The sequence below is a fragment of the Echeneis naucrates genome, chromosome 24 (genome assembly GCF_900963305.1).
Source record: "Echeneis naucrates chromosome 24, fEcheNa1.1, whole genome shotgun sequence".
Classification (NCBI taxonomy): Eukaryota; Metazoa; Chordata; class Actinopteri; order Carangiformes; family Echeneidae; genus Echeneis; species Echeneis naucrates.
Genome location: NC_042534.1, coordinates 720,700 through 862,422, shown reverse-complemented (window position 1 = coordinate 862,422; position 141,723 = coordinate 720,700). Strand labels below are relative to the sequence as shown.

At 44.6% G+C, this 141,723-nt stretch overlaps 6 protein-coding genes across 14 annotated transcripts in view; 4 read left to right on the top strand and 2 right to left on the bottom strand.

Annotated features, from left to right (window-relative positions):
• The window catches only part of col12a1b (collagen, type XII, alpha 1b), a 78,913-nt gene extending 51,328 nt beyond the window's left edge, over positions 1-27,585 (top strand). For 7 of the 8 annotated variants that reach the window (XM_029495842.1, XM_029495846.1, XM_029495845.1 and 4 more), the window contains 32 exons: positions 638-780; positions 2,937-3,066; positions 3,555-3,697; positions 4,557-4,686; positions 4,909-5,028; positions 5,264-5,410; positions 5,667-5,783; positions 7,372-7,524; positions 8,248-8,322; positions 9,739-9,878; positions 10,831-10,954; positions 11,054-11,197; positions 11,290-11,454; positions 11,536-11,574; positions 11,672-11,810; positions 12,434-12,576; positions 13,056-13,165; positions 15,575-15,733; positions 16,149-16,226; positions 18,002-18,088; positions 18,793-18,846; positions 19,472-19,567; positions 20,200-20,253; positions 21,742-21,795; positions 21,881-21,934; positions 22,017-22,088; positions 22,176-22,211; positions 22,359-22,425; positions 22,525-22,710; positions 23,212-23,280; positions 24,545-24,715; positions 26,668-27,585. In XM_029495842.1, the coding sequence (XP_029351702.1) occupies positions 638-780; positions 2,937-3,066; positions 3,555-3,697; positions 4,557-4,686; positions 4,909-5,028; positions 5,264-5,410; positions 5,667-5,783; positions 7,372-7,524; positions 8,248-8,322; positions 9,739-9,878; positions 10,831-10,954; positions 11,054-11,197; positions 11,290-11,454; positions 11,536-11,574; positions 11,672-11,810; positions 12,434-12,576; positions 13,056-13,165; positions 15,575-15,733; positions 16,149-16,226; positions 18,002-18,088; positions 18,793-18,846; positions 19,472-19,567; positions 20,200-20,253; positions 21,742-21,795; positions 21,881-21,934; positions 22,017-22,088; positions 22,176-22,211; positions 22,359-22,425; positions 22,525-22,710; positions 23,212-23,280; positions 24,545-24,715; positions 26,668-26,786 (3,518 nt within the window). In that variant the 3' untranslated portion in view covers positions 26,787-27,585. Of the gene's footprint in view, positions 1-637; positions 781-2,936; positions 3,067-3,554; positions 3,698-4,556; positions 4,687-4,908; positions 5,029-5,263; positions 5,411-5,666; positions 5,784-7,371; positions 7,525-8,247; positions 8,323-9,738; positions 9,879-10,830; positions 10,955-11,053; positions 11,198-11,289; positions 11,455-11,535; positions 11,575-11,671; positions 11,811-12,433; positions 12,577-13,055; positions 13,166-15,574; positions 15,734-16,148; positions 16,227-18,001; positions 18,089-18,792; positions 18,847-19,471; positions 19,568-20,199; positions 20,254-21,741; positions 21,796-21,880; positions 21,935-22,016; positions 22,089-22,175; positions 22,212-22,358; positions 22,426-22,524; positions 22,711-23,211; positions 23,281-24,544; positions 24,716-24,879 lie in introns of all 8 variants that reach the window. The other variant, XM_029495843.1, reaches the window with a different exon arrangement.
• Positions 27,586-81,278: 53,693 nt separating this feature from the next.
• Positions 81,279-94,535, bottom strand: cd109 (CD109 molecule). Its single transcript, XM_029497063.1, has 32 exons — positions 94,468-94,535; positions 94,141-94,307; positions 94,024-94,052; positions 92,900-93,136; positions 92,694-92,819; positions 92,353-92,362; positions 92,154-92,235; positions 91,986-92,079; positions 91,761-91,902; positions 91,347-91,456; positions 90,838-91,116; positions 90,417-90,518; positions 90,189-90,341; positions 89,869-90,042; positions 89,630-89,782; positions 88,212-88,301; positions 87,617-87,690; positions 87,094-87,211; positions 86,865-86,978; positions 86,324-86,542; positions 85,702-85,837; positions 85,292-85,468; positions 85,081-85,162; positions 84,767-84,995; positions 84,504-84,675; positions 84,247-84,437; positions 83,428-83,580; positions 83,294-83,359; positions 82,896-83,032; positions 82,114-82,270; positions 81,937-82,039; positions 81,279-81,606 (listed from the first exon to the last, which is right to left on the bottom strand). Exons 1-32 carry the CDS (start codon positions 94,533-94,535, stop codon positions 81,401-81,403), a joined length of 4,350 nt encoding a protein of 1,449 aa, XP_029352923.1. The 3' UTR covers positions 81,279-81,400.
• A 1,513-nt stretch (positions 94,536-96,048) lies between these two features.
• naa20 (N-alpha-acetyltransferase 20, NatB catalytic subunit) lies at positions 96,049-98,548 on the top strand. 2 transcript variants are annotated; one of them, XM_029496123.1, is made up of 6 exons: positions 96,049-96,152; positions 96,667-96,691; positions 97,041-97,131; positions 97,510-97,645; positions 97,757-97,902; positions 98,197-98,548. In XM_029496123.1, the coding sequence occupies exons 1-6, from the start codon at positions 96,100-96,102 to the stop codon at positions 98,280-98,282; spliced, it is 537 nt and encodes a 178-aa protein (XP_029351983.1). In that variant the 5' UTR covers positions 96,049-96,099; the 3' UTR covers positions 98,283-98,548. The 2 variants fall into 2 exon arrangements, with proteins under 2 accessions (XP_029351983.1, XP_029351984.1); XM_029496124.1 differs by lacking the exon at positions 97,757-97,902.
• crnkl1 (crooked neck pre-mRNA splicing factor 1) lies at positions 98,472-103,880 on the bottom strand. The gene is made up of 14 exons (XM_029496122.1): positions 103,708-103,880; positions 102,882-103,034; positions 102,541-102,632; positions 102,167-102,325; positions 101,794-101,960; positions 101,308-101,486; positions 101,009-101,179; positions 100,633-100,824; positions 100,484-100,543; positions 100,287-100,367; positions 99,954-100,193; positions 99,669-99,770; positions 99,333-99,581; positions 98,472-99,007 (listed from the first exon to the last, which is right to left on the bottom strand). The coding sequence occupies exons 1-14, from the start codon at positions 103,753-103,755 to the stop codon at positions 98,636-98,638; spliced, it is 2,265 nt and encodes a 754-aa protein (XP_029351982.1). The 5' UTR covers positions 103,756-103,880; the 3' UTR covers positions 98,472-98,635.
• Positions 103,881-104,233: 353 nt separating this feature from the next.
• cfap61 (cilia and flagella associated protein 61) lies at positions 104,234-127,412 on the top strand. The gene is made up of 24 exons (XM_029496848.1): positions 104,234-104,376; positions 104,796-104,954; positions 105,062-105,139; positions 105,964-106,031; positions 106,117-106,237; positions 106,323-106,455; positions 107,283-107,459; positions 107,564-107,658; positions 108,256-108,295; positions 108,629-108,765; positions 109,143-109,269; positions 110,038-110,115; positions 110,935-111,141; positions 112,209-112,337; positions 115,248-115,375; positions 119,212-119,304; positions 119,722-119,890; positions 120,196-120,373; positions 121,948-122,240; positions 122,697-123,024; positions 124,188-124,270; positions 125,251-125,462; positions 126,917-127,010; positions 127,108-127,412. Exons 1-24 carry the CDS (start codon positions 104,234-104,236, stop codon positions 127,255-127,257), a joined length of 3,420 nt encoding a protein of 1,139 aa, XP_029352708.1. The 3' UTR covers positions 127,258-127,412.
• A 1,989-nt stretch (positions 127,413-129,401) lies between these two features.
• On the top strand, positions 129,402-131,881 carry insm1a (insulinoma-associated 1a). The gene has a single exon (XM_029496789.1). It carries the CDS (start codon positions 129,507-129,509, stop codon positions 130,848-130,850), a length of 1,344 nt encoding a protein of 447 aa, XP_029352649.1. The 5' UTR covers positions 129,402-129,506; the 3' UTR covers positions 130,851-131,881.
• Positions 131,882-141,723: the final 9,842 nt, after the last annotated feature.

Genomic DNA, 141,723 nt, shown 5'->3' with positions numbered 1-141,723 from the left:
TGACAGACTGAGTTCTGTTTTTTAAAGATACTGAGTGATGCTCATTCAGCATCAGGAATCATTCCCACGTGTACCTGCTGCATCTACTGTTTCTTTATTGGGTGAAGCTGCAGATATCAGAGAATCAGCACATCTGCTTTGGTTTAAAATTCAACTTAAGAGCTTTTTGCATGAACCCAGAACGGCTTCTCCACATAGAAACTAAAAAATGATTTCCCTGCAGGAGTCCTTTGCTGCACTCAGCACGAGTTCAGCCTCCGCTTTGATACGTTTTGTCTCGCTGAAAAGATCATTTAAGCTTCGATTGAATGTGTTTTTCCCCTCTCCTGATAAAATCCAGATATTTTTGTGGCATTGAAACAGTTTTTTCATTTCAGACTGAAAGAAAATCTGAACAAAACAGATCATTTTGAAGTTCTTTGGGTTTCCTGAAAAGTTCTCGATCTTTTAAAAAGATAATCAGTTCCTGTAAAACCTGAAACCAGGTCCTCCTCTCCGTCGGCGTTTTAGGGACTGGGATCAATTTGACAGACCAGCTGTCAGTTTCAGAACACACTTTTCTGGTTAAGCTGTCAAGTAGAGAAAGCCGACACTCCTCTTTCTTATCTTCACTTCTTCACCTCTGTGATCTCTGCAGTTCCACGATTGCCGCCCAGGAACCTCCAAGTGTACAACCCCACCCCCAACAGCCTGAACACGCGCTGGGAGCCCGCCACAGGCCAGGTCCAGCAGTACCGGGTCACCTACACCCCCCTGACCGGAGGAAGACCTGCAGAGTCGGTGAGCGGCGGAAACACATCAACTTGTGTCGGATAAATGAAATGAGAGTGGATGAAGGGAGAATTATCTCACAGCTCCAACAGTTTTTATGTGATATCAGGTCAGATAGCGTTGCAGGCTGTGATTGTTTTTATTCGTAATCAACTTTATTTTTTGTTTGTTTGTATAGAGAATATTTCCCAGAGTTTCAGTCGACATCCTCAGATGTTTTGTTTTCTTGAAGCAAGCGATGTTCATTTTCTAGCAGAATTTAGTTTTCTGCTGATGTCAGAGTCGATTAAATGAGACAGATTCTGGTGGAGGTGAAGACTCAGGTCACATGATTTGATCTGTGACGCTGATGGCTCTTGACTTGAATAAATCCTTCACTTGGAATGATGTGATATCTTTCCCATGTCCTAAAATGTGCGAACCTTCCCAGGGAACGGGTTTACTTTGGATCAATCTGACAGCAGGTGGCTTAATCTGGTCTCTACTTGGGGCTCTTGGTTCTTGCTCAGAACTTGTTGTTTGGTATTTGGGATCAGCTGAGCTCTGATTTTACCTTGAATGTGGTGTGTTAATCAACTTGCAGCCACAGTAGCAGCTTCTAAATCTGGTCCTTGTTTTATTCTTCATCCGTCTCTCCTCCACCTCTGATTAAAGCGGTGAGATCATCGTCAGGTCGTAGCGGCCGCTGGCTCGGTCCGTTTGGTGGAAACGGCAGGTGGCCCCGTTTGATTTCGCCCTGTTTATTTCTCTAAGTGTCCAATTTGATGTTGTGCAGATGTTTGCACAGCCGTAATTATGCTAATGCTCCTAAAATATGGAAATTACGACTTGTCAGCATTCTGTTTCTCCCCATCAGCACCAATTTCATGCCCTGGTGCAAATGTGTGGATGTGTGGGGGGGTTGAACTCCGGACACATCTGTGACTAACATCAGCGAGGCCGCTTTGATGATGCCATAATGATGCTACAGTATTATCCCGAGTAATCAGAATTTCAGTTTATCTTTTTGCTTTTGCTTTCAATTTATTTTAATTAAGTAGTTTGTCAGAGACAGAGGGAGGCGCAGAGATATGCTCGCTGTGACTAACGCAGCGGAGTTGACCTCAAACTGGCTTCAGGCGCTGAAGCTACTTTTAACCAATGGCAGCTGATTATAATGGGTTAGGGACATTTTCCCATTGATTTCAATAAGATCTGGCTTCCTCCAGCCAGCGGACAGTCAGTAGATAAAATGCAGATTTACGGCTGCAGAGTTTACATCCATTTCTACAAAAGTCCCCGAAGTCACATAAAGAATGCAGACAATGTAATTTGTCTGCTGCTGTGACCACGCAGTATTTTTAACAGCATGTGAACAGGAAGCTGTTTTCATTGTGCTCCTATTAAGTTCAAGCCCACTCACATGAAATAATAAAAAAAAAAACAAAACAAAACAATAATTACCCAGAAGAATCTCCATCAACCGAGACTCAGCTGATGAGCTCCATGTCAGAAAGCAGGAAATGACAGCATGAATAAACCTCCAGTCTCACGTAACTCGTCCTGTTTTCAAAGGACGTGGTCCAGTCCTGCGGTCAGACCTCAGTCCACAAGAGGGTTCGAACCCGAGACCAGCAGGCGTTTATGTGCTGCCAGCTGTGGGATGTCAACCTCGACATCATCGCAGAGGAACCCATTTCGTGGTCCAGAGCTTCGGGTCCAAAAAGTCTTAGATATTTGCTTTGCACTCCAGATGAGGGGCAGACTCAGCAGAAATGTTTCCCATGACGTAACCTCCCAGCTGGCTGACCAGCAGAGGACGGACGCCATCGTAATCCCAGTGACAAGAGATGATCCCAGTGGTCACGTTGTGAGAAAATGCCGTCTGACCCGATGACACTCACCAGCCGCTTCTTAGCAGAAACTGTTTATCCGTCAGTCCACTTACTGAATGAGTGATTTGTTTGGCACCCAGCCCGCCGTGCTTTTGTTAGTGTTTGAGGGAACCTTTGGCAGCGGGAGATAACCGGTCATGGGATGAGCTCTGAGGTCATTATGTACATTATCGCTGCCAGATCTGTGTAATGGACGAAGAGGCCGATTTGAACCGGCAAAGCTTCCCTGCTGTGACTGCATGACGACTGCGTCTGCTCAGTTTCTGACCTCCAGTTTCTTCCTCCCGAAAGGTTCTGGTTCCCGGAAACACCAACAACGCCTTCCTGGACAACCTGATCCCAGACATGCCCTACGACATCCAGGTGGCGCCGCTGTATGCCGACGGAGAGGGAGCACAGGTCCAAGGAAACGGCAGAACACGTAAGGATGCCAACCTTACACACTGACTCACTATGACTGTGGCTTACGTCCATGGATGTGACACAAAGAAATAAGATGTGCTCTAAAAAAAACTAATCTCTGATGATTCAGACGGGCTTATATGAAGCAGATGGAACGTTCAAATCATTTTTTGTCTGGTTAATTGTCTCCACAGTGATGTTTTTTTTACAATTATTATTTACATGTGCAGTTACAGTGATATCCTGAATGCATCATTTAATTAGCCTGAGTAGAAGTCTGTCTGGTTTTCCTGACTGACCTTTGACTGAAGTGTAACAAATGTGATCCTGATTGGTCCGTGCAGTCAGCCTGCTTTGTGGTCCACAAAAACATCAAACTAGACCCAAAACATGAACCGGGCTAATAAGCCCACATCCACCTTTTCATCCATTCTGTTTTTTGGAATAGTTTTTAAACTCCAGTCCAGATTTAGAGACTTGACTTGTCGTCCCTTTTTTTTGTTGCAGTGCCTCGTACCGGCCCCAGGAACATGCGTGTGTTCGACGCCACCACCAGCACCCTGACCATCGGCTGGGACCACGCCGAGGGCCCCGTCAGGCAGTACAAGATCGCCTACGCCCCCCTGACCGGAGACCCCATCACCGAGTTTGTGAGTATGCAGCCGAAACCCTTCAGCCTGGACCAAACACTGAGCCCAGACTCTCCCTGACGTTAATCTGAGCTGACACGTTTCCATTATCTCACCGCTCTGTTGGTTTAAGTTATAACTAATTCCCTTTGACATTTTTATTAGTCAGTGGACATATTTCCTCCTGTGACTGGACCATAAGTCTGTCATTGTTGTTCCCAAAAACCATCTTTTAGTCCGGTCCAGGCCGCTGACGGTGCATGAAAGCTGCTCTTAACCTTTAAAACCATCCAAACGTCAGAGAGCTGATTTCACATACTCGACCTTTCATAATAGGTTGTTTTCAGGTAAGAACGCCTGCGTGATTGTCCGCTCCCTACAGCTATGTTCTGAAGTCACATCCCAGGATTCCGTTGGCATTATAAATCAGCGATAAGTGAGACTAATTACAGGGTCAGTTAAACAAACAGCATAATTTGTGCCATAATTAATGGGCCTACAGAACGAGCTGGACCTGCAGAGGCGACCCAGCTGTGCTCTCCCTCTTCTTGTTAGCGAAGCACCTGTTATGTATGAGTCAGCTGACAGCGACGAAAGGAGCTGGACCAGAGAACTGATCGTCATTTATAAACACACTAAATTAATTCCACTGAGCATCTGTGACTAATGGAGGTTCCTTTTGGGACAAGGTTTCTTCACAGAGCTGCTTCAGGATACTGGCAAAACCTCACCTCCTCAGAGATTAATCAGACTGGTCAACTAAAGGACTTAAACTGGGAGATTAAACATCTTCATTCTGCTTTAAAACCCTTTATCTCTGCTCTGACGTTGTGTGACTGTGAAAGTTAACATTTATGGTTGTTGGCAATTTCCCACTCAGGCTGTGGTTGGCGGAAACAGAAACAACGCCCTGCTCCAGAATCTGCTCCCCGACACCCCGTACAACATCACCGTGGAGGCCATCTACACCGAGGGGCCTGGAGGGTCCCTCAACGGGAACGGGCGTACAGGTGAGCTAACGCTGGGCTAACTGCTGTCTGTCAGCTGGAAACGGCAACTTTAAGACTGGAGAAAATGACCGCCACATGGTCTGTCGTCACCAGCACCGAACCAGGACTGAGTCTGTTCTGACAGCGGACCAGCTCCTGAAGCTTGTTAATGTTGTAACAAAACAGTCCTGAAGAGTCAGGTGCAGTTTGGTTACTGATGTGTTCTTTCTCTCTCCGTCACAGTCGGCCTGCTGAGTCCCAGAAACCTTCGCGTCTCTGATGAGTGGTACACCCGTTTCAGGGTGGCCTGGGATCCTGTGACGGCTCCCGTCGAGGGTTACAAACTGATCTACTCCCCTGAAGGTGAGCTGCTGTCCCAGAAAACAGCCAGCACTGTGCATTGATTGTGGTAAAATAAAGGATTTCAGGTCTGTTTGTGTCGTGTTTACTATCTCACAGCTGCTCAGATGAATCCTTTGGCCTCTTGTGAGGTTAGAAAAGCAAACAGAATGAAGCCAAATGAAAAACTGTTAAAGCTCCTGTTGCTAAATTGTGGGCCAACAGTCTGATGTTTGGTGATTGTTTGTTGTGTTTGCAGGCACAGACCAGCCCATCAGTATCTTCGTGGGTGACGTGAGCTCTTACAATCTGCACAACCTGCAGCCTGGAACCACCTACGACGTCAAAGTCATCGCTCAGTACACCGGCGGCGTGAGCGCGCCGCTCGAAGGCCAGGGAACGACACGTACGTACGACCGCCGTCCGTCAGGTCACAACAAATCTATCTCTGATGGTTAGACCAACAAACATCTAAACCACAAAACAGAGAAAGCATGTTGGTCACACTGAAATGGACACAAAATAGAAACCTTCCAAGCTTCAGTTCAATCAGTCAGAGCTCCCAGTGACCTGACGGCCGGGTTTCGAACTGGACCCAGCAGGACTTTAAGATCATTTACGATGAATCCGGTCCCTGAAATCTGACTGTCTGTCCTCTGCAGTCTACCTGAACGTGACCAACATCGAGACCTACAACGTTGATCACGACAAGTTCTGCATCAAATGGACTCCTCACAGGGCGGCAACGTCGTACCGCATCAAGCTCAACCCAGCAGACCGTAAGTCGTCTCACTCACACACACACCATCACGTCCACAGGTCTTCATTTTGTAACTTAGAAAACATTGAATTTTTTTGATTTATTGTGCTGTTATTGGTTTGTGTTGTGTAATCGATGATACTAAACATCAGGTCCACATTCACTCGGGTCAGTTACATCATTCCTGTTGCTCAACTGCTGGACGGAGCGAACAACACCTTTTTCTAATTCCTAACATTTTCCAGACTGCAGAGAGAATCTATTTATCTATTAAACAAGCAGCAGAATCAGCAGATCCCTCCTCAACAGTCTCACAGAGAGATGGAAGCCAGTAACGCGCTGTGGCACATGGAGGGTTAACGCTCACCGCGGGCCCTTCAGGTCCGGTCCAGGGTGACGGTCCGATCCTGATGGAAGGTGATGATGTCTGAGGGCGGGAGTCCAGATGAGCTGAATCGCAGACAGAGCCCCTCGCAGCGTTGAGCCGTCTGCACCGTGTCTAGAGTGGTTTTATTTCCCTCTCACAGACTGCTTATCTGCAGGCATCCTTTCTGCACATTATTACTCGGAGCAGGATGCGAGCTTTGGCCACGATTAAAAGCGCCCCCAAACACTAAGTGTTTAACCGTGCGTCCGTCTGCAGAGATTACATCCTTTTCAATTAGTGCAGTGTCTTTGAATCCCATCTGGTTTGAATTCACACATGGACACAGTTCCCAGTTTAAGAGCAGGGAAAACCTGTGAGGGCAGCACCATAATCTTAATATCTACATGGTAGTCATTACTCCTCGGACCCGTCGCCAGAACAAATATGGAGCTGTGAGCGTGACACAGACGGCGGTTTAACCACGAGCAGAAGATCGGAATTCCTTCATGTGACGATCCGTCCCAGCGAGTGGCAACAGACGATGATCCGAGTCAACAAATCAGTCAACTGTTTGTTCTCAAGTGGAAATGCAAACATCAGTCAGTGACGGTGGTGAGATGAATGAGTGGAAAAACCGTGAGCTCTGGTCTTCTCCGGTTTTATTTCCTACGTCTTTTAAAAGCCACGGAAAAACACGTGTGGGAGGAGAACGTGCAGCTGCCAGTTCTTCATGACAGTCATGAAGTATCTCAGGGATTAGATGTTGTCAATCTGTGCACCTGATAAATGATGATTAATGAGAGCCACTGTGCTGGATCACATGGCTGTTTTCCCCAGAACTATTCTGGAGTGTCTTCCATCATAACTTGTTGATATTACTGAGCTCATTCTGAGACGGTTGCATCACCGGAGCTGCTGGAGTCTGTCATGTGACAGAAAATGATGAAACCCTGATCTTGAGAAGCAGCAGCAGCTCCGTCCACGTTAGCTGTCTCTTTCATAAACAGGATTTGTTTGTTTGCTCTCACAGTGTAAATAGGAACCCTTATAATGAATAATGTCACTGCTCAGTCACGCAGAGATGTAAACCTTTCAGTTTTACACCCACATAACATTTCCAGCGAAACAGATGACATCACTAAGACGAGGAGGATTTGAAATGGAACCAAATGTTATTCAGGATGGGAGTTTTTATTCTGATAAGGATCTCATTTTGTTGTTCATGTTCCTTCCTCTGTAGCTGCCAGTAAAGGACAGCATGAGATCACCATCCCAGCCGGCCTGCCTCAGTACTGCTTCGAGGGACTTTCTCCCGACGCGCTGTACACCGCCACTGTCTTTGTGCAGACGCCAAATCTGGAGGGCCCGGGGGTCAACGCCAAAGAGAGAACATGTAAGAGTTAAACCCTCTGACCTGATGTTAAACTCTGCAGGGTGGAGCTTCTGTTAGCTTAGCATCACACATTTACACATCAGTCAGTGTCACCATCATCAGAGATTAGCTTCATTTCTGTTGTGCATTCTTAATCATGCCAGTGTTTGGTATCTTTTTTCCTCATTTTTACTCCGACTCTTACTCAGAGCCAAAACACGTCACAACATACCAGGTTTGTTTTTTATATATAAAAAAAACCCCAACAACAACAAACGTTTATATGGTTGAACAGTTCATATAAACTTGAAGACAGCACATCCTAAACTGAGGAAACACTGTATGTCACTTACAGACAGAAGCCAAAAGAACTAAATGATGTTTAAGGTGAATGAATGAGGACCCAGTACAGACCCCTGTGGAACACTTGAGCTTAAAACTATCTGAGTTAAAGTTATTAAAAGGACTTGGTAGATTTATGCCTGAGATGATTCATGCAGAAGAAGATTGTGGTCGACTGATCCATTGTTTTCTTATGCTGTTGTATGACAGTATAAAAATAAACATGTCAGTCAGACAGATCTGACATTTCCAACACATTCAGACAACTTGTAGAGATTCACAGACAGCGACATCATCATCATCATCTCCTCACAGCAGGAGTCCAGAATGACTTCATGTTTACTGTTCTGAATTCGTCCCAAACATGTTGGTGACGGTTGTGTCTCTGTCCAACTCTCGCAGTGGTCAAGCCGACTCCGGTTCCAACGCTCCCGCCGACCCCGACGCCTCCACCCACCATCCCCCCTGCAATGGCAGGTGAGCACAGATATCCAGCTGAAGTCACTGTGGTTCTAACTGTGGCCTCACAGAGACGAGGTCCAGGGTTCTAATGGTGTCGGCCCCCAAAGTGGCTGCAGATATCATGTGGCTAAATAATCATGCCGGGATATTACAATCTACTGTTCCCTCGCAGCAAGAAGGGGGCTGGGCCTCAACCCTGGAACTGTTCCCTCCTACATGCATAACGACGAGGACACGATCCTGCACAGATTCAATAAATGTTCGCCGGGTCGTCGGATATTGTTATTTTGATGAATCGTGCACAGAGCTGACCTTATTTTTTGGTTTGTTCAGTTCCGTCTTGTAGAAATGTGACCGACCAGCCTCAGATTTTCAGCTTTAACCCAGATTCACTTTCTAGCTGATGATCTGTCCGAGTCAAGGTGTAAAATCCACCTGAGTCAGTTCAGACGGAGACCTCAACACCAGCCTGCATGTGTTAACGTTGTGTTTCCTGCTTTTGATTCATAAAGCATTTCTGTCGTTTCTCCAAAGATCCTTTCTTCTTCTTCTTCTCTGTGATTGAAAACATAAACAATCTGAACACAACACAAATCTCCGACCACAGAAAGGATAAAAAGTGGCTCCTTTTGAAATTGAATACATTTTCCCATCTGTGCTGAAAAACATTTAAATGAAAGCACAAATATGAATCTGAACCCCCCCCAGGAATCCGTAACCCTGCACCTTATTCAGAGAGACCTGGTTCAACAGAGCCACCCCCCCCAACTCTAAAACCCTCTTTGTGGAAAACACGGCTCATCCCGACACTGAATGGGTTCAGTCTTTTCATTCAAGCTCAGCTCTGGTTCTGGAAGCTGCTCGCTGCAGCCTCTTGGCTGAGGTGGCGGTTTGAATGCAGATTCCTTCTGGATCCGAACCGAGCCAGTGGGGGGAGTAATGGATACCACATGTTGCTGCTGGCCCCGCAGGGCGCATGACAGGGAACACACCCGTTACAAAGCAACAACTTAGGTGTTGAAAAATGAAGACTGGCCATTCCAAAGAATCTGTTTGTGTTGTGTTAAAGTTGTTTATAAAAAAGGGAAGAAGGAGAAAGGATATTACAAAGAGTGCTGCGTGAAATTCGGGTGGATTAGCAAAGATTATTGAAAGCTTTCTTCTCGGCTCGTCTCCTTCAGAGAGGAACACATTAACCAGAGCTGACTCTCAAACCTTCTGGTGGCCAAATGTTCCTCATTTCGCCCATAATAATTATACAGTACATTTTTCTCCATTGTTTGTTTTGATGCACGTGTTTTAATGCTCCCCGGCTCGCAAACAATCATCTTTCCGTGTGATTATCCTATTTTCTGTGCTGGTTTGTGATGTTCCCCGCGGTCTGGCCGGTGCTCTTTAAGAGCTCCTTATTGCTTTGTTTTCTCGCCTCAGTTTGCAAAGGTGCCAAAGCAGATGTGGTGTTCCTCATCGATGGCTCCTGGAGCATCGGCGAAAACAGCTTCATCAAGGTCGTGCACTTTGTCTCCAGCATGATCGGCTCGTTTGATGTCATCGGACCCTCAGGAATGCAGGTTTGGACTGAAGGCTTTTTATTAAAGGTCCAAGACAAAAGGCTCCTAAAGCAGCTGAGTTGAACGGTGCAACATGAATGAATATGAACTGACAGCTTCAACATCCCCACCAGAGCCGACGTAGAGCCAAAAACCAATAAACAGGTGCAGGAATCCTGAAGGCGTCAACTGAAATATAAATAATAAATAAATATAATTATGTTAAGGTCAATACCCATGAGCCTCAGCCACTGTTGCTACGGAGATGAGGCCAGTCAGGGACGTCACAAGCACGACGACAGTACTAATGAAAGTTAGCCTTCAGGTTCAAACGGTCTTTGGTAGCGTTTCGTTATATTGTTAGTGAACATGTTGGAATGATATCGCAGCCATCCGTTTTTTTAAAGACTAAATCCCTGATGATCTTTGAAGAAACCCGACGGTTGTTTAACATCACTTCCAGACCTTCAGAGATGACGCTCCTCTCCATCTGGACAGCAAAATATTTTGTCCTCTGCACAATAAAAAACTTTAAAGGCGTTTTTTAAAGTTACAACTTTATATCCCAAACCAAAACCGAAGTGAGTGCTGTGAACCAAATGGATATTTATCTATACTCATCTCTCACACTGATCTGGAAAATGTTATTCCTGCTTTCATCTACTCAGAACTCCCTCCTCTCTGCCATTAAGCGAAAATCGCTTTCCCGCCTCCGACTACTTCAGAACAAAGAAGCAGTTCAGCTTCTTACTGCTTTTACTTTGATCCTTGATCACTTTTAGAGCGATCAGTAAAATCTCAAGTTACACCGCAGAGTTATTAACCCCGTGAGAGCCGGACCGACCAGCACGCATAGTTCTTTAGTATATTTAGTATAACCAGCTGTTGTATTGTTGTTGTATCGCACTCACACAAATCCAGGATGCTAAAGGTGGTTTGATTCTGAGCCTGGAACCCTAACCCTTCCAAACAGGTGTCGTTCGTGCAGTACAGCGACAACGCCAAGACGGAGTTCAGGCTGAACGCGTATCAAGACAAAGGCATCGCCATGTCCGCGCTGCATCACATCCACTACAGAGGAGGAAACACCAAGACAGGTTCGATCTGCGCCGCACGTCAGCAAACGTCTCATCCATCCAGCTCTGCTTGTTGTTGCTCAACGCCATTCTTCCCTCTTTTTCCTTCGCGCTGAGTAGGCGTGGCTCTGAAACACACCTACGAGAAGGCCTTCTCCCTGGAAAATGGAATGAGAAGGAACGTGCCCAAGGTGATCGTGGTGATCACAGACGGTCGCTCTCAGGATGAGGTGAAGAAGAATGCTGCCAAGCTTCAGCATGCAGGTGACAGACGTGGAGTTTTTTGTGTCAGCTCTGATACCAGTCTGACCGAGCTTGGTCCTGATCCTGACTGTCTCTGTACTTCCTGTCTTCAGGTTACAGCGTCTTCGCTATCGGCGTCGCCGACGTCGACTTTGTGGAGCTGCAGTCGATCGGCAGCAAACCCAGCGAGAGGCACGTCTTCGTCGTGGACGACTTCGACGCTTTTGACACCATTAAAGAAAACCTCATCACCTTCATTTGTGAAACCGCAACATCAAGTGAGTCCCTTCGCCACAAAACCGTTTTTTGTTGCCTGTTTTGAGGAATTTATTGTGAAACTCATCTTTCTCGTCCTGCAGCCTGTCCACTGATCTTCCTGAATGGATTCACGTCACCAGGTGAGAACTGAACTGCTGCCGTCCTCTAAATTTTCAGCTCCTCCGTCTGCTGTGATGATAAGAGCTTGACAAATGTCTCTGATTGGCTGCCTCACAGGCTTCAGGATGCTCGAGGCGTTCAACCTGACTGAGAAGACCTACAGCTCCGTCAAAGGCGTCTCCATGGAGCCGGGCTCCTTCAACAGCTTCACGGCATACAGACTGCACAAGAACGCCTTCCTCAGTCAGCCCAGCACGTGAGTTTCACATCCGTTTTGTTGGAAATGATTCGGTTGGACCGCCGTGACGTCACCGATCAGTGTGTGAGCTGCAGCCATCAGTAAACATTTTCATGAGTTCATGGTCTGTTTCAAGTCTTAAGTGCAACATAATGTACTTTTAAGTGATGGTGACATTTAGAGGAAAGGAGGGGAGGGGTTAGGGGGCGGGGCTACTGACAGTTTGAAAAATCCAGCTGTTTGTTTGTCTCCAGCTGAGCTGAACTGTTTGTGTTTGTGGTGTTTGTTAATGTTTTTTGTCACTTGGTAACGTGAAGTGTTGTGTGTTCACGCTGTCTGTGAGGTCAGACCTGGCTGTAGGTCTGGACGGTGCAAAAACCAGACTGTGAACACGGGCCGCCGCCCAACGCACAACACTTCTGACTTTCCAAAATGTGTAGTGACATCACAGCGACACAAAGGAAACCGGGTTTATACAACCAGGAAGTAGATGATCCAATCAGATCATATATTATTAATATATTTTATGGTGTTTCACTCGTTCCTTCCTGTCGTTCAGGGGTCTTGTTAGAACTGAGTTTTGTGTTTATGGTTGTGCGACCTGTGAGTCCATCCTGTCGTTTTTTTTGTCTCCAAAACAGAGAGGTCCACCCTGACGGTCTCCCCCACGCCTACACCATCATCCTCATGTTCCGCCTCCTCCCCGACTCACCCACCGAGGCCTTCGACATCTGGCAGGTGTCGACCAACGACCACAAGCCAGAGACGGGCGTCACCATTGACCGTAAATGTCCTTATGTGTGTGTCTGTGTGAGAAATGTGCGCGGCAGCTGTTCCTCATTGAGTGGTATCTGATCCTAAAACAAGCTGAGTGGGCTGTAACGAGCTGGAGATCGGGTCCTCTTACCTCCAGAAGCTGATGTCAGCGGCGGCGCTCAGCGGTTTGGGCCTGTTAGTGAGACTTCCTGCTGGGCTTCAGTAGTCTGGACCACACTGAGGTTCAGGTCCTCCAGAGAGGGAGTTATTAACTGTTTCCTGTCATTTGAGGAAGCTAAGCTAAGCTAAGCTAACAGGCTAGGCACACCAGACTTCACTTAGTGTTGGACCTTTTTCTCATCAGTCCTCGTCTTTGGTCTTGGACTACAGATTTGCATTATGGGAATTGTAGGCTTCCAGTGTTCTCACTTGTCTGCCAAAACCCACTTGAATATGCTGAATATTTTTGTCGTATTGTATTTCTAATTTCACCTTCCCCTTCTGCAGCCTCCAGCCAGACGCTGTCCTTCTACAACAAAGACGAGCGTGGCGAGATTCAGAGGGTCACTTTCGACAGCGATCAAGTGAAGAGGATGTTCCATGGAAGCTTCCACAAGGTGAAGGCAGCAGGACTTTAGACCTTCGGAGCGTTGTGAGCTCCACGTCTGCTTTGGCTTTCAGAAACGTATTTATGTTGAACAGAAAAGAGCTGAGAGTGAGATGGCGGTGCTTTGTTCTGGCCGGACGTCTCGAGGTCACACAGATTCTGCAGATACCTGAGATACCAAATATGTTGTACATTAGAGGTGGAGCAGCTGACGGGCAACTACAGACGTGCACCTGAAGAGTTATGTCAGCTCAGACAAGCAGATGGTGTCTGCAGGTTGTAAAACGGCGGCTGCAGTTTTTACCTCATGAGGGGTTCTGCTGATCCATCAGCTGCTGTGTGGACTCCGTTTAAAACCGCACGTGTGTCAGCAGCTCCTGTTCGTGTTTGAGCTCAGAAACATACAGGTGTGATTCACCTGGAGGATCTTTGGTCGTGCCATTTTTCGTTAAGACATGAATCAGAGCAGGTTTTAAATGAGGAAGGACAAACTTACACTTAATTATAATCACTTCGCAGACACACAAATGTGTCAGAGGTGACATCGAGACAAAATGAAAAAATAATCTGTTATATGATATTTGAGGAATCCAACATCAAAGCACCGACGATTTTATTTATTTCAAGTCAATCAATCATCACTGAGGGAAACTTTGGAAACAGCTGCTCAACATCTGATCTGCAGCGTTGAGACAATAACCCAGAGTCTTGGAGGACAGACTTGCATCATGGGAACTGTAGTGTTTGAGAAGCTCGTCCCATTTTAAGGGAATAAAAAATCAAGATGTCTTAATCTTCTTTGACAGCACATTTGCATATATTATATCTAAACCAAAGAAATGGGAGAAATTAGTTTATACAATCCTGCCTGATAGAAAAGCTTTAGGAATAACTAAAAGTAGAAAATAAAACTAAGCTGAAGTTAAACGAAGAATGACTGCTCTGCTGCTGAGAGCAGCGCTTTATGTACAAGACGAGCGGCGTGGACAGCCTGCAACAATATGACCAACCTCCACAGAGATCCATAAGGGGGGGTTAGAAACGCACCGCAGGCTCTGTTAGGACGCCTGCCTGGAAAATACTGGGTCACTGCTATTGCTATTAAACAATTACATCAGAGGAGCTGCAGAGCGCCAGCAGGGAGGCGGGGCTTTACTTCTCTGCAGACCCCCCTCCCCTCTTGGCTCAGGAGGAGTCTGAGGAGCCAGGCACTGATCCTGCCGCCCGTTGCCTCTAGTAGCCGACCGCAGAGGAATTCTTGTGGTTTTTAGCTCCCAGCATGCCTCTGTGCACCACGTCTGCCACAGGGCGAGCTGTCGGAGGCTGTCGAACTGTCTCTTCGAGCAATTTGTAATAATAGTGGAGTCTGTCTGCAGATTACCTGCTCCTTGATAAAACTGCCCCTCTGGTCAGATCCAGCCCTGATTTATTTCTGGCGTCTGCGGTTCCTTTTTCCGCCTCAGGCAGAAAAACTGAGAGGGTTTAGGAATTTAAACGACAAGTTCTGCTTCTGAACAAACAGCTTGTCAAATCCAGATAGATTAAAAAGGACTGCCGATTGGTGCTGGAGGTTTCTGGAAGAAATCCAAAAGTTTGAGAGTCACTTCAGATAAAAAAAGAAAATGATGTAGAGTGAAATTCTTCCTCCCCCCAGAGGTCAGAGGTCAAGCATGTCCATAAACTCTGGTAGCTCCCTGGATTTTACTTTCTTGCTGAAGGGCTCTGCAGCCTGGTGATGCTGAAGGTTTGTTGGGGGGGGGTTAAAAGCCTTGGGCGTCTCATGAATCAGTTTTAGGACTTAAACTCACGTAACTGAGACGTCCTGAACTTGCTGTCGGAGAGTTGCAGAAGCTGCAGCCTCCCTGTGAGTAGATATTTGGGTCTGATACCGAGGCAGACTTTTGGAGATCACCACGTCTGGCTCCTCTAATCCCCCCTTCCCTCGCAGCACTTTACCAACCTCTGCAGATGTGTTGAACAGCAGAGCTCAGTCGGTCGGATCAGTTGTGGATACCTGAGCTCCTCTGCGGTACTAAAGAAGGATTATGTGATCAGAGGAAGATGATGTGAGTCCGCTGCAGAGAAACAAACATGCTCTGACTGCGCTGGTGTTTGATCAAACAGAAGCCAATTAGAGTCAGAGGGAGCCCAACAGGGTCAACATGACTCATGTTTTAATGTGCAGCAATCAGAAATCTGATTAGCAAAACAGAATCTGGCCTGTTAGAGTGAATGGGCATTTGAATGAATGAGGAGGACGATGGCACTGTCTGTCCTCCACTCAGGCTCCAAGGGGGGGACTCGGCGCAGCCCAACAATTTACAGGCCGTCACAATTAAACCCAGACACAAGTCTCACTCATACAACAAAGAATGCCAATAAAACCTAATCTTCTCCTTCTCCTCTCTTCTCTCTGAAGCTCCACATACTGGTTTCATCCACCAGCGTCAAACTCAACGTCGACTGCCAGGAAGTGGCTGAGAAGGAGATCAAGGCGGCAGGAAACACCTCCAGCGATGGCTACCAGGTTCTGGGCAAGATGTCAAAGTCCATCGGCTCCAAAGGAGAATCAGCAACAGTAAGTGAAGGAAAACCATCAAAATCTGATTCCAGCAGAGTGACAACCGTTCATCCGTACTCCCCTCAGAGTGTTGGACTTATGTTTCTGTAAAAAAAAAAAAGATTAAACTGTAGATGAAACTTATAAACTACAAAATAATCAGAATATCCATCAATAATGAAGATATCGGTTACGTTCTGTGATACATACGTTGGAATACAGTGATTGTAAAACAGAAAGCCTGCTGGGTTGTTGTTGTGGACCAGCTTTGGACATTAAACCGTCAACTTGGCGACGATCTAAGCCCCTCCCCCTTCCCCCCGGGGCTGATGGGACTCGGTTCTCTGTCTGTCTGAGCTGTGACGGGGCGGATCAGAGACACATGTACCACAACACCGTTTCCATGTTTTGCTTTTTTTTCTCTCCTCCACAGTTCCAACTCCAGATGTTTGATATTGTCTGCAGCTTGGGCTGGACCAGCAGAGACAGATGCTGTGACCTCCCATCCATGGTAGGAACCCCCCCGACACACACACACACACACACACTCCTCCCTGAAGCTCTTTTTAGCTTCACGTCATCTTCTCATTTGAATGATGTGACACTTTGGCTTTATTTTGCCTTGAATCACAAAATCCAGAGTCGGCTGATGGAGTTCCTTTTTATTGGGCGGGGGGGTGGGTCATTTTTTCCATCCAGAAATTTAAATTAAAGCTTCCAATGCACGTTTAGATTTTAGACGTATGTATGTGGTCGTACGATTTACGAGACTCAGCTCTAAAACTCACATCTGCTTGTTGGATTTTTTTTAATGATTGTTATTTTTTTTACATACATCTGTGATGCATCTCTAGCTGCTCTGACTGATTGTCTTCTTATATAAAGCTATCTGGTTTTTGTCAAACCTTTTTGGACACTCAGGGACGGCGGAACTGTTCTTGGCAACACGTGTAGTTGCGGTTAAAAGCAGAATATGATATAATCGAGTAAAGAGGCAGATGAATGGGATTGTGCTTTAACACTCGGAGCGCGTCCTTCATGGCCCTACAGTTGTAGGGCTCAGGATCAGAGCGGCGTAATCAGAGTCAGGCGAAGCTCAAAGGGGGAAACAAACAGTGTCTATATGATGTTCAGAGACGTGAGCCAGCTGAGGGGAGGTCAGCGGGGTGTGACATATAATAGGAAACAGCGTTCAGAACAATCCAGGAATGAGTCATTTTACAGCATGAAGGTCCGGTTTGTCACTGATTCTGGATGTTATTGAAATGTCACATCGACCTTTAAATCCAAAAAACGAGTCAACCTTTTTTTTTTTTCAAGCCTCTAGTTTGCAATCTGTCTGTCAGCCATTTTTTTGAAGATTTGGAAGAGAAGGTGGAGCTGATCCTGATTGGGCGGTAGCCCCGCCCTCTAACTCCTCCCCTCTAAATGGAGCATCATTAAAAAAAAATGACCATGTTGTATTTCAGACTGAGACCATAAACTGATCAGGAGGAAGGGCATTTTCCCATTGACTTCAACACAGTCTGACCTCTTGCCTCCTGTTGGTCCATAGGTAGACTCCTCCTTTGTCTCTGGAGCTTCTCAGGCAGTCTGACTGATTAAATGCAGAACAGTTCAGACTGTAGTTGAGGGCTGGACTCCGGACACAGTAACAAGTGAAGCTTTGTCTGAACGCAGGATGTCTGCAGATGTCTGCGTCCAAAGTGGATTATTATCTGAATTGGTCCGGGGGGGGGGGGGGGGGGGGGGGGGGGGCTGCTTGATTGGGCTGTTTCTGCTGACAGTGAATGATCCCAACGGAGGAGCATCAGTGGAAACATCCACCCAGAAAACAGCAGCTTCCCTTCCCTGCCAAAACTACACCAAGAGAAACAAAGCCCCCTGCCTTTTCTTCATAAGGAAAATAAACATTGAAGACATTTCAGAAAATGTAATAAATTTCTGCAACAAGCCAGATGGACTTAGACTCTGAATACTGAAGAGCCTTAAACCTTCATCCAGTCTGTTGGCCAACAGGCAGTAAGGCTGGTTTTGAAGTCTATGGGAACTGTGAGGGGATTGTGAGACGTTACATCTACACATCTAATTAATTCAGTGATTTAACTGGTTGAATCAATTGTTTTGTCTTTAATTCTAAGAAAAGCTTGGTCTGTTTTCGGAGATTAAAACGAAACACAGCAGAAGACTCGCTCCGTTTAAAGCTGCTTCCTCCAAAGTGATCTGGATTCTGCTTTTTTATTTTGGGTGTTTCTGACAGTCAAATTCTGTTTTCCTCTCCCACAGAGAGACGAGCTGAAGTGTCCGTCTCTTCCCAACTCCTGTACCTGCGTCTCCGAGTCCAACGGCCTTCCAGGGCCTCAGGGTCCGGTGGTAAGAGCCCCCTCTAATCCGTCTGTCAGCCATTAGAGACTTTGTCTCAGCTCACTGTTTCAGATGAAGTGCAGAGAGGATGTGAAAAAAGCCGGTCAGATGTAATGAGATATAAACAGGAGAAACATTTTGGAGCTTCGTTCGTTCGGTCAGAGTCCGAAGATCTGACTTTGTAGAAACGATGATTAAATGAATTATGTTTCTTTAAAAGATGTTTTCTATTTTATCATTGTGAGCTGTGGCGAATAGGATTCAGATTTTAAACTCAACATGACTTCATATGCTTTTTATTTTAATTGGGACATTTTCATTCTTGAGTTATTTATTGATATCTATGTTGTACAAGGGAGAATATTGTGCCCTGAAGCACCATAAACACTGGAAGCTTCCTTGCAGAAGCTCATAAAGTCTTTGTGGGGGGGTAAAAGTACGGATAGATCTCTTTGACTGCACTGATATCTGGAGTTTCTCTTCTCAGCAGTAAACTGAGTAAAGTTCTGGTCCTTGTAGTTTTTATTCTACAGACGATAGAAAACAGTAATCCACATTTGATGCATGGCAATAAACGAGTCAGCTGGTTTCTGTTTTTCACCGTCTGACCAAAACTCCATCAACAGTCCTGCTAAGTTCTTAAGAGGTGGATCTGGTTGTTGAGGGTTTTTCTTTTTAACATGACGAATGTTCCTCCTCCTCCTCCTCCTCAGGGCGCCCCCGGCAGCAAAGGTCCCCGAGGTGAAAGAGGAGAGGCTGGTCCTGTTGTAAGTATCTTCAAAACAGCATTCACTTTCTCCCCTTTAAAACATCAGTGAGCGTTTTTCTGAGGTGCATTCGGCTCCAGAGGAAAACAAAAGATTGTTTTAAAGTATAAAAGCTTTGAGGGCAGCAAGACCATCTGACTCTGATATGAGGTTTGATCTCCGTTGGTCTTTTACAGAGTAAACAGCACTGTAGTGAAATTGGGATGACAGATATCAACAACACATTCCGTCTGTATTTACCACTTTAAGAGCCACATTCAGGCTTTTCTGTCTTATATTCAGAATCAGCTGATTCTGTCTGACTTAGTAAAGACTCTGAATGTTTCTTCCTTTCTGAAGAAAAGTTCCTCATGTGTTTGGGTTGTTTCTGTCTTTATCTGATCATTAATGATGAAAAATCAGCTCCAAAGCCTCCGATGCTCTAAATATCTGAGCTAGACATCACTGTCAAAGATGGAGGATGAGAATGGATGGATAAACACACAGAAGGAGTCAGAGAGTCAGACTGATCCAGATCTGATCACTGAAGTCAGATTGGGCTGTTAGAAAGAGCTGATTCTGCAGTTTAAGGAGGGAAAAGGGGCTTAAATATTTCTGATCTCACCTCCTCTGTGTGCCTCCACAGGGACCCCTCGGCCCACGGGGAGATAACGGACCACCAGGGCCCATGGGTCTGCCCGGCCCTCAAGGACCCAGTGGGCGGTCGATTCCAGGAGAGGCTGTAAGTCCACAAACACATCTGATACACACACAAAACACCAAATATAAATCCCAGGAAGCCTCAGCACTCCAGAGTGGGAGGATTTTTCTCAGATTTATTTTGAAGGGAATTTGCAAGCTGGGGAGTATCTGTGGCAGAGACTCACATTCCTTCATGTCTGATACAAAATGACCCGAGTCTTAATAAATCAGAGCTTGGATTTCCTTCTCTGGGGGAAGAGATGTTCCTTTGTTTTGTCTCCACGGAGGTCACCAAAGACACGGTGATGTAACAGAGGATAGAGTTGCCGCAGGCTCACACCTTTCAGGTGGAGACTGTAAATGTTAAACGATCACCAGCCGGAGCGTCCGCTGCATTCCTGTCTCTACAAAATAAAGGCCTCAAATGCGTAAAAATGCCCCTCACATTTTGTCAGCAGCAATAAAAAATCCTCAACTTTAGCTTCTGATCATTTTTACAGGTCATGAGTTAGTGTCACAGCTGCACTGAGCTGAGTATTTGAGCCTTAAAGGAGTCGGACTTTCTAAAATCCTGATCCTTCTCTGGAACATTACTGAGCTCCACCTGAAACCTGGCAGAAAATTTGTGTGCCCTGACTGATCTCCATGTTGTGCTCTTGTCTCCGTCCTCAGGGCCGCCCTGGACCGAAGGGAGACCCCGGTGATTCAGGCTTACCTGGACAGAAAGTAAGTACAGCTCTGGATGACTTTTTTTGGTGGAGGGGCTTAAACAGGAAACGGTGATAATTCAAAGTTTGATTACTGGTCTGGCATCCGATGCTCTTCCAGCTGTGGGGGAGAGTTTCTCTGCAGCAGTTTTCTGAATATTACTCATAGCTTCAAATTTAGCGGCGAAGGAGCCAAGAACAAGTCATGTTAATCCACGGTGTTGCTTAAGTGTCGCTCTGCATCGAAGGCTTCGCAGTAAGAATCTCAAAAAGAATCTGCTGGTATGGAAGTAAAAACATCTTCGGTCACTGAGTCGGAGCGAGCGATGAGGATCAGATAACGTTTGGGTTTTATGAAGTGGGAAAAGACAGTCGCAGCTTCTGTCTCTGTTATATAACTGATCTCTTGCCGTTTTGTTTTCTGTGTAGGAAAAAAAAAAGTAAAAATCTGACAATTCAAAAGAAATATAGTGATGGATGTGGCTGCTGTGTCCGGCTGAGGTTAGAGGTCTGATCCCCCCCCAGGAGGTCAGCCCCGGCAGGCTCCATTAAACTGGTTTATGGACACAGATAGTCCCGGGTCGCTCCTGTGACCCCCCGACCCAGAGGATTCTCCCTGGAAGCTTTTCATCCTCAGATCTCACATCCAGCAGCTTTCAGTCTGTTAAGAAACCAGCTCATTTAACTGTCAGGTAGCTGAACCGTTGATGGACATAGCTCCGCCTGCTGACCCGGGTCCAAACACGTCCTCGTACTGAAACTGAAAGCAGCAAATCAAATCAAAGTTTCTTCATGATTCTTTTGTCATCTGAAGTTTAGAGTCAAAATGAGCTTAAAAAAAAAAAAAAAAAAAAAAAACAAGGAAGACGTAGTGCCATTTCCCCATAGACTTCAATGCAATCAGGTTTCCTCCCCCTTGCAGCCAGTGGAGTTGGCTGGTCATTAGATAGACTGAAGGTTTAAGGCTGCTTCAGTTTTATTTCTCTTCTTAAGACACATTTTTTACAGCGTATTTTATGACAATCAACTTATTTTGTGGCGTTTCGTTCATCCACAGTTGTGTGCCGTCTCAAACACAAACAGGACAGTCACGCAGCACCGCTTCAGCCAGTGATGACAACAAACTGAACGCACAACAGAGTCAAATGTCATATTTTTAGGAAACGTGCTTCTAACAGAACCTGTGACACAGGTGACCGTGGCGGAGCAGATGCTACAGCAACATGCATTTAATGAGCTGCAGACCAGGCAGGCCTCGGTTTATAACGGCCAATAAAATGGATCTGGAATATATTATGTTCCCTGTAAATTTTATGCCAAGGCATCAAAGACTGGAGAGGACTGACAATAAAAAGTAGTGAGCAGCGTTTGTGAGAAAATGAGATTTACTATCGGACCAGCACAAAATCCAGTTCTGACAAACAGGTCTGACTCAGTCCCTCGCTGCGAAGGCGACCTTTCAACAAACAAACAAACAAAAAAAGCTGAGCTTCGATCTGTTTTACAGGGCTCACCTGGACCTCGTGGTCCCATGGGTCCGATCGGACCAGTTGGAGTCAGGGTGAGTACACACGGCCTGATTTTAAGCTTCTTTAAATACAGACAGGATGAGTTGAGTTCCTCAAGTCCGGATCATTTCATTTCAGGGCCCTCAAGGAAAGGACGGAGCGGCTGGACCCAGAGGCCCCGCAGGGTCCATGGTGAGACAACTGGGAGCTGGATCAGTTCACCTTTTACTGACAAATATTTATTCCTTCTGAATCTGGTCTGTGATCCTTGCAGGGACCTCCAGGCTCTCCTGGAATACCAGGTTCTGCAGGACAACCAGGAAAGCCCGGAGACTCCGGTCCCCCGGTGAGTGTCCTCGCCATCATGGCAGCTTTGACCCGCCTCCCTCCAGCATCATCTGTGGTCTAAACTGGTTTGTGTGTCTGTTTTCAGGGTGCCACCGGCCCCAAAGGAGACAAAGGAGAGAGAGTGAGTGTTTATTATTGTCACCATTGTGCTTCTCTTTGGTCACAAACTTCAAATAAAAAGTTTCTGTTGCTCCAGATGGTTTAAACCATTTAAGCCATCTGGGAGTTGTAGTTTATCCCTCAACGTTAACTCCCTTTTCTGTCTCAGGGTGACTTCGCTCCTCAGAACATGATGCGCTTCATCGCCAGACAAGTTTGCGAGCAGCTAGTGAACAGTATGTGGTCCAGGATTTTGGATTCGGTTCTGTGTCAGTCTGCCGCCGCTGCCCATTTTGTGTTAACTTTCCCATGTCTCTGTCTTCCTGCGGCCGCAGCACAAATGACCCGAGTCAACACGCTACTGAACCAGATCCCCAACGGCATTCACCGCAACAACAACCCAGGACCTCCAGGGCCCCCTGGACCTCCTGGAAGACAGGGGCCCCGCGGAGAGCCAGGCACCGCAGGAAGAAATGGCTTCCCTGGAAGTCCAGGTCAACCCGGGCAGCAGGGTGAGAGAGGTATGAACCCCGTAACCGCCAGACCAAACTTCCTCCAATAGAAAACCAGGACTGTCTCTACACAAACATCAGATACAAACAGGGAGCCACGACACAGCAATCAGCACGCACAAAACCACAATTTTAACTGTAGTGTAACTCTGATCCATCAGTCTGTTATTGATTGGACGAGTCAGTCACATGACGTCCATCGTCTCATTGGTCTCACTGGCCGCAGAGTGCAGTGCTTCAGAGTGAAACAGACTGGGATGGATTTCAGTCCTGGACCAACCCAGGTCTTCAAGATCTGGACCAGAACCAGCAGCCGATTAATGACCTTTACAATGAAGCGTCTGTATTTTCTTTTTGTTTAATATTTAATATAGATGTTGAAAAACAGGAAGTGTGTGTTCAGGTTCTGGATCAGATCAGATCCAGATCCTGACTGTTAATCCATGACTCCCGACCTATGATGACCTTTGACCGCCCCCCCCAGAGACTGACTCAGTGTGTTTCCCTCAGGTCCTGCAGGAGAGAAGGGCGAGCGAGGAGTGTCAGGAGTCGGACAGAAGGGACCCAGAGGACCTGCAGGTACGAGGCCTTTAGACCGCCTCCAGTCTGACGTAACCTTTAAAGTCAGTCCGTTAAAAGAACACAAAGATGGAGGAAAGACTAGAGCTTTTCAAAACTCACACAATGTCAGCTCAAACAGCAGCTGCTGTCATCCTGCTGAGCCGGAACTGGACCCAGACTACAGCCCTGCACGGCTGAGACCGTCCAGGTGGAGGGAAGCGATGGGAAAAGCCGACTCGGTCCAGGTCTAGACGTAACGCAGATGCGACTCCGCCCCTCGTAGTCTCGTTTTTGTTGTGTCAGCAGCAGCAGCTTCTGAAAAAAATATGCCTATTGTATTTCCAGCTGGATTTGGAGCAGAGCAATGACACTGAGCCATAATTATCTGTTTGGTTCAGAGACTCTGCCTGGAGGTTTTTAGAAGAGAGTAATAAATCTGGATTCATCGCTAAATGAACCAGAAACAAGGACTCAAAGCTGAGCCACATCGAGAACAGGCGGCAAGTCTCAGTTGACTGAAACTTTCACTAAAACACCAACAACAGACAGTTGGAGACTCATTCAACCGTCCAGCTGCTCCTTGGGAGGATTCTCCAAATCTGTTACAGATTACGTTCAGACTGCTTTATACTTTTATGTCCTTAACACAAAAATATTCTGTGTCATCTCTTCAGTTCAATTTCACCACATTTATTATCTGTTAACGTGCACAAAGAAGTCCGACACTTTAGGAACTAATCAGGAAAAATTCAACGGATGGACGGACTGATCATTTAAAAAAGCATTTGTTGAATTCTAAGCATTGTAAGATCAGGGGGACCAGGTCCTGACCTGAAAGCATGATGGTGGATTTAAGAGGCTTCAGATTCAGAAGGTTCCTGGACTAAACCAGCTTTAGTGGATCAGGATCAGTCTTCACCAAACCCTCCATTTCTACCTGGAGGAGAAGAGTGTCACATGAATTAACGAGTTAGACAATAAATAAAAGAAACATCACTTCATATATTTATGTTTTCAGAAAGCAGTTTTTTGATGGGTCCCGTGGATACAGCCAGCTCTAACTTATTTCACAAAGACTTTCTTGGTTTTAATAGATTAACCTTCAGCTGAGGCTGAATGTTGACGTTAAGTTCCATTACAATCACACAATGAATCCTGGGAAAAGGAAGTTGTTCTGACCTTTATGATGTCGTCAGCTCGGGGCGAAGACAGTCGATCCTCTTCATCACAGCCCGCGTCCTGGTGTCGCTGATCTAAAGGTGCTTCTTTATTTCCCGCTCAGGTCCACCAGGAGAGAGCAGGACAGGACCTCCGGGCCCCGCCGGCTCCGCCGGACCTCGCGGTCCCCCTGGACGTGCCGGATATGCCGGAGTCCGTGGTCCTCCTGGACCTCCTGGATACTGCGACTCCTCTCAGTGCGTCGGTATTCCTTACAACGGCCAGGGATACGGAGGTATGTAACAGGAAGTCATTTTTAGATGTAGCTACTTTAACTGCAACATGTTTTTAATGCATGTGTGTAGAATTCAGATGCACTAATCATGACAGTGAAGGTTTTGATTCGCTGTTTCCTGCTTCTACCTGACTGACCCCTTCGTCCTCTTTGGCCTGTTTCAGGTTCACCATAGTAGACTTTCTATGCCGCCTGTGCTGCTTTCACTGACTTCCTGAAAAAAAAAAACAAACAAACACAAAACTCAAAGCCCTGTAACTGAAACACTTGCTCACCTGCTCTAGAGCTGTTTAAAAGGATAACCACCAAAGGAAAACATTAACAAAGCAACACAACAACAAAGAGGGACCCAGTACTAACAACGATTCACAGCCAGTAGAACAAAACCACACCAGCAGCAGCGGTGACGGTACCGGCCTCTTTAGCGGCCTGTTTGCATCTTGAAGACCAAACAAAGATCCTTGTGTTCAGTGGAGCAGCATGCACCAAAAACAACAACAACAAACAGCCCCAGCAGATACTAACAAAAGGTGGATTTGTAACAGAGAAACAAGTGCAACCACCGCAGCATCATCAGCAACATCAGCAGCAACAACCCTGTTAACAGCATTTCTCTGGAGGTGACGTGTAAATAAACTAATTTGTGCCTTGTAGATGACGTTTGAAGGCCACTAAATTTACCTTTTAACATCTGTAGTTTTAAAGCTTGTGCCTTGCAAACAAAAACCTGCTGCTTGCTGTCTGCCAACAAAACGCCTCTTTTTTGTTTCTTTTTTTTTTTGGTTGTTGTTTTGTGTTGTTTTTTTTGTTTTGTTGTTTTTCCCCATCATGTGTTTGTAGCTGTTCTCAACTGCTCAGGGCCAAACTGAATCATTTCTGCACGTGACCCTGAAGGTTTACATTTTCCACTTAACATACAAAAAAAAGAGGAAAGGATCTAGTTGTTCTTTGTTTTTGGTTTTATTGGATTTTCTCCCCAAACCAGCTCTGCTCTGTCTGTGATGAAGAACTTGACTTTGGTGTGTTTTGTTGTGTTTCTTCTGTAAATGAAGTCACCTGAACTATAAAAGCACTGAAAGGTTCAACAGGGGCGTGTCCAAGAGGTGGCCATGGGGGTCACATGATCTTCACTTCCTGTTCACTTAAAGTCAGAAATAACTGAAGTTCAGTATGCGACATGTCACTTCTTGATCCTGAAGGAGGAGAAAGGTCATTCATGGACACAATGATCCAAATCTGACAAAGATTCATCCTAAATGCTCGACTGTGGAGCGCAGAGACATTAAAGGTCACAGTTCAAAGTTATTCAAGTCAAAACTAAAACACCAAACAACCAGCAAGGACCAAAGTCATCAAACTGCAACTGCGAACGCACACGTTCACAAACTTCAGTAATCAACCATAAACAGATAACCGATAATCCATCATCTTCCAAACAAAACACGCTGAGCCTCAGAGTGGCCAAAAAGAGAACGAAACTGAGCTTGTCAGTGAACTTTAGTCCAAAATGAGGATATTAAACAAATGAAACATAAACACAATTAGCATGGTTAATCAATAATTAGTTTTTGCTGTGAATTGTAAAACTCAATTCTTTCAAATCATCTGATCTGCTTTCATTTTAATTCAGTTTCACTCGTTTAATTTACATTTTCACGTCCTGATATCGGACTCATCTCTTGCTGATTCTTTTGCTTCATCTCAACTCTGATCTTATAAACAAACCGCACATTGCTTTGTCATCACATTTTAACACTCAGCTCATATTTGTTTGTCTATTGGACATGACCCAGTCTATCCCCCCCCACATGGAGACAGTGGACACGTCCCTGATGTTGACCCAAATGTTGCATAAGTGCTTCAATTTTCAGCCCATTCTTTCTGTGCATGCTGAGAAACAATAATAAACCCAAACTTTGTGCTGAACCGGCCCAAACACTATCTCCGAGCAGGCCGGTACCCCGACTCCGACACCCGGGTCGCCCCGGAGCCCGAGGAGGACGAGGCGTCGCAAAACCGCCGTCGAAAGAGATCACTATCAAGAAAGGCCACTGACAGGCTAACATCATAAGACAAGACACACCGCTTTATTTTTTTATCTTGTTCAACCTGTGTTTGTTGTTGAGTTATACACATTACACAAACAAACAAACTGGGGTTTGACACCTCAAATTAATTGGAAAACACATTTATTGCCTTCGAATGTTTGTGCAGGAGAAGGGTTTAGATGGAGGGAGCGAGTGTGGGGGGGCGGGGGGGGGACTAAAACTAAAATAACTCAATGAAAACACCTGTGAGCTTTCTCTTTCCCATTTGTGTCTTTTGCTTGTAACATATTTGCATCGAGTTGTTTGAAGGAGCAGTGTTGAACAGTGCACTCATCGTAACGAACGAATGAAATCGTTTGTTCAGTGTCGCGACAGCAGAGAGGTTTTTTTTTGTTCATCCAGTATGTTTGATATAATCCTGCTCCGTCAGTGTCGACCTCTGAGGAGGCTCCGTTTCATTATGGCAGTTAAACACAGCTTCATTTTGTATCTCTAGACTTAGTATTTATCAGTTTTCTTTATTCCATCACAGCTCATTTTACCAAAAGTGGAATTGCATGTCTGTGGTGTATATTTAGTTTTTGTTGTTTTTATTTTATTTTTTTCTTTTTTGTTCCATTTCATTTTGTTTTAATCAGAATATAGTTGTTGTCATTCTTGTCATTTCTCAGTACGGAATGCAGTGGAAACCTGCGTGCAAGACTATGGAAATGGTGTTGCTGCTTCCTGTTTGAACTGCAGATTGTGAATTCCACAGCCTTATTTTCTTATTTATTTCTGAAAACTGAAGAGGCATTTTTCAATAAAACTACTGAAAATTTACCCCGCGTCTGTTTTCTTTTTGCTTTTTTGAGTGTCAAATGTGACGTCTGCAAGTGAAGGGACAAATGTTGTCCTGAAGGAAAACTGTAGGGGCATCCAGGAGGGTACTTAGGGGCGACAAGGGGGGCAACAGATAGACCAGAACAAACTGCAGGCTGGACTAGAGGAACTTAAAAGTACTTGGACAAACGTGTGCATTAAGAAGACAGTAATGGGTGCTGGGGCCGATCACAGGGCAGGTGGACGGACTGTGGCGCACCAACTTATTATTTTAGTCTATCCATCCATCTTCTACCTAACTGTCTCTGGGTCACGGGGGGTTCTGGAGACAATCACAGCTCACTCTGGGGAGGGCGGGTCCATCACAGAGACAGACAGTCTCACACTCAGAGCTACGGATAATTTAGAGTCACCAATGAGCCCAAACATGATGTCTTTGGACGGTGGGAGGAAACCCATGCAGACACGGGGTTTATTTTTCTTTGTCTTTAACTGGATATGTTATTGTGAAATGGACTCAGCACCTTTTTGTTGGCTCTACTTGGTTGTTATTGTTGCTTTGTGATGGATGAAAATAAAGTTGAACTACAATCAGACTCGTCTGGACATGGACAGACCAGTGACCCTTCTCTTCATCAAAGCTACAGCAGGAAGGACCAGGCTCCTCCAGGGGGGCATTCAGGCCATTGAAAGAGGGGCAGCTGTTGGCGTAACGGCCCTAACAGGGGTAGACTTGTCGGAGTAACAACTACAGGGGAACTTGTTCCATCTCTAGAAGAGTTAAAGTGGTTTCTCAGCAGAGACCAGATTCAGCTGCTCCTCAGTCCCTGAAAACGTCACTGACTCATCTCCAGTGTTTTATTTATCTGAGGAAAGACCTCCGTCCTGTAGTGGAAACTTGGACAGGACACAAATACAGCAGTCAGGGAATTGAGGAAAGTGCCTCAATGTGCTTCTGTCCACCGTTTTATTTCCCCCAACGAGGCCGAGATGCTGAGCATCAGCTTCAGCAGCCTGATTTTGCTCACAATGGATACTTTCCCCCTGAATCATGGCCACAAACTCAAAGCTGAGACACTCTGATCAGATAAGCTGTAAACATCAGAGCTCCACATTGGAAACATCTCATCATCTCTACTTGACTGTGACTCATCTGTAGCTGCTACTTAAAATGCGAAGATCCCGCCAAGCCAGTTTAGATCATCAGAGAAAAAATGACAAATACGCAGCCTTCAGTGTCTGAAATCCTGAGTCTGTTAAACCAGGTCAAACAGAGGACTTCTAAAGCCTCCTGGTGCAGAAAGAAACCGATGAAACCACTGCGGCTGATGGGGCTGAAATTATTATTATTATTATTATAATTATTTATTGACAATTTATACCAAATTGTTGTTAACATTAAACAAAGAGAGGAGAGGAGGAGCCAACATGACTTTAAAGGTCCATATGGTCTACAGGTAGACCTCCATGTGGTCTCTGGTTCTAAATCAGCTTTTGTATTAATCCAGTTAAAGTTTCAAAGGTCTCAGTCCACGGAGAAATGCTCATGTTATGGGGCCCAGGGCTGGGAGACCACAGTAACAAATATATGACCTGGAAAAGAAGGTGAAGGAGAGGAATGAGGACTTCTATAAAAATGCACTGAAATGCGTAACCAACAAAGTGCATGTTATGGTTGAGCTGGATACTCGGCCAAAACGAGTATCCAGTCAGTGTCCTGCTCGGGCTGAAGGAAAATCCTCTTCAGGGCGTGCTGTGATAGGACATAGCGCAACGCCTCATACTCCAAAAGCCACACCCATCAGAAGGAAAACAATGAGCGACACAATTAATTAATACAATTCACCGTCCAGTAGTTATCTTAAAACATTATTTCAACATGTCAGATGATTATTTCAACACGTTAGCTGTACCGGAGAAGAAAACGGCACAATGAAAAATTCACATCTCATTGTCCCTTCATTTTTATGGAGAAATGATCCCGCTGAAGGGCCGGAGGTGACATACAGCAATATTTACAACTACCTGATGGCATTCCCCAGTAAGGTCATCATTTAATCTGATAGAAAAGTTAGGCTGCATCCACATCACTACATCATCATCATCATCATCATCATCTAGATCATCAACCTGTCTATTAGCCCCAGTACCTACAAGCCTCTTTAAAGAGATTTTTTTACTTAATTGAGCCGTTCATTCTAGACCTGATTAATTTTGCCTTATCTTTGGGTTATGTACTTCAGACTCTTAAGACCACAGTCATCAAACCCCAGCTTAAAAAGCCTAATCTTGATCCAGATGTTTTGGCCAATTATAGACCCATACTGAACCCTCCATACATTTCTAAAATCATTGAGAAAGCCGTAGCAAACCAATTACATGACTGCGATCATTTAAAATCCTTCTTTTAACATATAAAGCTCTTAATGGCCAAGCTCCATCGTATCTCAGAGAGCTCATAGTTCCTTACTGTCCTAGCAGGCCACTCCGCTCTCTAGATGGAGGTTTACTTGTGGTTCCTAGAGTCTCCAAGAGTAAATCTGGAGGCAGATCGTTCAGTTATCAGGCTCCTCTTCTATGGAACCAACTCCCAGCAGCGGTCCGGGGGGCGGACTCTTTAGTAATTTTCAAGACCAGGCTTAAAACTTTCCTGTATGACAGAGCTTATAGTTAAAAAGTTAAAGTCCTCTACTCTTTAGCTATGCTGCTGTAGGCCGAGGCTGCTGGGGGAAGGACTGAGCTTCTCTCTCCTCCTCTCCCTCCCTCCCCCCTGCATACTCTGACAATAACCACGCTTCTTAGAGATCCCTGTTTCTCCCAGTTCTAAGCATTTGTACTGCATTTACTAACCATGTTTTCCTGAAGTCTCTGTCTCTCCCAGCTCCTCTCCTCATCCTCCCATGTTCCTGCTGCCTGCTGCTCCCATATCTTCATGAATTCCATCCTACAGTTCATCTCCATGAACTTCATGCAGCGTCATGTTCCTGCCTACACCTGTTTTGGATGTCCCCCTCTCATTCTCATCCTGCACTACACCCCCCCCATGCCTCCCTCCCTCCCTCCCTCCCTCCCTCAACCCAACCGGTCGAGGCAGATGGCCGCCCCCCCAGGAAGTTGTTCCTGGTCATCGGGGGATCTGTCGGGTCTTTTTAAATCATTTTATAAAGAGTTTGGTCCAGACCTGCTCTATATGTAAAGTGCCTGCACTTTGTTATGATTTGGTGCTATCCAAATAAATCTGATTTGATTTGATCATCATTTAAAATAGCTTTTTATAACCCAAACGTTTGAAATCTGCCCCTCCTAATAGGGTTACAGGGTAAAAACTCAGCGGGTCGGTTTTATCCGGTCAGCTCGCTCTTCTTACCTTGGTGTAATACAAATTAAGCGTTCATGAAAAAATAAATTGAGGGTTACAATAAATATAGAAACTTCTGGCCAAATCATGTCAATTTCAGGCCGAAACATAAACGGTTTACGTCCCGCCCTTAGCAGTACAAATATGGATACAGATACTATAGATCAGCGGTCCCCAACCCCCGGGCCGTGGACCGGTACCGGGAGGGAGGCGGAATGATTAAAAAAAGTACAGTTTCTTTGTGAAGGGAAAAGGCCCAGTGAGGAGACAGAAGAGCCTGAGAAAGCTGCATTTAGGCTCGGGGTCAGAGGTCAGGGGGCAGAGAGGACTTTACGAGGGCGCTGCTAATAAAGTTCCAAACGAGTGCACAGTGGATTGACGTGGATGAAATTTAGAAAACCGTTGAAATGCTGTCTGATCGCTGCTGTAGATGGCTGAGCAGATGTGCATGCAGTGCATTGCTCAGTGGGAATACTCTTTCCTGATTGGCCGGCAGGTGTGCATTAGCACCTTTTAATGCACAGGTAGTTCGGCTAAACTTTGTGGGCTAACTGTTCTAAATTCATCCGCGCCTGTAACCATAGCAACACAACGGGCCTCCGCTGCGCTAAAACCTACTCGTATTACAATATTACATTCTTACAAACACAATCAAACAACAACTGGCAAAACAAACATCAAGCTACTGCCACTTTTACCACTTTCAACTAGCTCGGCACAAAATGGCGCCCCTGACGCTTGCGGCTGCCGGTCCGCGCCACAAAATGACGTGGATAACGTCATTAAAGCTGTTAAAACATAAAAACCTCATCGACACGCCACATACTTCGATCTTACAATATCCATTCCAAAACTGTAACATTTCAGTGTTTACTGACCTGTGTGAAGCAGGTGGAGGAGCGCAATGACGACACGGGCGGCTTGTTGCCTCTGAGGAAACGGCGGCTGTTGCGCTTGATTACCGTTCCCCGGAACAACTAGCGCGAACGCAAAGGTTCCGGCGCCCATTTCCAATATAAATGCAGCACCTCAAAATAAATAAATACACGAACAAAACAATAATAATCTCACCACCTAAATGTGGTCACTCACAGTCTGGATTCAGAAACTGAACCTTCAAACCAGCCGTCGGGACTTTGTGATGTCACCACGTCACAGCCACACTCATCCAACCTTTCAGGATTTGATTTAGCTGAAAATTTCAATTTTAACTGAATCCCTAAGAAAAACTGTCCAATTTGAGGACTTTCTTTGACACACTGCTGATTAAAGTCATCGTTATCGGCAGCTCAGCTTTCACAGCCTGAAAGTTTCGAGACCAAATAAAAAAGCTTTTGCATTGTTTCCTCACGTGTCAAATCAGAGAAGGCCGCCACCGCCGCTGCCACTCAGCCATAAATCGTCTGAGCAAAGAAAACAAGAGCTGCAGAAAATGTTGTGTGTGGTGTTTTTATTCACAAACCTCCTGCGGTCTAATTGGAACGGGATGAAGATGGCGGAACAGCCCCCCCGTCCAAACGCCGGGCCTTTTAGAAGTTGGTCCCTGGAGCTCACAGAGCGAGATACGATCTGTGATGGCGGCAAAACTCAAAACATATCTGAGCATGACGGAAACTGCAGACGACTGATGGGGATTTCGAGAAAACAGCCCTCCCCCCACCTTGGGGAAGGAAATTAGATTAAAGACCCTTTGGGGATGCACACGCTTGTCTTCCTCTCCTGATATATGATCAATAGGAATGAAAGATGGCTGGCAGTCTGTGTTTAACAGCTGTCAGTCCATTAGAGCTCAAACTCAAACCACGTTTCCAATAAAACCTGTTATTTCCTGCTACAAACAGAGTTCCCTCCAAATAAAAACTGAAGAAAGATGCTTTGTTTTTTGTTTTGTCAGCATCTTCAACAGTGGGGAGGAAACCGGAGTACCCGAAGTTTCCTCCAGGTACTCCCACCGTCCACAGACATCTTGTTTGGGTTCATCAGTGACTCTGAACTGTCCGTAGGTCTGTCCAGGTTGACCCCGCCCCTCACCCAGAGTGAGCTGGGATTGGCTCCAGGACCCCCGTGACCCGGAAACAGATCAGAAGTATAAGATGAATGGATGAATGCCTTGATGTAACTTTGTTATGAATCGGTACTATATAAATAAATCTGATTTGATCAAATGAATGAATGAATCTACAACATCTGCAGAAGTCAGAGGTTAAAGGTCAGCTGGCACGTGAAAATTTCAAAATAAAGAAAAATACAATGGCAGCTCAGTCAGATGTAACTTATCTGTAAAGAAAACGGACCAATCAGAGCTGTTTGTGTTTTCACTGATTGATTGTTATGTCTAAAAATCACAGAAACACACAGCACAACATTTGTTTGAATTAATTATTAATTAATGTAGTTTAAAATCAGCAGGATAATAAAATTGAATTCTTATTTAGGAAATGTAATGAAATCCACTAAAAGATCATTTGAATCCAAATCTAATCTGTTTATAAATAGAATAAATTATATTGTGAAGCTTTTTCATAAATGTATAATTTATTGGTTGTGGTATTTTATTTACAAGCTGTTTCTGACTCGGACTGATTTAGTTTTAGGTGAATTTCACTGAGCTCCATCATTTTGACTTTGACATCATCTCACTGTTTGATCTGCTGCTTATTAAGAATAACACACACACACTTAGAGAGGAACGCAATACAAACAGCTTAATCGTTTTTGGCAACACAATCTGCATCTGTAATAAAGTGTGAACAACATGACGCGGCGAGGAAACAATGCAAGAGACGGAAAAACCTGATTCACACTTTAAACTTTATGTCAACGAGCTATTCATAAAAGCAGAGATTATTGGATGATTCAGAGGTTTTAAGGTAAAACAGCCAGCCTGCATAATAAACATGTAGATTGAAATAAATCCACATTATTTCCTCCAAAGGTTTTTTTTTTATCCTCCACACATTTGTCCAGAAATCTTTATTCGATGGAAACAGCTAATGAACGTCTGCCCAACAAGCCGAATCAGCAGCTGCAGCTCGTCGAAAGAAAAGTCAGAGGGTCTTCAGAGGAAATGAGGAAAAGCTCAGTGAAACAAAGAAGTGGTTCTTATCTTATCCAGGAAAGATAACAAGAAAGAACACGAGAAACTGAATCTTTGTGTGATGAACACAATCGCTGTACTTTTTTTTATTACTTCAGAACGTCTGCTGTTCATTTGTGTGTTTATTTCGTCTCTCTAGTCGGGCACAAAGGCTGGAGAGAACATTTGCCACAGCGCCGAGAGCAGATGTTGGCTTTTGCCACTTTTCACTTTATGTAAAAACTCCAGTTAATGGGTAATTATCCAAATTCAGATTTTATGAGCTCATCATAAAACAGAACGTAAATAAATCAGTTATATATTGATTGAATCCCCGGTCCGGTCATATAAAGACCAAAACAGTTTTTGTACCAGATTGTAAACCAAAAAGTCATAATTGCATTGAAGTCTATGGGAAAATGGTCCTAGACTCTGGTGGTCTAATGAGGTTTTCCCTCCAGATTTTAACTCCAGATCTAAACTGTATCCTTTTTGTTCCTTCCACATGAACGCGTGGACCGAGACGTTAAACTGAAACAGCTTGTGTTGGTAAATATGGAAAACACCTGGCGAGTGTTTTCTGTTCATGAAGACACAACAAGAAAAATCATTGACCACAAAATAAATAATTCCTGAAGTCTTGATTTTAGCGCTTCTATAAACATCTCTCCTCAAAACACATTTCAGGACATCAGACGAGCCAAAACGAGGACACAGAAAATCAGCAGTGATATTAAATTAGACGTCCAGCTCCTTTTTTCGCCTGAGGATCAAAGTTACAGACGCAGTGAATTTAATTGTTCCTTTTTTCTTTTCTTTTTTTTTGCTGTCGTTGGAGTTTTGAAGCGACTGGAAGCAGAACCAGGTCTGAAACTGATCCGTGTCATCTTCAACAGGCAGAAGAATCAGAAGTCAGCTGAGACCTTCAGCTGGCCCGGACCACAGAAGGTTTTCAGGTTTAATCTCAGACCTGTAAAGCAAACTGACCCCCGGCTTCTGGATCTTGGTGGATTGTCCCGGTCCTCCTCTGTCAGATTTGAACCGTCTAAGAACTGATCTTCAGGTCGAGTCAGAACTGTAGGTGGAAATATTCATGTTGGCTGGTTTGTTTTCACTGAAATATCAAAGACTACGATGATTCAACCTCCTTTATTTTTCCATTTCCATCGTAACACAAACCACAAAGCAGCAGTGACACATTTGTCTGACTTTTATTTTGAAGAAGCCACGTTCAGCTCAGTTGTGCCTGTAACTTCAACAGGAAGTACAGTACAGTGACTTGGTGCATTCAACATGAGCAGGCTCCTCCCCTGTTGTGACATCAACCAATGTCTTGTAAACTGCTATTTTGCAGCCCCCAGTTTGTACTTTGTCTCCGACCATCATGTTTTGTTATGTTTTTTTTGTTGTTTTTTTTGGAAGCAGTCTTCACTTCCCATAGACTTCAATACGTGTTGTATTGTGACTTTTTTTCTCAGCTGCTTTCTGATGAAAAGTTCTCCTGCTGCTGCTGCTGAGTTTATGAGTTTTACTTTACAACTCATATAGAATTAACACAGCAGCTCCACTAAACGTCCACATTAAACCGACGCAGCGCTTTAATGGCCGGCACGCCGTCCACCACGGTTTATAAAGCGGGGGACGCCGTAAATGAACGTGACGAGCTGCAGGTAAACACTCTGCCTTTTATTCCCCAATAAAAGCTCTGAGGCCGATTGCATGAACGCTTTTTCGTTTACTTTCCATAAAGTGGGGCCGCATTAATGACATCACTTCTGGACACGCGGAGAGGACGGAAAAGCCAGGACGGACTTCAACACAAACAGCCTCACACCCAAGGCTGTCCCAAAAATTAGATCAGGACAAGTTCGATGAAAGGAAGAAAAACTTCCACGATGTGCTGAACAATCTGCTCACCAACACCAGCGACACACTGGGGACTCGGGAACAACGAGACCGGTTCAACGAGACTGGATCAACGAGACCGGTTAAACGAGACTGGATCAACGAGACCGGATCAACGAGACTGGATCAACGAGACCGGTTCAACGAGACTGGATCAACGAGACCGGTTCAACAAGACCGGTTCAACGAGACTGGATCAACGAGACTGGTTCAACAAGACCAGTTCAACAAGACCGGTTCAACGAGACCGTTTCAACGAGACCGGATCAACGAGACCGGTTCAACGAGACCGGTTCAACGAGACTGGATCAACGAGACCGGTTCAACAAGACCAGTTCAACAAGACCGGTTCAACGAGACCGGTTCAACGAGACCGGTTCAACGAGACTGTTTCAATGAGACCGTTTCAACAAGACCGGTTCAACGAGACCGGTTCAACATGAGCGTTTCAAGGAGATCGGTTTGAGGAGACTGGATCAACAAGACAAGTTCAAGGAGACCGGATCAATGAGACCGGTTTGAGGAGACCGGTCCTGCTGACCCTGCAGACTCAGCTCAGTCCAGATCTTCAGTCCATATTACTCCAGTTACAGTGAATTAACCTCTTCCTGTGCGATCTCCTGTGGGAAATGAGTCGACCGGACCGGACCGGACCGGATCGGCCTATTTGGGCAACGGGTATGTCTCTTAAACACAAATTCTGACTTTTAATGTGAAAACTAAGCAGGAAGTGTCGAGTTTTAATGAACAGGTTTTATATTATCTGGAGTTTATCATGCAATCTGATGTAAGAGCCTGAAGGAAGGCCCCCTCAGACTCTGACCCCTAATTTGCCCCTGATGACTGCCCCCCCAGTGAAGGGGGGGAAGGGGGGGTGTTCATCACAGAGAGTCTGAGTGCTCGATAACAGTCATACAGGTTTCACATCCTGATCTCAGAGACTTTGACAGTGTCAGATGGGGGGGGGGAGTCCGGACCTTCAAGTATCAACAGAGAACATCCACATGTGGAAGATTAAAGGATCGGAGGCTGCAGCCAAACGTTTAATGTTGCTGTGTCCCAGCAGGAGGCGAGTCCTCAACGCTTGTGTGTTTTTTCGAGGTTGTGTAGCACAAACAGTGGAGAGCAGAGTTGTGTTAGTCACGGTGTGTCCCGAGGTCACACACTATAAAACCCTCATGTTGTACGAGCGGAGGCCCGGAGCTGAGAGGCCGCTCCGGGTCACTCACATACATGTAACGGATGTGGACCAGGTCTGACAGGTTCTGGTTTCTGTCCAGCTCTTTATGGAGCCGGTTTCATCTTCGCCCCCCCCACCAGCCCCACCGTGGAGGTTTTACCTCCAAGTAAACACAGCTGATATTTTTCTTTAAGCTCTTGGAGTGAAAAATTGAAGCATGGTGATTCACGGCTCGGGCCGAACTCGATTTCGGTGTCGATGTCGCTCAGTTTTCACTCACTGAGCTCCACCTCTCCGCTGCCACCACAACCTTTCAGAGGAGCTTTGGAGGTGATGGATGAGCCTTCTGAAACATTCATGGGCTACCCAGCTTCAGGCACCGAGCTGCTGACCAATACCTCAAAAGATCCCGATGCTCTTCAGCGTTAGACCGAGTTGGAGGTTTCCACCTTGAAGAAATTTGCTTTGCTCTTCGCTCCCTCTGCGTCTCGTGTGTGCTTAGTTGCCATGCATGGTGTGAACCAAAACAACAACAGTGCGACTCCAATGTTGTCCACATTTCCTCTCCTGGACTCGCTGCCAAAAGGCAAACAGCCGACCTCCCGGGAGGAGCCGGCCGCTGAGTCTCTGCAGAGGGAGCTGACAGAGTCCAGAGCTGCAGCCCTGACGAGGGTCAACACCTCTGAGCCCCCCCCAGCTGCTGCAGCTGCAGCTGCATCGTGGCTTCATTTTCTGCAAGGAAATAATTTTTCAGCTCAGATTCACTGATTGTGATGTGGATGAAAAGCCAAAAATATTTTGGATCATTAAAAGCTGAACCTCAACGAGCCCCAAAAAAATCAGGACGTCTTCGGGACTTTATTTCTACACAATGTTTTCAGGTTGAGACAGGTTTTTATATCCGTCCGTTCTCATCCTCCATCTTTGATACTAATGTCCAGAGTCACGCTCCTATTGGCTCCGGTGGGTGATGTCACAGCCAATCAGAGTCTCTGGATCAGTCCTGTGTGTTTCTGACAGAATAAAGACAGTCAGATATTTGGAGCTGATTTTTCATCATTAATGAGCAGAACTCCTGATCAGATAAAGACAGAAAGGACCCAAACACATGAGGAAACATTCATTTTGACTCAGTGAACAGTCTTTATCGAGTCACATGCAGCGTTAACTGAGCTGATTCTGAGCTTTCAAAAATGACTTTTTCAAAGAGAAAGCAGAAGAATCAGCGTCTCTTTACCTCAAGCTCTTCCTAAAAAAATCTGCCAAAACAAATATTTATCACTTTGTGCAGGAAGATAAGCGGATATAAAGAAACAAACCTGTTGGCTGAAGGTTGTGATTGTAGCATCCCAGCCTTCTCCTGAGGGTCACATTCTCCGGTGCTTTCATGCTGATCTATTTGTTTCTGTTTATCTTCTGTAGGACACACCTGGAACGACTGTGCGCTCTGGGCGATGTAAATAAAGGCGGAATTGAAAGCACGACTCCCCGCCTGGCTGTGATTAAAGACCGGTTGCATGCAGATACCAAATCTCCTGGGATTTTTTTGTGTGTACATTTTTCCTTTTGTTGCCTTTTGGCCTGGCAACTTTCATTGCTTACAGTTTTCATAGCGGTGGAAAAAACACAGCTGTTTGGAGCAGCACGTAGTAATTTAGATGGCATCTTAGAGCGATCCAGGAGTCGCAGTAAATGCCAGATGTTGCACCTTGCCCCCCCCCCTCATATAAATTGATTAGTGTCTGTGTGATGATGAGCCACGTTCAGATGCCTCCTATTGTTTTTTACTCTGAAGAAAAGCTGAACCAGCGGCTGGAACAAAAAAACACGTCTCAGCTCAAATCAAGAACAAAAAGGAGCAGCAGGGAAGGGAGAGGAGATGAAGCAGGACCTGGACTCAAAAAGCCAGATCTGAAAACCTCACATCCCAATTCAGGAGCACGTCCCACAATCTGAAGGCTGATTTCAGTTTGTCACAGTCCCATAATATCCAGCAGGTCACGCTGCTGGGTGAAACTGTGAAAACCACGCTCAAACCTGGGCTCAGGATTTCACTGACTCAGCTGTTTCAGATACACAGAGTGGAACCACTAACTCCCTCCGACCGCAGCCCATCATTCTCTTCACTGTCGTCTGTGTTGGTGGAACGTGACGAGACGAGAATGCTCACATTCACAGATCTGGATGTAAACGTGGTCCTCACACTTCACAACTGTTGTGTTGTTGTTGTTGTTGTTGTTTTTTCTGCTTCTGTGACTCAAAGTGGACGTGAATTACATCGAGTCCGGCATCTCGTAACTCTAACGTAAGATTGAATTCCCTCCACATCCTGAACAGACTTCCGTTGTTTCTCTACCTGTTGAGTCTTTCCGGACGCACAAGCTCCGACTTATTACTTCAGCATGTTCACACGTCGGGATAAATCCTGTTATTTGTGCAGCAGATAAACATGTTGGCTCGGCGCTGCGTGGGAACTCTGGCTCCAGGCGGCATCATGGGACCCGTGCTGGCTCTGGAGACCATGCAGCACCTGTGTGATCGGACACACACAACGCTCACGTACACAAAGACCCAAAATAACATGTCAGGTTTAGACAAATGGAAACAGATGAACAATGGTTGTGTTGCAGTGCTTGTAAATACGCTCAATCAGCCTGTCATGTTCTGGACGTCCTACATTTCCCAGAAGGCCCGTGGGACCATACTGAGTCATCCTCCGGTGGGCGGATGATGGATGGATGGATGGATCCTGATGCTCTCTTCCTGTTTGGCAGAAGATGGTTTTTGGTTTATTTTTGTTTTCAGTAAAGTTTCCACCCAGCCCGTTTCTGTTCCTGGACACCCAGAACTGACCCTGACCCAGCCCCTGGTCCCTGAATGAAGTCCAGGCAGTCAGCCCTGTGTTCCTCCATCACCATCCCTGAACCAGGACCAGCTCGTTTAGATGGTGGAACCAGCTCCTGAAGACTCATCTTCATCTTCAGAAAACCTTCTCTCCTGAAATCCTGACAGGACTCTCCCGGTCTCACCGAAGCTGAGCCGATCCGTCATCGATCAACAGATGAAGCTCTACAGGTCAAAAACTACAAACTGATTCCACCTTGGCCCTGAAAGAAAAAAAAAAAAACAGTGATCCGGTTCGCTTCTATTCATTATGTGATTAACATCTTTGAGGAGAGTTTGCTCTTTAAATAAACGATGTGTGAAAATCTGCGACATCACTGAGGTTTCTTGCTGTTTTACTGGCTGCTCGCTGTATTTGTGACTTTTATTGGCCAGAAAAAAAAACAAAAAACTCCTTTCCCGCTCACAGCATCCACTTCAGCCTGCTGAGGGTTCAGGTCTGTGGAGTCACTGAACTTTAGAGTTAATGTGCTCACTGTTTTGTTTTTCTTTCAGTCTTCCGCTTGAACTTGATGCCAGACCGTCATCTAAGAGGACGGAACATTTTGACTCCAACAAAAAAAAAGAAGAGTGAATGTGTCGACAGTAAAATGTAAGCACAGGTACAGATAGAAAAATATTTCCCTCGGGGGGTAGGTGGAGACCAAACACAGAGCTAAAGCAGTGTCTGATGAGGGTTGGCTCCATCTGACAGCCCCAGAGGAGTGATGATGATGATGATGAAGCTCCTTGTCAGCTGGATGTCAAATCAACTTAATAAGACGAAGTATGATATTTATTCATCTCGGTTTTGTTTTTGCTGCCCCCGTGTGGTCTCCAATGTGCCTTTTAAAGTACCAGCATGGATCCTCGGTGACCAAAGCGGCTCCACAGAGACCATTAAAGCTGATCCGCCGTGTGTGAGTTAATTTCATAAGACAGTAAACACTCAGCATGTGTATTATCTGTTTATCTGCGCTGTATATCAGCGAGTCCAGCTGCAGGCTGCCGACGAGGTTCACAGCTAATTTATGGTCTCTGCTCTTACAGCAGGCATCTCAGCCGGAGCAGTGAGCTCACTGGGCTTAAATATTGAGCCTTCCTGGCTCCCGTACAGAGAAGCTCTTACGCCGCGGACATGTTAAAGGTGGGAGGACGGCCGAGCGGACATGATGTCAGCGGTGTGATGAACGGGCCTTTCCGAGGGGTGTCACCGAGGCATTAATCAGCTGAGAGCTCAGAAGAAAATGTCCCTCATGGTCAAACTGTTCTGTCGTCTGGAAGAACAGACACAAAAACAGGCAGCAAGAAATCACCAGAGCAATTCAATTATTTAGGAAAAGAGCGGTTTTGATATTATTATTGCAGCTTCAGCCAAACTTTTATTGGTTTTGGTGACACAAACTATTTCCACTCTCCCAAATATGAAGGTAAACTTATTTTCCCAAATAGTTTGTTAAAATTTAATTTGAATTGATGTTAGTAGGTGTCCTGTAAATAATTTGAGATGAAAGCGTCTGCCAAAACAGGAAATATAAATCCCTCTTAGTTTTATTAGCTTGACTGTTTATTGAAGATTGCTGACAGATTATGACCCTGAATAAAGAAAAATGACTCCTCAGGTGGACCTGGACGACCTGGAGCACCAAAACATCAAACTAATTGTTCAGTTCTTCATAATGTCAGTTAGTGTGTCAGTAATGAACTTCTAATATCCAATTTGAGTCTTTTTTTCCAGTCCAATTGTTTTCTTATTTCTTTATTGATCCCCAGACAGACAGACAGAAGTTTGGCTGAAGGTGGCTGGCAGCCTTTGATGAGAAGTTATTATTGATTTATGGCACAAACTGCGGAGGACTGAACTTCTGGAGGTCGACATATATAACCCCCCACCGCCGTCAGTGTACAAATCACTTTCATGGTGTGAATGTGCCATAAAAACGATTTCATGGAAACTTCATGTGAGACTCAGTCGACTTCTGGAAAAAAAAAAAAACAACCTAAAAAGGCCAGATCTCAGATTAGAGAGATATTTTTATCTCTCTCTGCCGTTTCAGCTTCGACATCGTTACTCGCTCGGAGACCGACTGCAGGAAGACCAAGTGTAATTTAAGAGATTGTTTAAGACTGATGTCAACTTTATTGTACTTTATTTTATGAAATCCAGAACTTGGGGAATAATCCATCAGATAAAGTGCTGCAGGAAATTCCTGAATAAAAAGCTGTGGAAAAGAAAAAATAAATAAAAAATAAAGCGCAATCTGGGCAGGATGAACCTGGAGGACGTCCTTCCACAAATTACTCCATTTTACATGTGTAATTATATGTAATCCACTTTTTCAGTATTTGTTTTAAAGCATCATAAACTTCACCTTTAACTGTTGAATTCATGTCGAGTCGTGATGTTCCAAAACTTTTAAAAGTCCAAATATAACAAAGAAGGAAAATCTGTTAATGTTTTATTCTCATATCTGAACGAGCTGCTTTCTGGGATTTTAAACTTGATGGACTGTGAAAAGGTGCAATTGTGTGCAAATTCAGTGTAAAATGTTCCGATTATGTCCGAACGCCGCAGTCTGATTTTAAACGTGACAAAAACACAAGATGGTTCTTGACCCAAGGCAAGTGACCAGGCCCGAGCCAGCGCTCATTACATCAATCAGGGGGCCACATACAAATACCGGAGGGTCCGTATTTTCTGAGACATGTGGAATCACTGGCTGGTTTGTTAACCTAACTGTGCTCCTGAAAAACAGGATGTTTGCGTGTTGTTCTGCTGAAGTGTCACTTGATATCGGTGTTGGGAACTTTGTTAAAACTGAAGTGTTAAAAAGCTCCAATGTGTTCTACATTTTCAGTGGAAAGCTGAAAATCAACGGTGATATTTCTCTGAAATGAAGAGGATGCAGCTGCCGAAAGAATTTGTTCATCAAGGAAACACTCGGGATGCATCAATATATCATCTTGAAACTCGCAGAAACAACAAAAAAAACAAAACTGCAATTTTCAGCAAGTTTCAGAGACAATGAAGTGACTGCTGGAGGAGATCCGGCCTGATCTGTGAAATGTTGATGTTGATTCTCATCTTTTTGGGTTTCATGTTGCTGATTTTCCAGAAAATACTTTTATTAAATGTTATTAATTTGATTAGACTGCAGGCTCCAGGTGGGCAGAACTTGCTTTGTTGTGACATCACAAAGTTCCAGAAGGCTCCTTTTTTTTTGTCATCACAAAGAAAGCGAGCTTCTGAGAAAACCTCCCACAGAGAGCGAGTCCGGTCCAGATTTAAACAGCAGGACTACAAAAAAAACAAAAACAGACTGGAAACACACTACCTGTTCAGAAACATGAGGCCTCTCTGCTCCACTCTGTGACTCATGCTTTACTTCCACTGGAAGATTATTCAGTGTTTGACCACATTCTCCCCACAAATGGCCCAATTGGACCAGACTCAGGAGTTTATGTCACTCTGAAGGATCCGTGTGGGCCTTTTCCTATAAACTGCCAGGAAAAGATGTGATTGTCGACCTAATTAACGCTGCAGCACAGCGTCGGACTGTGTGGAGACACAAAGGACTTCCTGTTTTCATGCATATTAGAAGAAAGAAAGAAATCCAGAATCACATGTTGATAGACTTCAATAATCTTCTGTAAAAAAAAAAAAAAAAAAGGGTTATGTTATGAGAATATTGTTGAGTTTCATAATTCACAACGAGAAGAACGCCCTGACAACAACCTCTGAGAACATTTGGTGACATCTAGAGCTCATCAATCAAACCAGATGGGACTATTTTCAGTGGCGGATTAATCCACATGGTGGCTCTGGTGAAAAATGGTCCGACCTGCTGAAGATCGAGTCGGTTACAGAGAATCAACAGATACAACAGGAAGTAAGAAGTTTCACAACGATCACCATGATGGAGGCATCTGATCAGCTCCGCTTCATTGTGAAGCAAGAAATCTGAGATTCTTTGAGGCTAAAGTGAATGATTTAAAAATTCTGAGACTCTGATTCATGAATCTGTCCAATAAAGGACATCTGTGAGTTTTATTTTGGTGTTCGTGTCTACAAATGTTTGGGCGGTGTCCGGGGTATTTGGGCATCAGGGAAAGACGTGTTTCATGGTTTTGGTCTCTTTGTGGGATTTTCCAACAATAACAATGATTAGAATGATACTAATAATAATCATAAGAACGTTATTCATACATCTGTAAATATCTGATGAGTAAAAGCTTTTGAAGGCCACATGTGGGGTCAGAGTTTCCTCTGAGGTTTTTAATTCTGACTCACATGGAAGACAAAGTGGAGCTGCTGGGAAATCCTGGACGTGTGGGAAGTGAATGTGAGGAGGAAAAGCACCTGGTGGGATGAACGTTCAAACCTTTGTCCTCTCAACTGTTTTGCTGCTGATGACAGAAAAAAATGCACAGAACCTGATTCTCATTTTAACTTGTCACAAACAAACAAAGCACAGGCTGGACTCGGAAAACTTGTCACCGCTGGAGAAGCAAGCCACCATCTTGGGAATTCCAGCTGGTTTTGTCCAGATGACGAACAGGACCAGATATGGGAGGTTTGGATTTTCATGGTTTTCCTGATTAGAGTGTGGAAAAGTTTAAAATTAAAAGATCACATCAGAGGCAATTTGCTGCTAATGTAAAGGAAATGAACAAAAAGAAGAGTTTGCTTTGGTGCTTTTTTTATTTCTCCTCTAACAGAAGATAAAAACAGAATAAAAATGTTTTGGTCTGCGTTTTTTGTCTCTTTTGCAATTTTGTTGAATGCAACGATTAGAATGAAGTTTTATTCTAATTGTGTTTGTGCTGTCAGTCTGTCGACGTTAGCCAACTGCTACCAGATGGGTCCAACCTTTTTCCTAAACTGCGGAAACAAGGTCTGGTAAGATTTTATAAAATAAACATAAATCATGACATTTGGCTTTTTCCTGCTTCTTATGACTCAAGTCTCGAGTGGCCGACTCATCTGCAGCCTGCTTCTCCAGGAAATAAGTCCTCCTCCTGTTCCTGAGGCCGAAATCAACCGGGACCGATGATATCAAGCTCTCCAAGCAACTCCGTTTGTTTTTTGAAATAGCAGCTCTGCTAAATTTAGTGGTCTTGCACCGTCCCATAAATAAAAGCAGCTCATGTGGAGACATTTCACTCAGAATCAAAGAGGTGAATCTCATCATGGCTCAGAGTTTCCCAAACTTTTCATTTTGACGTCACAGCGCCGACCTCCCAAACATCCCCAGGAGTTAAGATAAACTGGAGCTTCTTTTCAAATGTCTTCATCAGGGAGGCGACAAAACAAAAGACTGCAAAAGCAAAACAGCAAAAATGGATCGGCAGGTCCGAGTCACGTTGACGTTAACACCTCCTGCTGCGTCAGGACCACATGGCCTCGCGGAAGATCATCGTCAGGAAACAGCCCATCAGCGAAATCTGCCAAACATTTAGCACGTGAATGTTTGGTTTGAGGAAAAGATGAAGGATTCGTCCTCTGAGGACCGAGAAAAGGCCGATTAGCTGAAATGAAAATGCAGATTCCTTCACAGATCGCGGACTCAGACGACAGTCACCGACATTCCAGCTCGCTGCCTCACCGACAGTAATCGTCTCCACATGGAACACTAATGAAGGTCTGAGGGAACATCCTGCCCCGCAGCGGATCGCTCCTCACAAGCTTCCTGTTCCCAACGCACGTTTTACTGACGACCTTCAGTCCGCAGAAAGATCCAAAGGCCCGAATGATATTCTGTCAGAGCACCTGATTGGTTCCTCCTTCAGACTGATGTGATCTGGATGCAGGAACAAAGCAGCTTCCTACCAGATTGATAGATAAGAAAGCTCCAAGTCAAAAGACAGAATAAAGAACGAGCCGGAGAAAATATAAATATAATATAAATACACGCACGGACAAAACCTGTTTATTTGTTGAGCATCAATACTCTGTTTGCTCAATATGTTTCTGCAACAACTAAAAAAATGTGCACAGAGATTTGATGGGTGAGGAAGATTAGATGTTCAGCAGTCAATAATAAAATAAACTGACTGCAAATACAAAGAACTTTTTGGCTCATTTCGTTTTTAACGGTGTGGTGAATGCATGATGTCATATCCTCCATCTGTCGTTACCACATCTGCGTGAAAAAGGAAGAAAAGTCATCTGATAACAGATTTACTGGGTGCTTATTTCACTTTTTTTTACTTTTTGCCGGGAAAGTTTTATTTATTTACTGCCAAGTTGTGACTAGAAATATGTTACAGGGTCAAATTTAAAAAAGAAAAATATGTCTCCAGTGTTTGTTGAAACTGGCATTTCCTTTTTGCAAGAAAATAGCAGTTCAATTTGGCAAAATTCATCTTCTGTTTATATGATGAAAATATTCATACCCTGCAGGAAAAGATTTCCTGAAATCTGCAGACACCATCAGCTTTTAAATCCACGAGTCAAAATCTGAAAGAACCGTGAGACCAATAAAGATAAAGTCTGCTCTGAAGGTTAAGATCCGTTCACAGATCAGGCTGCAGATAAAACCAAGCAAGCAGCAAGTGTAACGTCTGATAAATCTGATTCCTCTGAGCTCCACATCTGTGAGCTGCCCAGTCGGAAACGATGTTAGATCGACCGAAGCCATCCAGGTGAAGGTTTCATCCGCCTCCTTAACAACCAGTAACACACTTATTTTCATTTTGTCTCACACAAACACACACCTGAGCACCACATGTGGACTTTTTTAAAAGCTAAAATGAGCAGCTGAATCTTTTTAAAAATGAAACTGCTGACTTGACTTGGATTGAAAGCTTCACTCTCTCGTGTTGTGCAACATGAAGCTGTCGGTGCCAACATGGTGGGAATCGAACACTGTGGCCTCGCTCGTCTGCAGCAGAGGGCTGGAGAGCGTGACAGAGAGGTGACGGCAAGTCTTAGCTGTTATACAACTTCACTTTCCTCGGCCTCACACTTTGTTCCCGTTTTGTCTTGTTGGGAAGAAAAAGAGAAAGTTTTCTATAAAGCATTTTAAAATAGGAGAAAAATAGTGAAACTGTCTCAGTCTCTTCAGAATCTCCTGAATCTGTAATATACTTTAGTTTTCTTTCACAGCTTGTTTTCATGCTTCAAGTACAGATCCATAAAGTGACGTCGAACTCGAAGGATTCCTTGTGAAGTTTTACTTCACGCTGTGAAAGGAAAAACATTCAGAGCTGTCAGATTCTTGGAGGACGTCTGAGCAGGTGTCTCGGCTTTCGAGAGTTTTGAGAACGAACTAAACCTGCTGCTGAAGATCATAGAGGTCAGATTCAGATTCAGTCAGTCTGAAACAGCAGTTTGGGGTCTTTTTGTCTCCGCAGTCTGAAAACAATGACTCATCAGGTTGGAAATGTCAACCAGGTATCCGAACGCAGCGTCCTGCTGAGAGCAGAGCTCAGACTGAGCGTTCCTCCTAATGATCTGATTAAAACCACTTTAAACTCAACTTCAATCTTCTTCTTCTGTATCTATTTTTGTCTGTTGCCTTTATTTCTTTTTTTCTCCATTTGTCATTGATTAGCGTGAGATTTTCTTTCAGTCACATTAAATCAGAGACATCAGCCCATAAATGCCGAGCTGCCACTGAACCTCTGAGGAAAAAGAGGGCAGACCTCCATCAGAGGACAAACCAACGACACACTTCGTGCAACATCGCAGACTGAAGCAGCCAACAGCTGCTGCAGAGCTTTTAAAACCTTCACACCAGGTGCAACTCATGGAGAGCTGATCAGGAAGAGTCCTGGAAGATCCACAGAGACAGAACGAGGGAGAAAAACACAATATCAACTGCTTATCAGAGTGTGAAGTGTTTTAAAGGGTTTTAATGGTAACGAGACCTGGAACAAACTAAAGAGGTGAACAGGTGTTCCTAATAAAGAGACTAATTAGGAGAGAGTCTTCTGTAGGATGAACAGATTATTCCTCATAGCTCATATTTAAAGGTTAAATGAAGGCTGTGGAGAACAAACAGCTTATTTTAAGTAATATTTTTATGTTGCTTTTCTTATTTTGTATTTCCTCATCTTGTCTTCAGGTCCGTCACCTCAGAAATGTCCGGGGCTTCACCTGCTTTCTGACCTCAGACCAACTCGGCCTCACTCTGTTTTACAGAACTTTCCGGAAAGCAAAGCTGTGGAGAGACAGAGCGGTCCGGCTAAAAGCGGTCAAACGGTCAGCTCGCAGCTGAACTGGGAAATATGTCTGCTCCATTTGATAACAAGCTGAAAGCGCGACAGAACACACATGTTATTGTTAATAAGTGAATCACACTCATGTGCAAATGATCACTGATTGTTTCTCAAACTCCAAATAGATTATTGGGTTGATTCATGACTCAGGATGGAATCATCAGAAATCAAAAGAAGCTGACGTGAAGACACGAGGACACAGCGGAGACACAACAGGCTGCTCTGGGCTTCAACAGCTGCTCTCAGTTTGTCCCCATTAATGTCCCACTTTAATGTGGAATAAAGTTATAATTCATCGATGTTGACGTTCTGCTTCTTTGTGCACCTTCTCATTTTTTTCTTTGTCGTGTTTTTGTGTCTTTATGTCTCATTGTTTCCTTGTCGTGTGAGTGATGTGAATGTTGAATTTCCGTCAGGATGGATAAAAGATCTATCTGTTGGAGGTCAGTTTATTTCATCTTTAGAGCTGGACTGGAAGCTGCCATCTTGGCAGGCTGAGACTCCGCCCCTAACTCGGGCAGAAACGCTTCAGCACGTCGCAGGTTGACGTTTCAAAGGAACAAGATTCGAAAATAAAAAATAAGAAAAACAGTCCACAGGAGCTAAAAGTCCACGTCGTTTCTTTTATCCAAAACCACATGTTTATTGTTGTAACCATGACGACGAAGGTCCTCTCCCCGTCAGGAAGTATTTATTCTAGTCCATTTTTCCCAAGTTATTTCTTACCCCACCGCCGACGCCCCGTCGGCCTTCACCGAACCTGTCGGGCTGTAAAAGTGGGAAAATGGGTCCAGATTGAAAATATCGGATTTCCTCTTTCAAAACACAATTAACAAACACAAAGACCATTTAATGATTCAATTCAACAACCTCCATCAGGTTATTATAAATTATCATATGTTTGATTTCCATAGAGAATTAATAGTATCTCAGGGCGCTGATGAAAGTTTTCTCCGTTCTTCCAAAAGAATGAGCTGCAGCCCAATTTGTGGTTTTATAAAAAAGACATAATTAGCTGAGAACAGCAAATTTAGTAGCAAACAAACAAACGGACAGAGTTAACCAGGAATGGCTGAATCAATAGCTCAAATCTTTTATTGGACACGAAGAATGAATTCAGTTTGCCAGATTCAGACTGAATATGATAATTATTGACAACAGACTGAAGCAAACACATGAAGGCCCAGCTGTTTATTTCCAACATGTGCACTGTTGTCTGCAAACACTGATGCAAAATCCAGTTTCATGTTTGTTTGATTGGGAAGAAATGAAACCATGCTTAATCTTTAAATCATTTTGCACAAAGAAAATCACGATAAAAAGAAAATCAGTCCATGAAATCGTTAAAGTCGATATTTGAGTCTATTTTTATGGCCTAATAAGCAGTTAGAGGTCCACACGGTCGGATTTTTGTGGCATTATTAATCCTTTCACTGTCTATTTGTCAGAATAATCTGTCCTTTTTTGTTGGTATGGCTCTTTAACAGCTGTAAATGTGACGTTCTGCATAAATCTGCATTAAATGTATTCATCACACCAGGAGAAAATTTCACAGCTGATAAATATGACAGGATTATCAGACGACACGTTCATTTTTAACATTACATGAAACTTTCAGTTTCACTTAGACGTGAGAGAAGAAAAGAAAGAAAAGACTTCACCGTCGAAAATCTGAACCGAAGAAGTGATTTGGGTGAAAGTGTGTTTGTGCCTGCAGCTGTGAGAGGATGGAAATCCTCCGCCGATGATGACATCATTCGTATAAATGATAAAAAATGTCAGACATTTGAAGTTTCCAGATGTTATTGAAGCATAACTCACATTCCTGTGTTTGTTCCCCTTTTTGAAATTGTATAAACAAAAGACATAAAATTTAATGTCTCCCTCTTTTTTTTTTTTTCTCCTGTCGAGACGTTCATCAGTCGGTCGCCTTGTTTCCATTATTCCCCGGTCCAGGAGACCGAAGACACGCTGACCCTCACAAGGCTTCGGTCCTGATCAAATGGTTTCTGACGTCACGGGACAAACACCTGGATCTAATCAGACCTGGCCCAACACTTCCTGGTTTGCAGGCTGAAGCCCTGCAGCTTTCTGGACCAGACCAGGATCCGGGTTTTATGAAACCATATTCGGATGAGAAGGTGGAGCTGAAGATGAAGAAGGGGAGGAGCTAACCTTGTGTGATGTGTCAATCACACAGTAACCACTCCCCCAAACCATTTCCTGCTTTATATCTGTGATTAAACTTTAAAACAGATAAGAAAAACAAAGCCATTATTAAAATGAAGCAGAACCTTTAGACATCTGCAAACAAACAAACAAAAAAGATCACATTTTATGAGTCCTTTGTCTTCAGATGAGTCATTTTTAAAATCTAAACCAATTAGTTTCATGGAACAGCGATTATATTTCTTTTTCAAAACACATTTATGGTGTTTTGTAGATCAATCAGGGAACACCTGCCACATTTGTTCCTCCTTATGGAGACGACCGTCAGATGGAAGCTGTGAAACTCCATCTTTTATCTGCGCGTCACGATCTGTAAACTCACAGGTGCTGCATCTTCTCGTTTACCGCCGACGACATCTGTGCAGATAAAAGCTGCAGATTCAGCTGGGGGCCGTCATTCCTCCTGATGCCCTCACAATGTAAGTGATGACAGCTGAGCCTTCATGGCGATGCCCTGGAGGAGGGGACTGGTGCACAGCTGGAGTCGCCTCTCTCTCTATTTCATGCTTCACTTCAGTCTCTTAAACTGAAAGCTTTAACTGAAAGCTTCGGTGTAGAGTGTCTCTGATACATCCTGGATCCTGATCCTGGACCTCTCTGGGATCTGGACCAGACTGCAGGTTGTGAGTTGGACCCCGTTGGATGCTGGATGATGCTGGACTGGATGGAGATCTGGGGGATGGACAGCTTGGTGGTTGACCTGGACTTTTCAAACTGTCTCCAGCAGCATCGGACCAGTCCGCCTCCTTCCTGGTCCTCACTGGTCCAGTTCTGAATGTCCAGTGTAGGAGGATCAGCGTGGACTCACACACTCTGATCTCTTAAACTATCAGAACCAGCATGAACTTCTTCAGCAGGTCAAACCGTGTGGTCCAGTCTTCACTCCCCAAAACCATCCGTGATCTTTACTTTGGACGTGAATTTCCTCGAACCTTCGATGACCAAACGTTATCAACCAACACAATGAAAATTTGCAGCCAGCAAAGGAAAGAAAAACCCAAAATAATGATCTGCAACAGTCATCTATCAGCAAAATAAAAGCCCACATTTATCTTCATTATCTGCTGCGTTTTCCAGAAAGCACTTGGACATTTCATATAATAAATATTAGCCCAAAGCAGAAGATTGAACCTGAGTTTGAATGTTTCCTTTCTAACCTTCACATTACGCTGTAATTGTGATCATTTGTACTTAGTTTAGCTGATGATCCTCAGCCGTCTGCACATCATCATCCATCATCACGTCATTACTGCAAACAGAAACACAGAGAGCAACGTCTCCATGCAATTAGTGCAGAGATCATCGGGACATTATGAAGAGGATTTTAAAAAAAAAAGGAACCAGGAATAATGGATTACGTTGTGAAGGAGCGGTGGAAACCTGACCTGCAGCGTTCTGATCTGTCATAAACACAGATCATATTTGATGAAACGTCTCTCACCTGCCAAAGTCGTTCCAGTTTTCTTACCTGGATGACATGTTGGTTCTTCTTCTCCACGCCCTCAACGCCTCACGCTGGATGGAATAACACATTAAACGCATTCACAAATACTCCAAATTCCTTATTTGGTTGTTTATTAATCTTAGAAAGTTGCTGCCAAGTGTTTTGTTGAAGCACGCAGCCTGATGATAGTGTGATTTGCAGCAATGTTAAAGAGGCTCTTTGTCATTTTTATTTCACATGATTTAAAAAATGAACATCATGTTGTGTTGGAGACTTGAAACTGAGATCATAAACTCACGAGGAAAACATGGAAGTGAAATCAGAGATAGTTAGAGTAATAATGTTAATGTTGGCTGAGAATCAATTAGAATTGAAGTGACGTCTTTTCACATTATAGATACAGAGTGGAGCCTTTTTTTACATTTCGTGTATTATTAAAGAACATACTGAACTGATCTGCAGTGAATTCTGGGAGGGAAGGGATCAAATCAAATCAAATCAATTCTTTTTTGTTGTTTGACCTTCTAACTCTTATTGTGTTTCATTAAGAAATGTGACTCATAATGAAACGGCACATACTATTTTCTGCCTGAAGGAATCCCACATTGACTCAGTGGCCCCTAAAACTTCAGATGTCACATCGACCTTGAAAACAAAGCTGGGAAAAGAAAAGAAAATGCAGAAACTTGGTTCTAAAAATGTTCAGAACATCTTTGCGGTTTGAGTTTATTTGGGTTTGTGCTGAGCTGCTGTTGGAAAATACGCGGCTGCGGACCAAAAGAGTGTCACAGCAGAAAGGAGCAGAAGGAACATGACTCCGCTCGGTGAGGTGGTGAATAGCTCAGAGCTGCTTGTGGCTGCTGAGGTAAACAGAGAGGTCACCACCTCTTCCCTTCCCTGAGGGGCTGAAGCTGCGATGCACGAGCTGGATTCGGGTACGATCACGGTGCGGTATGCACCTTTAACATGAAACCTCCCGTCCACAGCTGGTGTCCAGCTGGTTACGCTGAGGGAGACATTTAGGTGACTGAAGATTATTATTCAAGTAACGTGTCTTCAAAATGTTGCTTTAAAAGAAGCTAAGTGTCCAAAGCTGCTTCGTCATTTAAAGGATCACTGTTCTGTTTATTCGAAGGCTCGATGTCCAGCGCAGTTTCACATCTCCTCACTGGAGCTGTGACACCAGATCAGTCGGCCAATCAGAACAGACCATCTCAGCCTCCACATCTACATTTGGACCTTAGATTAGATGGTGACAATCATGTTGTCCCTGCTGTCCAGTGTCGAGGAGCCCTTGAGCTCTCCGTTAAGGGGCCAAGCGAGGGACGATGCCAGTTAACGTCTTACAGAAACTCAGGACTGCAGCCATGAACCAGCAGACACAAAGTGCTGCCAGTGATTCATGAGATCTGGAAAAGAAGCTCGTTAGAAACAATTACCCCTGAATGTGTTGTCCCAGAAAAGACACACACGTGATAAAAAACAAACACACTCATCTGGGTCCATGTGTCACTCTCCCCCTGAGTTCGCTCTTTACGACGCCTTGGCCCTCACCAGCGCACCTTTAACAACCCGGAGCTGAAATATTTAAATTCCATAATTGGTTTGACATTGACATGAGAGAACAGGAACATGTGGCTGCCTGGTTTCGTTTGAGGAAAAAAAAATCTGACTCTGCTTCAAGATGGTAACAATTCCCAATATCGACAAAAACGTCCTGATTTGGAAAAGAGTCGTGCAGATTACTGAGCAATCAGCTTGACACGGAGAGCAAGAGGGAGACGTCTCACACCATTTCTGCAGGTGGAGGAGAGATAATTACACCTGAAGCCTGCCTGTAGTCGTTTCCTCATCACGCCGGGCTAAATGAAGCGTGTGTCATCAGCGTCTGTCAGGTTAATTGGTTTAATAGTTACATCGTGGCTCAGGAAACGTCCATTTACAGTAACTTCCTGCGCTGAATTCATCTGAGCCCCTTCAGCCGCCGTAGCTCCAGCTGAGGGCACGAAGACCTGGGCCAGCTCCATTCCTCTCACCATCCTCCCTTCTTCTCCTGTTTCCTTTGTCCCACATGCATTTCTGTTTTTAAAAATGTCCTGCCAGGCTCCTCTTTATCTGATCAGGAGTTCTGCTCATTCTGATGTGATGATGAAAAATCTGCGTGTTTAGTCTAATGGCTGGCAACTCAAGTTTTAATCTTTGGCCTTCAGCTGAGATGTTCTCAAACTCAAACTCTCTGTTGGCGTAAAGGAAGGTAAACAAAGTGATGAGGATCAGAGGTCGGTATGTGAACCCCTGACCTGGGATCAGAGTTAAGCCAAGTTCAGGAAATCCCTGAGCGCGCTGCAGTTGGAACAAAGTGGACGCTCTTCAGTTCGTTCACATCCACATGAAACGCCAACCACGAAGGGATCCAAACTCTCAACCTCCTCATGTGCAGTTCAGTGAGCAGAAAGTGAATATTTCTTTGCTTCAGCATTGATCAGGAAGAAGGCAGCATTAAGCAGCAGGTCAGTATTGGCCATGACCTGAGATCAGATCCACCTTCTGTGGACGAGATCTGGAAAATCGTAACTCCAGCTTCAGGAAGTGCCCTTCGACCTTGTTCTGGTTTCCTGAGGAGCAAAACAAATCAGTCATTTCACACAAGGACAAAGAAATCAAGCCCAACACACCACAGCCCAACCACGAAGGGACTCAAACCCTCAATCTGCCACGTGGTCTCAGGGTGGGACCCCTTTAAAGTGCGGCCGTCAGTTTATTGTGTGTTCTTGTCAGAAACGCTGTTCGTATCAGGCGTCTGTAAATAAAGCGTCCATCTGTGACATATTCTGGGAAACTTGCTGCTCTTTAAAAAGCTCTCAGCGCCACAGTAGACTCTGTTTACCTCCTCTGTCGTCCTCAGCATCTTTTTCTAATTACAGATATCAGATCAAAGGTCTGCACACATCAGAGTGGAAACAGCTGGAAGTGAAGGTGGTGGATAAGAAATCACAGCGAGCTAAACACTGAAAAAGAACGACCGGAGGCCTGCTGAAGATGTCGTGATCTGAAGCCTGCAGTTGAAAAAACAAAACTGTTGTCTGGATGAAGAATGGAGAGGAAACTTCGTGATTCTTTGATCCTCCGAGGATCGAACTGAAGCGTTGGTCCTGAGGGTGGCACCGCCGTTAAAGCAGCATAAATCCAAACCTGCTGTCATCTCAGAGACAATTTAATTAACCGTTTCAGCGTCAGTCATGCTAAGTTTGGAAGAGCTCATAAAGATGATTTATCCTTCACAAAAAAGAAATACCACAAAAACTAACTGATGTGGATCACATCAGTCAAAGAGTGGAAATAATAAACATTATGACTGAAACAACGAGACCTGCCGTTCGCCGTTCTGTCGCTGAACTGGCGCTGAGAGCTGGAAAACCTTTACTGACCTTATAAATCAGGGAGAAGGAGGAACATTTTCCCGTAGACTTCAATGAGCTGACCTCTTCTTACCCCATTAGGTCAGATCCAGAGTCCACGACTGGTTTGATATATGGATGTGTGCCTGCGTGCAGCCACGACGGCGTTCCTGTGACCCTGAACCGACCTCCTGGTTACCTGACAGGTGTTTACTGAAGCTGACAGCTGCTGAGAAAAATGAAATGTTCGGACAGCAGATGACATTTTTTTTAAACCTCATGTGTCATGTCTCAACATCTGGAAAGTAAAACTGAATCAAGTCATCATTTGTGTTCAGCTTTTATTTTATTTTAACATCACCTGAGTGAATTTCTGCTGAATAAATGATCTCATGTTGTATAGAAATACGGGCTGTTGTGTTTATGTTTAATCTTTGTACACATTCTAAAAAAGTTGTGTTGACGTACACATACAGACGTTATTGTGTTTTACAGCTTGTGTCGTTTTCAGAACTGAAATCTGTGTTTCGTTTGACTGATTTACTTTTTTTTACCGTTTTATGAGTTTCCTGATAAATTAAAAAGAGTCTTTTGGATTTTTAAACATTTTCATTTCATAGATTATTGTTTTAACTGAATTTAAACTCAATATTTAACGTCGACACGTCATCAAACCAGTAAAAAGGGCCACTGGCTTCCTGTTCCCCTAAATGGTACAACTGTTGCACGGATGAATAGCGATCCTACGAAATGACATAAGAGAAAGGAAAACAGTGTGATTGATGTGGAATGTTAAATCCAGGGAGGAAAACTAATGTCCTCATGGTGTCAGAAAACAGAGATAACTTCACAAAGTATGTTCGGAACTTAACTGCCAATCAACTCTTGCTTAAGACAACTCGACCTAATAACACAGGAAGGCAAAATGAATGTGTCTTTAGGAGAGAAAGTTAAATAACATCTCATCTGGGCAAAGATCCATGAATATGGAGCGCAGAGTGGAGTGATCAGGATAATTACATCCATTAAGTGCAGATCTTGACTTTATCTCGCTCCCTGTGGGACTCCAGGAGAACCCTCCATCCATCTCCCTTGTTTTTTCCCTGCAACAGCAATACACCGTGACATTAAACTAATGTTTCCGTGCTTCTGTCTGAAGGGAGATTCAAAAAGGACGAGTTATTTATCTGAACCCCCCCCGACCCCCCCAACCACAACCATCAGCCATCTGTGCGCCAAAGACCAGAAATCACCTTCAGAGCAGGAAGCTCACATTTTGGATCCAACTTCTGTCGGTGAGGATTCATGGAAACGAAACGTTCTGTACATTTAAAGCATTAGGAAGCAGGGTCCATCCTCTGGGGATTACGAACGGCTCTGGTCCTCTCTCCTGTCAGGAGAACAAACTGATCAATGATCTCCACGAACATCAGGACAGGACAGGTCACGCTGCTGCTGGACAAAAAGTCCAGCGGATGTTCATTCTTCATCATGTTCAGGATTTAATCTTTCCAAACGATGCGTTTAAAAACTGTCTCTTCTCGTTTCTGGACCTGGACTCCTCCAACAATCATTTTGCCCCTGTGATAAATAATCCAGGCATCCATCACGGAGGGATTATGGGATTGATTTTTCTGAAACAGGATACCAGTGAATCTGCAGCCAAGGATAAACGGGAAATCCTCCCGTCTCATTTAGGTTTGGCCTTCCTGCTCAGCGACGGACCATTCTGTGTTTTACGAACCAAAAAACTGTGAATTTCATTTGGTGATTTTTAATGCAAATTGCAGAGCTTTGAAGCAAAGTGCCATCTGTTCACTGCACGTTTTATTATTACATAAATATATGAGATCATGTAGATTCTGGAAACACTTCTCCGAGTCCTCTGAGACGCACAACCGCAACGTTGCATAATCAACAAATAACACTATATCAGCTTTGTTTCGCCCAAATTCAGATGCAATTATTGTTGGTTTGGAAGAAGTGATATCATCCGTAACTTTGTTTATTTTATGCTAAAATGACTGTTATTAAAGTTTATTGCAGCGCCATTTTATTTTGAAAACTAAAACACGTTCACGGGCTGCAGTAAAAGTTCAACAGTATATAGAGACGCATTTGTCCTTTTTGGAATAAACCAGCTGGATCAAATGTGCCACATGAACAAGGCTGACTTTATCTGTCAGGTCTTAGATATAAGATATTTATTTATATTTTAGATATAAAAGATCTAATTTAATTTCTTTCTGACAGAAGTCCTAAAGCAAAGCTAAAAAAAGAAAACGAATAAATGTCATGAAGGGAAACAAACGAGCAGACAAAAAAATAATAATTACATTTTCAGCGTCCAATGTTAATATTTGACTTTGAATTCACCAAACTGTCAACACGTTTTTGTTCATCTGGCTGTAAATGTGGACGGAGATGTGCAGAACACACAGTCTGAACTCTCACCCAAAACCTTCCTCTATAAATAAAAAAGAAAGCTCCACTCTGATGGTGCTAACCCTTCCACCATGTGAGAGGCCCTTTTATTCTGAAAGGATTTTTTTTTTTTTTCAAAGAGGCGGGGCATGATAAATGACGGACAGCTTGGAGTCTGATAAATAAAATGTATGTCATATAAAGGTTGTTGTTTGTGCATCGAAGTCTTTCGTCGTGTTCTGCGAGGCCGAAGTAAAGACTGCGGTTAGATTTCTGACCCGTAAAGGAGCTCGATCCAAAGACCACCAAGGGTTGTTCAAAAGAAGTCAGACTGTGTTGAAGTCTATGGGAAAATGCTTCATGGTGACTCAAGCACACGTTGGCTGAAGTCTGAGATTTGAGGTCGGCCCAGATGTGAGCTGTGGGCGGCGAGTTCAGATGATTCTGGTTGTAATCAGAGCTTCTCTACACAATCCCTCTCTGGCTGTTTTAACTTTAACAGGGAACGGGAATCGAACCAGGAACTCCTTCTTGGATCGTTTGGGCCCTAACAGCTCAACCATCCAAGAGCTCATGGGCAGAAAATGTGAATGGATTAACATCTGTCGCCTTTTGTGCGACATGATTGTGTGCTGTTGTGAGTCAGTCGTAAATCACATAAAATAAAAAACACAGAGAATGAACTGCTAATCATGTGAACTATTTCAGTTCAACACTCTGACCAAACCTCATCGTGTTAAAGTCTCCAAGTTACCAACGCACTGGATCGGTTCTGTCCGAAGTTACGACCAATAATATTCTCTCGCCGTTCCATGTGTCCCGTCTGGCTGCCGACACAAATCACTTTCATGTGTGTTGTAACTCGCTGCTCGGATGTGACATGTTTCGTTTCCCAGCCCTGACTGACTGACTGCTGCACCGCTCGCTTGTTATGAATTAACCGAACAAAGGCGGATTAATGTGGAGATGGAAATCCAGACAGCAGAGATGAGAGTTCTGGCAGATGGAGATTCTTTAATGTTTGCCATCCACTCCAACTATGTGAAGCTCTTACACTCTGTTGAAGCCAGTAACTCCACTCACACACACGAATGATCAGAATCTCTCCAAAGATTCCAAAGATGCACCTTTAGATCCGACACGATCCGGATCAGGATTCGGTGCTGGGCTTCACTGCTTAGGCCTAAAAACAGATCACGCTGCCCGATCTCCACGAAGCTTCAGCTGGTGATTATTTGACGATGACACAGAAAATTAAGTGTTTGAATGTTAAAATCAGCGTCAGCTGCTGATGTCCAGCCCAAAGAAAGGCTGTGAAGTCGGACGTTCATGTGTCAGGCCTGATAGTTCGCTTCCATTTCTCACATTATCGCTTCGTCTCCGTCTCCTCCTCGCTGCTCTGTGACCCGCAGCCGTGAAAAAAGCAGATAGTGTGTTTCATTTGTCAGCGACACTGATGGAGGTTTGGAGCTGCGAGGCAGGAAGGCAGAACTGAATCACTCCGAGGTCGCAGCCCAGAAAACTGTGACGCCGGGAAAAATAACAACAGAGAATCTTCTCCTTCAATGTAAATTTGTCCTGACAGTTTGAGAGTTGTTTTATATCTGAGCTCAAAACGCTTTAACAAACATTAAAGGAAGAGATGAATTTTAAAAACAGGATGTCGTTAAATTAGAGTCACTCATCCGTCAGATGCTTTGATCCAAATCCACCGATCGGGGATGTCCGTCCAGCCTCGGCGTCAGCATCAAATCCAACACCTACTAAATCAGGGAGACCAGATCAGATCCAGTCGGCCTTGTCAGGCTATCAGGAGAGGAGGAGACCGGACTCAGACGGCCTTGTTAGCAGGGATGGAAATGCCAGATCACATTCATACTGACATTAAAATATACGTCTCCAGGAGGAAGCAGCTGAGCGAGGAAATCCAGAAGAGTCCCATCGTCACCACGAAGGAGGGAAACCGTGGAGGTCTCAGGATTTCACATTGGAGGGGGACAGAATGGGTTCCTGCTTCGCTTTTTCCTTTTTCTATTTGACGTTTTCAACAATGTCATCACTGATAAACAATTCCAGATGATGTAATGACCTCGGGATGTTTTATGAGCCGTCTTTTTTTAGTCTAATGGAGTTTAAGATAAAAAGCGGAGGTTGCTGCCTGTCGGCTAAAAGCGTGCATGTTTTCAGGGCTGAATGTTGTTCCCTCTGACTGATGACCTTTTTTTTTTTTTTTTTTTTTACAGATATTGTCTTTCCAGACGCGGTCGCCCGGAGGTGAAATGTGGTAGTGGAAAAATCTCCTCCTCCTCCTCCTCACCTCATCTGTTCTGCTGCTGCGTGTTGGAGCAGCGAGGAGGTCGAGGAACTGATGGAAAATGATATCACCGTGGACCACTACCCATCAGCCCCCCGTCCCCCCGCAGCCCTGTAGAGAGCTCTGCTGACCCCTGATGGCAGCCGAACACATCATGTTTCCCTCTGATTAAGATGATCCAAAGCAAAAAGAAAAATCCTCAAATATGAGCAGATTCTGCTGCTGCTGCCTGTTTATGACGTGAATCAGTCTGTTTGTTTCTGGTAAAGAGCCACAGAGCTGAAGTGTAAGCAGCTCCTGTGAGTGATGGCGTTCCCTTCGGCGTGATGATGACAATAACGGGGCACTAATCCTTCCAGACCGGTAGCAAAGCCATTTATTTTGGACGTCCTGGAACAGGATCCTCAACCAGCCGAAACTCATGAGCGAGCAGTTTTCCTCGTTGCTGCCCAGACAAACAAACAAACAAAAAAAAAAGGCGTGAACATCGTCAAATAAAGAAGAAGGTCAAGCTGCTAATGACGTGCTTTTATTCTGTAGGAGCCAAACTGTTTCTGCTCCTTCGTTGGTCAGCGTCGGCCTGTGAAGCCCCCCAGGTGGTTATTATGACCTCATAGTTCTGTTGCTAGGCGACGTCTATCAGGACCAGGACCAGGGAGACCCAGACCCAGACTCCTTCAGTCTATTAAGTTTGAAAGAGAGACGTACACAAATACACGCTCATGAAAACTGAATCCATCCTATGAACAGACCTCCTGTCAGCCTGAGGCACTCAGACGTCTCAGGTCGTCAGCAGGACAGGTGAAGTTCACAGTTTTCATGAAATTCTTAAAGGGAGACACTAAACAAACGCTCTCTGATGTAAAGCAATCCGGATCAAACCAAGTGAGCAGAAGGACGAACGAACAGCTGGACGCCTGAGCGTTACAGGGATCGGGGACCTTTGACTCAAAAGTTCACCCCTCCACCTACAGACACCTTTTCTGTGTCCCCACAGGGCTAAAAGCTTGCCCTGTTTGACCTCTGACCCCGCAGACAAGTCGAGGCACCGGCAGGCAGGCGGTCCTGCAGCACGAGACAAAAACGAAAATACAGTTTAAATATTGCACACTTTTCTTCAGGAAACAAAGTGAAACTAGTGAAAATGGAATTTAACTAGTTTGGTTTGATTCATTTTCATTTAAATATGATTCAATACCAACATGAAGAACTGTATAACAATTTTCAGACACAAGGCAAAGCTTGGAAATACATTTAAAAGAAAGGACGATATCATTTCTTCTAAATGGTATTTTAAATACAAATAATAGTGAAAATAGTTGGATTGGATTCAATTCAATAAATAAATAAATTGGATGAAAGTGCAAGTCCGATTAAATGAAAAGTAAAAAGAATGTCTTGACTCATTTGGCAATAAAATGTAGAATAAAAATAACACAAGCCTGGAAAGCTCAAACACAGTCATGGGAAAATGTACACAGGCAGGAAGTGCACACCAGGAAGAATGTGGAGGCTAAACTCCGCTAAACTACTCGGCGGTAAACACAAACGGTGATGTGTCTTATCTTCAGGTCTCCCAGCGGTGACACCACAGGTTCATTTAAAGGCTCTGTTTCCCAGCATTCCCCACATTCGCCTCCTTCGCCACGTTGCTGAATCAGACCCGGCTGAGGTGATCGCAAAACCGCAAACCAAACCGCTTACATCAGATGACAGAGAACACGGTGACAGCTCTCCTTGTTTTGTGGCTTTGACCTTTGACCTCCGTGGGGGAGGAAAACACAGCATGAGTTCTGGCTCAGCTCTGCAGGACGGGACTGAGAGACTGTGGGCCGGCTGTGGCTCAGGAGTCGGACCAGGTTTTCCACTGAAAAAAAAAACCAACTACATGACAGACAAATTACAAACTTCAAAATGGCAGCCAACAGTGGAATGGGTGGCATGACAGAGGGCTGAAACACGGGCAGTATGAATCATATCACAGCAGCTGTGGATGGTGGACACGTTTAAGTTTCTGTGACTGATGTTTCTGCAGCTCACTGCTGAATTTGTTAATAAACTACAAATCAGACTTCACACAACCCTCCAAGGATTTATGTCAACAAGCTGCAGGATTACAGATGAATTAGCCAAAATTCTTTTCTTTCTGGTGAGAAGCGTTTTTTCTTTTAGATTATAAAGTTATTTCCAGGAAGAGAAAGTCTGATATTGTGTCCAAAGGATTTATAAGTTGGGTTCATTTTTATGAACATATTCAGAATTCGTCGTCTGCAGAAAACAGATCAGACATGAAGGGAGTTCTGTTAGTTTTCTTTACTGTGGACGTCACATTCTTTGGTCCAGACCTTCATCCACCAGGAGTTTCAGCGTGATGCTACAAAAGCACGTTTGTAGGGTTTTCTGCAACAAATGACATTAAATCAAATTAAATAAACAACTTTGGCACGCGCTGTGATTTACAGCAACATGTTTGGAGTTCTGCTTTGGTTTGTCTCACGAACAAACAAAGCCAGGATTGTGTTAATTTAGATTTAAATCCCAGAAGACTTCACAGACCACACAAACTTCAACATGAAGCTCTGATGAGCAGAAATAATGATTTCTGCTCATTTATCAGCCGGAACATCAGCACCAGCAGAGCCGACCCATGTAGGCCTCCTCTGGACCTCCTTCACAGGTCTGGACGAGTCCAGGAGCTTTTAGTGGACCGGGGTCTGCAGCTACACACCAACCTCCCTCCCCAGGACGACCTTTGACCTCTGACCCCGTGGGTCAGGTGGGACACCTTTAGCAGGTCCTGACCACTATCCCAGATTGTTCTCTGTGATGGATCCATAATCTGTGATCTTATTAATGAGGAGATGCATTTTTATTTTCAAGAGCCAAAAACCATCATCAGTCAGCCGATCAGAGGAGGGCTTCATTCCATACAGGACCTACAGAGGACACTTCCGTCTCTACACACTTTTGTCTTTGAGGGGAGAATTTTCTTTTGGCTGATATTCAGGAAAGACCAGAGTCTGAAATATTCATATTTCAACAAACTGCACCACTGTCAGTGAAACACAAAAGGAATCTGCCAGTCGCAGCTCTTTGGACAATATTTCAAGACTGAAGTTGGAACATTTAGCTTTATTGGCCCCGACGTTCCCGGAGAAGTTGTCTGGAAACATCTAGTGTAAGTAATTGGGAAATAATTATAGGGGAAATAAAGTAAAAGTTCTTGGGCAGTTATTTCAGTTTAGTTTGAGTGGAGTTTATGGGATGTTGTTGATTTTTAGAAGGAATTTCCTTGACAGAGTTGGAAAAACTGACGAGGATCCGTTTAACCCGGGAAGCATTCATTAATTATGAGTCTCCGTATGTATGTGTGTGTTCGATCTAAAGACAAATCTGACATGACCACTCTGCAGTCTGCAGTTAGAAGCTGCTGCTCTAATTATTAACACAACACAAACCAACCAAAAAAATGCACAGCATATAAAGTTTTATTCCAAAAGTTTGTGTCTCCACCTCTAATCCGGGCTGATCCGGACACCTTGGTTTAAATTAGCGCTTGGTGAGTGTCTTCATTGAGAACAAACCGTGTCTCTTAAAACTTGACACAAAGTCAGCAGTTTGTCCAGAGCAGCTCAGTCACAGCGTCATGAAATATTCAAGTTGTCAAAAAGTTCCAACTCTCTTTCAGAGAAATGGCTTCAGGCTGAAACCTGTTGCACTCATCTGAACCCAAAGCTCAGTTCCTGGAGTCACAAAGCCATAAAATCAAATCTGCAAAGACACGTCAAGTATATTTAAACAAACAGGCCCAGATTCCTGCTGAAGCACAAATAAAAGGGAACTTGTGTTATGGCTCAAGACTGAAGGTTTTTCTTCATTTGATATTTTTTAATTTAATCCCAAAGTGACACACTTCCTGCAGAATATAAGAAGTGGACATACGAAGCCAGATTTGAGAGTGTGTGAAGTTATTACTACAGCGAAGAACACGCTCACCGGGGACAGATCCACCTCCGACCACCTGCAGCTTCAGACAGCCTCACCTCCGGAGGCTGAATAACGAGCATTACTGACAGCGACAGTGACATCATCATAACTCAGAGCCAATGAGGCACCTGTCGGCCGTGCTCGGGTGGTGTTCGTGCTCTGTGTGAACAGAAATTTGACTGTGGCCTATTAGAAATTAAAACCACCATCTTTTCCTAAAACTAATGGTCCATATTTTACATTAATGGTCCATATTTCATATTAAAGGGCCATATATTCACTTCTCTGGTGTTTTATTTTGAAGGGTTGATCTCCATAGGAAAATAAATTTGTGGTTTTAAGAACCAAACTCCGTCTCGGTGTGGCTTTACAGGCCGTCTCTCAGGAGCTCTGAGAACAACAGGCCGGCCGGTCAGAAGAGTTTTTGTTGCTTTGTAAAGAGACTTCAGGGTCTCAGTGTACAACTGGGGACGTTTAAAAAGGCGTTTCCCCGACTTCCTGTGGATGAAAAGAAATATTTATCTTTTCTTCTTTGATGTCTTTGAAGGGAAATTTAAAATGTTGACCTTCCTGTGTTGTGACTGATCCGAATGGAGCAGATTTGAAGTGAACAAAGAAACCAAAGCAGCTTGGCTGCTTCAGTGTGACATCACAAAGTTCAGGAAGTCCTGACCTTTGGTTTTAAGGCTCAGTCAGCTGATGCGATCCTTGGCGGTCGTCTTGTTACACAATGTCAGCTCATTCTTCAGGCTACAAATTCCAACATCTTCGTCATCACGCCTCATAAATGGATGACGTCTCGGTGGGCTGAGCCTCAGAAACAGACAGTAAACCCCTCAGTGGATTAACAGCACTTACAGAGAAGGGATGAGTCTATCTGGAAAATATTAGTCGGAATGATTTACCAAACAAACGTAGGCTGATCACTGAGGCGCAGAAACTACATTTTGCTGAACAACCCCTGAAAATCTGCACTGACGTTTCGATCCGACGTGTTTCTCCACGCTGTCACCTTTCAGAGGCTTTTTATTCAAACTGAAAACTCAGTGGAGTTTCAAAAATGTCAATGTGGCTCATTTCAGACAGTCAGGGTGACATTTTAGAAACATGTGTTAGAAATTATGTGAAAAACTAATAAATAAAATGTTTTATTGAATATGGCCACCAAAAAAAATCTTGGCCTCATAGGCACAAGACAAATAAAACTCTTTAAAATGAGATTTACACTCTAATCTGGCATAAAAATACATCTTGATGCATCCCATGTATATTTCAATTTGCAGTACAATTGTATTTTAATTAGCCAACAGCAGAAAGGATGATTGTAGGTGGTTTAGTCGACCAAAATCCGTCCCATGTGTGGATTCCTGGGATCAGACTGTAATGAATGAAAGGTGGTTCTGTAAAATGAATCATGAAAACGTTTCATAATAAACATTTTCACGACATGTTTGGGAATAGAGAGGCAATTCGAGCGGTATGGCTGTTGGTCCTCATCTATAATTCAATCATATGAATTACATCCCGTCCTCCCTCGGCAGATGGAGGCCGGCTGAAGAGGAAGAAGAAGACGAAGGATGAAATACGACTGCGGTGTATCATCTTAAATAAGATGCCTTTTATTTTGGAACTCTCAGCAGGAAAATGAAGTCCAGCTTGTTCCTCTTCCATTTCAGAACGATGACAACCAAAAGAAACGGGGCCGCTGGTTTATGGCGGCGTGAATCGTTTCAGGATACGTTGGAGGCGTAACGGAAAGGTGTTTTCTGACACTAACGCAGTTTTATCCCGAGTGAGGATTCCACCGAGACAGAAACTGCAGCACTTCCCCCCCTCTTTAGCCAATGCTAAAAGCTGCAGGCTATCAGATCGTACTGAATTCTATGGGAAAATGTGGGTCCTTCTCCTTCTCTCATCAGCTCAGTAAATGTTTTCCTGATGAGTTTGGCTGCAGCAGGCTCATTGTGTGTCTCGGTGTGTTGCCTCTTGTCGCCTGACGTCATGATAACTTCACCCTTGTTGTAGCAGTAAAGACAGAAAGCAGTCCGATGGATGGAGAGACGTGACCTCCAGATGAGTTCAGGTAGAAAACTGTGTTTTTGTTTAGGAGGAGCTTTGTCATCCTGATCTCACGTTTCCATGTTGAGAGTCAACGTAAAGAACGACTCAATCAGTCACATCCATTTGGACATAAATGACCTCACATCAGCCGCCGTTTATGATCCTTCACGTTGCATCAGGATTTGTAACGACTTTGAGCTGATTGGTTTTACATGTGCGGCAGGTATTCTGTGTTCAAACAGCTGCATGACTACATGAGCACATTTAATACTTTTAACAGGCACATGAGGTCAGCGCTGGTGCTCAGTTGGAAATAAATGATTATCTCATGACTCTGAAACTGAAGCTTTGCATTAATATAAAAATATACCTCAGCCTGATTGGATCCCACTGAACACACTAAGATGCACCAAAGCATGATGAGAAATGATAATATTTCAGATTTGATCTGTGTGATGTCATCATATAAAGACAAAGTTCATTGCAAATGTATTTAAGCACATCTGCTTTACATCACTGACAGTCACGCCACCAGCAGAACTAACCTCCTTTTATCCTGATAAATAATCGTTTTGTTTTCCAAATGTAATGTTACTTTCACTTATTATTTTTTTAAATTGGCAGATAAACTATTTCTTAAAAAATGACTTTCTAAATGTGGCAGCTAACCCTTGAAAATGCCTCTAAGTATGAGTTGAGGTGTTTAACATTTCTATTTTACGATATTGTGAAGTTTTAATCCAAAAGCTTCACTGTACTTTGTTTTCAACTCATTTGGTTTTGTGATATTTACTCCTGTTCGCCGTCTCTTCTTATGAAGAAGTCCCATTTCTCTGCTTTTGGTTGTGGTTGCACGAGTTTGCTGCTGTTTCCACTGGTGCACATGACCGTGAATGAAATGTGCATGCACCAGTTACTCGCAGCGTACACAACACTAATGCGCCGGTCTCTGGAAGGCTTCAAGCACGAGTAAACACACATGACAAAACCAGACAGCCCTCTTTTCCCAGATCAACCCAAATTCCCTGTCACATGACACAAAAGACAGAACCAGAAATACCGTTTAAAGGTATCTGATTCCAGATCAGGTGGATTCAGAAACCAAACCTTAAAACGAGCCGTCAGGACTTATGTGACTTTGTGATGTCACAACAAAGCAGCTGCGCCCTCAGCCACGCCCACCTGGACCCTCCAACCAATCTAACACAATCTGTTTGTCTGAATGTTTTCACTGCTATCCTTGAACTGAATCACTCAGAACAGTCAGCCAATCAGAGGAGAGAATCAGATCCTGTCTTTTCATTGGCTGACCAGCAAGAAGACTCCTTTTGGAAATCAGCCCTTCAAATTAAGACACAGGAAATATGGTCCTTTAAAAACTGGAAGAAATCTTTGTTTTCTTCACTTTCACACCAAAACTGACTGATGTGACGGAGTCAAAGAGTCACAGTGATGAATAAATAAGAACAGGTGTGATGAATCGTGTGTGGTTGGTGCCCCCAGCAGCAGCTGGTCTGAGTCCGGACCACGGTGAGTAACGAGCGGAGGAACATTTCAGTTCTTCACACTTTGAGGACACGACGCAGCGTGAACACAAAAACATGACTCACTGCAAAGAGCGAGAACGCCCGAGGAATGGCTGTCTCAGAATAACTATCAGCAATAAAATTCCCTCTATAATTCAACCCCAGTTTAACCCTTTTACAGCAGAACAACCAGAGAAAAGTTCCTCTCATGCGTTTGGTCAGGAGTTCTGCTCATTAATGATGAAAACTCAGCTCCAGATATCTGATTGTCTTTATTCTGTCTACTCTGACAGATGAAGGACTAACTTCGTTCATCAGTTTCACACGACAGATGAGGAAAAGAGCTGATCTCCAGTTTTCATTTAAAGCCAGAGACGATACAGTTCTTCGGTGTTTTGAGGGTCCAACCCTGCAGACAGAAGTGAGCCATCGAATGGAAACTCCTCTGAACATAATTCTGTCGAGCCCACGTCCAAGTGGCACCTCGTGCAACGATGTAAAAACCTCCTCGGAAAAATGAGTGTCCAATTTTCCATCTTGTCTTTGAGGATTTTCTGAGACCCGTCAGGAGTCGGAGGGGGCAGCAGTGGGATCTTTGAGGATCCGTCCAGACGTAACAAATCATCCTAAAGCTCCCATAAATACACGGCGGGCCTGACGCGCTCCGATTCGTACAGTTCGACTGATGTCAGCGCAGATCTGTGCACGGATCAGCATCTAGTGCCATTAAATCTAAGCTTCATAAAACCAGGGCATAGTTTTCTTCTTATAAAGATAAGAAGCACGTGGCTCCGGATCAGTCTGAACTTCTGAACTTTCCATCTCTGCTGCTACAGGTGTTGGCTCCACTTTGGATTTTTCCCTTCACACACATTTTCTTTAGCTGGGCTCCACCTGAGGACCATCTGAGGGCCGAAGTCAACAAGGAGAAGCTCGACTGTGTCAGAAATACTGTAGAAATACGGGTTGATCCCCACACTGTTTTAGACCAAGAACCAGTACAGCCCGGTCCGGTCAGTCTGTCATTACACAGACAGTGTTTGGTGTTACAGCTGAGGTCAGGACGGATAAATCTGCAGCCATTATTTATCTACCGACAATAAATCCTGCAAATAGACCAAAAAGCAACAACACGTCAGTCCTGTCTGTCTCTGATCGCCTCTCAGCGAAAGACCTGCTGGTTCCTGCTGAAGATGGAAATCTTTGCTATCAGTTTTCCTCTAAACGGAGCTTCATTTAAAAAATGAACATAAACTCATCAGGGAGGAGGAGGGACATTTTCCCATAGACTTCAGTGCAATCTGACTTCTCGTCGCGGTCATTAGACAGAATGAAGGTTTAGGACACTGTTTTTCAGACGTTGTCCTCTGGAGGAAAATGTCCCTCAGTGATGTGAGGATGAAGGACGGACTCCGCGGCTCCTCTCTGATCCCTGATTTTGATAAACTACAGAACTTAGAGGAAATCCACCAGAGGAATGTCGGGATCACCTGGTCGTCCACATGGAACCTTTTATGTCCACCTGAGATTTACGGGATGTGCAGTTGGCTGGAAGGTCGACCACGTGGCCGATCACACAGAAACATTGGAGGAGCAGGTCGTTCACAGAGGAGGAATGTCCTCAGTAAAATTCTGATCTGGCACTTTTCCCCCATTCCTTCCGTTTGAAGTGAGGAACAGATGAGATCGCAGCCGCTTTGGACTAAAAACGACCAATCAGTGCAGCTTAGATCTTTATTGATCATTAATATTGTAGCTTGTCGTCTGAGGTTAAAGGTCAGCATCATGTTGATGTCAGAAATCAATCTGACCTTGTTAATGTGGGAATTTGTTATGAGCCGTTCGCACTCGAATGACGAGCTACTCGGACAAAGCAGAGCGTGAGCCGACCAAACTCCAAAGATGGAAGACAAACCTCCAGTCCCAACCAAGCCACCACAGAGAAGCTCTTCTGTGGAGGCCGACCCCCCCGGAGGGTCTACAGATTCCATCCATCCCATCTGGCCTGGGAAAGTCTTCAGGAGGAGCCAAACGCGGTGCTGCAGATATGGACACCAGGAATTCCGTCCTCTGGAATAACTGTCGATCAGCAGAATAACACATGTTGACCCCCCAAAGACTCACTTCCTCTTTCTGCTTCCCCAACATGAAAAGCCAAACTTCTTTCTGTCGGGTCTTTAAATTATTAAGTCTGACTTTCTGAGTTCTTCCAACCAAATGAACATCTCCTCGTTGATGCTGTTTCAATTAGAGCTCTTTTAAAAGGTCACTCGTAAGAGCTAATTGTTCCTGCAGCTAATGCTCCAAACATTCCCACCGCGCCGTGAATTTGTTTTACGGTCACAGCCTGCGGTTCATTCAGGAGGCCGTGACACCATCGTTACACGACGGATTCAAAAAACAGCTCATGGAAAATTATCTGGCACAAATAGACATAACAAATCATCTAATTTGAGGTGCTGATTGTGTGGCTGAGAAGAATTAATTTGGTGATTTTTAAAAACTCGATATTCCACAAAGGAAACCCAACGGAGGATAAACAACATCTGATGGCTTTGAATCAATTACACAACTTCATTTACATTTTCAGACCATGAGCAGCCCAGTTTACCAGAATCTGAGCTCCTTCTGGGAAACTGACGGTCCCAGTGGGAGCTAATGTGGAAGCTGCTTTTACTTGAAACCGCGTTTTTTTTTTTTTTTTTTTAATCTAATCTCTGTGCAGATCTAGTTTCCTGGACTGTCGAGCTAAAGCTGCAGAGATCTGTCTGAGTGAGGAGGAATCCGTAAAGCCAGATGAGGGTCCGGACTGATGAGCAGAAGGATCAGCTGTCTGGAGCTGAAGTTCAGTTTGAGTTTGATCAGGAAACGTTTTCCTGATAGTTGTAGAGAGAAACAGGAAATGTTGTTTCCAATAAGCAGATTTTCTCGTTAAAATCTCTCGTCTTCTGCTGTCAGATGTCATTCTGCCCATCTTCCACCTCCAGTCTTCAAATCCAGAACCAAGTCCAGTCCACAGCCGACTCTCCTCTGCGGGAGCGTTGAGACAGCATATTTATGAAATATGACAACGTCATGAATTAAATCACAGAAGACTTTTGTCTTTCTCTCTTTTCTCCTTCATGGATTTAAAAAAAGTTTCTGCTGACTGAACTGGGACTCCTCCTGATGAGCTGATCAGCTCAGTTGACTCTGGTTCTGTGTTCAATCACGTCCCAGTTTGGAGTCCAGGAATTATAAAAATACCTGAAGGCGGCCATCTTTAACCGCAGTTCTGAAAAAACACAATCAGCCAACAAGCAGTTTGACTCTAAACTCTTCTAATCTGTTAGTGATGCTGAAGCAGTTCATCTTCTGAGCCAAATCAAACTGTGATGTCTAATTAACTCACCTGTGGACCATTTTTCCTCCTCAGACACATTCAAACCTTCACGCTTTTAAGACATTTGGCCGCGGGAATCTCTGGATTCCGGATGAGCCCCCATTTATGTTACGATCCAGCTTGTTTCTCGAAAAGTGAAGAAACATAAAAGCCAGATGTTTTCAGTCAAACGTGGTTAGAAAATGTGCACACAAGCAAAAAGAAATGGCAAACCCAAATTGAAGTGCAGCTAGTTGGCCTCAAAAAACCAACACTGAAAACAAAAGCTAACTATCCAGTGAGGTTTAATCATCCACTGGACTGGGGTCCACACTGGGATCCACACTGGGGGCCACACTGGGGGCCACACTGGGGGCCACACTGGGACCAGCAGCTGGAACCAAGCGTGGGCCAGCCCGGTCCACTGCCTGCTTAATGGATGAAAACAGCAGCGAAGTTTTAGCTTTGGATACACCGGCTCTTCCTTTGCCCTCCAGGCAGCAACATTTAAAGTGATGCACAGCTGAATTTTATGTCCAGATGACCCAGATTCATGTGGAAGGAGGACAGAACCTGGAAAACTGGAGTCAGACTGAAGACCTTTCCGCAGCCTTCGTCCCCGTTAGCTTCCACCTGATCGGAGGGCCAAACTGGGAAGCACCCCGTTTATTCACCACTTCCTGCTCTGGGCTATGAGGACCCGATCTGAGGGAATCATCAATATTCCTGATGGGAAGGAAAAAGACAAACTGGTTGACGTTTGCATCACGAAGAACCAGCACGCTTACCTGCTGCGTCCTGATTGGCCGTCACTGTCTGACTTCCTGTTTAAGTCTATTACATCACACCGTCTGTGAGCTGCGACAAATTCCTTCACTCTTTTTATTTCACATTCTTTCTCACATGAGCCGAGACGTGTTCTCAACATGCTGGGACGACGGTCAGACGAAGACCTGGACGAAGACCTGAACGAAGATCTGGACGAAGACCTGGACGAAGACCTGGACGAAGACCTGGACGAAGATCTGGACGAAGACCTGGACGAAGACCTGGACGAAGACCTGGACGAAGATCTGGACGAAGATCTGGATGAAGACCTGAACGAAGACCTGGACGAAGACCTGGACGAAGACCTGGACGAAGATCTGGATGAAGACCTGAACGAAGACCTGGACGAAGACCTGGACGAAGACCTGGACGAAGACCTGGATCCAGTGGCAGCAGTGTTTATTGGTCCAGTTATGAAGGCGCCCTCTGACCCCGGCCGGTCGTCGGCGTTCTTCCCTGACTTCATGCACCCCCCCCCCCCATCACCCCCCCGCAGACCTTCGATGGCACCGAACTCTACGAGATGAGCTGAACTCAGCAGATTTTTATGCCGTTCACGTTTTTTCCACGTTTGTCCGTTTGTGTTCACGCTCACATGCAGCTCGGTGACACGTGACTCTGAAAATAAACATCGCTGCCTGCTTCTCGTTACTCTAATTGGAGATTTAGTGAGTCTGTGGCAGCTGCCTACATATAAACCCACGCTGGGTTCAGGCTGAATATATACGCCAGCTCTTCCGTTAATAGGAATTTGGCTTCAGCTGAAGCTCTCCAGCAGTTTCCGTCGTCTGGCAGCTGCTGAGATTTTGACAAATAGGGGAGATAATCTGTCCTGAAGTAATGTCATCAACACAGTTCTGACTTTCAGCGACGTCCGCGGCCTGATGGAACCGTCTCTCGTCCCGTTTTAAAGAGGGTCATTTTAACTGTTCGGCCTGCAGTGGGGGCTGTACTTTTCAAAATCATCACCAAATGCTGAAACACATGACACAAAAGTTCAGCTGCACAACGTTAACGCACAATTAAGTGGAATGTAAAGCTCCAGTTTGGATGAAACAGACATCTTTAGTCTTATCTGAGGTGGAACAGTCAGGATTTCTGACTGGATGGTTAATTAGAGCCACGTTTGGACTTTTTAAGGTTTGTTGTGTTTAGTATTTATGAGCAATAAAACTAATAACTGCTTGAACCTCCAGGTCCAAATCTAAATGAGTGATGAGGTGAGTTATTTTTAGAACTTTACGTCATTCACAGATTTACCTGACACACCGTATCTGCCCCAAACCATGAAATTACACGTCAAAGTCAAACAGGGCAAAGTGAGTCCAGGATCCAGAGAAGATGACAAACCAGCAGGACGTCCCGATCCAGGTTTTTGGCTCTGATCTGGTTCTGATTCTTTTAGTCAAAACATTTAAACCCTTTAAGGACATCTGTGTAACTTTTAAAAAATTTAATTCAATCAGAATCTCTGTCAAATGAAAGGACGCAGACGCTGGTGTGTGAAACTCTGATGAGCACACTTAATCCTTCCAATAACCAAAACAATTTGCACGATCGGAGCAATGTGGCTGCGACAGATCTGGATCTGAGGCCGTCCTCCCTGCACATGCTGGAGGATGACTTACAGCTGACTGTCTGCACACGTTGTCCGACATCAGCCCTGCCCTTTAAAACGCTCCACAGATGCCCTGTTGGTTTTCACTCACATATTCGTAGCAGCTTGGATCACAGAGCATTTTTCTCTCTCTTGCTCTGGACTGCAAAATACAAAAGTTGGAAACTACAAGCATGTGTTTGTCATTAAACGTCTATAATCGATGTGTGTGTAGATTCTTTCCAGCAGGAAGTCAATGTTACTTAAGATGTGGCTGTAATTTTCAGTAATGTTGACTAATTTTTTCACTTTGAGTTTTATTCCGTCTCAAATAGCAGCCTGACAAAATGACAACTAATATTTATACAATAAAGCTGCAAAATCTGCGTTTATGTGCTCAAACTCTCTTTGCAGCTCTCACACAAGCTTGTCTCTCCTCATTTGTTCACTGTAAGGAGGAAATGCAGCAAACAATGAAAAGATGTTTGAACTGCAAAAATATGGCAGGAAAAAGTAGGATAACGTATTATGGGCGGAGAAAAAGAGGGGAAATAAATGATTACACGCTTGGCAAGACGCACACATCAGATAAAAGGAAAGTGATGGGATGGTGGACGTTTCCTCCAAAATCAGACGAACCGGAGTGGCAGGAAACTGAAAACAAACTCCACTAAAAGGTCCCAAGTTCTCTGAAAAGGAACACAAATTCTTTCAAAATGACTCAAAATAAATCCGGAACCTCATCACACACCATCAAACACTATACACCCCCCCTCAGGATGATCAGGACTCAGTGAGCCCTGCTGAGTCCTCCGAACAGAGCAAAGTGATTTAAACACAGATCTGGACCTGAGGAGGCATCTCTGGTCTCTGCCGGTGATCTTAACAGGAAACAAACAGCCTGACCTTTGACCTCTACATTCCCTCTGCAGTGGAGGGGAGGAGGGACACCAGCCTCCTCCTGCAGGTCCTCCGCCAACAACCGCTCGTGCTGCTTTTCCACTTTTCCTGCCGGGAGAGGTTTAAAACTCCGACAGGGTCTGTTCCAGAAACAGATTACAGGCTATAAAGTCGGATTCAACATGATACGCACTCATAAAAGAGACGGAGAAGTTGTTTCTGGTTAAAATGACAGCGTTCTCCTGATGGGGTGTGATGGATGTGTGCAACAGATTCTGTGGCAGCATTTCAACTGTACGACATCTGATCCGGTTTGGTAGATTAATTGGAATTTAATTAAGATTTAATTCCACTATAGTGGAAACTGAATGTAGTCATGTCTTTGGGCTGCTTTGAATCATTAACCCCAGACTGTTATGAGAAAGCTGCTTTAAAGCAGAAGGAGCAGATTTTTCCATGACAAACGCTTCTCACCGGGTCACAGCGGCGCTCGCGATCGGCCAAACTTTCACTTGCGATCGGCTATTTGTGCTCATCATATTGAAAACAGACTTTTTTGTTTTACACCCCCTGTGAGGTTTATTGCAGCGACATGTTGGATTCCCCATCCAGCAGCAAGTTCAGAGCGAAGAGAGCAGTTTTGTTCTTCAGACTCGACGGCCAAGTTATATAACATAATGCAATTTAATGGTTTCCACCACAGTAAATCCAGGAATCACCTTCCCTCCTGCACACTGAACCACTTCTGCAGTTTGTGTTCTCCATCCCAAAGCTCTTTTCTTTGAAGAAGTCTTGTGTCATCTCATCTCCGCTGCCACATCTTTCTTAGAAAACGCTGAGCTGAACGTACAAGATTTGCTCCGGAATCATGAACGTTTATGTAATCTGACTGAAAAGAGCAAACGCAGCATGCTTTACATCACTGTGACACAAATAGTAAGTAATAAGACCTTTGCTGTGGTTACATGATCTGCAGTGATGCAATGAGCTTCAGGGTCAGCCAAGTTTTAGCTGTGACTCAAACATGAGTGTCAGAGCAGACTGTCTGAAATGCAGGAAACACCGAGGATTGTTCAGCTACTGAAGAGAGAACCAGACTCAGTCGGACTCACACCGGACCACAAGCTGTCTGCAAGCCGTCACCTCGGCTGAGCTCCCAGTAGAACTGAAGCACAGACCTCCGCAGTCAAACGTCTGTTCAATCAATGAAGATGATCAGGCCTGGGGGGAGCAGATCACATACCAGATCAGTCTGGGTTCACATTCGCGGCCCAGGGGGAGAACGTGTGGCAAGTTGTGTGGAGCCAAGAAGACGTGTAGCTGCTTCGGCTCGTTTTGAAATTAGTGGTGCAGATTTAAATCTCTTAAAGGTGGCGGATCCACATTTCCTCCTCCTGCAGAGCTGCAATATAAACACAAACTGTGTGCACTTGAATGTTTCACAGATTTACAACAGATCAGGCAAAGCTCCAGAACGGCTAATGAATAGAACCTGTGGCAATAAGGTCAAGGAGAAAGCTTCACTCTCAGGTTTCAAAGTGTTCCTGACAGGCGTGCAGGTTTCTGGAAAAAAAAAATCTATTTTTTTCATAATATTTTACTTTCAGGTCATTTGTTTTATTGAAATAATCAGAAAAATACAAATCATCCTGCACTTTTCCATGATAGAATACGATTCTGTTTCCTCTGCAGATCTTTTTTAATCAGATTTGCATGCAGAGTTTGTGAGGTAGTTTTGAGCCCCGAGTTTTTGTCTGCAGGTTTTCTCTTCTGTGCTCTACAAAATAACAGCCTTCCAGATTTTACAGGGCTACTTGATGCTTTGACAGCCAAGCGGTGCAAAAAAATAATGAAGCAATTCCTCCACGTTACACAAGCGATAATAAATCACACCAGCCAACTCCATCAAAGCACCAAAAAGTCCAACCAGGCAGAATGACATGTTACCAACACTCCGGCCAAGGAAAAAATACTGCGTCTAATTGGTCAGAGAAAAGCTGAAAGAGACAAACAAACAAACAAAAAAAATCTATCTGTTCCATTACAATTTACACCAAAGAAAACGTACTGCAGGAGCCATCACTTCATCAGGAACCAGATCCAGATCTCATTAAAGACTCTTCCGTCAGCCAGCAGGCCTGAGCTGAAACACGTAAGACTTCGAGTAAAGAGCCACTCGGGTGTCTGACGTTCCTGATTTCAACTCTAACAAACACAAAGCTCTTCTGATAAAAAGGACTCTCCTGTTTGCTCCACTTTTGGTCTCCACCAGCTGAAGAAGGAATCGTCTGTATTTGAGCTTTTTTGCTGTGTTAGAATTTAATGTTTGCTAATTAGCGTTAAACACACTGCAGCCGTTTGCTGTTGAAAGTATCAATCAGTTCTTGATTTAGAGATTTCTGGGAAATTGAAAGCAGGACTGCAGCAGCTCTGAGTGTTCAGGCTCAGCTGGTTGTGTGTTTGTCATCTCAGTTTTGTGTGTTGCTGCAATTATAAAGCAGACACAAAGTAACACTGACGAAGGTCGTCGGTGCTGCAGAACGTTGGACCGGACTCATTCAGCAGATGTTCAGTTTCTGGTTCTGGGGTCTGGTACTAGAGGCGAGATCAGAGGAGTCGGGTTTCGTCCTGAAGGGAACGTTATTGTCTGTCCAACGTTTCATGGCCATAAATCAGGCGCTCGTTGAGACGGTTCAGTCTGGACTCGCCATTGTCCTCCCTCCTAGGTGGGAGGACAGATATAATCTGTGTCAGCCTTCCCCCGACTGAACGGACCGTCTCCAACACGAGTTTCTGAGCTTTGACCTCATCCTCTCCGGGGGCCGTCTACGGAGCTCTGCCTCCTCAGTGAAGCTTTGTTAAGATCCACGTTCGACTGCGGGGTGGGCTGTAAAACAGCATCTTGGTTTACAGGCATCTGCTTGTTTCCATTTTTTTTTTTTTTTGTGGAGCACGTGAAGCACAAATAAAGAACAAATCTGTTGTGAAATAGTGACGATTATCACCTTTCACACGTTCTCCTGAATCTTCTCTGCATCAGGCCTCTCCTTTGTGTGTTTGACAGCGACACAGCAAAATATACAATTAGCATCCAGCCTGTCTGCTTGTGTGAAACCACCACTGATTCCATATTTCCCTCATTAGTCTGCCAGTTCAGGCCAGATCCATCTGCCTCCCATTAACGGTGGCAGCCAGGGAGGCTGGACCCTCACAGCCTCAGTTCATGTGAAAGCCTCTATAAAAAGTTTCCCGTTGTTACCTTTGTGTCATGGAAAGTTGTTCTGGAGGAATTCATGCCGCTCTAGTTTTTCCTGGAGCAAGTCTACCACCTAGTGTCGGAGCCGGAAACAGGAGCAGGTTGAAAACTGGACTTCATCTGGAGACGTTGGGACGTTTAGAGATGATCGATGTTCTGACATAACCTTCATATCAGGAGGCTTATCTGAATTATTTCTGAAAGATGACAAAGCGTCTTATTTTCATCTGCAAACGTAGAAAAAGAACCATTTTCACTTCTATGGTTCCAAAAAAGGAAAATAACTGAATAAGATGACGTGTCGCTCTCTGTAATTCAAAACCAGGTTGAAAGGGAGAAATCAGATTTCTATTTTTATGTTTTTTACAAAGTTTATCATTCATCCATCTTCTATCTGATCTGTTTCTGGGTCACGGGGTGTTCCGGAGCCAATCCCAGCTCACTCTGGGCGAGGGGCGGAGTCACCTGGACAGGTCTGCAGTCCATGACGCACACCTGCCAATCACACGGCAGCTAACGTTCACGTCAAACAGTTTAACCTGGCTCTGTTTTTTTTTCCACCTGGTCCCTTAATACCAATCAGTCAGTCTGACTGCCACGGTGAGCTCAGTGAACTCCAGCGGCCTCCCCAGGCTCCAGGCCTGGATCCAGATCTGGCTGAACAGCAGATTGGCAGCTCGAATGTGCAGCTGATGAATCTGCAGAAACGATGTGAGGCGGTCATGACAAGCCGGAGTCTCACAGGAAAGTTTCAACATCTGGTGAATCAATGACATGACGTGAAACTGTTCAGCGTTGCTGCGTCTCCTCCTCCAGTATTTATTATTCTGAAGTCTGGATTTGGAGATTTAAGAGTGCAAATTTATTTTAAAGGCTCAAACTTTTCCACCGTTTCACCCGAAGGGATGATCTCCATCAGAAGATATATTTGTGCTTTTAAGGACACAAAATCACCTCAGCGTTGTTTCACATCTCTCTCAGGAACTGGCCAGTCAGCCAATCAGGACAGAGGATGTGATGCTATTTTGGCAGAAAACATAAATATTCTGATCTATCCTGATTAGGTGGTTCAGTCTGTCAGTCACACAGTAGCCCCGCCCCTAACCCCTCCCCTCCCTCTAAATGAACATCATGTTGTAGTTCAGACTGAGACCTTAAACTCATCAGGAAAATGTTTACTGAGGAGGAGGAGGGGCATTTTCCCATAGACTTCATTTAAAGCCAGTGGACTCGCCCCCTGACGGTCAGGATGAAGGTTTGTAGGACAGTGCTTCGTTGTGACATCACAAAGTTCGGAGCGCTTCGATTAGAGAACCTGGACCAGGTGACCTTTAATGAAGCCCTCTCCATCTCTGTACAGGTTTATTTAAGGTGGACTGACAGCATTTCTCTGGTGTAATCAGAATAAAATAAAATCACATTTCCTCACTTTTCTGCTCTAATTGTGGGTGAAAACTTTCTTTTCAGTGCACTGTCAGAGTTGTCTCCAACAGAAACAACTTTTCTGCTCCAGCTTCGGCGGCTGATTGAAGCCAGATGCTCTGCGCTGCTCTGACTCATCCTCCCGTCCAAAGCGCTCTCTCTTGAAATATGGTAGCGCCAGCGTTGTGTAATTGTGACATTCTTGCATTGTTTGATGTCCATGAGAATGAGCGGAGCGGTCTGCAGCGCATGTGTTGACTGAGTGTACCGTACATGTGGTGCAGCTCTGCTCGCTGACAGATGATGCATCGAGAGGCCGCTGCTTGGACTTCGGAGAAAATATTTTGCCTGTGCCGTCGTGTTTATTCTCTGACAGGATCTGATACACACTCCCAAGGCTGAGCGATGAGCTCGCCGAATTTGATCTGTGTCAGCTGCTCTGTTTTTGTTCTTCTGACCTCGGGTCAATTTTTCATCTAGCGCCATCATCTGGTCAGAATGGCCTCCATTAGTTTACAGTGATGCTAACACGTAAATGTGGTGCCTGCTAATCAGCGTTAGCATTTAGCTCAAAGCTGCTGATGAATGAATGCTAATCACATGCCAACCTCTGTGGCTAATGCTAACTGGGAAATGTGAGTGTGCTAACATGCTACGATGTTGAAAACGGAAAATATCAGATCAGCACGCAGAGACACGAACAGACAAAACTACCAAACATCCATTAAGGGTGCTCTTATCCCGTGAGCCAATCGCAGCTGATGTTGGGCGAGGGAGGGTGTGTCCAATTGATGTGCACATGGGAGGAAACTGCAGCACAAATCTGACCACTGTGCCACCGTGCCGCTCCATCAAACTAAGATGGTGAATGTTGTCAGCGTTAGCATTTAGCTCCAACCTCTGCAGTCAACATTAAAGGGCCTTAAGTGGTGAAATCTGTCTGTCAGACAGGATGAGTGAAGCAGGCGTGTCCTTTGTTCTTTATGATTTAAAGTTTTGTCTGAATAAAATGAGAAATCTGAAATTTGTGTTTCAGTGTTGAACTCTCCGGATGAAAGAGAAAAAGGAGCCTCCAGAATTGGCAGTGAACGCTCGCTGACTTTCTTTCTGAGCAGCTGGTGACCTGCAGGGCGTGGAGCCCCAACACAGAGGGTGAAGCAGAACACCTGAGGCCGTAAAAAGCTGGAGGTCACGTGGCCTCCGTCACACGTCCACATGTGCGTCAGAAATCATCAGCTCTGCTCCAGCTGTTCTGATCTTTGAAGACGGGACGCCGCCTCATTATCATTTACACCGCCGTCACTTTATTTATTACGGCCGGGACCATCAGGCAGCATACCTGCTTCAGTCTGCAGATTTATGGGAGGCCTTCAAGTGTCCCTCAGACTCCTGCTGCTGTTTAGACGCTTTTATTGTCACAGTCCATTTAGAGCCAGTTTACGTCCAGAGAGTAAATCTTCCAAATGGATTTTTTGGTGCATTGTTACCTTCTGTCATGAACCTGAAGAGGAATGAGAATCTACCAAAAGAGATTTTTTATTGACCGTTACATATAAACATCAACTTTTGTGTCCTGTTTCCTTTTCTTGTCAAAGAAAATTCAACTCTGTGGTGCTACAGGCAGCTAGCATCCCATACCGACTGTCTCTGGGTGAGTTGCATTGTGGGTACTATTGGCATCAGTATAAAGACAACTCAATGCCTTCATCAGCTGCATATGTCGACTGATTGTGTTTCGAAGGCACATTCACATAAATCTGTCTGACAGGTGGACATTTACGGCCCAACATATCACAGGATTCATTGCTCAGTGGTCATGAAAGTAAAACACCAACAAAGCCCGAGAACTGGACTTCTGAACGTGTCGAGTTTCAGCTTTGTTTAGCAGCTTAGTGTTGAAACCTTCACAAAAGGTTTCTGTGGGAAAAAGTTTGATTGCAGCCGCCGTCAACACTTACAAACTCATTTCACTTTGACCAACGCGGCTCAAGGCAGCTTTGGAGGGCCACATCAAAACCACCACCATGTGGACCAGGATGGTGGCGCCCCTGAGCTGGTGCACAGACGACGGGCTGCTTTCAATTTGCAGCTTTATGGTGTGATTTTTCTCATGAATTGCGAGGCTGTCCAGCAAAGTTCAACTTCATCAGTCTAAAGAGATTCTTTTTCAGCCTGAAATAGAGACAACTGCACCTGGACCAGAACAGCATCAGTGAAAGATGTTTTTTATTATGATTCAAAATCAGCATTCATGGAGCAACATTATAATTTGTGTTTGTGTGTCGTCTGATTAATATCTGTGCACCTTCCTTCTCCTCGTTTGCTCCGTTTTGGTCTCCTCCTGATCCCGGGAACACATCAGGCTGCCTCCATGTGTCGAAAACACACAAACCCTCCTGGAGCTGCAGAGTCGGTGCTGATAAACTCCCGTCAGCAGGTTCGTTTACACGCCGGCGCTGATGGTGATGATGAAGAACACGAGAGGGAGCAGAGCAGACGGTAAACGGCCGGACAGGAAGTGGCTGTGCGATGCGGCGCCCACCGGGAAGTATCCGTCTGCTCTGCACACGCTGCAGTCCGCGCCACAGAAGGAGCAGGTAGACATGTCCCCCCTCCAGTCCGATTTATACGTCTTCTCTGTCCGCCGTCCTGGAGGAACAGGGGAAAGGACAAAGGTCAGAGGTCGCCTTGAGATCGGCCCACACAAAAAGGTCCTGCTTATTCAGAGACTAAAATGTATAAACGTATTATTTAAGAGTGGATAGCCATCAAGCTGTCTGTCATCTTCTGCAGTTTGACCGGTGTGACTCCACTTAAAGAAGACAAAAGGCAGAACGTTTGGAGACAAAGAGAGGTGACACCACAATGACAAAAGAAAACGAATGCAACTGTTCATTTTCAACTGAAAAATCACATCCTCTGGTCATAAACAGGATTAAAATGAGTTTTTATCATCTGGTCGGGCTGGAGCAGTCTTACTTGGTTCATAGTAGTCGTAGAGGACGACGGCGGCCTCCTGGACTTTGGCGACTTTGTGCTCCATCATCAGAGGGATCAGGAGACAAAACTCCTCCGTTGTCACCTGGAGACACATTTTGACAGTTTACATCCTGGTCTTTGACTTCAGACTGACGGTCCTGGTTCAGGGACACCTACAGAGTCCAGGTACAGCACCACTTTCCCCGGCGGCGTCTCCACCTTCTTCACCACCTCGTTGGTCTGGATGGCGTCCGGTGCCAGACTGAAGCCGCTTAGCAGGCCGACCTCCATGATGGCCATGCCGGTGGCATTCAGGCCCAGGTCCTCTTCCAGGCTGAGGGGGGACAAAACCACAATGTGAGGACTGTTATCCACAGATTAGATCAGATCACATTCATCTACTCTACATATTTTTTGACCACAAAGACAAACAGTATATACAACAATACAAAAACAATCAGAAAGGTGCAATCTGAAAATAAAATAATATTCAACATGTTTGGTACAAAGAGAAAAAAAGGAATTCTTAAGAATATAAGAAATGAACGTCATTATTTTATTGAAAGTTTGTTGAAAAGTACAATTATGAACCATTTTTGTGAATGATGAATGAATTCATTTAGTCATTTTGAGTTATCTTTTTTTTTTTTATTCTTTCCAAAAAGTAAACATGTAAATGTTTTTCTCCATCTGGTATTTGATGATTTTATTGCTTTACATCTTTACTGATTATGTTTAAATGTTTGTAAGAGGAGAAAATGAAAGTTTGACAGATTCTGCTGCATCACTCTTTCGGTATGTGGACAAACTGGAGCGTCTGTCCGTTCCACTCAGAGCTCTTTTATTTATTGTCATGACACTCTCGCTATCTCAACACACATGAACGAGCACTTGGCGACAGAACAGGACAGAACGGGCCTCGGTGGGGTGAAATGGGGAGAGGAGGAACAGCTGCTCACCTGCTGCAGATGTGCAGATGTGCCGAGTTCATTTCTGCGTCAAACAGCTCGATGTCCAGATGAAACGGTGGCTGCTCGCCGGCTGCTCGCCTCCTCCTCGCCAGCTCCTCGTTCCTGATGTTGTAGAAGACGTTCAGCTGAGGAGGAGAAAACAGAGAAAACAGACATTTCTGTTTATTTCTTCCACCTGTTGGGAATGGGAATGGGAACCAATGGGAAGAGACGTGGTGGTGGTGATGAAACGGCCAAATGAAACAACATCCAAATTCAGTTTTAAAAAGAAGTTTGGGAAAAACTTTGCTTTGGTGGATTTCCCTCCTGTTGAGCGTGTCACAAGCATCCGTCCTTTCAGTCCACACCGCATGACCGGTCGAAAGGTTCACATTCTGTCCTGATACCTGAACCAGAGCGAGTCCACGGCCCTCAGCGGTCACCTGGAGACGCAGCTCCTCTTCAGGCTCCACCTGAAACAGGACAAAAAGTGTGCGTGACTTTATACTTTGGTTTTACTGTTTAAAGGTAACGGGCCTACCTGCTGACTCTGCAGCACCAGGTAGTTCCCCCGGTGGATGTGGAAGGAGGCCACTGTGGTTGAATCTCCAGCGACCTTAACGGTCAGGTCGAGGTCACGAGACCCGCCGAGAGCTGCGAAAGCGGACAGAGCCTGCAGAGCCACGATGGTGTCCTGAGAGAGCAGAGCAGGGTTCAGTCCTGGTGGACTCTGATTTCCTGTTTACAGCCGTGTACGTTTGTTTGTGAGGCTGAAGCTGCTTTTCTGCCTTTTTCATGTGTCGGTACATCTGCGGCCAGATCAGGAATTTTCTGCCTTCCTGAAAAAAGCCGTGTGGTGTTTCACTGTATCTGGATCCTCTGACACCATATTTGTTTGTTTCTTCGCAGCATCTGTTGTGCATGTTTGTGCAGGAGTGCGTGCTGAAAGATGAACTATTCTTTTAGTCACCACATGCCCAGACGGCCACAGGCTTTCCCTGATGTCACACAGACCGAAGTTTAACGGCTAGATGACTCCTGCTGAAACTAAAACCCCCAACAGTCCCCTGGTTCAGGTCTGTATTCTAGAAGGAAGTGCCCAAAATTTCACATCTTGTGTGAATCCAGGTGAAATGTACTTTTTCTGGGGGTGATATTAAACTTGGTTCGAACTAGAAAGTGCTCACAAATATGTGTTCATTTAAAACAAGTTCCAGGAATCTCCTGATTTGGTGATTTGGTGATCAGGTGTGTGAGGCAGAAGTAAGGAAAAACAGAGATATAATATATGGATATGACCTCGACAGCTTTCAAACATTGGATTGATGACATGAGGATAAGTAGAATCTGGGATCTGGACCTGCGTGCTTCCAAATCCTCCGCGGTGGTTCCGTTGCTGGCTGAGCCACCTCATGAGGCCGACACCGTCTGCCACGCGGCCCAGTTTGTGCTGAGCCAGCAGCAGGTAGGACGCCATCTCGATGTCTGCGGAGCGAGGCTGCCATGACGACGTCAGGCCGGCGTCTGGGGAGGACCACGACGGCACGCCATCTGGAAGCAGCCGTCCTTTAGACCAAAGTGTCTCCTTTTCCTTCCAGCGTTTAGGCCATCACTCACCTGTAATCTCAGCTCGTCCAATCAGCTGGCTGAGTGCCGTGTTGGCGCTGGAGCTGCCGGACAGAGAGAGGGCGTAGGTGACCAGGCTCAGGCTGTAGTTACTGTGGACTCCCAGAGCCAGGCGGGTCTCCAGGAAGACCAGGCCGGCAGAAACCTGGGCGCCATACTGAGCCTGACAGACAGAGACGAGGGCAGCAAAGAAAACATTCAGTGTTTCAGTGGCTAATTATGACCGTCGATGATCTCCTTCTTCTTCTTCTCACCCTCATGTCCCCGTCCTCCAGCAAAGCGATGAGGACGTAAGCTGTGAGGGAGACGGGGCCGTCCAGGCCTCCTTGGAGCTCTGTGTGGATGACCCGGCCGGGCTCCTCAAACCTCCCGTCGGCGTCCTGCTGGGACGCCAACCAGGTCGCCGCTCTGTGCAGCACGTTGGCATCGATGCTGATGAACGGTCGCGCCTGAAGGAAACACCTGAGCACGAAGGCGGTCAGCCTGCAGAGAGTTTCTGTCATCAGTGTTTCTGAAAAAGCTGAAACACGCCCCTGATGGTTCCTGTTAAATGTGTCCCAGGACGCACCAGGAGCTTCCAGACGAGTCGTGGTCTCCAAACGCACTGAAGGAGCCGTCCAGCCTCTGATAGGACAGCTCCCGCTCATAACCTGAGATTATTAAAAATAACAGCACACATGCTCAAAGAGGCTTTTCAAAGGAACAATTAAACAGGAGGTGGGTCCACTTTGTGTATAAATGTAAGAGCTGATGGTCGTGGGCTCCGGGGACACGTCTACCTTCCATCATGAAGCCTTTGGCCCGGTCCGCGGTCTCCTGTCTCGCCTGTCCTGTGGCATTCAGGTACTGGAGGACGTAGATGTTTGGAGCAAAGTTGATCATGTTCTGCTCACCGCAGCCGTGAGGCATCTGGATAAGGGAGTCCAGGCCGCTGATGGACGGGCCGAGGATGTCACCTTCATCACCGTGGAAACCAGACAAAAGGAGGGCATGAGGAGAAAGGCCAGCAGAGACGGGCTCATCCTAATATTGTTATTGTTCCGGATTCTTTCTATGCAGATGATTTTCTGTCTATATTTTAGATGTGGCTGATTTAGGGCCTGTGGTAAAGAAGTCAGCTCCTTTATAGGCCTGACTGTGTTCAGCAGCAGGTTGTGAGTCAGTGTTCCTCCTGGTTGTGTTTACATACCAACGGCCGTCACAGAGACCCTCTCGCTGCCCTCCACAACATCTGCTGGGAAGGTGAAGTTGAAAACTCTGGAGAGGCCGGACGGAGGCAGCTCGAACAGCAGCGAGGTGGAGAAAGACTGCTCCAGTCCTTCGGCCTGCCAGACCCACAACCGTGAGAAACAAACACACAACACACAAACAAACACGCTGAGTAATATTTCTGGGAAAGGAGAAGAAATAAGATTGAGACTGCTCGAGTTACAGCGGAGCAGGTTTTATTTCCCTGTTTGTTTTGGAGCTGCAGCACTTTAACGGATGACCTGATAAACAGAACCTGACAGCTTCAGCCTTCGCTGGCAGCGAGCTGCTGTTGAGCAACACGCCAAACTCTCACTTTCAACTCAAAGCATCAGATTTCAGTAGAAATAGAAGCAGCTCCTGCTCACGTCAGTGAGAATCCTCACCTGGTGCAGATGAGACATTTTTCAGCATCAAGCCAACAATATTTCACACTGAGGTGATGACAGTGGAGGCAACATGGGAGTCCGTGAACTTTTTAAGTATATAGCACTTAAAATGCTAAAGAATTAAATGAGGTTTGAGGGTTTACTTATTTCCTTAAATAACTGTCCTCCCAGCACCTTGACGACAACCGTCCTGCGGACGAGGTCAGACGTCACTGATGACAGGGCCTTCACAGCGATGGGGATCTCGCCGAGGACCAGCGGCCTGATGGGAACGAGGACGGACGTCCCGCTCTGGCTTCCCACCGACACCCGGCGGACGCTGGGCATGGAGAGCTGCTCGCTGTCCGGAAAGACGAACTCAAAGGCGTCACTCTCCGCTACGATCACCATGACCTGCCCACAAAGAGCGGGAAACAGATCACGTTAGAAGAAGAGTGCACAAAGAGTGTGGGAGGAAACTAAAGCACGCTGTTGTCACCAAATATCCAGAGAAAAGATTTTTATGAGGACAACAGCTCTCTGAGGGTTTGCTCTTTTGTGTCGAAGGTTTTAAAGATTAAAATCTTGTCTGTATCATGTCCTCAGGAAATAGCAACCTGATGGCCAGTCCTGATGAACTACCCTGAAATCAAACACCTGCTGTCTGAATGCTGAATTTCAACAAAATAATCTTTAAAGGGGTTTGGGATCATCTGTTCTCGAGCGGCGGACCGACCTCCAGGTTCTGGGGCAGGTAGTTGAACAGAACGACCTCCAGCAGCAGCTCCTCTCCTCGGACGATGAAGGCCGGCAGGTTCAGGGACAGGAAGAAGTCCTGGAAGACGGTGAGCTGGAGACGAGTAAATACACAACACTCAGACCAACAACTGGGTAACAAACACACCAGTTAAGACAACATGTTTTTAGGAGAATTATTTTCTGAGAAAAGTGAGTGAGATAAAAACCTCTGCAGGCGTCTGTACGACGCCCAGGCCGAGCTTCTGGGACACGACGAAGGCCGAGGCCGTCCAGGTCGTGATGCTGTCCGGCACAGTTAGCGTGATCTCTGCTGTGTCTGAATCACTGCAGTGAAGAGAAGACACCGAGGAAAAACAGGAGTTTGTTATCTCATTTGTCGTGTTTGTAACGCTAAAAATTCCCTCACCGCTGTCAGAGCCAGCCCTAACCTTAGGCCAATTAAACCTCACTGCGTGTGCCTTAATCTTGTTTGAATAAACGAGGACATCGACTGCATGCTGTTCGTAATTCAGTCCGTCTTCTTAGTAGCTCGACGTGTGTGTGTGTGTGTGTGTGTGTGTGTGTGTGTGTGTTGATATTTAAGAGACTCTTTATATCTTTACACAACAAATGTTTCATCACTGCATCACCTGCAGAGGCAGAGTTGGTTCAGATTTATCATGATGTTTCCAAAGTAATGAAGAAACCAACCCAAACACTTTTCTACTTCGTTAACAGGCAGAACTAAACCTGATGTTGGTGTCCAACCAGATCCAGGTCTCCGGAAAGTTCCAGCGCTCTCTGGGCTCTGCTTCTTGTTTTAGCTGAATGTGGGGACCGTCCGGCTGCTCCATGAAATATATTCCATCCCCTACTGTTTGGAGCAGGAGCAACAGTTACAATAACGTTTTCTCAGCAGTCACTTCTGACTCATGTCTCTTTTCAGACTTACGAAGGTCAGGATTCAGATATTCATTCATCTGTAAACTGGCATCAGTCAGCAGCAGCAGATCACACGTCTGCAGAAACACAAAGACACCAAACACCTCGCACTGAAAATGATATCCGTTAATGTTGATTAAATAAATAAAGAGCACGTTGAGTGCATCAAAACTGAGCAACGATAAAATCCTCTGAAACAAAGCAGGTTTTTTTTTTTCGATACATATTTTCTTATGTCTGATTGTGGTTGTGTGTGCTGAACCTGGAGTTCATCCTGCATTAATGTTCACTAAAGCAAATGTATGAATATTTTGTGTTGCTGAAATAAAAATGTAGAAAAGCCTTGAACATTTTTACTAAAAGAAAAACAAGCATTTATTAAGACGTCAACGTTTGTTCTGGCCTGGAAGATGGAGTAGGGATCTCCCTTTGTCATCATGTCAGAGTAGGCGTCGGCCTCGGAAACGCCATATCCCATAAACTCCTCCAGGATCTGTGAAAGCAACACCAGAGACATCTTCAGAGCTTCTATTGTCCAAGTTCACAAAGACCAGAGCTCAGATCGTTTCAAACCAGTTCCACAGATCTGGGACGAAACGGTCTGAGGATCTGAGCTGATACCAGGCCGGCGTGGGGGGCTGGGGGGGCCAGGTTGTGTTTCAGGGAGACTCCTGCAGGAACAATAACAGGGCGTGATGGGATGAACAGAAAAGCTGCTGGGTGACATTAAACCGGAGAAGACCCGAGCAGCTCTGATGGTCTCAGCACCGTCGGCTAAAAAGTATCTTATTTCACAACAAATATCAGGAATCGTGTCAAGAAACGCTTTGACTGAAAACACAGTCTGAGGAAAAATTCATCAATAACCGCTTAACATGGACACAAATGTCTAAACCAAGTTTTGTGGCTATCCATCCAGTAATTATTGGAACATTTCAGCCAAAACCACAAATGTGAGCTTGATGCTGGAGGTGAGTCAGCAGCCTCCAGAGTCTGGGAACCATCAGTGTCTTCGTGTCAATCCATCCAGGAGACGTTAAGACATTTCACCGGATAAGAAGGAAACTGCAGCAGCTGGTGACGTTCGATGGAGTTTACAGGCTATTAACGGTTAGCTTCGGCCATATTTCCTCTCTAATGTCTGACACAGCATAAACTGTGACTGATGAACGCTTCAACAAAACTGGAAAACACAATTTAATCAGATTGTTTGAATTTACAGGCGAGTTGGTTTAATTTTGAAAGTCCACAGACCACATCTGGACTGAGGACCAGGACCAGGACCTTCTCCTCACATGAACTATAAGATGTTCTCAGATCAGCAGGATCTTTTGACTTCAGCTTGTTATCAAACTTCTTTCATGTGAAACAATCAAACGTCTGTTTGGTGCATCAGACGGAAAACTAGAAATAATCCAAATAACAACAGGGTTTGATTAAAGTCTTCAAATTAAGCTCAATTTTTGGCTTTGTGATGACGCACAAGGTGTGTGTATCTGTGTGTGTGTGTGGTGTGTGTTCCTGTGTGGTCCCAGATGACAAAATGAACCTTCTGGGCCAACATGTGTGTCATTTGTCGGTCCACGTCTGGCTCTTGTACTTCTGCAGCAGATTACAGCTGTTGTGTCGTTACTGACTGACAGATTTGTGTGTAACATGTGGAAGCAGCATCACAGTCATGTTGTGTTCAGCCCAGAACCAGGCGGCAGAACTGTTGTGTGTCCTGAGCCATAAGAACACACACGTGGCCAAAGTGTGTTCATTCATTCTGCTCTTTGAGTTAAATAGTGAAAACAGAAAGGAAGCAGCCGTCCTTCTCACCGCCTTCTCCGTGATGTCGTTGCTCCTTCCTGCCCGCCGCGTCGCCTTGTCGACCACGAGGATCCCGACCAGAGAGGGAGGCTCCGCCACAGCCACCTTCAGTGTGACCTCATCAGCTGGCCTCCTCATGCTGTCGCTCCAGCTCAGAGACACCTGACATCCCATAATGCCACCGTCACAGCCAAAGAAATAAATAACTGAACTGACTTTAAGTGCTGAGAAGAGAGAGGAGAAATCACCATGTTTCGTAGAGTTTGGGTGATGGGCAGCTGGAGAACGTCGTTGACGATCTCGCCATCAGGACGGATGCAGTAGACCAGCACGCAGGCCTGAGGGGCCCAGGAGGCCTCGGGGGCCAGCGTCAGATTACCGGAGCTCGTCCCAGCAGAAACCACCTGACCCCTGGACTTCACCTTCAGAGCGTCAGAAACCAGCTCTGAACTTTTAATAAAACTGGTTTTCTCTTTGTTCACAGATATATCAGACTTCCCTCCAACGTTCAACAATAAATGAGAGGAGATGAAGGAAACTATACCGACAAATAATGTGAGAAAGTCACATCTATTCCATCGTTAATGTCTGACAGCTCAGAAAAAAGGAAGCTGTCAGGTAATAAGCTCGAATAAGCTGAAGCTCTTCCGTTTCTTACCACGTAGTGAATCTCAGTTATGGGAAAATTCCCCTCAACGTGCAGCCGGAGTGGTGAACCGACCTGAAGGAGGAGAAGACGGTGAAGGATCGTCCCACCAAACACAGTTTAAGGTCAGTAACTGCTGGATTGATTTACTTCTGGAGGTGCAGCAGGTTTCTGGATCTGCAGGTAGGACTGACTGGGCGACGTGTAGCTCCTGTAGAGCTGAAGAGTCCTTTGACTGTCCTCAAAGGAAGCCTGGACACAAAAGACGGCAAAGACGGAAACAGATAAATATAAAAATCTTCTTACAGAACGTCCTTCCAGTTTGTTTTGGGAAATGATGAAAAGATGAATCAGAACTGCTTTGTTCCTCTCAGATGAGTTCATTTCATATATTAATTTTATAAAATAATGTTTTCATGTTGATACTTCACTTCAGCACAAGAACTCCATGAACACAATTTATTTCATTTCATATATTGTATTTATTTAATTGATACCTCAGGAAATTCAAAAATAACAAATCTGTAAAATAAGCAGCATTTTCAGAAATAAACAGTTTTCTGTCACTTACATCAATAGTGAGTGTTTCAGTCTTGTTGGTGATGTGGATGATGAGCGGCACGACTCCGTCTGCAGGGGCGGGAAACTGCAGGTCTTCAGACGCCATCTTGTCTGCCGTGGGAGGCCTTTCTGAAGGATGTGACAGCTGTGAGGTTCGAGGCATCATCTCATCCATCTCCTCCGTCCTCCAGTTCCACGGACTTCGCTTCTGTTGCATCACTGACACTCGAATGATCTTCTGCTGATCCTCCAGCGACAGCGGTTGGTTGTTGTATTTGCATACTTTCAGCTACAAAAATCAAGATTTCATTAACTATCATTTAAAGTGCGCGTTCTAAAATGGCATCCAGCTGAAACTGACACTTTCATTCAATCATCACATTGTTGTGGCGACTGAATTTATCGAATTGGATCATTATCAGACCTGTTTGTTATCTCCAGGTGAATTTATCAATCTGCATTTTCAACACGTCAATTCGTAACAAGTGAAAAGTATAATGTATATTCAGTCGTCCTCACCCTCACAGTGAAGGTCAGTGAGGGCCTCAGTATTTTGGAGTAGCCTTCAAAGGAAAGTTTATATCTGTGTTTGGCCAGAGTCACCTTTTCCACGCTGTTATATGTGAGACCTGAAAGATGAGAAGAATTCATCCCAGCATTTAAATGACGGACACATTAACAGAACAATACTAAAGGATTTCCCAAATATTTCCCAAACTCCGGCTACGGCTCAGAATCTCAAGAATGGTGCCATTTCATCCATTTACATCATCGCAGTGGAGAGGTTGATGACTTAGAAGTACAGTTTCACAGGATAGTTTCATAAAAATGGACAATGCAGATAAGTTTCCAAAACTCATCCAAGTCAAACACATGGACTTCTTTGGAAATGATTTTAGCATGTTGATGAAGAAGTGCTGAAGTAAAACTGACCTGTGAGGTTTTCAGTAACATTAACGTGAATCATCAGAAACTCTTCAAGCATGTGTTGGTCATGGAAGATCATCTTTCCTTCTCTGTCTTTAAACGGAGGGTAGGTGGGGGCGTTGTAGCTGAAGTGCTCAGTGCCGTCAATCTAAATCCAAATCAAACTCATTAAATCAAAGAGATGTTTTGGACCGAAGCATGTGATGTTAATGTTTAAATAGATTTACGTACAGTTCTGCGTTCACTGTAAACCTCAACAATACCATGAAAGTGATAACGGAGCGTGATATTCATGTGTCCCTGAACAGGTTTCCCATAAAGATACCTGAAGATGAAAACAACAGGATTAATACTGCAACACAAACATGAAGGGATGAATGAATGAATCAGAGGTCTCACTTCGCAGTGACGGAGCCTCTCAGAGTGTCTTTATGATAAATCACGTCCGGAGCTTCGATCATAACCTCAAATTTTGGCAGCACTGAAACAACCACAAGGACTGAACATAAACACGAGCAAATCAAATATCTTCTTCTTTTTAGTCATGAATGTGATGTTTAATACAAACCATAATGAGCCACGTTGAAATGCTTCTCACTCGAGATGCCCTGAAACATAAAACATGATAATCCTCTTTAGATTTAAAGGACAATAACAGCTCTGCTCTGCTGCCACCTTCAGGGCAAACTGGCAGGAAACGGCAGATCTTGGTGAAGGATTACAGGCTGTAGGGAAGGTATCTGTGTGGAGCCAAATCTGAAACTTCTTATTAATATCTGAGAACGTTAACAACTTATTGTTAAGTCTAAAACACTTTTAGTAACTCCAGGACGAGACCTAAAAGCCGCTCCAGCAATCATTCTTTCCAGAACTATTAAAAGCTGATGAAACGGGGTGGAGACAGGACAGACGTCGTCCTGACGGTCCACACAGACTCACGCTGACTGTCGAGACGACAGTCCATCGGCCCAGAAGAGGATTTTCAGAGAGCTGGAACTCTTTAGACACGACCCCAAGGACGCTGTCCACAGCCAGCCACTGTCTCAGCAGGTTTCCTCTCGGATCCTGGAGGACGTGGACACTGTTACTGTAATATTTCCTGAACTACATTCACATGTGAGCAGGACTGTGTGAAGTGGACTCACTCTGACGATCAGGTCCACCGGGCTGACGTGAGGTTTTCCGTCGGGCTGAACAGACACCGCTCTGATCTTCACCACCTGCCCCGGCAGGTAGTTCACTTTGTCCGTTTGAATGAAGGTGGTGTGACCTTTGGGGTCAAACTGCAGCTCTTTGGAGGCAGAGAAAAGTTGGGTGCCGCCCACGAGACCTTTGACCTCCAGGCTGTAGGGGTGCCAGAAGCTGGACATGCTGCTTTGGATCTGCAGGGACAAAAACATGGAGGAATCTGATCCAGATCAGGTCTCTTCACCAACAGTTATTTCTGTGATACTGATTTGAGAAACTGATTATGTTGTTTGTGAAAAAGTGTTTTAAAGCTTCTCAGGACCAGATCTGAGCTTCAGCTTCACATCTGCCCAACACCTGATTGAGTTTCACTTGATTAGATCCATTTCTGCTGAAAAGCATCAGTTTGCTCTTCAAAGACAAGCTTCACCTCCCAGCTGTGAAAACACAACATCTCCGATTGTTCGGTGCTCATTTAGCAGGAACGTCCAGAGACAGCGAAGACAGCAGCTGCTCGCCACTTCCTGTCTTCAATTTGGGGAAATTATATCACATTCAAATTTAATTAAACCTGGAATTTAAATAAACACCACACTTGACCAACATTTTTAATTTTCACAGTGCAAAGTGTACAACCCACTTTTGGTTGTTTGTGATTTTGCATCATATATAATATTTCTTTTTGATTCTCATGAAAGTTTTCAGTTCGACCCAAAATCACACAATATCTCATTTTATTCCACCAAAACTGAAATAAAACAAGATAGTTAGACAGAATCTGTATACATGCACTTACATATGGTTTTAGTTTTTAGTTTGATTTTTACTTCATCCACTTTTTTCTGAATGTTTTGTATTTTTATACTGTGTGTAACTGTATATATAGTGTATGTACATAGGTCAGCATATTTATACTGATCCTCTTATTTCTATTTAGTTTATATTTAGTACTTATTTCAGGCGATTCTTATTCTTCCTCTTAATTTGTTCATTTGTAACATTGCATTATTATTTGTATTAGTTGTTAATGCTGCTGTAACAAAAGAATTTCCCTGAGGATCAAATAAAGGATGATACTTACAGGTGGCAGCAGCAGCAGCTTCGTTGAGCCTTTAGAAAATGATTGACAGCAGCGTTAAATGATTGACAGATTTTTCTCTGTGATGATTTAACTCTTTTCAGGAAACAGATGATTCACCTCCTTCCACTGTGACAGATCCTGAGGCCACGCTCCGGCCGTCATGGACAATCTGAGCCGAGACGTTGACCGCTGAGGCAGTGAGGATGGTGACCGATACCGAGGGGGGGACACCGGGCCTGAGGAGCCCGGGGGCCAGCAGCAGGTAGGACGGCCGAGGGCCGGGGCTGAAAGGTCAAAGTGGTGGGGTTAAAAACACCAACACTGTGGAGAGGACACCCCTCCAACAGGCTGAACTCCACATCCAGACTAAAGATGAAATATCTCATTGATGATATCAAAGAGCAGGCCTGCCTTTTGGCTCTACCTGGACCCGCCCCCTTTTACCTGTGCGTGGTTTGGGCACCCATGAGAGCAGCAAGGCTGAGGAATCCCCACATCTGGAGCGGCGCCATTTGCACAAATGATGAACCTCACACCACGAAGTCTCCCTCTGTGCTGGGAGCGGGTGATATCAGCGGCAGCCTTCATACCTGCAGACTGTGGCCACACCCACTGCCACCTGATGGACTGAACTGGTGTCGTTTTACCTGGAGTCCCTCAGGGAGGCTTCGTTTCAGAGCTCAGACTGGGTGTTTCTACTCTGGGGATAAAGATGCTGATCCCAATGGGGAGAACATTCTCATAATGAGTCCTAATAAGACTTGTTTGTACCTCCAGATCCGGTTCAGTCTCACTGTTGCCAAGACAAACAAGAGATCTTCATCCTGCTGACTCACAGATCTGGAAAACTTCCCCCGAGGGACCGCCATGAACGAGGGCCCAAAGTCTCCCAGTTCAGCTGGTCTTCACTGGAACAGAGTCCCAAAAACACGATCAAAGGTGAAATGCATTTTATTTGTTTTTCCACATATCAGATTTCTTTCACCTGCACTGAACTGAGGTGGGGGCAGATATCAGATATCCAATATCCCAAAAGCTGATGAAGAATTTCAGCCAAGACTCCAAATGTCCAGCTCATGGTGTTGGATCAGCCAAACACCTGGTTCAACATCTGGGAACCATGAAGGAAAATTTCCCCACAGAGGGTCAAAAGGTAAATCTGAAGGTTTGGAAGGTTAACGATGGCTGGGAAACAAAAAAACATGCTGATTTGTCTCAGACTTTCTTTCATATTGACTCTGAAAATCAAGACCAAACTTTATTGATCCCAGAAGTTGAAAGCAAAGAAAATTATCTTTATAAATTTGGACTCAGTTATAAAAATAAATAGACAAAACACAAGAATGCAGACCTCATCGCAGGTCACTGTCAAACAACAAATCAGTCAAAAATATGAATTCAACTGAAATGACGTGAAACTGATTAAAACTGATTCAGGTCTGTTTGATCCTGCGGACAAACAAACAGACATGGGTAAAGGTCTTTTTAGTTCAGAAGTTTTTCATGAGAAAAAATCTGTTTTATTGCATGTTTCATCTTATGATCTGTAAATTATTTCAACTTTGATTTGCTCTCTATCATTTTTCAAAGCGTCTCATCAGCTCTGCCACTTTTGACTTCAGTCCATTTCATGAGACTAAAATAAGAAAAATAAAGCTCATTCATCTCAAACACATTCATGCTGAACTCTGGTGGTGTGAAATCTTTCAGTGAAAGGGAGACGAGTTCAGATTATTCTGCATCACTGCAGAGTTACCTGTACATACGACACCATTTATGTTTCAGTACTTCCACTTCATCTTATTTACTCATCCGTTTGACCCTTTTTTGTACTTTATTTTTTTTTTACATTCTATCTCTGTATATTTCTAGTATTTCTTCAAATATTTCTGTTTTTATTCTGAAACAGCTTAAAAAATATTTCTAATTCTAAATTAATAATAATTTCCCCATTAATGCTTCATTATCGGGACATCCGGGTCACCAGGAGGCGCTGCTCGTCTCACTTCCGTCTTCACAGGAAGCGGAAGCGTTGTTGAGCCTGTGGAGGTCAAAGGTCACACGGCAGCAGCTAAGATGACAACATTACGGCCGTTCACCTGCGATGATTTGTTCAAATTCAACAACATGTGAGTCGAGTTTGGTTGGTTTTGTGTGTCCGTCCGCTGAGCTGTTGTGTTGTTGTGTTAGCAGGAAGGTTTGCTCATACAAACGCTCTCCGGCTCCAACAGCGTCACGAACTTCCCCACAAAAAACACACAATTTTAGTGTTTCTGTCTTTGTTAACGCAGAATTTAAACATTTTGCACAAATTATTTCAAGCTGCTCTGACTCACAACACCATGTGCCAACAATCGGCGTCGATCTAATCAGTTTAAATATCTGGCTTCAGTCAAAGTTTGCACTGCTGCCTTTGATAACTGTTTAACTTTAACAAGTCCAGATGTGATTTCATGTTTTATTTCGCATTTAATTAATTAGCTTTGGGCCAAAACGACCTGTAGTGGCTAACTAATGTCAGTTATAGTAAAGCAGATTTGTCAATCCTCGCAAATAATGTTAACATTCAAAAAAAAATCTTAAATTATTGAATTGAGCTTTGATTATTTGTAAACTAATGTTTGTCTCCTTTCTGTCCATCAGTAACCTGGATCCTCTGACAGAAACTGTATCCTTCATCTTCTCCTGAAGATTCTCCAGATGTTGGCTGTCGTCGTGCTATGAATTAATCTGACAGTTTACTCAGTGTTGAGATTAAAAAAAATGAGATAACTGACCCCAAAGTCAACCAGGCCCCTGAGCCACCGTCCGTCTGTCCACCTTAAAAAATAAATTCATCTCTGTGCCACAACACAAAGGCACTAACCAGGATACCTGTAATATTCTTAACAAACAGCAGAAAAATACATAAACTGACATTAAGTTATTAAAGATATCAAAAATTAAAAAAAAAACTTCTCCAGCAGTTTATTACTCATGATTATTTCTGTTTATCGTCTTTGACCTTTGACCCTCAGTATGGGATCCCGTTCTACCTGCAGTACCTGGCTCATTGGCCAGAGTACTTCATCGTTGCAGAGGCTCCGGGTGGTGAACTGATGGGCTACAGTAAGATTTAGATTTTATTTGTACTATCCCTCATATACTCTAACATTTCATTTACATTTATTTCCTCGAGAATAAAATAAAAATTCCAAACACTTTAATCTAAAAAGTCCTGTGCTGCAGTTGCACGTTGATTATGAGAGAAAATAAAAGTTCCACTTCATATCCAGACCGTCAATAAGTCATAAAAATGAAGTCGGCAGACCAACAGAGGACCAAGACTATACTGGACTTGTTTGGAGTATTGTTGATCTGGCATCATCCACGCCGTAATTTGTCCTGTGTTGGTGTGAAGCAAACATACCTTCATGACATCACCCGCCAGAGCCGGAGGAGCGAGCGGTTGGATGGACTCTGACAGATTGATTTGTTCTTTTGCAGTCATGGGGAAGGCGGAGGGATCCGTGGCTCGTGAGGAGTGGCACGGCCATGTCACCGCTCTGTCCGTCGCTCCAGAGTTCAGAAGACTCGGCCTCGCCGCCAAACTCATGGACATGCTGGAGGAAATCTCAGAGAGGTTTGTGGATCGACATTTTAGATACACTTTTTAAAAACAAACAAAAAAATCTATATTTTATTCTTAATTTTGAAATGTGCTCCTCTGGTTTTACTATTTTGCGTGTTCTAGGAAAGGAGGATTCTTTGTGGATCTGTTTGTGCGAGTCTCCAACCAGGTGGCAGTGAACATGTACAAACGTCTGGGCTACAGCGTCTACAGGACGGTGATAGAATATTACTCAGCCAGTAACGGAGAGCCTGACGAAGACGCTTACGGTGAGACAAGTCTGATCCTGACACACATAGTAGCATAAGCAGAGCTTATGTGTGTTTTATATCTGTCAAAGACCACATGTGGGTTTATCTTTAGACCGTATGGACCTTTAACATATAAATCTCAGAATCACAACTCTATATTCTATGGGAGGTGGAGACATTATATTATATAAGAAAGGTCTCGGTGCTGCCTTTTGCCCTGCAAACCAGCGAAATCTGTGTCTTTGTAGGCAAAGCCTGAAGAGGGCGCTCCTGAAACATTTAAATGAACAGTAATACATTTTCTTTTTGCAGACATGAGGAAAGCTCTGTCCAGAGACACAGAGAAAAAGTCCATCATCCCGCTGCCACATCCTGTCAGACCTGAGGACATTGAATAACAGTAGACTGTGGCTCTCTGACATCAGATATGTGGAATAGGTGATGGTGACAGGACCTGCTCAGTTACACTGTACATAACTACACCAACAGACACTGCCTCCTCAGTCCTCACAATCAGAGAGCCACTGCTTCTACAAATCCACCCCCCCTCAGCTTCATTTCCTGTAAATTCTAGATGTGCTTAATAAACAAAACAAAGAGCCGGTTTGAATTGATGTGATGTGTAATGGAAAAAAGAAAACATGGTAAAAACAATAAACACTGATCATGAGCTGGCTTTCTGGTTTTTCTTAAAAAAGATAGAAAAATGAATCCAGGACATTTTGTCTCCTTGTGACCCTGAGTTGAGAATTCAATCTTTATCTTCTTCGCTGCCTTCACGTCCTTTCTCCTTTTTCTCTGCACCATCATCCTCCTCACTGTCGCTCTCACTACTGCTGCTGCTGTCGTTGTCGTCTTGGTCGTCATATGTTTTCTCCTGCTCTGTTTCAGTCTCAGTGTTTCTGTCGGAGTTGTTGTGGTTTTCAGGAGGAGTGGCGGATTCAGACGAGGCCGGCAGCGCAGACTCCTCAGCCCCCAGACTTTTGTCCTGGGGCTTGTCCCCCACGTCTGTCGCCTGCTGCCTCTTCCACATTTTGGCCATGGCCAGCAGCTTGAGGTTGGGCTGGTTGGCAGCATCCTCAGGGAAGATGTAATCATAGTATTCCTCCCAGCCAGCATCCGACTGAAGGGACCGAGCAGAGAGATTATGATTAACACCAAATCTTTTATTATTTTCTCATTCATATTTCTTTTTAAATACCTATTTGTCAATATACTATAAAAATAGAATCTCACAATGTTCAAATTGATTGTTCTTCATTAACCACCAAACCATTAGAAGTGTTGATTAATAGTCTTGTTAACACGTCAGACATGAATTATAGTAGCGCTAATTATTTTCTCTATATGGTTTTATTTGTTGGGGAAACTAATGAAGTGTAGAAGAGGAAGGAGAATTCAAACTGCCATGTTAGAAACCGGCGTACAGGGCAGCATCTGGTTCTTACCCCGTCCTCAGCCGTCAGCTTCCTCCTCTTCTTCACCTTCTCTGGCAGCAGCTTCCTCACTCGTTCCCTCGTGCTGTCAGAGCCAAACTCCATCTCAAAGTCCTTCCAGGACTCGAGCAGCATCAGTCGCTCTTCCTTCTCCTCACAGCTCCTCATGCCCTTGTTGGCCTCCTCGTAGATCTGCCGGCACTTCTGCAGCCTGTCTGCGGTGTCGATAGACAGCTCAAACTTGGCGTAGCTAATCCAAACCTGTGTGAAAGGACGACGATCAGAGGTCGGATGATTTCAGGTGGTTTAACTACAGCTATTTGTGTTGAGCCAGACTGCAGTTCTCACCTTGACGTGTTGGGTGCGCTGTAGCAGCCGCTTATAAAGATTCCTTGTGTTTTCAAACTCCTCCTGCTCAATCTCAAAGTCGATGTAAGACTTCCACAGAACCTGAAACAGTGACAGACAGCTGCTTTGAAGTGAGTGGAATACAAAACTGTGTTCTTACGTTTGTAATGTTCAGTTATTTCTGTGCTGTCTTAAAATCCTGACTTACGATCACGTTTTGTAATCTTTGATGACAAATATGAAAATAGAAAAAGGGGGTTAAATGAATAGAGGCTAAATCAGCACCTCTGGCATGTCCAGTCGTGGTTGTCCGATGGCGAGTTCGAAGATGGCGCGGGCTCTCTCGATGTCTCCCAGGATGGTCTCTAGCTCTGCAAACTTGATCCACGTGGTGCAGTTTTCCGGACTGAACTCCAGATACTTCTCATACAGTTTCCTGCAGCGGTCGAACTCACGCAGCTGAAGTTCCAGCTCAATGTAGCCCTTCAGCAGTTTGTTTTTTGGACATTTCCCAACCGCTGTGCCCTGAGGAAAGAAATGGTGGTGAGCAGCAGTCATGGCCCTTTTACCTTTTGCCTTTTGTCCAGTTCTTTGAATTTATCATCGACTCAGTCTCACCATGACCTTCCTGGCTCCCTGCAGATTTTTCTGCCGGATCTCAAACTGAGCGTAGAGCAGCCAAATCTTAGCAAATGTGAACTGAAACAAAAACAAAAAGAGTAAAGATAAAATCAATTCTAATATTCCTTTCTCATTTACTATATGTTATTTAACATTTTAGCAGAAATCTTTTCTAAGAAAAATGGGAAAATGACCTTTTTATGAGGGATGAGATCCAGACAGGCCTGGTACACCTGCCTTGTTCTCTCAGGGTCCTGATAAAAATAGAACAAAACATTTAGAATATGTTTCTATTGTTAAATATGACAATTTTGGGTGTTGGTCTTGTTGTCTCCCCACCCACCTTGACCTCCAGCTCTTCATACAGCCCGTAGTTGATCCACAGGTAGATGTATCGTCTCCAGTGTCTCTTTTCCTGGATGGGGGGGATGTTGGCAATGGCTCGCTCGTATACCTCCCTCACCGTGTCAGGGTCAGCGTCACTCTCCACTAGGCGCAGGTAATCAAACCAAGCGTCGTAGTTGTGTGGGTTTGCCTGTCACAGACAGAAAAATGTTGGTCCTGACCCCAGGAAGTAGTTTCAGAATGCCATGCTTGTATACATAGTGTTGTCTGTTTAAGTAAAAGAAAATGGTTGCTGGTGGACTAAAAGGAGAAAGTTGTGGATAAGGAAGATCACATATCAGACCAAACAGTGCTTCAGGTTTCACGGTTAATACCTTGACTTCCTCCTCGTACTGGAACCTTCGCTTGCTGACGATAACGTCCTCAATGCCCCTCCGGTCTCCAAACTTCTTCTCAAACATTGTGTAGTTCTTGAAGAGCTCCTGCGCCTGGTGCTTTGGGATTCTGTCCAAGGCATATTTATAAATCACCCGGACACGTTCAAACTGTAAGAGAAGGGACAATCAGTCAATAAGGTAAAAAAAAGTCAGACTTTGAAACACTTCATTCACAGTGATGATTTCTATAGCTGCTTCATGCTTGATTTAGTTTTTTTATGTCAAGGCGAACAAACCTCTTTCTGTATCTCCTCAAACCTAGCGAAGGCCACAAACAGGTTTTCTTCCATGTGCTCCTCTCCAAAGAACTCCACCGCCCTCTCATACACCTTCCTGCTGTGAGCTACATAGCCGTGCTTCTCTTCAAAGCGAGCGTACTTGATCCAATTCTTCACTTCGGGATGGACGATGACAAGTGCGGTAGTTAAGGTTTTTTCACACAACAAGCAAATAGTCGTCCCGTTATTAAAGCTACAAAGAGGGAGGTGAATCAATCGGGTTCATTAAACAAAACCAGATTTGGAGTGTTTTGTTTTACAAATTGAGTTTTTATTGAAACTCAGTGACCCTAAAATTCGTAACAACCTCCCAGATCAGCCCTATTTCCACAGACTTCCTCTGTCAACAGCCACGTGGCAGTAAAACTCCAGTTTACACAGAATCCCTGCTGTTGCTTAGAGCAAACCTTCCTCAGAGCTTGTGAATCGCCAACAAAAGGATATATCGCTCATAAATGGTGCGAGCTTTGTCCACCTCCTTGTAGCGCAGCTCAAAGTTGATGTAGGAATGCCAAGCCTGCTCGTCGGGCTCCCACTCCATCCAGCGCTCAAACACCTGCCTGCAGCCAGCGACGTTTCCCAGCATCTCCTCCATGTAGGTGTATTTATACCTGTTGGAAGCAAAAACAGCCATGACATTAAAAGGCAACATTATTTCCTGTGAAACAATTGACGATACATTGCAAAACACACCACAGATTATCGAATCAGTCACAGATTAACCTTTAATCTAAGTTTCATCATTCTACACATTTCCATTAAAGTATGAATGTACATTTTTAACATATATCCTCAGGTGATTAAACATAGTTCATACCAGAACTGGTTCACTCGTGGGAGGATGGTGATGGCTCTGTCCCAGATGTTGCGGGCATGGTTAACCTGGCGGCTCTTCATCTCCATCTCGGCGTACTTCAGCCATAAGGTAATGTTGCGGTGGTCGACATCCAGCGCTCGCTCGTAAATGGAGCGAGCCCTGAAACAAGAAGTACCACTTATGAGGGGAAACTGTACTCCTCAGATACAAAGGGAACTGATTCTGTTCCAGCTGAAACGCTGTGTCATTTATGTTCATTTTAAATGAAAACAAAGTTCTAATATTCTCGACAATGTAGAGCAGCGGGTTAAAAAAACAAAACAGAAAACATACTTGAACATATTTGAATGTTAATATAAATACAAGCACATTACCTCTGGATCTCCTTCAGGCTTTCCTCCCATTGTGCGTATTTAATCCAGTTACTAATTACAGTGCGATTTTTTCTTATATTGTCCTCAAATGCCTGAAAGAAGAAAGTTTCACATTAAGTTAGTCAGTCTTTATTCTTCATGTTGGGCCACCAGGATTTTGACAACAGTCATACACAAGTCACATCATGTAAACATAATTACAACACCACAAAAAAGACAGAGTTTACAGTAAATTTAGAAAGACCCAGTGTGTTTGTGTAAAGAGTGCTCAATAGACATTTTCACAAATGAACTAAACGAAGTGTAGATGGGCCAGACATTCACCCTCTGTGAGCACTTACCTTCCTCTTCCTCAGCTTGTAATCATTCAACTCCTCCTCATCAGTGATCTTCTGCTTTGGCGGCGGCGGCAGAAGTTCAAGCTCTCTCTCTTTGGCTTCCCTCAGCAGCTGTTCAGCGGTGATCTGAACCTCTGCAGGAGCTTTGTTCTTCACCTGGAACACAAAAACATTGTCATTCAACATGATGCTTTATTCGTTCTCCTCATACATTAACGATGACTGACTTTTGACAAGGCCCACCATAGCTTGTCCATTTTTTTTAACAATGTCGAAAAGGGGAAACTGTGAGCAAATTTAGGCGGCTTGATATACGCTTATTTGGTGACAGAACTAATGTAATCAACGAATACATTATTACACAAATTAACGACAATCACCTGCTATTAATACGAATATTATAGCATACAACTCATCTGTCCTAAAGGAGTTTATGAGGCAATACAGCTGTGTTCGTGTCGTGCTAAATCAAGACAACTGAATCCGAAAGTCAAGGTAGGAAACAGAAAAATGTGCTGTGTAAAAATAATAAAAACAATAAGCCACGAAAAGCAAAAAAGCGTAGCACGTCTAGCGAGTATACAGGGAAGTAGCTTAACTGCTACTGTGACTAATGAGGTTTCTTCAAGCTAACGTTGGCCCTTCTGTTCCAATATCATCATTATTGAGCTTCACGGAGGTTTCAGGTGTTCATGTACAGGTATCACAGCATCAGCACTGTCTGGAGAAGTTTCCCTCTCTGAACTTCTCCGCTGTTAGCATTAGCTTAGCTCGGGTCAACTCATGGCTCTTGTCTCGGGGCAGTGTTATTTTGTCTTTTTCCGTTTACCTTCGCCACCTTCGGTATCCGCTGTTTTCCCGCCGCGGTGGACGCCATTTTTTAATCCCCCTTTAAAAAAAATAGAGCAAAACAGCAATCCGATTTCGTTTAGAAACGGTTCGACAACGACCGAAAATAAATAAAACAAAAATGTGAAACGTTTCAGCCGCACTGAGCGCCGGCCGCCATTACGATACCCAGAAGGCCTTGCGACTTATCATTGACACCCGCCCCCTCCCCACCCGGCAGCGTTCTGTTACCACGGTAACCGAGTTGGTGCCAGCTAGCCACTTCAGCAGCTAACGTTTCCTACAGAGGTTAGCTCATCATTTTAAATAAATTCATCGATACTGGTCACAAATAAGTCAGAGGAATGTAAGTAACGGCCGCTCTGCCAAACGTTTTGTGTGTTTTTTTGTGTTTGTTGTCTTTTTCGCTACTTCTAGCCACAGCTTCTGGTTAAGTGTTGGCGTTCCTGTTTGCGTTGTTTTGCTAAGTCACCTGTGTGTTGTTTGTGTGTCTGTCCTCAGTGAACATGAGGACCATAACCTCAGACAGCGGTCAGCAGGAAACTGTGACCGTGAGAAGGAGTGAATCCGCGGATGCTCAGGGGATTGACAGCCTCGTCAGCCCCTCAGCTCTGGGAGTGTTTGGAAGAGTCAATGTGATTCAGCTTCTGTAAGAAAAACATCTCTGTTTGCATCTTTAATATCACGATATCACGATATCACACTGGGTGATTGTGTTTGCAAATTTGTTTATAAAAACGCAAAGAGAGAGAGCATTTCCTGAAGCATTACTAATATAACCGGTGAATCCTAAATCAATATTGCTACCATTCTAAAAACAGTTAAACTAAAGTTTATTGGGCACTATAGGTCCAGACAAGTGACTTCATAAACTCAAGGTAAAAAAAGAAATATGTGGCAGACAAAAACATAATCCAGAATCAAGTGTGTAATAGCTTTTACCAGCAGTAGTAATAGTAATTATGCCACAATTATAGCATTCTTCCCGCGTCTTGATGAATAAAATGACTTTTAATGTCACTGGATCATCTGGCTCTTGTGCCATCTGTCATCTCTCTGACTTTACAGAGAGAAAGCAAACCTTGCTATCACCTTGGCCAATGAAAAGGATGACATCGTGGCCCACGCTTCCTTCTTCGATCACCCTGCCGGGGATTTAGTGGATCAGGCTCACTGGGAGCCATTCCTGAGGAAGCATTTCAGTGCTGAAAACTGCACGGTGAGTAGCATTTATGAATTCAGAAAATAGGAGGACTGGAAGCTATTACTCAGTTCCAAAAATACGAAAGTATACTGACTCTAACGCTGGAGAAAAACTTTTTCCCTTCTACGCAGCCAGTCAACACACTCTTCCTCCACCTGTTTGTGACACAGACAAATTTTGCTACAGCAAGTGTAAAGGAGATAATCAGGTATGAATGGTTAAAGTCACGTATAAAGCTAGTCCTTATTCTTCAGATGATTCCAGATATCACAAAGTCAAACAGTGACAGGATGGTCTTTAATTTTTTTTCACCCAATGTTACAAGTGACACAAAACGTCTGAGCTGTGTGCCAAAAAATTATCTATTTTCAGTGATTTATCTGTCTAGAAAAGTCACATGATCACATAAATCTATTGATTAATTCATTTAGTTTCAAGAGATTCTCGTGTAGGTCAATTCTGGCCCAATTTACATCACAGCGTTTTCCCTAAAACGCTCCCTGATCAGGAGAAGCCCCCATTGAGCTCTGATTCCAAAAGCTTCAAGGTATGAACCCTCCTCAGATTAAACTGTGTTTGCCTCAACAAAAATTCTTCATTTCAAATGTAAAAAAACCAAACAAACACATGACCTGAATTCACACAACTGACCAAACAGCTGGAAATTGGAGGGAGTCAGATCAGACCATTAGAATCTAAAACAGGGGAAGCACCACATACAGAGAAAACTCCCCCCAAACAGACACCACCTTTGGTCTGGTCCATTGGGTGGTGTGTGTTTTTAAATAGGCTCCGCCCCCTAGCTACTCTTTTGGGCCAAACCAGGAAGAAGGACTTGGCAGACACAGGAACTCACAGACAAAAGGGGGATTAATTTAATAAAAAATGCCCTAACTGATGAAATCAAATGTTATCAGCTCCTTAAAGTAGCACAGTGTGGTGGGTTTGGATGAGATTGGATGACTTCAGTTATGAGCTGAAATTTTAGTGGAGCACTGTTAAAAAATAACTCCAAATGTCACGTTTTTCTAGGGCTGTCTTTAATGCCATCCCAGAACTTGAACACATCTGCCTGGTCAGCCCAAGCATCAACGACTTAGGTGAAGAATGGCTTCATATGTGTTGTTAGCTATACCTGTAGTTTCATGAAACTCAGCTCTGTAACTTTTGTATGTGTGCATCTAGAGCCGGCACTGGTCGCCATCTTTGAGCCATTGGAGAGCCTGACTGACCCTGGGCCATTGTGTGTAGCACTCATCTGCCACAGGCAGAAGCACTGTCCAAGACTGCATATTCGTCCAGCGAGGTGATCCCACAAGGTTCCTCAGCAACAACAAAAAAGTATGCGTATTCAGTGTAGACTACTGCTATTTTTTTCTTTCATATTACAGAGTTGAAGATCATGATGACATCATGCGTATATTGGATCAGCAGACAAAACAGTTATCAGCCATCAATCAGCCGTACTTCCTGGCAGAAGTTATTGAGGCTCAGAATGAAGAAAACCGCACAGCTGTCTGCGAGGTTTGTTCTCAGTTTCAAGCTTCAGTTTCACCTATTTGTTTGATCTTCAGTAATTATTTAAATCTCCGTTTGGAAATGAATCCACAGCAGCTGTGAAAATGAGAAACTGCCCTATCATGTGCTCTCCGTGTGGTCGTATGTGAGTGATGTGATTTGTTCCCAATCATTTCTGATCCACTCTTCCAGTCTAAGAATGATGTAATAGCAGCTCTCTGCTTTGACGGATTGTCAGAAGCCCTGCTGTGGTCCATTCCCTCGGGTCTCCACCCCCCTCTCTTCCCACATCCACCACACTCACCAGTCGGGCTGACATGTGTTCACGGCAACATATGGCAAATACGAGCTGATACTTGGCCAAGACGTGCTCTCACTGAACATATTGTGTCCAGACATCTGAAGCATTTTGGGCTTTATGTCTGAATATGTTCTGCGCTCAGAGAACAAACAGTCCAACATTGCCCGAGAGGGTTGGCCTGCTCATCCTTTCAATGCCCTTAAGTAATTCTAATAATAAATAAATAAATAAACAGTTTTTTAATACTCATTTTCATCTCCTGGAAGAAAAACAAAATACTTGTTTATATGTTATGAGTATGATTTTTATTCAAAACTAGTTTTCTAAACTAAAAAACTTTGTATTAATTAAAAAATGTTGCTCAAAATCACATTTTCTTCTTTTTGCTGCTTGCCCTATGTCCTTAAAATCCATCTTCTGATTTTTCTCTCAGTAAGAGGAAACTCTCACAGACACAGAGCAGAAAATTGACGACCCTTTATGTACATGATATTGTGAGTGTGACTTTTGTTTGGTTTTTTTTCTGCCACAGGTTGACAGAGTCGCTGCCGGCTTCATTGTTGTTTCTACTGATGTTGACCTTAAACAGCTGTGTGACAACTTTGAACTCAATGAATTCAACGGTTTGTTCAAACGTCATGCTGCTATTACTGACCCAAAAGGGAATGAAGAGGAGGCGAGGCAGACCCCAAGTTCCACCCCACAACAGGTAACTGGGCCTCTCCCATGTCAGAGGTTAGATACATTCAGAGTTAGAAGGCACTTGCATTGTGGCCTTCTCTGTGTTTGTTACCATCTCTCTCGCCCGAGCAGGAGGAGGCTCAGTTAACTGAGGCTGGAGAGTTTTCAGAACAGCCGAACGCTTTCTCTATTCAGTTCTTCATCATTGACAAGAATTATGAAACGAGGTAATGTTCCTGAAAGTACAAGATAAATGTAGAAATTATCTGTTGTTTTCTTGTCACGAATACATGAAGAAAACCCAGCATTGTTTTTACAGTCTGATTTGTTCTGATTCCATCTGAGCCGCTGCTCTGGCACTGGCAACTTCACCGAATAAATACTCCTCCAAAATTTATACCATGTAATTCACAGGCCTAGAAATATGTTTCCATCTGGGAACATATCTGAAAAGTTTTCAGGTTTTCTTAGTTTGGTCCATTTCACTCCTGCAGCTCTGGTGGCAGCCGTCCAGCCTCATATCAGTCATATGCCGCGTTAAAGCAGGGAGAGTGACTGTTAGTTGGCTCCCGCTGAGCTGCTCTCTCCATCACCACCACCTCCCAGCTGTTACTGAATATGGAGCCCATTCGCTTCCTGCCGAGAGTGAGCATGTTATTAATGAGAGCTGCGCTTAAAGTGACAGCGCGTCGATGGCGAGAAGTTGAGCTGGAAGCAGTGGGCATATTGCTGGGCCAGTTGTTCCGCCACAATGATCACCAACTTGGCTTTGAATCTGAAACTGGCGCAGACGCATGTTCTCACTCCTTCTTCTTCTCTTCCAGATCAGTGGACTTTATTCCATACGTATTCAAACTTTTCCCCGTGAGTATCGTTGCTGTGTGAGGTTGAAGCCTCGTCACAGGCTGATGCTGTCTACCTGACCAAAAGGTTTAGTTCATCTGTCAGGTAGACAGCCTGTATGCAGTGACCACTGAATCAGAAGTCAGTAGTACAGTACCGACGGGCTAGTTGCCATGGATACCTGTCAGTTGGTGGGTTTATTAGGCAGCAGTTATGGCTGATCAATTTGTTATTTGAAATTTGATATTAAGTTCATTAAAATGACTTTCATGAAGTTTAACTTTCCTCAGTTCATAGAGAACATATGTTCAGTCAAGTCCATCTGTTGGTGTTGATTGCCCTCATTTCTGTTAGGACCTGAATTTCTGCACCATCACAGTGCCCACTTCTTGCCCGGAGTTTCCGTTGCTGCAGAGCTTCCTGAGGGTACCAGCCCGGCCCACCAGCTCACCGCTCTGCGAACTCTACATGTTCTGCCACAATGGGATGAGGTCTGTCATTCTACAGATGTCCTCTAGATGTCCTCAGTCTCTGCCATGTGTTTCAGGAGTGTGAGCTTCCTCACACACCTGTTCCCATTTCTCATTTAACCATCCCGGTCCACCTGTTCTCTGCCAGATGTTGAGAAGGAGCAAATCAAAGAGCCTCTTTAGAAGAGGCTGCATCAAAAAGACTGAATGTTAGAGATGCTTTAACTAGTCAACAATATTTAAGTTTGGTATGAGCTGGACATCTGCTTTTAATGGGAAAAAATATTTATTTATTTCAAAACCTGGACCATCTACAATACTGATATTTTTACTCTATATAATGTAGAAGTCCATTTCTTTTTTTTCTTAATACTCTGTGCTGATGGTTGTTCTTGCAGGTCTGTGGATGTGAGGCCTGCTGTGGCTGCAGACCAGCCCGCTGTCTCTGATCTGGTCAAGGGTCTGAGACTGCACGAGACCCTGCTGCAGGACCTCGACTGTTTCTTCAACACCCGCAGTGATACAGTCCGTCACCACACTTGCACCAACACAAATTTTTTCGTTTCAATTTTTCAAATTCAGCAAAGTTCAATTAAATGATCAGTTCACATATAACGTACTTCAGAATAGTTTTTTCTCCATTTATCATAAAAATGAGCAACAAAGTGAAGAACGCCACAGTCCTCCTGTGTTGACAGGTCAGCTGAGTGGTAACGCACATTTGCTCTGCCTGCTCCATAAAATATGGCTTCTTCTCCTTTTTTGTTTCTAATACACTTTTCATTTGCTCACTCATCTATTAACTTTCAGCAACTGCAGCTGAAACCCATCACTGCAAAAATATAGAAACGTGAAAGATGTTGCAGTAATTTAACCTGTTTTTCAGTGGACAGAATTGAAACTGTCAATAGAGAAAATATCAGGGTTGTAATTCTAATTAATGCCCTTTAACTTTGAAATGACATGATGATTGTTTTGGACCATGGAGTGTGACTGGAGCCGGTATAATGATGATTGTTTTGGAATAAAGAGGAGTATCACACTTTTGCCAGGGAGCAGATTGGTGAGAATTCAGTTGAACAGAGATTTTTCCTCTGACTGACACCCCAGCTGTCACTGCTGCAGCTCCAACACTGATAATTACTTCTCAAATGAGAATGCAGCCACTTCATGTGTATTCATGGCACTGGACTCAGCTCAGAAGGTGCATTCACACTGCTCTCGTTCAGTTGGATACACAAATGTAAATAAATGTGTTATTGTTTTTTTGTTTTTTTTGTCCTGTCTCCGTAGGATGGGGTGCCACTGCAGGCCTTTGTGGCTCAGGTGGACGGTCGGGCTGTTGGGATCCTGATCATTAGTGATGAGCAGGTAGTTTTCTTGGTGATGTCTTTATGAACTTTAAGATTTCAGAATAATGCCACTAAATTTCTTCACTGCAAAATCTGTATTTTATTTTGAGTTTTTAATTTGTCGCAATTTTACACTTGATGTGGCTTTAAAGTTCAGAAATTTACATTTTCCACCTTGTTTGGTATCAGATCATTTATTCACTTTCATCTTTAATGTTCAAATTATTCATTCGTTTTCAACTCTCAACTTTCAACTCAAATGATCCAAATTTGGCTTTGGACCAATACAAGATGCCTACTAACAGTATTAATAATTTTAAAAAAAATTTAACAATTGAACATTCATGTTGTTAAGCAGCTGTTTAGTTTTAATTCTCCAGTTTTTGTGATCTGTTGGTCTTTTAATATTGCACTAAAACATGTATGCATAAGTATATATTATAATTTAAATTTTAAATGATTTCCAAGCCCACTTCAGTTCCTTAATTTGCTCTTTTGTCTTCTGAATATTAATTTGTAAAACATTTATTCACTAAATTATGCATCCAAAATGATCTCAGGGATAAATTTTGTTGAAGCCAAGAAAATATTTCTGTAATTCACTCTTTCAGAATTTTTTTATTTATTTATTTATTTATTTTTTAATTAAACATCTATTGGTGTGTGACACAATTCACATTACATATGGATGGGACTTAAATAAAAAAAAAAAAATACAGCAAGCTGCTGTGATCAGATGGTGATTATAATAAAATGAAAATGGATAAATTTGAAATCCAAATACGTGTCATGGAAATGTCAGTGCACACAGAACATGACCCGAGTCTGTCTCCGTCAGGATGTAGAGTATATCCGTGCCCACTACAACATCGAGAACTTCATCTACTTCAGCCATCACCGCTACGAGGAGCACGCTCAGATCCGCCACTTCGTCCTTAGACCTTCCTTCCAGCACTTCAGCAGACACTTGTTTAAGGAGGCCCTCCGGCTGGCACACAGATCCTGCCTGCACCACAGAGTCTACCCCAACTATAGCAGCCAGGAGGTGGGTGCACAGGGACTTTCAGGCCCTTACTGGCCCTCCATCGCCGGGCCCGTTCCAGCCCAAGTGCATGTCTACTCAGATGCACATTGTCATTAGTGTAATGAGCCTCAGTTCATACGCTGCAAAAAATATCCCCAACAACAAGACATTTAAAGTCAAATCTGTCACTTGATAAAGTGAACAACTTAAGAAAAAAGGCAGAGGGAAAATACTGAATAATATTTTTATTTTATGCATAGTTAAATTTATGATCATTTAAAGTTTAGAGATGAAATGAATAGTTGACAGTATTCAAGTGACAGACCTGTTTGAAAGCCTGCAGAAATTTCTACTGAAGGGAGAACGGAAGAACGATTGCTTTTGGTGAAAAAAGACACCTAATAGGTTTAATAGGGCTAGATTGAAAAACATCTTGTTGTTCTTTTTGGGTTATTTTATTTTTTTTTTTTTAAAGATATAATGTGATGCTCTTTCTCTCGTAGCTACAGTCTTATTCGGGCTATTGTGGATTCCACCAAATCTCCGTTTTAATTTTTGACAGTGGAAAATGAAATCTGTAAAGAAAGCATATTCCTGCCTCTCATTTTGCAAGTAATTTTATTTGTGCAGCTCTACGAGCTCAGATGAATGAACAGATGGATTTTTCCATGCAAAAAATGTTGGAGCTTTAAATGGGGCACTTTTTGCAGAGTGTGTCCCTCAGCAGGCTGCTGTCCCCGGGGTTAGGGCAGCAGGTGCCGACAGTGCTGCCAGCTCCACCTCTCCACACCATAATAAGACATTTCCTCAACGTGTAGAAGCTTCCACTTCCTCAGCTAATTATCTTCTACAAACAAGCACCAGGCTGGGAGAGGATTTGTAAATAGAATAATGGCAGAAGAGAATCACAGAATGAGCTCTGCTCATGCAGCTGGATGAGTTTTGGCTAATCAGCGTCATCTAACCTTTTCACCGGAGCTCATTATCACTTTGCCTCCCGAGCCCCCCCTCACTGATACTGTTTAACCTCTGAAGGGAAGTTCCCTCCAGTAGTTTGCTGACAGTGTGCCCTCTTCTTCTGCACCCAGAATTCCTGCGTCCACCATCTGGATTTCATCCTCAACTGTGCGGTTCCCGTGCACCCCCGACGTCAGATCATCTACCCGCTGGAGGAGCTTGGCACCAACGCCCCATCCAGGAGGATCACAGAGGACCAGGTGGGCCCAGCAGCAGCTGGCTGACAGGAAGCAGCCTGCCAGGGAATGTATATTAGGTGGGGGCCGCGCTGCAGGGTGTTGGTGTGACCACTAGGCAGCACTGTTTCTAAAGGGAAAAGCTTGAATATATACGATTCACTCGAGATGCAAAGGAAAAGTCCATCACAGATGTGAGACAGTTTGATGGAATGAACACAAGGCTTTAACATAAAATTAATCTAGAGTTTTATGTTTTTTTGTAAGCACAAAGGACTTGCTGTGCTACTTGAGGTATAAGTGATGAAAGGGATTTGTTGGTTCAAGTGTTAGTTTGTTTAGTTTAGAGTATCCCTGGCTTCTTCGTCCTTCTGTTTCACTGAGTACTGCAGAATTACTAAAGGTCTCCTATAGACAATATCTGAAAATGTAAATATGCTGAAGAATAACTCATTCTCTTCACATTAACTCAGTAGAATAAGAATCTTTCTTTGACATTCTATATTTTTAAAACAATTTACAGGTTTTCTACTTCAGATATGATTGAACACACTGTGCAACCAAGTTAATGAAGCTTTTATGTGTGCATTTATAAAACTGTATTTGGTACCACAAAATATTTTCTCAGCACAGTGTCACTTTAACATATACCTTCAGAATGTTGATTTTAGTCCATGCAGTCTAAACAGACAGACCTCCATGTGAATTTAAGAATGAAGTGCTGCAGCTTTACTGTTGTTCCTGGAACTCCAGAGAGAGGAGTATTTTGTTAAACGCTAGAGAAGTTTAAATATGGACCTTGATGCAACAAATAACTGAAAATAAGAATAATGAAATTTCACTGAGTCATGTGTTCCAGGCTGATCATAATGGGGCTCTGATTTATTTAAATTTTACTTCAAACATTTACCTGTATGGCAGTGCTCTTCTACACCTGAGGTATCGCTGTGCACACTCGGATGTTAATTTCCCTCCATCACCCCACCCCTTTCCCCTTGGTAACACAGTGGTCATGATTTCCAGGCTACGCTCCAGATAAGAGCTTTGTCTCTGCCTGCTGATGTCAGCCGTGGGAAGATTAATCCAATTTAAAGCACCTGTTCCCCCTCTGTCAATACGGGATCATGTTAAACAGAGCCGTGGTCATTGAATGTGTAGGAAAGGTGAAGCATCTCCGGCGTGATAAGAGCTGCTGCACCTGCTCCTCTGTACATGCAGATGAGACGGAGGGAGGCGGGGGCTTTGTTCTCCAGATGACCTCATCTGGATAATTCCAGCAGGATTCAGATGGATGCATGTTGGCATGTAATAGGCAACAACAAACACTTGAAGTCAGAGTCATTTGTATCATAAATGTCAATGAAAAATTTAAGTTCCAACTTTGCTGAAATGGCGATTTTGCTTTTGTGCTAATGAGTTAACTTTTTTTTGTTTATTTGTTTTTTTTCTTCCCCTCTTCTTTAGATAGCCAGAAACAAAAGCATCACCTGAAACTCGTTGACCAAACGTCCTTTCTTGATTATTTCTTGAAAGTAGATTTAGAATTCTAATCATCAGATAATTTTGGTGTACAAGTCTTCTCTAAGGCTGCTTTTGTTTCAGTGCGACTTTTAAATGTAATAATGATGATTTATTTCTTTTGCCTTCATACACACATTACTAAACAATCCGTTATTTTGTGGCTGTAGTCAAACCCAGAGCCAGAACATCTCTGTATGTCACAGATGTTGAGTGCACAGGCCCTCATTGAAATTATGAGAATATTACACAAAGGTTAATTCCACCCTCAGGTTTCCCCTTTTTTTCCTGCTTGGTCCTATTTTTGATCCAGCAAGGTGCATTGTGGGGCCGATCTGCCTAATTATACATGATGAAGGAGCCATTAGCTGCCTCAGATCACTGGGCGAGGACCAGGCATGCTTGGCGGTGGAGGAATTGGGAAATGAGAACAGTGTGTTCTAGTAATTCCTGCGGGACTCTTTTGTAATTGTTGTGGAAAAGTGTTCCTTAACTGTCAGGTCACATGGCCAGCCCAGTGTTTCCATCTCAGTACAGTGTGAAGCTGCCGTTATTGAATTTGCTATTTTTATGGATGCAGAACAAACAAAATTTTAATACCCAAGCAGACGTTTCAGACACAGACACACAAAAAAACTTTGAAATGTAAATATTGGCTAACCAAGGGAGCTGAAACTTTTCTGCTTTCAACTGAAGCCAGTCTGTAATGCTCATGTGGGAAACGCCTGACGATGCAAAGCAACACAGGGGGTTGAAGTGAACGGGTGGGTCAACGTTACATTGGATTGAACACTTTCACACATTCACCCATTCAAAAATAAAACTTCTTAGAAACCTCTCTGTCCAACAAAGAAATTCAAAAGCTACAGTTTCTGGGGGTATCCAATAGCTGAATTCACAATAGAACAAAATCTTGAGTTGCAATGACGGATTGAAGGTGTTCTTCCCTTCAGTCACTGGAGTGGCTCATTTTAATGAAGCCTAGCTGATCTGTTCCCACTTCTCTAAAGAGCACTGGCAAAACGGAATTTGGTAACCACCTGCAAAAAGGCTGCTTGTTGGATTCCAGTAATTTTCACTCTGCAGACTTTCAAATTGTAAGGTTTGACAGAGACCTCGTTTTAATGCTTGCAGGATGTAAAGGCTTTTCACTGAGAGGTTGGTCTCTTCAGCAGGTTGACTAAGTGCCTTTATGAGAGCTGGTCTCTGCTTCATCCCGTAAAAATTCAAATGGGGAGAAAAATTAGGCACATCATCATGTAATGCTTTTAGTGGATTAATAATTATGGTTACATGCATTTGGTGATTATTTAATTTTCAGAAAATGGCACCAGGCTTTCTGGGAAAGAGGCACACCCTCCAGGTTAAAATAAAAGCCAGAAATTTGACCAACTGACTTCTCTCTCTTTCTCTCAGGCTCCGTTTGCTCTCAACCTCATCAGCAGAAAGTTAACCATGGAGCCAAAGGTCACCGTTAATGCCAGGATTGTGGTGGTGGGGGCATCGGACACAGGTTTATCCTTCCTGGAGGTGTTGTCCCTCTGGTGAGTTCACCCCAGAATGAGCTAAATCCAAGTGCAGTTGATTGTGTATGTATGCACTGGCAGATAATGTCACTGTTCCCTCTGCTGGATTTAACATGGAAAGATTAACCTGTTAGGGAGCCCCGGGGCAAAATTTGTTGTCAGGCCCCATTAAGCCCCACCTCCCACACACCCCACACACACACCTCCAACCATCTGTGCATTGTGTATGTAGCACGTCGTCGCCAAGTTCCCATCTCGGACGGAGCAGACTAAACATGGCAGCTTCATTATTTACTCAGAACAGCCAGTTCTTCTGTGTTGGAGTTGAATATTTTCACTTAGTTTGTAATTTGGTTAAAATATGAGGCCCCGTCTGCATTTCCACTTGTCAAGTAATCTGATGAGAAGACCAGAAGAAACAATGACTTAATCCAAAATACAAGTACAGTGTATCTGATCCTGCTTAAAGCTCCATTGTTGTAGGTTATTTTGACTCCGTCCCCAAAGACCCTCCTGCTGCCCCACATTCACCAGTGCAAATCTGGATTAATCCGCTGGTGAAACTAGTTCCCAAAATATTATATTAATATTATATTTCAGTTATTTTACAAATAAAATAGTGTGATCTTTGTTATTTTGGTCGTGGAAAAAATGAATGTTCCCTCTGTAAAATATTAGTGGGTTGGTTTTTATTTTACACTTGATCATATTTAGTTCAATTATATTGTGCAGCCCTAATTCAAGGTTATAGATTTTTTTTAATCATCTGTTAATTTTATGAAAATTGCGTGCACCACAGTAACCACAGTAAACAAAGGCCATGAGCGCACATGATGACTGAAAGGTTGATGATAGTCTAATATTTTTCTTTTAGATGAGTCAACAAAATCACTGTAGTGTCACCAAAAGCAGAATTATCTCAGTGCATATTTCCAGTCTCTGAGTCCACTTTTATGAATATGTCTGCCAGCAAACACAGAAGAATAGGTTCACACTAAAAAGGCATCTCTTATAAACAGCACTGAGAAGATTCAGGAATTATGATGTACAGCTGGCAGCAGGTATAATGAAAAAATATTCACATGATCCGGTTTATCACTGATTGTGTCTGAAGAGAAATGCTGTCCCCAGAAAGCCTGAGCCCAAGGAGGGCAGTCCCGCACTAAGGCTTCTCTTTCATTTTTTATCGGCTTTTATTCCAGGAATCCAATCTCTGGAAATGTCACTTGACTCCAGGTCGGACGTCTTACATGTGTGCCTCCGTCCCCGCTTTGTGAGATTAACTGCTCCAGCAAATAATAAGAGGCGTGGGGCTGCTGATTCAGAACCCGCCGATAGCTGCCAGGCAACCAGCGCTGTTGTTTTGTGCAAGTGAGATTTCACAGCTCACAGAGCTGCTGAAGCTGGCATGGCACCGGTGGTGGGGTGGGCGCAGGCAGCTGTCTGAGGCCTGGCATTCAGGAGGGCCAGCGCTGGCCCCCCCCCATTAATTAGCCACTCTACTGTTTCCCCCTGTCAGGGATCTGCTGCGGCGATCTGTGTTTGCTGTCACTAATGAGTTGACTAATGAGACAGTTAGTGTCTGCTGAACTAATGGTGAGGCGGCGGCACATTGAGAGGGTGAATGATGGGTCATTTTCGGCCTGCAGGGGCCCCCCTTATCAGCCCTGCCCAAACGTCCAACCCCCACCACCCGCCCCCAACATGGCTTTGCATGTGCTCATTGAATCCAGCCCAGCAGCACCAGCACCAGCCCCCCTTCCCACCTCCATTACTGACAGGCACGGGGTCAGACAGATAAAGAGCTCTGCGGCGGCTCGGCCCTCTGCTCGCCGCGGTCAGGCTACAGGGTCACCGCGGCCGTCTGTCACCGGCTGATAACGGAGCAAATCCAGAGCCACTGATTCAGTCGCATCCAGACACCAATAATTGGCCTTAATGCCTCAGTGCTGCACCATAAATCCACCTTCTGGCACAGATTAACAAGGAAAGTTTGACTGCAGCCATTGTCTGGTGTTTGTTCCGATCATAATTATTGATGCTATTTGCATCTTCCTTTCAAAATGGAGGCTCAAACCTTGATGAGACCAAACTGAAGACTGTTGCATCTTATTTAATCTGTAAACATTTGTAATGAATGTACAGATTTAAATCCACGGTCAAATGTTCACATTGTAGTATGATATATTTTTTTTTTTTTTTTTTTTTTTTAAAGGCACAATTAGTCAATTCATTGATTAGAGAAGAAATGAGCAGCTTTAATGATGAAGCAGCTGTGTGATTTTCAGTGGAAGCTGAATAACTTTTAGGTTTTCTCCTCCTGGATTAAACTAAATGAGAAATTCTAACTGAAAAATTAAACAGATGGAAGTTTTTATTTACAATTTATTCGGAGAATAAGAAACCAGACTAGTTTGAAGTGCCACCAGATAAATTGACAGCCATATTATTACCAGTGTGTGACATTCACCAGTGTCTGATGTTGAGATCCCTGCTGGTGGGCTTTAATTTAGCAGGAAGCTCCGATAAGAACAGTACAGGAGGTGATCAGAGGCACTGGTGTGATAAAGCTGGACACTGCGAGGCACACACTCCGCTATTCACCGAAGGCAGGAGCTGGAGCTGCCCTTATCAGCTGTATAATGTCCTGAAGGCGACCACAAAGGAGGTCATTTGCATCACAACAGTTTTGGGTTGTTTTTTTTTTTTTTTTTTTTTTTTTTTTTTTTTTATGTGGGCAGTAAAAAGACACCAGAGGCAGGAAGGCATGTCAGGATTTTTCCGCAAACTGAACAATATCTGAGAGGTGGTACTTAAGACAGAGGACTTTATTCATCCTGAATTCTACAGATGGCGACAGGAAGAAACGATGAATCCATCTGGGACACCCACTCAAACCATTCTAACAGGAGACAAACCACTTATCTAGATTACAGAACACAGAGCGGTGCCACCGATCAGTTTATCAGCTGCTGTTCTAAGGCCTCCAACTTCATTCACTCTTAAAGGTTTTGATTTAGCTCAAAATCTCCCAGATATCAGTCCAGTCCAGCATCTGTGGGATGAGCTGGACCAACAAGTTCAGATCCAGTCTCCAACTCAAAACCTCCAGGACTTAAATCTTCAGAGGTCTAGAGGAGTCCAGACCTCCAGAATCAGGACTGTTTTGGCATCATCAGCCTCCGCAGTATTAGGCAGGTGGACATAATGTTATGGATGATCATATTGTGGAAAAGGTCTAAAGGTGTAACGCTGCCGAATGTGCAATCAAATATTCAAGTGAGCGAGTACACAACCACAAGGATCTAATTATCCTGAATGAGTCAAATCTTCTGAGTGGATGAACCACAATGCTTCTCTCCACATAAACCTTGTTTTCTACTTTGCACATGCTTTGTAATGCCACGTTCTCTCCACCTCCACAAATACTCAGCACTAACTCTAAAGAATATGTTGAACAACCGGCAGTGGTTCAGTGAAAAGAAGTCTGCCAAGGATGCATTGTTCTGATAGTATGAAGAGGGTTAGGAACCAATCCTTGATCTCCCTAAAGCAGCAGCTGATCGCTAACAAGAGCAAGGACTTAGCTTTGTGTGCAAGGATGGTTTGTCTCACACATAAAGGGACATAACTGCAAATTTAAGAGTTTTGATTATTCTTCCTCCTCCTCTTGACACTAGCTGGCCTTTGTCAGGCTTTCTAAAAGTTCTTACTTGTCTGTGGATGAAGAATGAAGTCGAGGCAGAAATGATAAATCATCCGTCCCCAGAGAAACATTCCTCTCACACTGTCCTGTTGGTGTTCACTGTGGAAAGCACTAATGTTTGTTTCCTTTGCTGTTTATTCCGTTGAAGCCCTCACCTGAGATTCAACAACCTGACTCTTATCTCCACACATGGTTTCCCCGGCAACTACAACCATGAGGATGTTGGATTTCTGTCCTCAAGGTGAGAAAGTTAGACAGATGCAGAGATTAAAAATCTTTTGTTTGTATCTAATAATACATTGCAGGTATTTATACTTACATGAAGTCTAGTGTTCTGATGTAAATGGGCAGCATGGCGTCCTCTGAGCTGGACCGGTCCTCTGCTCCTGGAGTCTTTCAACACAAATCTAATGGAGAAACATGATGGAATGTCAAACAACATCAACAACACAACAACACAGGAAGAAACACTGTCTGGACTTCATGATAGTGGGGCTAAAAATATTTAAGCATGTAAACATAATGTGCTTTATTCATTGACAAAGAAGCATGGTCATCGGTGACAAGAGGCATTTGATGACAATCTGGACATAAACGTTGCATTTGCCCGACTTCAACAGATTTCAGCGTCTGTCTCGCTGTGTTTTGTTCCCCACAGTCATGCCTACAGCAGCAGAAACTTGGCCCAGCTCCCCCTTCATTTCTCTACCAATGTGGTGACCGGGAAGATGGTGGGCATCAACAGGAAGTCCAAACACGTCCGGGTCTCTGGCGGTAAGAGGGTGGCCTACGACCACCTCATCCTCTGCACAGGTCTGCAGTACCAGGTGAGACCAGCTCAAGTCACATCACAGCGTTTTACACCAGCTCAGACATTTTCCTGATGAAATCATCATCTGTATCATTTCATTCTTTATTTAAACACAAATAACTAATAATAGATTAAATAAGAAAGAACACAGAGCTGCTCTGATGTGTGTATGTAAACACAAAGTTTATATTCACTTTCTTTCTGCGATTGAATCCACATACCAACTTAACTCTGAACTCTTTTAGGTGCCGACGTAACTCTGTTGACTGAAGTGTTTGCTGTGAAACATATCTGATGGAGCTGTCTCCTGTGATGCTGTAGGTTCCCTGCCCCTCCGGTGTGGATCTGAGCCAGACAGTCTCTAATAGCAAGCTGCAGTCTCGGTCAGTTCACCGCAGGTACAGTGGGCCCGTCCCCTCCAACCTCTTCACCCTCAACGACCTCTACGACTGCATGGCTGCTCGCCGCTGGCTGTCCGCCAACTTTGTGGAGCTGGAGGGTTAGTGTATGCCACCTACACACACACAAAAACACACAAAGAACCTAAAATTAATCTGCAGTAGTATGTCATTACTCAGCCAGTCACCACTGAAGTGCCCCGGTATAATTAGCAGCTAATTAGCTGCAGAGAAATCTTTCATCTCAGTGAATCAGGTTGGCCTCTTCTCTTCCACTTTCCATTATCATATCACTTTCTGAGAGCCAGGCTTTTCAGAGCAGGAAAAAACACACGGTGTCATTAAGCAAAATTAATCTGCTCTCTGAAGGAATTGTGCAATGATCTCCAGAGTGAGCCTTTTATACATACTAATTAGTTGATCCTAGTCATAAAGGGACACCGTTAATAAATGCAAATTGCAATGGCAGACTCCAGCAGATACCATGTTTATTTCCATATCTTAATAGGAACATGAGGAAACAGAGTGCATGTAAATTTTTAGCACAAGACTGAAGCACAGCAGTTATTCCTGTTTTCCAGTTTCTGTAGCTCAGAAATATGTTATTGGTTAAGTCCCAGCCATTTGCCCAAACAGCTGCTCACTGTGGTTTTTATCAGACAGACAGGAGTAAACAGAACATTTGTCAAAGAAAACAGGAAGTAAGAAATAACATCTTTGTAACCTTTGATTTCCCGCTGCTGCCGGCGTGGTATAAACGAGCCTGGGGATGAGGCTCTGCTGATCGGAGGAGAAGTTCTGCCCTCCGGAGGCCTCGATGGTTCAGCAGCAGCTCTTCTCATTCAGCACCACGGACAGAGACACGGACCGATGTTCTCGTTTTATGTTTTTTATTTATTTCTGCTTTTTCTCACGAGGAATGCCCTATTGTAAAGGTCAAATCATCACCTTAACATAGTAAATGGTTATTCAAAAATGTTAAACAGTCAGAAAACAGTTGACAAAGGAATGTTGCTGCCTCGTTCTTAAAAGTTCCGGTTTATAACTTCTCCAGCGTTTTATTTGCTGTGTTGATAGCCATAAGATGATGAACGTGGATCTGGGTCCTCGGATTGGCTGAAACATTTTGATATTTTCACTGTATTAATATAGAACCCAGTCCTAATTTATAATCCCAGACCACATGGAGGTGTATGGTTAGGTTATATCTGAATGGGTTTAAGGCATGCCTCTGCACACAGGACCTAATGGCTCTCGAGATAAACCAATCTCTTTTGGGTAATTTAGTATAGCGTACAGTACACTATGACTTCATGGTCATTAAATCTGAGCATATGTTGTCTTTGTTTTATAGACCTCTGGAATGGCAGCCCTTCAGGCTGCACAAAATGATTGACCAGCAGCACATACACTCAGTCTTTCTAAAGAAGCTTGTGCAGCTTGTTGTGTAAAGTGATTTGTCTGTGCATTGTGTACAACTCGTCTTTGGTTATTCTGGTTTAGAGTATTTTTATCTACAAAATAAGCTAAATTCAATGTGTGTTGGTTGTTTTTTTTTTTTTAATCCCCTCTTAAAGTGAGTTTTTGTTGAATGAAAAATATTTAATTAGCTGTTGTTGGTCTGATTCTGAGTTTTGGGGAAACACAGATCTGTTTGTGTCTCGCTGTTCGCCAGATGACGCCATTGTGTATGGAAACAACATTGATGTCTACACAACAGTGGAGACTCTGCTCGACCTCGGCATCTCCAGCTCCCGTATCCACCTCGTCCTCCCACCTCCCGAACCTGGCGTCTCCTGCTTCAGCGACCCTGCTGTGGAGAAAGCCGTGATGACAGCCTTGGAGAAGGCTGAGGTCCAAGTTCACCGCAACTGCCTGCTGGCTCACATGAACAACGGCGAACACCCCGATCCCCTCACGTCTGTGTCGTTCACCACCGATGTGGAGCCTCTCCATCTGCAGTGTGGCGTAGGTTTACCCAAACAGTTATGAGTTTCTACAAAAGAGAGCTCTCCAAACAATGGCGGCTGAGTGGCCAAGGCGCCTGCTGGAGCTTCACCAGCTTCATGGCTGTTGGTTGGATGTTAATTTTCCTCCTGGAAGCAGCCTGCGTTTGTCAAGCACAAAATGATTTCTGATGTATTCCCATTTTCATTGTTGCCGGCAGTGAAGGATTCTGCTGCCTGGTAATGTTTGGGTTTCTGGGATTTTCCAGACTCCATTCTAGAATGGAGTCTGTCTGCTGTCCCTCTGTTATATTAATGTTTTCATGAACAACTACATTAGAAATAACCAAAAAGAGACGCAAAGACACACAAAACGTGTGGTTGTAGACAAAAACTGAACAAAGGCAACACAAACATCATGAGACACAAAATGAGATTTACTCATTTAAGTACTACAAATCTTTTATTTCCCCCTCAGGTGTTCATCAACCTTTCCACTAAAAGCGTAGACTACGATGCCTTCAGGAGCATCAACGACTCCTTCCTGGTCTTCGACAGCAGACTTGTCATAGACGCCACCTTCCACACCAGTGACCCGGCCATCTACGGTGCTGGTCCGCTCACTAAGTTCTCTCGTCGCTACCACACGGACGAGTGGTCGCATGGTCACTTCAACTCCAAAGAAGTGGGCCAGGAGCTGGCCGCCACGATGCTGATGCTGTTTGACCCGACACTGGAGCCTCCTGACACGCCCACACCTGACATGGACCGTCTGGTTCCTCTGTACAAACAGGCCAAGATACAAGGTCAGACGGCTGAAAATAAACTTAATTGTCTCTAACACAATACTCAGATCTGATGCTGTTCCAACCCACTCTACCACCGTGCTTTACACCATCAGCTGTTTTCATTTTACAGGTTGCCTGGCAACCTTGACAACCCATAATTCCTTTTCCACAAACACCAGAGGTTCTAACAGTTGTACCATTAACTGAAGCTAAAGGCTCTCTGCTGATGCTTGGACTGTCATGAGATGACTCCTGGGATAGTTTGGGCCACACAGGATCCACCGGTGTGATTCGGAGTTTCCAGATAGGGAAGCTTTAATGAAACACATAGATACACAGATAGATTCTACATTACGCCACAGATCAGTGTCTTATAGACCTTCTGCACAGAGGCAGCTAGCTGGTAATTTATTTAGAACAAGATGTCTTCTACGCAGCTATTCATCTTTTACACCAACAATTCAGTTGATTGATCCAGCTTTCTGTTTATTCAGGACTTGACTCATCTCTCTGTTGGTTCTCCTGTTCCTGTATTCACTTCAATAAGAACTCATGACTCAAGAGTTAATTGTAAATACAGAATTCCTTCACAGCAGATCTCAGTTCATACGTTTTGTGAGTTTACCTCGCTCCCCCGCTCCTCCTGTCTGCCCATGTTTTCGTCAGCTTTTATCTGACAGAATTTATGCTGCCTATGTTTTTTCATGATGCTTTTTTGAAACATTTTCCAATCTTTTATCCGCACGCCCACCGCTGAGGTTATTGTGACGGACACTCGAACCACAGCACAGCCTGACAATGCCGTATTGTGCTGCTGTGTGTTCAGGGTAACCAAGGCCACTCCGCACATTATATAACCACAACAGCCTCTCTGTTTCACCCTTCTCAGAGATGAAACACACGTGAACTTTTCAGGCAGATTTCAGTGATTAGAGAGAGAGATGAGGTTATTGCCTCAGCTCTGTTTTCCTCTGTGGGTGGATGCTAACACTGAAATGTATGTTCAGATTAGTATCAGTGTTGAAATGCTCAACAACACAAGAGGGAGCGGATAGATTCTATGTGAATAATTTCCTCTGATGAGAACACCCACCTCCCACCTCTTCCTTAACGGATGGCTTCATGTTCTCTGATATAAACCATCTACCTTCCTGTGTCATCATGCTTCCTTCCTCCCACAGGTGGGAAGCTGCCAGGTGGACTGAACTACCTGCACGTGACTAAACCTTCTGCCACCAACCTGACCGATCCGCCTGTTAAACATGTATGTTTTCACCCTTCAACACGAATCTGTGCTTTTTACTCTTCTGCTTGAAAGCAGCACCAATGGTTTGTTTCTGTTGTAGACTGATTTTTTTTTTTTTTTTTTTTAATTACAACTTCCTTTGGGATAAAAAAAAATATGAAGGCATTAAAAAAAAAACAGCTCAAAAGCAGAATTTTTGGGGGGGACTTCATTGCTTTTATTAGTCAGAACAATGAAGACAGACAGGAAGGAGTTGACTGTGTTTATACACTGAGTTCCCCATTTATACCCTATATGGTGGCTTCAGGGTCACTAACCAACACATGTATATGCCCTCATGTGTTGCTTTGGTGTGGACGGAAAAGGAAAACTGCAGAGAAAATTACCTCAGTATTCAAAAGTGTTTGTTATGCCAATTAGCTGATTTCAGAGACGTCCCATCAACATCTGCTGACCTGAATGGGACTGACTTAGAGATGGACATCCTGAAACATATGAAAGTGAATCAAAAATTCATTCTAGAAGTTTTAGCTAATAGACATGTCACGTGAAGGACTCCAGTCTAAACTGGTCATGCAGAGGTGATCTTCATGAAGGAAGGGCCTTTAACATCATTTACCAAAGCAGGACACATTAAGACACCGTTTTGAAATCCCGTCCTCGTGCCCTCTTCCAGTTTCCAGACCCACAGCTCTGATTTTATCAGGGGTCTGGCTTTGTTCTCACTGACAGCTGAGATCAATGCAGCAGTTCGGCCTGTTGTTTAAATCCACTCACTGAAATAATGACTCTTACAATGGACACGTTTCTTGAATCAACATAACAAAAATTAAGTTAACTGCTACAATAATGTGCTCATGTTTGGACTGAAGGGGATTTGTGGAGGATGGATGAGAATGACTCCTCCCCCCAAACAGACACCAGGCACCACGAACACCAGGCTGAGTGACCTCGGCTGAACTCCCATTCTGCTTCATTGTGTGTGTTCATCCTCAAAGTTACAGGACGGAGAGATTGTGACGGGACGAGTGGAGACGGGGAACTACTTCTGTTTGCATCTGGACTGCAACGAGCTGGTGGAGACGCTCACCTGCCTCTCTCTGAAGCCCCTCCCCGTCTCCAATTACTTGACTCTCTATGGGAAGCACCAGCAGCTGCTGGGCCAGCTGTTGACCCGCTACCATCAGGGCCTGATCCACGACCTGTACAGGTGGGACAAACACAGTCGCACACAATTTTAGAAAAACACTCCACACAGCAGTGTAATCATGTTTTATTTGTACGCCAGTGAAAATGCTCCTCAGCTAAAGAAGTTAGGGAGTACTTTATTTGCCATATCATAATTCATTTTGGACAAAGTGTCCGCACTCCTGCATCTGCTCTTTATTCGAAGAAACTGAAGAAACCAGGTCAGAAGATATGAACATTTGTTCATCAGAAAAGAAAAAAACTTCTTGTTTGAGCTTCAGAAACTCAGGAGGTAAACAAACATTACACACTTCCTGTTCAATCAACCTGCTTAAATAAGCAGTTTGGATCTCAAGATGTCTGTCTTTAGTTTGTCAACAAAGACGCTTCTCCAAATTGTTACTTTTCACGGTGGCATTGTGTTTCATGTGCAGAATAATGAAATTTCTGCAGTTTATATCAGGGATTGTTAAAGAAAACATGCTGCTGTTGTTCCCCGATATCTGATTTTGATGCTAAAATGAAATTGATGGTCGACAAAGAAGTTTTGGGGCAAAAAGTAGTTTTCATAAAGTTTGCGGTAGAATTAAAAAGGTAGGAAGTGTTTTCAGGCTGATTGATGACCCTGCATGTCCAGATGACACAGAAGAAGAGAGAGATTAGATCTTCACTGTCCTTTGTCCTCGTGTCTTCTGTGAGTGTGTTGGTGTGACTTTAGTGTGTTGGAGTGTGTGTGTGTGTGTGTGTTTGTCAAACAGCAGGTGACCTGCTTCTGAGATTTCAACACAAATGACCTCCAGACATGGACATCTATTGAGTCCCCCCCGCAAACCCCATTCACCCTTCACCCCCTCCTGCCTCCTAATCTGTTTATGCAGCTCCCCAATCTGTCTTTGTAGCCGGTGGAGGACGAGACAAAGCAGGAGCCTCCCCGCTGCAGAGGCCGAGTTCTTGCTACGCCACTCGCTCAGCTGACTTGTAAAGTCATTGTGGAGGCTGACGGAGCATCATGAGCCGTTAAAATAATTGATTGACCGTGTGGCGGCTGGGGGCTATTCAGTCAGCACAGCTTGTGTGTGTGTGTTTGGGGGGGTTGGGGGCAGATTGCTTCAGGCACTGGCTGATTTTTAGCCGTTATTTAAAGGGTCAGTTCATCCAGATCATTTGAATTTCCTCATTATGGAGTTCTGGATTCTGACCTGCAGAGGTAGGAGAAGACCTCAGGACTGGACTCAGACCACCATCTAGGAAAAGTAAAAGAGAAATGGGACATGACAGATGATCACACTTGTATCAAAGCAACCTTTTCCAAGCTCGTTGGTGCTGTCAAACATTCACATTCAAACATTCTTTAGCTATAAACCTTCATCATCGTCACCATCAGCACTGAGGTGATGAAGCTTCATGCTCAGAAATGTGAGGAGGCAAAAGCAGATTAGGTCACTAACAGACTGATCTGTGTGTGTTCTCCTGCAGCTTCTTCAGACAGAGTTCCTGTTTGGCCGTTTATCACGACAGATTCTCTGACTTGGAGCAGGAGCTTCAGCAGATCACAGCCCCCAGCCTAAAGGTGTGTCCTCCTGTCTGACTGTGTGTGTGGACGGACGTGTACAAACATCATTTTAATCATCCAGGTTCAAAGTAAAGTTCAGTGTACTACCCTGCAGGGCGATGTGTGGAGGCAGCAGGCGACGGTGGACGGATCAGACGGGTTTGGAGACACTGAGACTGGCGCTGCGGTGAGAAGCCGCGCCGTGAGGTTTCTGACCTACAACAGGAACCTGCTGCCCATGTTCTCCTGCCCGGGCCAGCTGTGACGCCACATGGACATCGAAGAGTTAACGGAGTGTCCACCAGGTCAGATGAGCCAAATGCAGTCGACAGTCGTTCACGATTTCTCATCAGAACAGTCTAACCTGATCTGACAGCCGTGTTCTCCCTTCAGCCTTATTCCTCCTCATCTTTACTTTATTATCCAACAGCTCTGTGAAATCAGTAAAAAAAAAAAACTATATTGTCTCTCTGCTTTTAGACTTGTCCTTTAAATTTGGATTTATTGAGCAATTTAAACATCAAATTATAATTTTTTTTATGTAAATTTCAAGTAAACAAAATAGGATTTTGACAGTTTGACATTTGTTTGGATTTCCACTGAGAGAAGCATCTCCTCCCTAATGTGCCAACTGTAATGGAGTCTGACCTCTGACCTCTGTGACTCTGCAGCAGCGTGACCAATCACAGAGCTGCTGGAGATGAAAGTGGATGTGTGGCTTTTTCAGAGGTGGGGGAGGGAGCGGGGTGTCACTCTACAGCTGTATGCTAATGAGGCTGAATGAAGTCTGTCAGGAAAATAACTGCGCACACACACGCACAACCAACATATGTCCTGCAAACAACCCACAAGCTCAACACACACACACACACACACACAGTCAGGTTTTAGTCTTCATGATGAGCCCAAAGTCCGCTCATGCATTTCTCTGCCGCTCCTGCAGTGCCTCTGTGGCAGCCACCACTTCATATACCATCATGCAATGATATTTCAATTTCCAGTAACCTTCCTTTTGTGTTCTTACATTGTGTTGTTGTTGTTGTTGTTGTTGTTGTTGCCCTGCAGTATCCTCTGTGCTGAATGAACAATGTTCATGATGGGCTTTTATAAAACCGTTCACAGAAGGATATAATTCTCCCAGGGGCGCTGGGCAGTTTGTCTGGAAACTGGAGAGCATGAAATAAACAGAAACATTGTGAAGCTGCAACAGGTTTCGAACGTCCCCTAAAGCAGAACACTCTGGGCTGGTTTTGGTTCTGAGTGAATGTTCACCTTTATATTCATGTTTCATTTGTGACATCCTCCAGCTGCATTCTCAAAGCAGTCAGTATCTTTAAAACAAGAAAAATTTCATCTTTTGGTTGGTTCTTGGTCGAAAGAAGACTGATGGGACATTTTTAAAAAATCAAGCTGCTTTGTTCCTCCAGGACTCACTAATGCATCGAAGGGAACCGATTTTGGAAAGAAAACCCAAATGTGGAGCACTAAGATGTTGGAGGAGGACGATGTTTCCTGTTCTGCCAGCAATGGGAATCGATCAGCTCGGTACAAACTGATGCTCAGCTGAAACTGACCACGTCATTTCCCGTCAGCCCCCTCGGTGGACTGACCGGGGCAGCTCGGACGTGCAGGAATCGGGTTTTACCCCCGGAGCTAATCTGTTTGCCCCTTTCGGAGACAGAAAGAGCGCTCTGATTACGCACAGCACGCGCCGATGGTATCTAGGGGCCAGATTGCTTCTGGGGGCCCCCAACTATTAACCCCCCCTCCCCATTTTTTCCTTTTAACTGTGCAATTTCCTTTTCAATCACGGCGGGTCTACAGCTTGCACAAGCGCGTCCATTGTGATGCAAAGCAGGAAACCTCCTCTGTTTTAATTATGTATGCGCGGAATGACGGGTTCGTACGTCCGCGGCCCGGTGGACGTTTGGATGTCTGTAAACGTGTCCAGCTCTTCCTGATGTTAAAACTAACCCTAACCCACTCCTCCAGTCCTTTGGTGTTGGGAGGATGTCTCCTGTGTGGACAAATCAGAGCCCCCCCAGCACATAAAGCCGAGGCACGTGTAGATTTCTATACAAACTCATCAGACCGTAAAAGCAGGAGGCTCCTGGCGTGTGCCCGGGTCGAGACGGGCAGGAGGAGGAGTGTGTGTGTGTGTGTGTGTGTGTGTGTGTGTGTGTGTGTACAATAAAACCCTCAGGTACATCTGCTTTGCAATCTGCACCCCCCTTCCTCCTCCTCCTCCTCCTCCTCCTCCAGCAGCCTCTCCATCCTCCCACACCCACTCCCCAAATCCACAGGGGACCAGGGCTCCTTCTGATTGGTCAGGGATGAGGCAACAAGGGGGCACGGGAACAATGTCATCATGTCGCCTTAAAAAGAGTGCAGCTATGTTGTGAAGCTGCTCGGGAGGAGACAAACACGGAGAGGGGCATCAGATGTTTGTGTCCGCCAGAGGCTGAGAGTGGATTTCTTTACCAAAGTGCCTTCAGCTCCGCGCAGAGCGCCGACATGCCGAGAGGATTTTTGGTGAAAAGGAACAAGAAGACCAACCCGGTGTCCTACCGGGTCCGGTCTGACGACGAGGAACCGGAGCAGCCGGCGGCTGACGCCCCGCCGCCGAGCTCCTCCGACCCGGTGCGCGCACAGACGCCGACGCCCAGCTGCGGGGAGGCGGCTGCGGCCCCGGAGCAAGACGCCAAGCCGGTTCAGTTCGGGAACCCGGAGGCGGTGTACCAGGCGCTCTACAGCCCCACCCGGCCCGTCAGCCAGGACCACGACCGCTCCTACCTGGAGAGGCACTTCAACCTCGGGTCGCCGGTCTCCGCGGAGTCCTTCCCCACAGCGGCGGGGCTCACCGCGCTGGACCACCTCTTCGCCCCGGTGGACCTGAAGATCGGCTCCAGCAACAGCAGCCGCACCGACACCAGCGCGGCATCCGCCGGGGCGCACCCCGGGGCCGGGGCCGGGGCCGGGGCCGGGGCCAAGCGGCCGTCCGGAGACCCGGAGCGCAAAGGAAAACCACCATCCAAGAAAACCAAAGCCATCCGGAAACTGCACTTTGAGGATGATGTCACCACATCTCCGGTCCTCGGGCTGAAGATTAAAGAGGCTCCGGCGGACCAGAAGCCTCCCAGACCGCAGCCGGCCCGGGGAGACAACAACCCGCTGGGGGAGTTCGTCTGCCAGCTGTGCCGGGAGGCGTACGCGGACCCGTTCGCTCTGGCTCAGCACAAGTGCTCCAGGATAGTCCGGGTCGAGTACAGGTGTCCCGAGTGCGACAAGGTGTTCAGCTGCCCGGCCAACCTGGCCTCCCACCGGCGGTGGCACAAACCGAAGCCCCAGAGCGGAGCCTCCGGGGCGCAAAGCGCGGACACCGACAAGGTGGCCGCCTCCGGGAAACCGGCTCCGGATGAAGCCAAGGATTCTAGTGACAGGGACACACCCAGTCCCGGACCGTCCGAGTCCGGCTCGGAGGAGGGGCTGTACGACTGCAGTCACTGTGGGAAAAAGTTTAAGCGCCAGGCCTACCTGCGGAAACACCTGGCGGCGCAGCACGACTCCACCAAGCCGGCGGAGGACGAGGACGCGCCGGCGTGCGAGCAGAGCGCGGCCCCGCTCAACCTGAGCTCGTCCTCCTGCCACCTGTGTCCGGTCTGCGGGGAGAACTTTACCAGCAGAGGCAGCCAGGAGCGGCACGTCCGCCTGCTGCACTCCTCACAGGTCTACTCCTGCAAATACTGCCCCGCCGTCTTCTACAGCTCCCCGGGACTCACCAGGCACATCAACAAATGCCACCCGTCCGAGAACCGGCAGGTCATCCTGCTGCAGATGCCGCTGCGCCCCGCCTGCTGATCCGGGACTGCAGACAAGCCTGGTTTCTGGACTTTGGGTTACCCTGCAAGAGAACAAAAAACCTTTTCAGCTCCAACAGGGAGCCGATCTATTCTGTTGAAATTGAAAAATAAAATCCACAAAGCTTCGCTTCATTTTACCTCCCTGTTGGAGCGTGTGGAACAAAAGGTTTGTGTAACTCAAGAAAATGTCACAAAACATAACAATGAAGACTCACATGCACCCGTTTTTAAAAGGTCAGAGGTCAGCCGCTCACCTGCAGCAGGCAGGAGTTCAGTGCCTTGCTCAAAGAACACTTCAGCAGGTTCTGGGTGTGTGTTTGAACCCCCTGGCCTATAAATCCCACTCCTTAAAACCCTTCAAAAGGATCTTTGACGTCACGTTTCAAACACTTAAAAAGCGTTAGACTGTTGATTTATTTTTCTAGCATCTCTGCACAAGTGCTATTAGCTTCTAGACCTAAGAGGGGACGACCTGTAGCCGTTTAAAACCCAAAATTCACAGGCCTGAGCAGACCTTATCATCACTCTGATTAGCTTTAACATAGCTTGTGGATCCGTGGATCAGTAGCTGTTGCCTAAAACAAACAGAGTAAGAATAGTGTAGCCGGTAATGCCTTTGGATTAGAAACTCCTGCTGTAAAACTGCCTTAATATCAACTGATCTGATTGTTTTTGTTTTTTTATCACTTATTTATCACTGGCTGCGTATGTGATGGTCATTTTCTACGGAGCCTTCTGTATTACCACTATACAGTATATCTGACTCATTTGTTTTTCTATTTATTTATGTATTTATTAAATTATTTGTGTAAATTATTGCTCTGTGTTGTCAAATCTGTGATCCATTGCTGTGTTTTTTCACCACGTAGCCAAATTGTTTTATTATTTTTTTATGTGTATTGGGGGGAAAAGTGTAAGGACGGTGTGTTCAAGTGACATTATAGCAATCAATGAGTTTTATCAGCCGCTCTTGAATAATGACTGAATGCAATCATGACTATTTATATTTAATTTTCCTTTTTGCTTCCTTTGTCACCGTTAGCTCTTATACTGCTTTGGATGTTTCTGCAGTATTTTGCTAAATGTCCAAAATAAACAAATAAATAAAAACCAAACTGAGAAACTGTTTGTTTGTTTTTTTCATCTCTCTTTTTTTGCCTCTTTGGCTGTTTTAACAACCTAAAACAGTTAAAAGATAAATCTGCAGTGACTTTTCTTAGCTGAGGCCACGAACCGGACTCGAGCCTCTGCGGTACGGGATCTACCCGCTGATCCACATTGAGGCTCTAAAATGAACCGTGTTTTAATCCCATGATACTGCACGACCTAACAGGGAAATCAAATCAGCTGATTTAAACAGGAAACTACTTCATAAATTTGCATTTGAGTGATTATTAAATGTTCCAGTTAATCCATTTCATCCTCCAAAGCAGAGTAAATGAACCTTTTAATGGCTTCTCAAGAAGGACAGATGTCTTTAAAGAGCCTTCTGAATCATTAAATGGCTTTTTACTTTTGTTATGTTCCCAGATCTCACCATTTATTCATTAACTCCAGCTACAACATTCCACATCCTCTCATTTGTGATTTAAACGTTAAAATGAATGTCAAATAATTCAAATGCAGTTTTAACTGAATCAGTCATTGTTGTCATGAAGCAGCGGATGTTAAAGTTTGCCGTCCCAGTTGATGTTTTCGTAACATCCGTCGGCCATCTTGTTTGAGCGGTGAGGGGCGGGGTCTGACCTGCTGGATCCTGATTGGATGAGACATCTGTAGTCAAGTGGAAAATACCATTTTCCCATAGAGTTCAATCATCCCAGGTTTATAGACGGTTTGTTTTTCACTTCCTTCCTTTTTATGATGCAGCCGTCGATGTCGTTTCCTGTTATTTGCTGGTTTTGATGTTTTAGTGAATTCAGTTATGAGTTGTTGTTTCTCTGAACTCGTTTATTCGTCCTTAACTTCAACTAAACAAATCTTTATTTTCGTTCCTTTTTGTTGTTGTTGTTGTTTGTTATGAAGACAGTCAGAGATTGTTCTGTTTGATTTTTGGACGTAAAATTGTTGATTTTCGCAGCTGGATCGAAACATTTAGTGTCAACACTTTTATCTCTCACACACACACACACACACACACCAGCAATCTCTCCCTCTTTCTGTAACACACACTTTCAATAACTACACAAACACACAAAGGCCATCAGTCTCTGACCCCCCCCCGCCTCCTGGTGGCTCTGACAGGTGTAGACCAGCTGGGGAGCAGACTGTAGATAAGAGCTACCGATAACGCACGCAGACACACAGAGACACACACAGACGCACACACACAGACACACACAGGGAAATAAACAGGACAGAGGGTGAAAGCAGCAGCTGTCAGATTCACTCAGGTGTTTTTCGGTGAATCTGGTTTTTTCTCCTGGAGATGTTGACTGTCATTTTTTCTTTTCCAAACCAGCGTCCACGTTCATGGTCCCCAGAGGACGGGTCCTCCCCACGTTTTAGTTGGAATCCCTCACTAAGAGACGACAAGCCGACTGTCTGTTCTTCTTCTGGGATCGTTGTCCAATCAAAGTGTAGAAAATATCAACTATGACTTCAGAGCTGAGAACCAAATCTTCACTTACACAGCGTTTTCCTCAGATGTTCCAATAATCAGAGTTTAAAGGTGGAAGGGGAAATTTAAATGACTCCATATTCATCAAATTAGAAAAATGACGGTTGATTTTTGAACTATTGGACGTCATAATGTGGCTTCTGTCGTTGGCTAACATTGTGGTAGGATCAGTGAAATGCTAACTTACCTTTTCCTACATGATAAACTGCTGAGCGGTGAAAATGATACTGATGGTTTTTATGGAGAATCTAATCTCACTGAATGGAGTCACACTAAAACTGGAAATGAAGCTTTGAGTTATTGTCTGGGCAGTTTGAATTAATGCGGAGAGGGAAGAAAAACGGACATTAATTCATGCACAGCGGTAACAGATTGTCCCTTTAACGTCCTCTCCTGCTGGCTCAGATGCTCTGCTTCCCGTCAGCGGTGATATTTGCTTCTTTGTGCTGCTGTTGTGTTTTTTCTCTTCACGTCAGACAACTTGTTATCAGACACGAAAGCAACAAGATGTGATTCAATTTGTCTGGTTTAATCAGACGTCCACTGCTCTGTAATGCTGTTAGGCCAGTGCAGGAGTAACGCTACACCGTGTGTGTGTGTGTGGATGACTGATCTGTGTTTACCTGCGCACGCACACATAAACATGAAAGACCAACAACAGTAATGAGTCAAATTTAAACCATTTGTTTTCTTTTATTTTGTTTAGGTGGAAATGTGTCATTAACAAATACTCATTCTGTTTTACACAAGTTGAGCTGTTGGGTTATGACTAAAAATCCCATCAGCCCCTTCACTTCCTGGCCATTCAGCCATTCATCCACCCTTCTAACAATCCAATCACCTGTTCATCCATCCACTCACCCATCCACGACTACACTTATTAATGTGCCCATTCACTTGTCCTGCATGCATTCATTCCCTCCGGTCCGATCAGATTCTTTGTTGTCTCGAACAGAGAAAAGATTCTAATTCTGTATTTTGACATTTTTCCTCTCTGGAGATGAGTCGGCGTTGAGTTACATCACAGCAGCTCTCCGATTTTAAAGTCTTGTGTTGCATCACCTTATGTTTCCACCTCCTCCTCCATTATCACCCCCCAGCTGCAGCTCTTATCTCCAACACTCAGAGAGAGAACAAAAAAAATCAAGGAGAAATAAAAAGCAGCAGCAGGCAGAGTAAACACGGCCCCTTGTGTAGGCCGAGTTAAAGTCAAACACACCTGGGGGGGTTTCCAGGCCGGCAGGTGTTGGTGTCAGAGGCAGGCGAGCGTGGCGTGGAGTCAACAGGCCGCCGAAGCCTGAAACACTTAAACTCACCCCTCCTGAGTTTGAGGTGAAGAGTCGCCTTCAGCCGCGTCAAACTTACCCAGTTACCTGGTTGAATCAGGAAACAGTCCGAGCCTGAAACCTTCCATCCATTTACTGAGCATCAGGAGACATTGTGTTGAAGTCTATGGGAAAATGTCCCTCCTCCTCTTCAGTAAACAGTTTCCTCATGAGTGTTTGGTCTCAGTCTGAAATACAACATGATGAACATGAACATGACAGCATGATCATTTTTTAAATGATGCTCCATTTAGAGGGGAGGAGTTAGGGGGCGGGGCTAACACAGGGCCGACTAATGACAGACTGGAGGCTACCACGCAGCAGCAACTCACATCTTTTCTGTCAAAAAAAATATATTGCATATTGAAAATACAGATAAATATGAGAACTCGTTGTGTTTCTGGTGTATGTGATGTTCTAAAACACAAGGCCAGGCTGAATCCGCCTCAAGCTCCGACGTGTCGTCAGCAGCTTGGTTCAGAGGTGTGCGCTCTGACAGAGAACACACACTTTGTCAGGACATTTAGAACAACCCATGTCAGTCTGTAAATGACAGCTGATGGGTTTAGCAGAGCGGGATACAGCTGGCTGTGATACCCATCTCTGCTCTGATTAGGCCGGCTCAAGTAAAACCTTAATCGCCTTGTTGACTTGAAAGGCTCTCAAAGTGGGAAAGCTAATTAACTCCACCCAGCAGCACGCAGGCGGAGAGGAATTTAACCTCTGGGGCTTTTTATTATTGCTCATACTATTCCCAAAAAATCACTCCTTTCTTTGTAGAATAAAATAAATGAGTCAGAAATATAAAAATGTTTTTGAACGATGTCAGACTGACTGCAGGGCTGAAACTAAATGACAGCCTTTTTGATGTTTGTCAGTTTTGTTTTTGGTTTTTGAGTGAAACTATTTGCTCACTGTATCAGTTATGGCTGACGGTAGAGGGTCATTACCGCCGAGAACACACGAGCCTGCGGTGGAAACAGCTTTCTGCATCTGCTGCGGTTGAAAGGACGCGTCTGTTCTGTAATTCCTAAAAAAAAAATCTGCAAAACATCAGTGTGTTCTGTAAGCTTTTGTTCAGGCGGCTGAAGTAATGGGTGGGGCAGGGGGATGGTTTGTGTGTGTGTTTGGGGGTGGGGGCAGCTGATTTGAGGGCCCAGGCAAACACAAAGGGGCCAGGACCTCCTCCACACATGCCCAACACAATGCCCCGGCCCTAATGCTTGTAAATCTATTCACACATCCAGAGGCCAAAGATAATAACAAGCTGTTCAGAATGAATTTCTAATGAGACACATCGAAGCCTCTCGCCGTTGGAAACCTGCTCCAGAAACACACGCCAGTTCAGCCTCGATGCGGAGGCTTGTGGGCCGGACGAAGGATGTGCGAGCTGGACGCAGGCGCACTGAGGGAGATAGAGACCCACAACCTGAGCACCAATCGCACAAATTTGACATTTTCTTTTCTTGAACTAAGTAAATGACTGCGAAAGATTTGGAATTTTAATTTCTGCATCCTGTTGATACTGAGTCGATGCTGATAAATATGCAGGAGTCAAAGCTGCATCACTCAGGTTTAGAGATTCATTCAGTGTGACACCGTTATAAGCCCCGCCCTCTAGCCCCTCCCCTTTCCCTCTAAATGGAGCTTTGTTTAAAAAATGAATATCATGTTGTATTTCAGATTGAGACCATAAACTCATCAGGGAGGAGGAGGGCCATTTTCCCATAGACTTCAGTATAATCTGCCTTCAATCACAACCAGTGGAGTCGCCCCCTGATGGTCAGCAGATCGGTGTTCCCTTCAGGGGCTGGTGGAGACCAAACACTGAGCGAAACATTCAGGAGCCACTGGACCTACCTGTTACCTGTGGTTACCATGGAGACAGTACAAGGAGTGTAACGCCGCAGGTCCCAGCAGTAACCATGGTGACGGACGGACCAGGTGTGAGTCCTCTGATGAGGCTCTCGGTTGTTTTCAGGGCTTCAGGTGAAACAATAAAAAAACGATCACTGTTGCCGCGGACGACGCTGTTCTCCGGTCGTGGAGGTGTTTTTTGTGTCGCAGCTGAAGAAAGGTCATCTCAGTTAATCCCCAATAACACCAACAGTTAACATACTGGTTACGTTTCAGTTGAATCATTCATTCACATTCAGCAGGACACTGGTAATTAAGTTTAGTTGTGATTTTCAATTCAGGTTAGTGTTTAAACATCGAAATGATTGAACAGAATGTTTTTTGGTGCAAAACACCAAACATTAAAAAATAACGCAGACTCTTATTGTGACTCGAAGAATAAATATAAATAAATAAATAAATATTGGTCAGCAAAAGGCCAAAAGGAACAAAAGTTGGCTCATAAAAATCAAATCAGAAGGATTTGTTGATCAGCTGGTTTCCATGACAATGCTGCCGTGACCTCAACACGACTCAACTTTAATCACTGCTCAATACAGTTAAACGCAACAGTGTGTGTGTGTGTGTGTGTGTGTGTCTGTGTCCAGTTGTCCGTCACAGCCTCCTGATGACTCCAGCTAATGAAAAGCCTGCAGAGAGGACAAACGTGTGTGTGTGTGTTTAAGGGGGGGTGTTGCTGCCTATTCTTGTCACCATGAGGGGCGGGGCTGTGGGGGCCGGTTGCCAGGGCCAACGGTGACTCCCGGGCCCCTGGCTGACAGCGTCTGGCCGAGCGGCCGTCTGGCGAGCAGGCCCCGGCCCTCCTCGGCGAGCTGGCACGCGCCGGCGCAGCAGTCCACCCGAGGCGTGACGAATCAGTGAAAGGAACCTCCACAAGGCCGCGCACAGGAACACCTGAGCCTCAGAGCGGGGGGGTGAAGGGGTGAAGGGGTGAAGGGAGGGGTCCAGCCTGATGGCTCATGAATAACAAAGACGTCAGAGGAGCTGGACTTCAGTTAAACAGGAAACAGTTTCCATCCCGATCTCGACAGCTTTTAATTTGGTGAGTGTATTCGTCCGTTTCCTGCCGCGTGCTGAACGAGGCGGTCCAGGTCTCAGTCCTCCTGAAGCCCACAACATTCCCACAACAAAGTGGATTCTGGATCTTCTCTGTAGTCTGCTGCTCGTTGACGGTGCTCAGAAAGATCGACTGATCCTGAAGATCCTGCTGCAGCGTCAGACTAACTGAACTGAAGATAAAGATGGACGCCGACTCTGTGGCGCCGCCCACAGACATCTCCACTCAAACTTCTTACACTAAAATAGAGCTGGTAAAGAGGCGGAGCCAAGGCTTCAAATAGGCCGCGCCCACAATCCTGGATCAGATGTTCAGGGTTCAGGTTAGGTGAACACGATCAGTTCAACTCCCCTCAGAAGTCCGTTTTATTATCATACGCCAACACAATCTGACAGTTACATAAAAAGCCTAAATAACAATTTCAGAAATGGCTTTTTCAGGAAACCGACACCCACTCCGAGCAGAAATCAGCACATTATGAGATTGCTTTAGGCGGTGAGTCATCCTGAAAACATTTTAAAAAAAGCTTGTGTCACACCTGTATTTTGAAAATAACACATTTTCCCAAACACCTCCGTGTAACCTCCGCAGGAATGGAGCTCCACCAGCGGTGAGAAGAGAGGAAAGTGACGAGCTTGTGAGTCTGAAACATCTCAGAAGCCTGTCCATGACCTCTGACCTCAGTCACATGAAAAACCTCCACGTGACACGTCCTTCCAAAAACATATTTTTTCTTTTGTCTAAATTTAAAGGTCGCTGAAGCTTCTGAAAGCAGCAGATGTGAGGAAGTTTCCTGTCGACCCGTTTAAGTCACGTCAACATGTACAAACTCTTCTGCGACTCTTCACCAGATTCAGTTTTAGAGCAGCTGCTTTTCCTTCAAAGACGATGAAAACACTTTGGAAATATTTCTGTGACGTCTGATGGCGCCTGAACAGTGACAGCCGTCAGTAATTGAAACATTACAGCACCTCAGTGATGCAGCTCCAGGGCTCTTTGGCGCGGTGGGGGGGTGCAGCACAGACCTGAATCAATAAGGGTCAGGGGAAAAGGCTCTTCTGAAGTCCCCATAAACTGACAGAGGTTTCAAAAGGTTTGGAAGGTGCCAGCTGAGGCCTTTTACAGAGGAGCTGCTGCCGGATTAACCCCCGCCCAGCCCCCCCACCCCACAGTTGGACAACTTGTTTCATTGCCTAATGGAGCTGCAGGCAAGCGGATTATTGCGATGGCAGACCATGACGAGAAGACTCTCACCTCAAAGATAGAGTCTGGACTTTGACAGCTGTCATCAGATCTTCTGTTCCTTTAACCTCACATCATCCTGTTTGTGTGAAAGGTGGGAAACGCTTTCTGCTCTGAGACGCTGCTGAAGGACGGCCGCTTAATTAGCCCCCATCAGCAGCACAGACCTTCCTGGGACGCGCCTGAGGGGCCTGCAGTCACGCCCCCCCCAGCCGGTAACGGAGCCTTCAGTTTTGGTTTCAGTTCATCCAAACTGTAACGGCTGCCGACGGACACTTCTTGTCCAATGCAGCGTGTCGTGGTCCAGCACAGATCTGCCTCTGTGTTCAGAGTTCTTCTGCACTGATTCGTCCATTTAAGAAAAGAGCTCAGTTTTGTTGTTTGTTTTGTCCCGTTTGCCGGTTGGACCAGGACAGCCCTTCTGTCCAGCTCCGACGTGGACACTTTTCACTCAGCTCGGAGCTCCAGAGGCGCTGAAGTGCTGAAAGTTACGAGTATCCGTCTCGTCCCAGATGGCCCGCTGCTGAGATGTGGTTTAATCTAATTTCCATCTCCATTATCCAAATAAGTGAGCAGATTAAATTTTCATCTGCATCCAGGGTTTAGGAAATTAAGACACTGCAGTAACAGAGATGAGGCCTGATTGCTGCTAATGTGATTGTCAGCGCAACGTTTCTCATGGATGATATTCAGTGAAGAATCTCTTTTTTTATCATCCACAAAGTGCTTCATTATTCACATTCTGGAGGGACGACGAGGTGAGTCAGAAGATTCAACTCTGTCTGAAAGTTTTCATCACAGTCGCCCCAGAAAAAGAATTCCCTTCTGAGGTACACTGAAGTATTTCCTGTTGGTGGATGAAGGTCCCATCGTGGATAAGTTGAGATTGAACTTGTTGGTTCATTGATGCCTGACTTGTTATCTTAGCTTGTTAGCTAGCCAAAAGGCAGCACACAGTTAGCTTTCAGTGCAGCTTCCTCGTGGCTGCTCTTCAGTCCGTCTTAATAATAATAATAATAATAAATTGTGACACAAATTTATTGTGTCACTTTACAGAACATCAGAAAACACAAGTTAATACGAACAGACTCATGAAAAGCAGACTGTGATGAGTTTTTTTAGAGAGCCGTCGTCTGCAGAATCAAATCAACGATGATGTCGACGCAGATGTTTGTTATTTCAAACTCACCAAATCTGTCACTGCGCCATTTCTGCTGCTGCCGCCAACAACACATCTAGTTAACCATTCTGAACCAGCGTGACCCCACCGCTGTATTAAAAAACCACATAACAGCACACAGCAGCACCTCCGACTTCTGAGAAAGCTGTCGGTGTGATCATTAGAGAGCAGAGCGGAGGGAAAGGCATCTCCCCGAGGTTCGCCACAATGCGAGGAGTGTCTGCTCCAGCAGGCAGCTAATGAAGGCTGAGAGGACCTGTGGCGGCTCCGTAATTGAACCTCGGGGACATTCTCTCACTCCACATCAGCATTCTGCTTTCCTGAAGTTACACTCGGCTCCATCCTGCTGCTGCTCGGGGACCGTTTCATGTGCAGGACAAAGGCTGTGTGTTGTTTGGTGGCTCAGGTCAAAGGTCACCAGCTCGACGGGTTTATTGACACGTCTGCACTGTAATTCAGAAAACGGTGGAAGCTCCTTTTGCCCAACATGCTGTTTGGGGGCGGAGTTAGATCAAATTAAAACAAATGAGAGTGCGCTTTAAACACTAAACAACAGGAAATACTAACTTCATCTTTTCAGAAGAGACAGTTTGGGTTTATTTTTAGAAAACGGATATTTGAGCTGAAGCGATGTGATTTAGTTTCAAACTGTCAAACAGGACGCATCATCATCATCATCATCTTCCTCCTCGTTCCAGTTGACTAAATGATGATCTGGTGGAGAAGCAGCTCGGCCTCGGTGCCATCACCTTCTGGCACCGTTTGAGACAGAACCAGGCAAGTTTGAAACAGACTCGGTGGAGTCTGTCCCACAGATGGCCCGTCCCCGCTCTCCCTCTGTCCGCTGGCTTCACCGTCTCTCTGCTGGACGCCAAGTCTGAGCCAGCTCATCTCAAAAAGAGAAAAGAAGGCTGATCTCCGGAGTCTCTGGCAGCGTCGCCTCTCCTCACTCATCTCATCTGACGGCTCCTGTAAATAAATAACAACAACAAAATAGCAACAAGAGGGTGACACCCAGCAGAACCCGCTCGGCCATATGGGACCTGCTAGTTGTCGACGTTTGGCAGAGGACGGGGGTCACAGATGGCTGCATCATCATCCCCCCTTCCTCTTCCCCAACCACCACCACCACCACATTTTTCTGAGCTGCTGTGCTTTTAGGTCGTCCCCGATCACTACAGCAGCCTTTTTAAACGAATTTTTTGATTGTTGACACAGGCTCAGATGGGTAACACACAGCAGCCAATAATTAACCAAAGGGGGCTGAATTAAAGGGGGACTTATTATGAGACGGGTGCTGGATGACTCATTTTGCATTAGGCTTTGAAGACGGTCCCCGGCGGCCGGCGTTGGGCATTAAAAGCCCGAGCATCTTGGCACCTTGCTCAATAGAAAAGCAGGCGGTTGATCTACGCTGCATTAGTGCTGAGCCTTTGTTCTCCCGGAGGGCCGTCAAATGGAGAGACGTTTTATAGATACATTCCCCTCGAAGGCAGCTGAGCTCCAGCAGGATGAAGTGGGCTCGCTGCG

What these genes read in the sequence shown, in the direction of transcription:
- cd109 (XM_029497063.1), bottom strand. Translation starts at nt 94,535, where the DNA reads ATGGCGCCGCTCCAGATGTGGGGATTCCTCAGCCTTGCTGCTCTCATG. An exon ending in ATCCCTACTCCATCTTCCAG is followed by an intron (nt 87,691 to 88,211) that starts GCCAGAACAAAC and finishes CCCCACATTCAG; the next exon opens with CTAAAACAAGAAGCAGAGCC. An exon ending in GTGGACTCGCTCTGGTTCAG is followed by an intron (nt 83,033 to 83,293) that starts GTATCAGGACAG and finishes TCTCCTCCTCAG; the next exon opens with CTGAACGTCTTCTACAACAT.
- naa20 (XM_029496123.1), top strand. Translation starts at nt 96,100, where the DNA reads ATGACAACATTACGGCCGTTCACCTGCGATGATTTGTTCAAATTCAAC. An exon ending in TGGATCCTCTGACAGAAACT is followed by an intron (nt 96,692 to 97,040) that starts GTATCCTTCATC and finishes TTTGACCCTCAG; the next exon opens with TATGGGATCCCGTTCTACCT. An exon ending in TGGTGAACTGATGGGCTACA is followed by an intron (nt 97,132 to 97,509) that starts GTAAGATTTAGA and finishes GTTCTTTTGCAG; the next exon opens with TCATGGGGAAGGCGGAGGGA.
- crnkl1 (XM_029496122.1), bottom strand. Translation starts at nt 103,755, where the DNA reads ATGGCGTCCACCGCGGCGGGAAAACAGCGGATACCGAAGGTGGCGAAG. An exon ending in ACAAGCTGAGGAAGAGGAAG is followed by an intron (nt 102,633 to 102,881) that starts GTAAGTGCTCAC and finishes TTCTTCTTTCAG; the next exon opens with GCATTTGAGGACAATATAAG. An exon ending in ATCTCATCCCTCATAAAAAG is followed by an intron (nt 100,368 to 100,483) that starts GTCATTTTCCCA and finishes TTTTTGTTTCAG; the next exon opens with TTCACATTTGCTAAGATTTG.
- cfap61 (XM_029496848.1), top strand. Translation starts at nt 104,234, where the DNA reads ATGAGGACCATAACCTCAGACAGCGGTCAGCAGGAAACTGTGACCGTG. An exon ending in CAAGTTCCACCCCACAACAG is followed by an intron (nt 107,460 to 107,563) that starts GTAACTGGGCCT and finishes TCGCCCGAGCAG; the next exon opens with GAGGAGGCTCAGTTAACTGA. An exon ending in TTCTGCCACAATGGGATGAG is followed by an intron (nt 108,766 to 109,142) that starts GTCTGTCATTCT and finishes TTGTTCTTGCAG; the next exon opens with GTCTGTGGATGTGAGGCCTG.
- insm1a (XM_029496789.1), top strand. Translation starts at nt 129,507, where the DNA reads ATGCCGAGAGGATTTTTGGTGAAAAGGAACAAGAAGACCAACCCGGTG.